The following is a 142713-nucleotide window of genomic DNA, read 5'->3' on the forward strand; positions in this document are numbered from 1 at the left end:
GGTGAGAAGAATAATAACATAGAAATTAAACAGCAAGATAAGTCCTAATTAGCACCATTAATGGAAGTGAATAAGCAGCCATATATTTTATGATGCATAAATAAAATAGCAAGGAGGACAAGAATGTACAAGCCAAGAACGTACAGCTATATGACAAGTTACTTGCTGTTTTTCTTTGTAATAAGTTCCCTAATTTTGATGCCAATTAAGTGATAGAAGTTCTAATTGCAAAAGGTGCAACCGTGCGACTTTGTATTAAGTAGAATTGAAACAAAAGAAAGTAGAATTGGAACAAAAGAAAATTGTAAGTGCCTATAAAGGATACCAGGAGATAATTTACCAACCACAAAACCACTACTCTACTACTACAAGATCGGGATGTTCTCCTCTCAATAAATGTAATTAGCCAAAATTAAAATTTAAAATAAAAAGCAAATGACAGTCAAGATGTAAAGAAGGGACCTAAACCTGTGCCTATAGATTCGAACATCAAAGTTGTAGTTTCAGGCAAATTCTTCCCATTCGCAACGTTGATAGCCCTCACTTGAACCTCATCCAGTAGTTCAACCCTTGAAACCTAATGGTTATGAAGAAGACATCTGTGAAGAAACTGAAAATATGAATTTAAATATGGAATATGCGGTTAAAGCTCTACCTGAATTCCCGACAGCATATAAGCTGTAGAAACATCAGCTGCATCCTTGGTTGAAGGGAGATTACACATAGCAACCTACAATTTAAATTTTGATTAATAATATAATGAAATCACAAAAGTATACCCTGTAAACAGAACTGTGATTTGTGATCATAAACGGCTAGAAGTAATCAGCTGAAACAAAAATTATGCAAGAGTCCATAGAAGTAGACGTATCAACTTACCACAGAGTGTTACGGAATTTTCTGAAGCCGCAGAGTGACTTCTGTTATTACACCAAGCGTTCTTCACTTCCAATCACCAGGCGGGTCAAATCATACCAGTTACGTGCAAAGTTTTTAATGTTCACAACACGCCTAACTACCTAGAAGATTAACCACATAGTTCTAAAAGAGAAAATAGAATAGGAAACAAACCCTGCAGCACTCTTTCTAGCACGAGAGATGCAATCTTAACAATATCTCCATTTGCAAGTACTACCTGGAAGATGAACAACATAAGAAATACAACATTACAAATTTGAGTCGCGTATCAATTAGAGATTGGTGACATTATCACGCATGGTTCCAGACCTACATGCTAAAAACAAAATCATGAAAATCAATATTAAACTAGACCAACGAAACTAAAGTTTACATGAATATCGTTGATAGAATAAAAAACCAATAGTGCAACAAGATAATCAAACTATTAATTGTATATGAGTTTTAAATGCTACCAATTGGTGACAAACACTTAAACAAGTAAAAATGAAAGGGTTTGGTTAGCCGGTCATGATTCCATTGAGCAAGGAAGAACAGACATGCAAGTCATCGTCTTGAAGAGGAGACCTCAAACGTTAAGAGGGAGAGAGATCTTAATGTGATCAAAACTAAGTGGTCAGCAGTATCAATAAAGATTGGAAAACACGTGTAAAAATCTTTGATTCATCTTCACAACTTTCCAGGTCTTTTCGATATCATTCTGAGATTTCTTACGTATTGTGTGTTTATATTAAGAGAGTTGCTAAGGAAACTTTCTTAAAGTGAGACTTACAGTTTAACATTAATTCTCATGCAAACACTATCAATCATCACATGTTGAAGAGTTTTCAATCTAAAGTTGGCAGTCATGAAGCATAAACAGATTAATTTTTTTTTTTAAATTATATTTTAATTTATGCATAATTAATTGTCCCATCTTCTTCCCAAATCTGGAACCCATTAAAGTTATTTCATCGCCTCTGGCTTCCTCCGTCGTCATCCACACCCGCTCCCCTTCTCCTCCTCCCATGTCAGATTATCTCTACCCTGGGCAAAGAGGTGATATTTGAAATTTTCTATTTTCATTTTTGAGATATCTGAAATGATATCGAAAAGAGGTGATATTTGAAATAGCCGGCGGGGTGGGACGGGGGAAGAAGAAAGAGAGGATAAAGGGAAGAAAATAGCCGGCGGCAAAGAGGTGATATTTGAAATTTTCTATTTTCATTTTTGAGATATCTGAAATGTTAACTAGAGAAATGTGGCGAGCATCCCCATAATTAATTGTAGGTCTATCAAACGGGTCTGTTTTGTCATTTTCATGTCATACTCGTTATCTTAACGGGTTCTTAAAATATGATTTGATAATGACATGATTGGTTAACGGGTCATTTCATGTCGGGTTAATGGGTCATACAAGAAATTGACACGCCTAATGTCTAGATTTAGCAAACAATATTTTTATTAAGAATGAGTCTCACATTGATAGGAGGATGGACCTTGCATAGGTTTATAAGAGGTTAGGCTACTCCCCATATTGCCAATTGGTTTTATAGTGGGTTGTACCATGTGTGAAGTCAAACGGTCACACGACACATGCTCCACGTCACCCCGCTGTGTTGTCCACGTGTTAAACTTGAAAATTATGAGGGAGCATGTTGAAAATGAATCCCACATTGATGAGAGAATGAATCTCACATTGATGAGAGGGATCTTGCATGGGCTTATAAGTAAGTTGGACTACTCCCCATATTGTCAATTGGTTTTATGGTGGAACCTTAACTTTCTTCATAGTATTAGAACAGATTGTCCCACGTGTAAAGCCAAACGGCCACACGTGCTCCACATCACCCTGTTGTGTTGTCCACGTGTTAGGCTTGAAAATTTGTCACACGTAAGAAGGCGTGTGGAGAATGAGTCTCACATGGATGGGAGGAGGGACCTTTGCATGGACTTATAAGTAAGTTTGACTACTCCCTATATTGCCAATTGGTTTTATGGTGGAACCTCAACTTTCTTCATGGTATCAAAGCAGGTTGTCCCATGTGCGAAGCCAAACGGCCACACGCACTCCATGTCACCAGGTTATGTTGTCCACGTGTTAAGCTTAAAAATTCGCCACACGTGAGGGGGCGTGTTAAGAACGAGTTCCACATTGATGGGAGGAGGGACATTGCATGGGCTTATAAGAGGTTGAGTTACTTCCCATATTGCCAATTGGTTTTAGGGTAGAACCCCAACTTTCTTCAATTTTATCGGGGTTCTTAAAGGGTGACCCGATAACGGCCCGACTAGTTAACAAATTGACCCGAAACCCATTATTTTGTATGATTTTGTGTCGGGTTAACGGCCCGACTAGTCATGCAAAAAATTGCTAAGTCTAGTTAATGGTGGTGAGCAAAAATAATCTTTCAGAACAATTGCTAAGCCTAGTTACAAGCTTCAAAGAATGATCTTGTAAAGCGATGAATTTGCATCATTAAACAATTTATTGGCTAGATCACGGGAGATTCTCGGTTGTCTCCCAGATATACCATTCTCTCCCTATATTTCTCGTCATGTGATTATAGATATGGGGCCTCTGCCTCCTCTATCTATCAATCAATACACCGCGTATTTGGCTTGCATATCCCAGAACTCCTTAGTTTGCTTCACTATCTCTGTGCGTTCGGCGTTGTACCTCTCTTTCCAATAGTCTTTGCACCTGGTAGGGTGTTAGGAGTCAGAAAAGGGTAGCTCTCTCACAATAAGTTAAAAACCATTGAAGACTTTCAATTTTCTGACCTTGTTTTCAAGAGCAGATCTAGTTCCAACATGTGCACTGCTTTAGCAAACACTCCAGCCTGCATTCGAGGAGGATACGAACTTAGGATCAAACGATATATGATATGAAATTTTAATCCTTTCTTTCAAATTTTATATAAGATTATCACCAGTTTCTTCAAAACTATCTACATACCTCTCTGCATAGTGGGCACTTTGCATCCAGGCCTGCAGATTTAGGGCCTTGGAAAATAAACACAGAAGCAGCTGCGCAAGCACAAGGCTTGCAGAACAGGTGGCCGCAGCTCAAAGCATATGGATTGAAAACAGTTTCCTGTGAGTCATACACATCAGAATTCAGAACAGTTACGTACAAATGCCAACTTTTTCTCATTCTGAATGCAAGTGAAAGGACCTTACCAAGCATACAGCACAAGTCAGATCATATTCCATCTTTAAGTTGTGAGGAAGCATCAATGTCATTGTAGGTGGTGCCGCATCGAGATCACAGGAAAAGCGACCAGAAACCTCATTGAGCTCTTCATCATCTAATCCATCAAGATTCAAATAAAAAGCACCCAATTCTATAAGCCAAGGTGATTGTAAAATCTCAATATGTTGAGCCCGCATCTTGGATTTGAAAAGCTTGCCATTCTCAGAGCTATGTATCTGTAGTTTTAGATTTTGAACAAAGGAACACTGTTAGTTACAGAACACCCTCAACCAAGTTAGCAAGGAAAAAAAATGACCAGTTGCGTGCATACTTTATCATATTTCTCAAGGATTTTTCTGATAGCAATTGCGTTCATCGTAACATACTCGATCAGCATCCGCCCTTTTTCTACCATGGCTTGTTGATCATTCACGAAACACTGACGAAACCGCAGTAAGTATCTTTGCGCTCCGGTAGCAACATGCAGATGGAGGAGATGTCTGACTCTCAAACTAAAACATAGAGCTATGTCCGAAACCTCCTTCATTAACTCTGTGAAAAAGGCCTGATCACACACTACAACATAGAAAATTGATAGCAGATGAGTGAGACAACGGAATATGGTTATAACTTATAAGTAAGCAACAATGCTAACACGGAGAAGAAATAACAAATAACTTTACAGATAAGCTCAGTCTACAGAAATATATTAGTCATGATATGTCACTTCTTTAACAAAATTCCCAAATGTCGACATCCTTCTAAGAAACAAGGAAAGTAGGAAAGCACGATTGGGGCAGCAACTCGCATTCGTTAGGAAAGTTGGAATAAGTCCTTTTTGTTATTTGAAAATACCTGCACACTCGGTTCTACAAAGTAAAACTAAACCCGAAAAGGGGCAAAAATGCTAAAACGGCATGGTTTATGCCTATGATTTCTTCAAATCCTTTGAGCAGAATGTAGCTTACCTGGAAACCAATTGGGTAAATCTTAATCTTAAACCCCGAAACCTTGATCATACCAAAAATCAAAACCCATGTTTCCCGGCTTCTTTAGAGATAGGCCCTTGTAACTCTTGTTTACTAAAATTAAACCTATCTATCTTTAAACATTTAAATAAAATCCAAAATTTAAGCTTGTTGACATGTGAAAAAATAAGTAACCTATTATTAATTTATGCCACAATACTGTAATTATGTTAATGAATTTTATTATTACCTATAATAATGATGAATTTTGTTGAGTATTAATAGACATGATTTGAGATCCTTATTTCCATCTAGCTTTTTTTTAAGCAATCCAACCTTTTAAAATTCAAATGGTGGTGCAGTATTGTGTGCGTAAAATAATTTACCTACATTTATTTATAAAGCATAATTTTTGTGACATTCATTAAGCCAATATTATTACATATATCAGGCATATTTTATTGTTATTATACATTGCTATGAATTTATAACATTAATTTTTTTTTGTAAAACTACTAATTCTTTCTTACAACCCACATGAAATTAATTGTGTACATTAAAACATTCAAATAATGGTATTTTAAGCATCCGAAAAATTTTAAATATGTAAAATCAGACATAATTAATGAATTTACTTATGTGAAACCTAAGTCAATGAGCTTTATTAAAGTCAAAAACTTATTTCGAGTTTTATATGCAAAAGATTGAATTTCACGAGCTAAAGTTACATTTTCAGTAAAACACCAATTGATAACAAGCTTATTAAAATAAATTAAATGATTGGGGAATAAATTCTTACAAGGGCAAGATTGGCATTGGCACAACTGCTGATTTTGATTAGAAGCACCTTCTTGTCCTTGAGCAGCCGAAGATTCCTGCAATGCCTTGCAACTCTGACAAGTCTTGAGAACGTTCTTCAGCCGCTTGTACTCGACATGCGAGCAATTCTCCGAGAATCGTATCTTTTCCTTGTGCAAAAACTCGGTGTAAGTCTCTCCAAATTTCATATTTCCCGATGAATCCAATGCAAATCAGTCCGGCTTCTGAAACCCTAGAAACCGGGGAAAGCCGGAGGAAAATGAAAAATGAACGATTTGGAGTGAGATGAGAATAAGGGGGAGGCGGCGGAGGTGGGAGAAGGTTTTCAGAGCCGAGCTCCCACCCAAGGCTCGATTCCTTCTCAATTTTCTCAGGAAACAAACGAAGGTTTTTAAAGGAAAATGAGTGGTGGCGACGGAGCACACGCGGAAGTCGAAGCGAGTTTAAACGGGAAAATAGCGCGCGCTTTTTAAGGGTTACCGTTACGCGTTTACTGAGTTCAACCAAGTTTAAGAGAATAGCTTAGGTTGAAAGACAAGACACAGACGTCGATGGTTAACGCATATTCTTGGAGTAATTTTAGGAAATAACTTAGGTGAAATGGGTAGACGCAGTCCCCGATAGTTGACGCATATACATCGAATTTCTTCCCAAAAAAAACAAATTATACGAAATATATTACCATATCACGTAAGTCATAAGGTAATTCTATTCTAAGCTTTTAACAACTACCTAATTTTTTGTTTATTTATTTATTTTGTTTTGAACAACAACAACTACGCAGTTTGAAGAAAGGTTTTACAAAAACAACTACGTATGACCCGTCACACAACATGCATATATGGTTTGAAGAAATTCAACCCCGCTAATATCGCTTGTCCTTTTCTTTTCTTTTCTCAACTTTTGCATATTCGCTGAGTTTCTTTTGGTCACCACAAACCACCAAATAATTTATTCAGAGTCATTTTTATGTATTTCGTGTACACGATAATCATTCCCTAAATTTGGACACTAATTGTAAATTTTTTACTGATTTTAATATTTCGTTTAAATTTGTTTAATTACTTAGAATAATAAAATTGTGCTGGACTGTTTTTTTTTTTTTTTTCTTTGAGATGCAACGGTAGATATTCATTAGGGGCAAAAGTCAAGTCACTTCAAAAACCAGCAAAGGATTACAAAAATATGAGTGGTCTAAAAAAAAGTACAACCAGTTACATAAGGTCCTCAAAAAGGAGGTCAGTGATTAAAGACGAAGGGCAATCGATTCATTCACTTTTATCCTCAATACTCAAACTATAACAAGGCATACGATGAGCCACGGTGTTGGCTTGACGACAAATATGGGTACAAAATCCTTCAGTGATTGTAGGAAGCCAAAACTTAGAATCTTCTATAATGTTGCCAATGGATAGTGATATTCAAGAGAAATTAGATTTTATTGTTGTGACTGATCCTTCAGTTTGTGATAATCCAAAACTCCTAGGTGGGTCTGATTATGCTCCCTCGCTCCCTTCAGTAAAGTCAAGCAACCCTTTTTCTATCTTGGCAGAGGAACAATTTGACTCTAATCATTACTTGGCCAATACGGCAACTCAGGGCGTCCCAATGACCTGTAAAAATATTGATGCTTTGCCAATGCTCAGTTTATCCTATTCAAAGAAAAAAAAAAAAAAAAAAAAACCTCTTTGAACAATAAAGCTACAGATACCCAGGTCGACACGCCTATTGCCCCTATCCAATGATCAATATCGGGTGTTGGAACATTCGGGGCCTAAATGGCCCCACTAAACATATGGAGGTTAGGAATTCGGTTGCTTTTCATAAACTCGATCTTTTGTATCTTATGGAAACTAAGATTAATTCTGGAAATGTTGAGGGTATCTCCAGTTCTTTTTTTGGAGAGTGGATTTTGATCAATAACTATTGCAGCCAATATTATGGAAGAATTTGGGTTAGTTGGAACCCTTCAAAGCTTTCAGTATCCAAGTTGGAAGCTACTGATCAAGTAATACACTGTAACATCAAGCTTTTAGAACTTCGACTAGTTCTTTTTGCCTCCTTCATCTATGCCTCTAATGACGTTGTTATGAGGAGTCTTTGGGTCTAATTTAGTTTCCTTTGCTAGTGTTTTTTCTATCTCCCCTTGGATTATTTTAGGAGATTTTAATATCACTAGAAGGTGTAAGGAGACTGCTGGTGGTTCTCAATGCTTCACCAGTGTAATGGAAGATTTTGCTTCTTGCCTCTTCAACACTAAATTTGACAATCTCAATGCCACTGGAATTTTCTACTCTTGGAGCAACAAGCAGGATGATTTAGAGTGTATTTTGAGAAAATTAGATCGTGTTCTGGTGAATGAAAGGTGGACCGAAACTTTGCCAAACTGCTCTGCTGAATTTTTTTCCCGCTAGCATCTCTAATCATTCTCCCATGGTAGTCAACTTAGGGCTCCCTTTCTGAAACTGAAAATTTCCTTTTAAATTCTTTAACTTTATGGTTGACAGGGATGATTTTATTCCCACAATTTTTAATGTATGGTTTATTGTAGTGCAGGGCTCTAAACAATTTCAAGTTTGCAAAAAACTCAAACTTATTAGGCAGCATCTCAAGCGCCTCAACAAGGATCATGTTGGAAATGTCTATAATGTTGTTGTTAAGCCTAAGGTTGATTTAGATATGTGCCAAAGGCTTCTTGACTCTAACCCTTTTGACAACTCTTTGCGAGCACAAGAAAAAATCATTTATGATGCCTATGTTTCAGCTTTGATTGTGGAGGAAATGTTCTTGAGGCAAAAATCTAGAGTTCAATGGCTAAAGGCAGGGGATAAAAATTCTTCATTTTTCTTCAAGTCTATATCAAAGAGCAGAAGTAGGAATCGTTTAGTTTCTATTACTAGCGTTGATGGGTATATTGTCATTTTTTTGGTGCTCACATCTAATACTCCCCAAAAAGTGCCTTTTAGGTGTTTAGAGAAGACTTCACTCTTTCTTATGGTCTGGTACTTGCTTAGGGCGTTATGCAGCTAAAGTGTCTTGGTCTGACAATTTTCTCCCTAAGGCTGTGGAGGGCTTTGGCTTAAAGAGATTACAGTGTTAGAATAAAGCTCTTATGATCCGCCATATTTGGAGCTTAATTTCTGGTGCTTCTAATTTATGTCTAATAGGTGGCTTATTTATTTCAAGGTAATTCTTTTTGGAATGCCCATTTTCCTTCCATTTGCTCTTGGAATTGGAGGAAATTTCTTCACCTCAGAGGGCTAGCTAGACTCTTCTTCTTTCATGTCATTGGTGATGGGCGCTCCACCTCTTTATGGTTTGACAATTGGCACCTGCTCAGGCCCCTTACCCTTAGATAACCTTCTAGTATCATTGATGAATCAGGGCTCTAACCAAATTCTTTGGTCAGTGAGATTATTAACGAGAATGGTTCCGGATGGAGGTGGAATTTTTCTTCCTCTAAAGATTTATTGGAAATTCGAGTTTCTATGTTCCACCTTTCTCCGAACCAGTTTAGGCGTGATTTTATTACTTGGACATTGTCACCCAATGGAAGCTACTCTACCTCATCTACTTGGAATGTTATTAGGGAATCTCATCCGAAGGTCTCATGGGCTAGTCTCTTGTGGTTTGGTAAGCATGTCCCAAGGTGGAGCTTCATTCTTTGGCTTGCTATAAGGGGTAAGTTATATACTATGGATCGGGTGATGGTCTTTACCCCTCATGCCTCGCCTATTTGCTCTTTTTGCTTGATTGATAATGAGTCTCACAATCACTTGTTCTTTGAGTGTCCGTATAGTGCTAATATTGGGTCTCATGTGCTTTCTGAGTGTGGTTGTGATCCTCATCCTTTGGATTGACATGAGTTTATCACTTGGGCTGCTAATAATTAGACGTGTAAGTCGTTGGATGTTAGCATTAAGAAGTTGTGCCTCCAAGTTGTTGTCTATGCTATTTGGAAAGAAAGGAATAACTGTAAGTTCAGAAATGAACACCTCCACTATATTGCTATCTTTGAAGCCATTATTATACGCTTACGGTTAAGTTCTTTGCATATTCCGGTTTTTATTGCAAATGTACCTATTTTTCAAGAATGGTGAATTCCTATGCAGTTCTCCTTTTGGTGTTGGTTGTTAGGTTTGGGTTGTCGCTGTTTTTTAAAGCCTCTTGTTTTTTTTGTTTTTTTTTTATGGGTTGTTTTAGCTTGGCCTTTGTTGCCATTGTTGTGTTGTAGTTTGTTGCTTCTTTTGGTTCTCTTTTAATATAATCATTCATTTACCCCAAAAAAATTTAAAAAATAATAAAAAAAAAATTGGGACCCCGAACAAAAAAAAAAAAAAAAAAAAACTATTGTGGAACAAACCCCCTAACATATTGTTTGAATGAGGAAAAAAAACTTGGATTTAAGTCATAATTTATAAATTGACATGCATCAATTCCCTTATTTGGATTCATAATCATAGAAATTTAGAATGTCCTCGTAGAAAAAAATTGAAATTTGGGACCACCAAATTCAAATTCTATATAAATATGTGTCATTTCTAAATTTCTGTGAATGAAAGTTTAAAAATAACAAATTCAATAATAAAATTTCATTATTATTTTAGGCTAACCAAACAAGAAATTTACAAATTCTAGAAAATAAAATTTCATCATTCCAATTTCCGTCATTTTAAAATTCCTTCGTAATCTTCCATTTAGTACTACAGTCTAGTGGTATTTCTCTTTACTTGTAAGTGAGAGGTCTTAGGTTCAATTCTTGCTAAAAACGAATCTGAACCACATTATTGCTAGCCCATTATAAGGCTAAGTCTCATCCTCCTCCCTTTAGTGCATATAATATCGTTTGTCCAAAAAAAAAAAAAAAAAAACCCTTAGTAATTTTAAATTTCTCATCCAAACAAAGTGTAATAATGTTTATGGAATCCTGGGGTAAATTTGTGATAAACCCTTTTTGACCAATTTTTATTATAAAAAAAAAAAAAATTATACTTATAGAATTTGACTCAATTGAGAAGGTGTAACAAAATTTGTGGCGTAATTGAGCAATAAACAATATGTGGGTTAAATATCAACAAAAAAATATATGTGGGGTAAATTTGAACTGTTCAGTTGACAATTGTTCCTCCATCAACTCGATTCGATTAGCACCCGGTGTCCGTCGGCTGCAGTCGGCAGAGGATAGACAGCCTCTCTTCTCCTAAACCAAAAGATCCAGGTTTCAGCTGCGAACCCTACTGAAACCGATACCCACCCCCGCACCCGACCCAAACCCGTTTGATCTGAGATTCTGAGATCCACCGCCCAGAAGCCGTCCCCGAATCAACAACCACCGACCCATCACGCCTCCTCCTCCTCCAGCTTCCTACTGGTAAATTTCCCCATTTGGATTTTCTTGTTTGCTCTTTAATCTTTGCTTGTGTAAGCATGACTCTTTGCTTCATTAGCTTCTGGGATTGTTTGGGTTCTTGAAAATGCATGAACTTATTTGAAACTTTAATCCAGTTAAAATTATTCAGTTTTGTTTGATGTACAACAAGACTCTCTCTTTCATTCAATCCAAAATTATTAAATTTTGTTTAATTTTGCACAAATAACCGTCCATTTGTTCGATCTCCATCCAATGAATTTTTATAGATATGATATTTAGATGAACATAAAAATTTGGATGCTTTAATTCCATCTGAAAAGAAAAGTCCGTGCATATACCAAAAGTTTCGATTTTGTTTGTTGCACTCATTACTCATTACTAGCTCAATAATCGCAGTGTTTTTGTCGGACTTCGTTTCTGGATTTTGATATAAACGTACTGTAAAGTTTTTTACTGGGTAAAACCTTTGCATTCTGAAGTATTCGTTGTATCGTGTTAAATCGCTTAAGATACGGAGGCGAATTTCAAGTCGACAATGATCTCATTGTTTCTGATCCAGTGAACATTTGATTTCACGAGCAGGTTCTCTGCTGATGGCAAAGAAAAGGCAAACGCAGCTTGGGGTTGCCCAGCACAAGAATAATACCTCCACTGGTGGTCTAATTGAGTCTTCAAACTCCGATAATGATCCTGATCTGCAAGATAATTGGGTGATAGTTAAGAAGCAGAGAGTCAAAATTCTGATACCTCCCCTGCCTGTTGCTAATAAATCTCCACCGCCAAATCCAGGACCAGTCCAGCTGCAACCTGTGGCCGGAGAAGCGGAAGGAAACAAATCACAGTTTCCTGTCGAGACTGAGACATGTCCTAAGACGAGTTCAGTTCAGGAGCAAATGAGGATTAAATCTTTTGCTCAGAAAAGGGTTGTTCAAGTTACTAGAAAATCTCCTCCTGCTCACTACGTTTCAACATTTGGGAAGTCAATCAAGCGCGATGTAAGAATGGAATTACGAAATCCAGATCAGATTGCTACTTCACAGTCTCGTAGAACACCGGGGGTATTTAAAACCTCAAAAGCCATCATTCAGCCAAGAAAATTACGACTTGGCCCGAGTATTTTCCTTGATCAGGGAATGCTGCTGAATCAAAAGCTGAGAGCTCTGAATCTTGAGAGGAAGCTTCAGAAAGCTGGCGGGTTAAGCAGGTGGTTAGCATCACTAGGACTGGGGCAGTTTGTTAGGATTTTCCAGAGGAAAGGTCTGAGTAAGTTCCAGTTGGTGAATCTGACCATGAAGAAGCTCAAAGACATGGGTGCCAATGCAGTAGGGCCCCGGAGGAAACTGATGCACGCAATCGACTGCTTTTGCCAGCCGTGCTTCTTTTAAAAGCATTCCGGAATTCATTTAGGATCAAGTTGAGAAACAAAACCTAAAACCAACATCTTTTTCTGCGAGTAACATCAGAAGCAGCGAGGTACGTTGTTCCCATTTCGATGTGTACAGTTTTCGGATTGGTGCATTTTATGAAAAGAAAATGTCTACAAACTACGGCGATGTCATGTGAGTGCTGGTTGTATGGATAAGCCTTGTGTCAGTTTTCTACGAGCATTCAGAATGCTACATGAAGTAGGTTTGTAACGTTTGTTTATGGTAGTATGGGTGTAAATAATTGTGTCCATTAGATCACACGCATTAGTGGATCTGTCAAATTATATGTTTCTGATCCACCGCATGATATTTTCATAAGAGGACATAATGTGGTGGCGATGCTCACCATTTTACGGTGATGGATAACGTATTATTTCGCCGGTGGTCGATGTTTGAGTGACACAAAAAGAGAAACGAACTTCTTACTCCTTCCTGTAAGTACCTCATTTCGGCATGGGAGAGAGGTTGGCCGGTACCACACTGATTCTAATTTCAAGTGAATCCATACAATAATAAACAATATTTCACACATTACCCATAAAAATTGAATTACTCATTTTGTTTGGGAGTTGGTAGTGTTTTTATATAAAACTAAAAAGAAACCAATTACGAAATTTGGTTTAGAGTCTATCTGGCACTTTATTTGAATTTAACATTTTAGATGTAAAAATACTTTCTGCGTGTTACACTTTTGAATACTTGTTTAGTTGGACTATTTGAAAAAACTGAAGTCAAAATAACTTAAAAATTAGCCTACTTTAAAAAAAACACAAAAAGTGAGTTTTATAAGGTTTTTGAATTCCAAATCAGTATTTTCTCTCTCCTATCCTCTCTTCTCTCATTTATGATCTTCCTCGTTTTTATTTCTTTCATATCTTTTTCTTTCCTCTCCGAATCCCCTCTCCTTTCTTTCTATCTCCTCCCTTCCAAACCACTCTCTTATTTATCTCTCATCTCCTCTCCTCACTCATTTATGATATTTCTCATTTTTATCTCTTTCATATCTTTCTATTTCCTCTTCTGATCCCCTCTCTCCTTTCTTTCTATCTCCTCCCTTCCAAATCGCGCTCTTATTTCTCTCTCCTCTCCTTCATCTCTCTCTCCTTTGACGCTCTCTTTGGATATCTTTGTCTATCCAATTGGTACTAGTTTTTGAATTCACCCGCAGGGGGGGATAGGGTTTTTTTTTTCCTTTTAATTATTGAAATTAAAGACAATTTTGAGTATCAACAAGTTTTTAAATCTTAAATAAAATTCTTTTTAAAGAACTTTTTAAGAAATGTTTTGAAAAATTCTAAATTTTTTTAATACGCTATCAAACAGGTCCTTAGTTTTTAGAAATTCGAGAATAGTAACTCAATGGATCGAAAATAGGTCGAATCTTTATCTACAAAGTTGGGAAGTATAAAAAAAAATGATTGCAATTGTTGTCGGTATGACTTTTTCACGAGAGAGAGATTTGGATGCACCAAAGCTTAATGCTGCGGCCACTCACCTTGGGTTGGCATGAACACTCAACCAACTCTGCTTTTGGTATGACATTATAAAGTGGGAAATGAAAGGGAAAGGAAACAAAATAGACACTCGGATTCTCATTCTTTTCCATTGTAAAAATCAAGCTAAAAGGAACATGTTTCGAATTTACAAAATGTTTTTTGCATGCAAGTGGTCGATCATTCTAGTAGATAGAGTATTCATTTTTAATTCGATGTGTTTCAGGTTTAAATATTTTCTCTTCTCTCTAGTCTAGTTTAGGCCTTTCGCATGGTGCACCGGAAAATCTGAGTTCTAAGAGAGTGATTCTAATTCTTGTAGTTCAATATAGGGTGGTAATCTTCACCCGTTTTACCTCTCACATATCTTTTCAATATAGAACTAGTAACAGTTTTTTAGAGTGTGTGCCAGTAAAATGCAATGTGTGAAAATCATCACCCTATATATTAATTACATTAACGTTATTAAACAATTGAAAAGTTACGTGTGAACTAAGATGGGGTGTGTAAAAAGTATAAATTAGATAAGTCAAGTGTATCAATTATCTTATAAGAATGAGAGGACATCCTAATTGACAAATAATAGTATGAATTTGTGAGGGTCCTACCTCAACAATCAATCATGCGGTCACACTCGATCATGCGACATTCGATTTGTCATTTCAACTACATTTATTGGGTTGTGAGGTTGTCCAATTTCAATTATGTGCCGCTTGCTGACATCTAGTTTCCATTGATAGTGTGAGGGATCAGTCTCAAGACATGATTCGTATATATATAAAATTAAAGTAGCAATATTGTTTATAATAAAAAAAAAAAATTTATAACAAATCCTTTTATGAGAGTTTTAACGTAAAGTTTGCGGTACTGTTTAATTTAATAAAAAAATCATATTTTTACACTAAAAGTCAAACTTAGTACTATTCATTTTATCTTTTATTTTACCTTTATCATTAAAACTCAAAGTTTTCAAACCATTTTCATTAGTTTTCCTTAAAAATATGCATGGGAAGTAAAGTGCTCCACTTTTTCATGTCTCGTCTTCACTTTAAAACCCAATTATCAGCAGTATGGCTGTCTTGGTGCAACCCCTTTTTCGTTTAGGTGGAAAGGTATGGAATAGTTGGTTTTTGCTTCTATTTTTTATTTTTTATTTTTTTTTTCTTTTGAATAAACGATATTATCTACGTTAAAAAAAAATAGATGATTTAGTTTCACAATAAGCTAGAATCAAACCTAAGATTTCTCACTTACAAGTGAAGAAATACCATTAGATGGTAATACTAACTGACAGTTCGTGCATCAACTTTTTAAAGAGGGATAGAGGTAGTGTTTTCTTTGGGAATGATAAATACTTTTTTTTTTTCTTCTTACAAATTTGTTTTTATTTGATTTATTTAATTTGAGGAAAAAATTGTATATGAGGCCAAAAAAAATGTGAAAATTTGATTTTTTTTTTCTTCATCTATATAGGTATCAGATTGTGATTTGTAATTAAAAAAATAATTTCTTTATGTAATGTCGTCACTCTTTCTTTTCTTTTTTCTTTTTTAAAAAGGGACTGGTAAATGTGAAACAAGTTACCACATATGCTATTATGTGTACGAGGCCTCATACCTTATACTCAAAACTTATACGCGTACCTTGAACTCTAAACGTAAAAACCAACTAACAATCATATGTACAAACCCCGAGTTTCATACTTGAACTTTAAAATCAAAACCTAGATTGGAGGTAAACTAGTGCTAGTCCAAAGACTCCAAAACCCTAAAGCAATTAGACACATATGAATCTATGATATTGGACTAAACTTTTCCAATCACATTCATTAATCCACATTTAAGTTTTTTTTTATTAGGGAAGAAATTTGTAAATTATGATAAAATTGCAATTTAATAAAAATTTGTAATTCAAGTAATTAAAAATATCCACTCTTATTTTAACGTCTATTTTTATTTAAAAAAATCTAAATAAAAAGTCCCTATTATAGTTTTCAAGTAGAAACTTTTTGGGTGCTTTGAAACATAAAATATTTTGTACTTTTTTTAATAGATCGATATAATTTTACATTAAGACGAGGGAAAATTCGGATAAGTCACATAATGAGCAATCTAGTTTGGTATCGAATTCGTAATTCACAAGGTTTAAACCTAAAACTTTTCAATTCTAAATGAAAAAGAATATCACAATATCATAATACTAAGTGATAATATTCCGTACTTTTTTAACTGTGACATACGCACACACTGCCACCATACACATTCCCCTCACTCAGTTGCCCGAGAAAAAGAAGGATTCCCTGCCTTTTTAACTGTGACATATTCTAATCTCAACACTTTTGCTTTTACTTTTGCTTGTTCTAGGAAAAATCGGTGGGCCATGAACCCAAATTATATTAAAAGATTTAGTGGGCCAACATCACATCTCCAATCGCCTCGACAGCGTCTCTCCTTGATTTGCACATCTCAAACCCATCTTGTCGATACCCTTTCGGTCCTTGGCTTGTCTTCGACTGTCGTTGCCATGAAATAATTTGGTTTATAGATTTTCAGAGTTGTAGTATAATGTTGTGCATCAAAATGTTGATTCTACTCTGCATTACTCGTGTTAGAAATATAAATTCATCAGATATAGGTTGCTGAAGTATTGGACATTTTGATACATCAACATGTTTTGAACAGGTTCTGAACACAATTTAAAGACAATCAACGATTTAGACACAATTAAGACATAACAAGAGTTTTTTTTTTTTTTTAATTAAAAAAACATTTTGAGGCTGTTTTGGAAATATTGAAGCTAAAATTTAAAAAAGTTACCGATCTCAACTTAACTTAAATCCTCATTTTTTCTATAAGTTGTGCCTCCCTCTTTAATTCTCTTTCTTTCTACAGTTCTTGAGTCACTTAGTTCCACATCCTATGCGCAACAATTAGCATCTAGCACGAGTATTTTGTTTTATTATAAATTTCAAGTATTATTTTTAATATATGTAATTTATTATATTTTAATTGTTGTATTTTAATCATGTGCATGTCCTTGGTTTTTTTTTTTTTTTTTTTAAATTTACCGTGTCGTCTTATCGTGTGTCGCCGTATTTATATCCTTTCACCAGAGTTGAGTTGACATGTATCAATTTATTATTTAGAAGTAGGTTTTTTTATTTATAACTGAATACTATAAATATGAAAAAAAGAAAACTATTCCATTTTAATATGAAATAGTAACTCCCACCGAAACTCGTAACTGTTAGGCCAGCAGCCTAAAAGTCCCAAACCCCCCATTGAAACTACCACCCTCATCTCTCTCTCCTCCTAGGCTCCTCCCCCCAACTCTCTCTCTCTCTCCCCTAAACGTAACTTTCTCTCTCCTCTCCATAACCAGTATAGACTGTGAAAAAGTCAAAATGGGTCAGCTCCTCCCCAGCTCCACCACCCTCTTCGCTTCAAAGCCATCACCCACGTGCACCTTCCTCTCCCTCCTCATCATCGGCATTCTGGGTTTTTATACCCTGCATTTCCCCCACCCTCCACTCTCCTCCTCAAATTCCCATTCTGCCCTCCGATTCCGCCAGATTTTCCTCTCCCATGCCACCAACGCCACCCTCTCCTCCTACCTCCGCGCCCTTACCCTCCATCCCCACCTAGCCGGCACCCCGCCATCCTTGGACACCGCCAGCTTCGTCCAGGCCCATTTCCTGGGCCTGGGCCTTGTCACCCGCTCGGCCCACTATAACGCCCTCCTCTCCTACCCACTCCACTCCTCACTCTCTGCACATTTTATCAACGGCTCCCGCGTGGACATCCCCTTAACCGAGCCCGGCCTCAACAGTAATCGCGACGGCGTCGTTCCACCGTACCACGCGTACTCCCCCTCCGGGTCGGCGCACGCCAAGCTCGCCTTCGCCAACCACGGCACGGACGAGGACTATCGTGCGCTGGGGGAGCTCGGGGTGAACGTTAGCGGGTGCGTGGTGATTATTAGAAGAGGCGATGACGTGTCCAGAGGCGAAGTCGTTAGGAAGGCCGAGAAAAACGGTGCGCTGGCTGTGCTATTGTACACCGAGGGGGCCGGTGGTCAAGCGAATGGGGGGTTTAAGAAGGGTTTTGAGAGAGGGTTTCTTATGAACGGCGTGGGGGACCCACTGAGCCCCGGGTGGGCCGGGGTCGACGGAGCCGAGAGGCTGGACCTGGACGACCCTGAGGTACTGAAAAGGTTTCCGAAAATTCCATCCATGCCCCTGTCCGCGGAAGCTGCCGAAACCCTTCTGGGGTGGCTCGGCGGCTCTACTGTGCCGCCAGCGTGGCGGGAGTCGCTGCCCGCCGCAGTGCGCGGGGTGGGGCCCGGCCCGACAGTGGTGAATTTCACTTACAAGGTCGGTTTTTGTTGGTGCCCATTTTTCTCTGTTGCATGGATTTTAGTCAAATGTTGTGTGAAAGGTGGTGGCTTGGAAATTTGGCAATGCGTGGTTTTTTGACTTTGGTGTTTTCTGTTATTTCTGTTATGTAATCCGAACTGGTGGTTGTGTAAAGTTTAGCCAAAATTGGATGTGGGCAGTGGGGAGGTGTTATAATTTAAAGCTCTACATTGGAGATTTTTGCCAATTTGGGGAGGAGTGCATGTGTCTCTTGCATTGTGCTTCTAAGAGCAGAGCTTGTCTTTTAGTGTCTCTGTTAGAAACCTGTTGTTTTGTCACTTTCTGTTGCATCATTTACTTTGTAATCGATATCATTGTTGCAGCTATAGCCGTAATCTATCTTTTATATCATCGTCTTTTGCTTTTAAATATTTTGCTTACCTACCTATAAATCTTCCCTGCTCCCTCTCTCCTCGTATATATATATATATATATTCTCTCTTATATTTTCTGTGTCATAATTTTAGGGGGAGAAAAAGGTGGTGAAGATTCATAATGTTTTTGCTGTCATAAGGGGTTCACAAGAGCCCGACCGCTATGTGCTGCTTGGAAACCATAGAGATGCGTGGACGTATGGGGCTGTTGACCCCAATAGTGGAACTGCAGCATTACTTGACATTGCTCGTAGATATTCTCTTTTGATGCGTTCGGGTTGGAATCCTAGGAGGACGATTATTCTCTGTAGTTGGGACGCAGAAGAGTTTGGAATGGTAGGTGATTCTGCGTCTTCATTACCAAAAGACTCTGGCCAGTCACAGTCATTGTTTTGCATCAGATATTTAAGTGACTTTATTATATAATACTTAGGTTTATTAATCAGAATACTTGAATTTATTGATCTCTCAAGGTTTGGTGTTCCCAGGTAGGATCTACTGAGTGGGTTGAACAAAACATTGCCAATTTGGGCTCCAAAGCCGTTGCCTACCTTAATGTAGATTGTGCGGTTCAAGGGCCAGGATTCTTTGTCCGCTCGACTCCTCAGCTGGACAATCTCATTCTTGAGGTCACAAAGAAGGTAAACAAAATAATCATAACCAGTAACTACAAATAGAAGAAAGTTATTTTCTTTGGGTGTGAGTCAGTGTTGCACCTCGTATTTGAGTGATATATCCTTGACTGCTATTCAATGTGACCTCAGGTTAAAGATCCAGACTCGGTGTGTGCCACTGTATATGAGAAATGGATGACCGCAAATAGAAGGGTTGATGTAAGTGATTATCTGCAATTCCCGTTCTTGCTCCATACTTTCATGTATTATCCTGCCATGACAGTTTTGGTCACATGTTCTGTCATGGGTTTTCAGGTCCAAAGACTCAGTGCAGTGGATTCTGATTTTGCCCCATTTTTGCAACATGCAGGGATTCCTTCCATGGATATGTACTATGGAATTGGTACATCTTTTATTTTCCTTCTAGTAAGTCGGATGGAAAAATTGAGTTTTATATTAATACTGCAGTAGTGTGATGACTCTTGATTCGTGTTCAGATTTTTCTGTTTATCACACTGCATATGATGCTTATGAGTGGATGATAAACTTTGGAGATCCTTTCTTTCAGAGACATGTGGCTGGTAAGCATACTTTTTACAGACTTGTCCACAAAACTATCTGTTGTTGAGTTTTTTATATATTTGAAGACGATTCCTTTACTGTTTAAAGTTCAATGGAACTTCTCCTCAGTTGCTGGAATGTGGGGACTTCTTGCCCTTCACCTGGCTGATGATTCAGTTCTACCTTTCAATTTCCTCTCTTATGCGCATCAGTTAAAGGTGTGAATCTTCTCCAAATTTTGTTATTAACTTCTTTTGTTAAATTATTTTGTGAAATGCTGATATTATCATTTTTACTTGTGGCTTTCGTTTTGGTTGAATCAGTAAATGTAAGAGAGAAACAGGTTGCAAGAATTAAAATTTTTATCATGGATAGAAGGAAACGATGTAATAGGAAAATTATTTAAAGGCGAATCTTCATCAGTTTAACAAATGTGTCAAGAATACTATTGTATTTTTATTGTACGTGTGGGTAAAAAGATGGGCGGTCTAAGCTTTTTTTTCATGCATATGGTTGGTCCTTTTTAAACTAAATTCTAAACCGACATCTTTATGAATTTTGGGCAGCATTATGAAGATGTTTTGAGCAACTTGTTGGACGGGGGTGTATCTCTACATCCCCTCACAACAGCAATTCAGGAGTTTGCCTATGCCGCCAAAGAAGCTGAAGATGAAGCACAGGTAAAATCTTCAAAATAGACATATTGACACTTCGTTGTTGCCGTCTATTAGTCAAATAATGTCAAAGGTCAACAATGTCATTTTTGATATCGTGTTGAAACTAAACAAGTGAAATTATAATGACATGCATATAGCACTGCATTGGTTTATTTTCTATTCTTGTTCTGAAGCAGAATAAGCATAAACGTTTCTGGAAATTCTTTGAAATTCATCCCTGTAATTTTTTTGAAGTGCAGGAGCTGAGAGAGCAAGAAAATACAAGTGAGCTTGTAATTTTGAAGAAGCGGGCACTGAATGATCGGCTGATGCTTGCTGAAAGAGGCTTCCTGGATTCAGATGGACTCGAAGGAAGACAGTGGTTCAAGCATCTTGTAAGTAGTTTTCTTTTTACTTGACTTCCTAAAGCTGATTGAGAATCAGTAGGTATTGGTTATGGTAGTTAAAAAGAAAAGAGAGACGAAGAAGGGTACATACAAACGCATTGCGTGATCACTTTGCCCCTCTTGTAGGTTTATGGGCCTCCTGGTGAGCATGGAAGCAAACTATCCTTCTTTCCCGGAGTAGGCGATGCAATGCTTCGAGCAAAGAGAATGAGTAGCAGAGAAGGGCAGGCCAAAATTCAGCACGAGATCTGGAGAGTTGCCAGAGCCATACAGAGGGCTGCAAATTCCCTGAGAGGAGACGTTTTCTGAATCGTGTACACAGAATGAACAAGAAAACCTCGAAAACATTCCGGCGCTGGCGTATATTTATGAGCATTGAGTAGAAGAAGATGCAACTTTTTTGCCCTGTAATACGGACATCGCAGTGTTTGTAAATAGTAAGTTATTCTCTGTAAAGTGTAAACTCAATTTTCCGAGTGAAGATTTTGATGTACTTTCCTTATCAGAGTATATTTGGTTTTTTATTTTTATTTTTTGGCAAGTGAGTCGGATATAGTAGGTAATTATTTGGTTCGAAAATGTTAATATGTGGCCAATTCGCATCCAACGGACTTAAAGGTGCGATGGGATTTGCATTTTCATTTTTTTGTTTCCGATAAACGATGGGTACATGTAATAAACTCATGCAACCTATAGAGACGGGGAGGGTTGAACTTTGAGATGTTTGGGAAGTGCTTTTAAATGATGAAATGGTTTTTTGAGAAAGTGTTTTTGATATTAATCATTTGTAAAAATGCAAATTAATTGTGGAAAAGTATTTGATGTGTTTTCTGATGCTTTGTACATGAAACACTTCAAGTACTTTTGGAGTCTAAAAATATTTTCTCTACAAATGTTTTCAGTCATTTAAAAGTACTTCTAAGATGAGCCATAGTTGGTTCAAGAGGAAAACACTAATCAGTATAGCAATTGTTTTTAAAATTACATAAATGTGTTTTATTGTTGTGTATATGGTTGGATGACCATGTAGTATCACCATACGACATAAATTGTTTTTAAAAAAATCACATAAAAAAGCAACAAAAAAGGAATTTTTTTGTTGTAAAAAAGTCACATAAAAAGCAACGAAAAATGAAAATAAAAATCAGTTCGCGCCAGGTAGGGGTCGAACCTACGGCCTTCTGCTTAGGAAACAGACGCTCTATCCACTGAGCTACAGGCGCTTGTTAGTATGACATGCCCTATGTATATTTATAACTGCTACTACATTTACTTCCCGCCCATGTAATTCGAAATGAAATAAAAAGGAGCCAAACAGAAGAGTTCAGAACTAGAGAGAGAGAGATGGAGGAATCGATTGGGAGCTTGTGCAAGGGCGTAGCGTCCTTCTGCAACCACCTCCAGAGCAGCTGCGACGCCCTCAAAACTTCCGTCGACCGCCGCCCCATCCCTCTCGATACGGCGTCGTCCACCTTCCTCCAATCCCTCAATCGCCGAGTCTCCGCCGCTAGCACCCAACTCAACCTCCTCGATACGATGTCGTTCGGCACCGTCTCCTTCGAGGAGCTCTTGGGCCACTGCTCCGAGGTCTACAAGGACAACCAAACCCGCCTCCTCCACCTCCAACATCGTCTCTCCCCCTCCTCCGTCGCCGGTACTAATTTTCTAGCCAGCCAAACACGCCTTTAGATTGTAATTATTCATAATTTCTCATTAGTTATGGTTTTATTGCAGAACTTGAGATTGACGACGACGAAGATTTTACATCGACGACGGTTGATCAGGAGCACGGATTCGATGCATCTGTCATTGATGAAGAAGAAGATTTGTATCCTTATTTAAGAATTGAAAATTTAAATTTATAAAATTGGGAATTGGAATTTCGATTTGTGTTTTCTTAGTGTTTCGATTAGATTGGACGAGTCTCTGAGTTTGAAGAAGCTCGGGCTTTCGGATGCATCTCTTGCATCTTTAGGTGAGAAAATTGAAGTCAAAACCCTAAATCTCTGTTTGTTTGTGATTTCTAGTTCACAATGCTTGAATTTCGGTTTCTTTTTCTTTGTAGTTTCTGTTTAATATTCGTCTTTGCAATTGATATTTTTGGTTTTATCACTCAATCTCTTGCAGCAAATGATAAAAATGAGGACACTGATGTATCTATGCATGAGTTGAAATCCTTAAAGGGGTCATATGATCCTTCCACGAAGACCTCAGGAGCTTCCGGAGATAGATTGCTATCTGATTTTGGTATTTAACGCTGTGTTTTATAGTATGTTTCCGTTGAAAATCATCGGTTTAGCTACGAACAAAATCTTGCGAATATTGCCCATTGATGTTGGGCATTGCTAAATGTAGGTGAAGTTGAGGATAAGCCAAAGCTAGCTGAAGTTCATTTGCCTCTTGTAAAGGTGTCCCCGGATGATTACGAGAGTCTTCCTTCCTACATGAAAAGTTTAGCACCTTGGGAGGTATGAATTTGCTACATGTTTCTTGTGATTGCATTCTTGTTTGCAAGCAATGCATGCTTTAGTCAAGATAATGCTTAAATCATATGCATCACGATTCATGAAGGAACTTGCTCTTGTACCGGCATTTGGAATCCTTATGTTGATAAAATATAGAGAGGTGTATCTATCTGAGAAATGGACTAAATTATGTTTTCTAAGAAAAGGCAAGAAGATTGCGTAAGGAATTTATATTATACCGAAAGCTGTAAGATGTTGGATATCGAAATTAACAGTTTCAGCTCATAATACTAACTAGTGATAGAGTTTCCATGTCAATTGTGCTTGAGTATTAAGAATGACATCCTGAAGGTTTCCAATTTAGCAACCCAAAAGGTGATAGAGCATGATATATCTCAGTTTTGTCATTGTTCATCGTCAGGCGTTGAAACATTATTTGAGGATGTTGCATAGCAGATTTAGGCATGGTTCATGGAGTTCATGAATATGTATGATGCACTGTGTAACCCAGATGATTTCGATATAGTGTCTTCATATATTCGTATAGCTCTTGCTATGTCTTCATCGAGCAAGAAAAATGAAAGGAAATAAGAATGACATTAGGGTAGAATAAGATCGATGGTGAGTTGCTGACAAACTGACCGTGCTTTCATGTGCATGTAGAAACTTACGAGTTTTAGTCTGAAATGAATACATCAATCCTCATCAAAATATCGCAATTTGCTTTATAGTTTATGCATAATGTCGATTTTTCTGTTCATTTTGTTTCCAATTTCTGAGAATTTGTGTTGTGTTCAACTCGACTTTAAGGACCTGCTTGCCGCTGTCGAGAAGATTAACTCAAGCCTGAAACAGAAAGCGAGGGGGACTAATTTCTTCCATCAAGATGAAATTTCATCCTTGGGCTTAGGCAAGTTCTTTCTTTCACTTCTTCGTAGACTGATTTCACGCAAGAACAATGGTAATCCTTCTGTGCATCCATACTTGTTGGCATATGCGCACATATTTCATTTGAAATCTCTTTACCACCAAACTTTCATGAGGCAATCCGACTACTTTTCGGAACTCCAAAAAATAGATTTTTACAGATGTCAAATTCAATGGCCTGATTTGGTGCTGTTTCATTGATATAGGGCCGAAAGCGAGATCTTACTTGCTGCTGCTTGTACGCATGAATCGATTGGTTGTTGAGACCGTAAGTGGTTTAATCTCATACCGAGTTTTGTAATGAGATGTATATTAATATAGTCCAATGGAAAGGGGAAAAAAATCGCCAAAAATCTTGCTGGCAGAACTGGGTGAGCCGTTTACGCAATTATGCAAGGAATCGACGAATTACTTGTTTAATTTCTTTTTAAGGCCTGTCTGAGAACTGTTTCGTTTTTAGTTTTTGGTTTTCACTTTTTGTGTTAGTGAAGGTGCGAGTATTTATATACTAGTGCATTTTACTTACTGGTCCTGCCCCCGCATTCCTTTAACGAGTGCTTCTGTTTACTCCCAATTCTCGTCTTTGAACACTCCTGGAAACTCACTCAATTAAATTAATTTGCTTTGGACATCCATCTTCTCATCTCCTTTCTTCGGGTTATTCCACATATGGGCATGTAGGGATGGGCATTGGGTATGGTAGTGGGCAACTGCAGTTAATTACCTATAACCGTTAAGAGCTATAACCATGTATGTACCCATATATCCGTTGGGTAATCGTATCCTTAACCGCACATAACCGTACCTGTAACCATTTACGCACAAGTCTTCACTTTCGACAAAATTGAAGAGTCAGGAGACAGATTGCGTGTGTAAACAGAGCCACTCTTCTTTAATTCAATGCTGAGGCTGAGAGCAGCAGCCCCAGAGGCATTGCTTGCTATGACTAGTGGATTCATCCTAACGTGATATAAATTTGTTCTGGCATTGTATAAAGTATGAAATATAACAAAATAAATGCAATACGAGTGCTCATTTACTTCGGTATGTAAATCAACATGTCACACACTGGATAGATGGAACTGTAAAGCGGAAAATAAACAGATCGATACATACAAACATGCCAATGTGATATCGTATATCTTATACAATCTGAGAGCCAGAATTCTGAATATGCCAACCATGCTAATACAAACCCGTTTCGCAGTTTTTTGTTTTCCAAGGCCTTCACGAAAATGAGAGAAAATTAATTGAACACGAAAAATAATATTACGGAACAATCCTACATGCAAATGTAGCCAACCGTACCCGATATACATGCCCTCAAAATCTCCTTATGTACTGCTAAACTACAATGGAGCTGTATAAGGAAAGCAACCAACCTCCGAAAGCAAGGTGGTGCCTTCAATAAGGAGGTAAAGAAAACAAACAACAGAAACAGAGCACATCTCTAGCAGGGGGAGATGATCTTCCCCTTCCCCGACCACGTGAATGAATATTTGATCCCAAACGACAACAATCGATTGCTTGACCAAATCACCCCTATATGAGCTACATCTCGTTTGCATCCTGGCTATTTTCCGACTGCCTCCGTGGCACTGAGGGATGCTAAGTACAAGCTGATGCACCAGTCGAGGACCATCAGCTCTTATTAGTTGTATATTTTAACTGGCTTCTCATATGTGTGACGGTTCTGCAAAATATTGTGAGGTGAATCAAAACCAAGAAACGGGAGGTATCCATTTATTTGGTAACACTAATTTGGCATAAGAATGTGAAATTTGTATAACACCAAGCAGCATTTACCTGATTTGCTGCATAAGCTCTCTTAGGAGCATTATCAGAGTGCTCCAACCCAAGGTACTGCTCCCATGCACCATAAACATCTCTTCTCTGAGAAAAACAAAAACCATAATAGTGGAATTAAAGAACCGGCAATGCAATAACGGCTATATCCATAAGCACAAAATTACAATAGACCATAGACATACCTGAAAACGGCTGGAAACAACATCAGAATCCTGCAAATACTCTGGACGACCAAGTGACAAGAATGCAAACTTCCACTGCACAACCACAAGGGAAATAGATGAGGAACAAAGTAAAGAACTATTAATTCTAGCGGTAATACAAATCTTTTCCTCCAGAAATGTTTGAATGTATATATGGTGTGGATCAAGTACCTTTGCGAACTCCTCATCGGGGACCTGCAGTTTCTTTTGTATCCGTTCTTTAACTTCAGCTAAAGTTTCACCTTCATGGATGACCAACAAGAAAGGTTCCCCAAAATTTTGTACTTGCTGTTGAAATGTACAAAGAACAACATTGTTACTAAAATCTTAAAAGTATTTGAATGAATCACTCTTCATCTTTAACTGAAACAGTAATCAAATGGTTCTACCAAGAAAATATCAATTAATAAATTCCACTTTCAAAAAATTTTATTAAAATTTCCCATACCATCTGGTTCTGTGCAGTGTCTTTTGTAAAGTGGTAAACATGAATCAGGCGATCATGGAGACCCAAGTTTTTCTCTTCTTCTGGAATCTGATGCACGAGGAACAAAGGAAAACAAAAGGTCAGCTGCATGAAGAGCACCGGTAAAAAAATATCAATCCAATTCAGTCCTATAAAGTAGTAAGGATGCTAATCCAGAAAGGGAAAACCAACTAATTACAGATCATGCCCATAAAACTACATCCGCAGTCTAAAAAATTTCAATTGAATAAAGAAACTTCCCAAAATAAAACTAAATAAAGAAAAGGGGGCGAAAGGAACTTGCCTCCTCTGCACGCAAAGTCCAGTACTGGTCATTTATATTCTCAATTTTCTCACCATGTGGGAAGATCTGAAAACAAACAGAACGAACTGAGTGCAACGACAGACTAAACTATATACATTAAATTGGAGGAAATAATTTCTGATACAATAATATCCTTTAAAACATGCCAAACATTACAAATGGGGCCAAGCTAGATGCATATCATTTCTGGGAAAAGTGACCCAAAAATAATTTACCTACACGCCGATACAGCTCATAGACAAGTAATTACCTTGTAGATCTTGTGATAGAAAACCTCAAGCAGTCGGAGTTCTGCCTTTGGATGAGACAGTTCTACCTGTTTCAAGTGCACCATTGAGTAAAATCTATTATACTGAACTTTTAAAGGAGGCAGAGATAATTCTTTGAGCATCTAATTATTTTTTCAAGTAATGATTATCAGTGGAAACTGAGTGAAATCCATTATAGACAGCCTTAAGGACTTAAAGTAAAAAAACCTGTAGGAAAAAGGACACAGATTTTTAATTAAACGTAATATAATATGTAGTGCACTGCATCGGTGCTACACATACATCAGGCTAGTAACTCTAAAACGAAAAGAAAACGCACATAAAATTTCCAATATGATTGACAGAAACCATACCTTCGTTTTAAGTACATTAATCACGTCCCCTACAGTGCTCTGTTTGGGCAATCTAATATTGTGAATCACCACCTGTAAACATATCACTCAAGATTATGATCTGCACAATGATGTAATCGCCGTCCATTGCCAGAAGACGTTGAAAAAAAGTCTCACTCATACCTCATCTTTTGTAGCATGATGAAAAGCAACTTTTAGATTTTTTAGGCCTTGCAATTCTGGCAGGGGGATGTCCAAGACTTCATAATACAGGATATCAGAGCTCTGAAAAAGGAAACAAGCATAATAAGTAGCCACGCCACATGATGCTTATGAGAGTGAAAATCAAACAGAGGAAGGTCAACAAAGTGCCACTTACTTGATTGTAATGAACTAACATATCAGTTAAATGCTCTACTCCCCGAAATTTAATTGGTTGGGGCTTAGGTTGCTGAGAATAGCAGTTATGTGCAGTGAGTCTTATTTTGGTGGGATCATCCAAACCAATTTGGCGAGCCAACTTCTCCACCACATCATCGTAAGTGTGTTGCTTTGACCTAAAAAATAACAAGAAAAAAACAATTAGAGCACTGAATAATAGAACGATGATGGGCTGTTCAACTATGAGGGACAATGGTTCAGGAGGTACTTACAATTCTAAACTGAAATCCTCCTCCTTAGGTTTCTCCAAAGAACGGAAATGAACAACCTGTAAAGTATCAAATCATTCAACATAGTTAGGTTTAACATTCAACAAAATACAGCTATAAACAAATTAAATGTTTCGACAGCTTGTACCTGGCGATTGTGTACATATTCCAAAAACGAAGGAACATCAGGATATTTACATTCTTCTTCACTTTTAAGAGGAGTAGACTTCTGAAAGCAAATAATATCCCCATCTTCAATCTGGAAAAGGAAAGCAACCGATGGTTAACTAAAAAATACCTAGAAAAGCATCAAAATGTTAATTCCTATACCACACACATACTTACAATAGACCAAGCATGCAATATAGCAACAGTTACCTGACTTAATCGAAATGAGGTCTTCTTGTCAAGGTGTTCGCACATGATACAAGGCTCAAACTTAATTTCCTGAATTTTAGCACAAATACATATATAAAGTTTGCTTAAAGTTCGATAGCAAAAGAATGCAACAAATTATATAGTAAATGTAAACATACATATATAGTCTACATGTATATGTGTGTGTGTGTGTGTGTGTGTGTGTGTGTGTGAGTTAGGACACAACGATGCTACAAAATTAAGTGAAACAAACCTCATAAAGTTCAATTTCTTCCTCAGGGGCAAAACCAGCCAGTTGATTTAATTTTCCTAAAATCTCTGCTGGCTTACTAGAACTCTTCACGAAAAACCTACCAACAAAACTGGAAACAGAAAAGAAACTTAAGTTAGCAAACAAAAGTCAACAGAGAAAAAAAAATTTAGCTAAGCAGAAAGGGCAGGAGGTACCGTAGTTCTCGTTTCTCAGGGTCATAAAGCTTAAAGAAAAGAAGAATATCTTCCTTGGTTTTGTCAGGCGGAGGAATAGGACGTAGATCCTGGAGAATTTATAGAAATAATAAGATGGAAGAAAAGATCCCTTTCATACACAATTAGAACTGCAATAAGCCTCACTACACAGGTAGTAACAAGAATAGAGTAAGACTGGTTACCGGCCCAAATGCTACTTCCAAAAACAGCTTTAGCTCTGCATTGTTTGTTTTATTTGATACCTCTCTCAATTGTCCAACCTGAAAAACGCAAGCCGTCATCAATAACTTGGCATAAGGCACCTAGACCAAGCTCTTCTTGGAACCGAAGTGCAGTTAAAAACACTCCAATCAATGGTTTATCACTGACCAACAGAATTTATTTTTATAGTTGAATAACTTCATTTGAAACTGCCTCAAACAATACTGAAATAAGAATTATTATCCGAATTCCAAAAACCCCATACATTAAGCACTTAAGTAAATTACAATTTCACAAAAGAGAGAACAATTATAATCATGCACCATTCGTTCATAAACTTGAGCAGTTCAGTGTTAGACTCTACAAAGACAACATTTGCCAATAAATCCAAGTGGGAGAAAAGTAAGAATAATAAGAAATTAAGAATTGGGAATTGGGAATTACAAGTCGGAAAAAAAAAAAAAAAAAAGAATTGGGAATTACGAAGAAAACAAAAAATAAAGCATGCAGGCAAGGAGCAAGGCATCTTGTATTGAAAATCTATTCAAAGGTCGGAAGTGCAAAATACATACCGATTGTGTTTCTTCCTGAGGTGTCAATGGTCGATTGGGGCGATAAGTGTGGTTTTGTCTCTTGGCCCAAATCCAGAAACGCTGAAACTGCACTGGTATGCCAAACTCTTTTGCAACATCCTCCTGTTAACCATGTCAAATTTAGGAATTCCCATACTATACATAACCCCAAATAGGTAGAAAAGAATAAAGAAGACGAAAATGCACAAAGGTCAGCCTGTACCGGTGTACCTTGAAAAGATTAAAGGGCGTTTGTTTCTCAATACGGAAACTACGAACTTTGTCATGGTCCACAAGGTCAAAATAAATATCCCTTCCAATTTGTTCTGTCAGATCCTCATCTCGAGCAACCTAAACACATCATTAGACTTTGCTATAATTTTTTTGTTCCACACCAAATATCTGTACTACCACACCTGAACAAGCAATGGTGAAAACAGGGATAAATTAGAAATCTTTACCTTAATAATTGTAAAGAGGTGTGCTTGTGCCTTATATCTCCTTTTGTCCTCTTTCTCTTCTTGTTCTTTCTTCAACCTTATCTGAAATGAAACTAGAATGTCAGTTTAGTTTCTTAGTTGGAAACTGGAATCCAGAATTATGTTTGATGTTACCCTTAGATGTTCGGCTATGTCTTTCTCATCCACGTTACATATTATTTTGTCCTTATCACTATCCCGTATATACACAAGCATGTATGCATTTGAGTACTTTGTAAATTTGAAAGGAGTATTATTGAAGCCAGGATTGGTATGTGGCAACTGTTGGAAAGAAACAACAATAGGTCAGTTGACAATTAAGAACTCCGAAGTTAAGGAGAATTATAGCAGTTGAGATACAGCCAAAAATAAACTACCTCTTCCTCACCACCATACTGCTCTTCTAAAGCCCTCTTCACATCCTCTTTTGTCACACGTTCATCATCAAATTTGTACCTAAAACAAGACATGACAAATTACATCATCAACATATATGAAATGCATGCACAAGAACACTCAGTCATGCATAACAATCCAAATAAAGAAATACTAACATCAAAGTAATAGTTGAAAAAAAGAATGCGTATAAGTTATAGCAAAACAGTTGCTTTCTTTAAAGTTCTCAATCAGGCAGTCAGGTAACCAAGTTATGGTGCCAGAATCCATTGGAAAAGCAATGTAAGAAATATAGATTCCAATAAAACCTACTTATTTGATCAAAGAGTAACCAAAAAAAGTAAGAAGCAAAGCAAAAGAGAAGTGTGAGAGAATGTCTGTCTGTGCACGTGCTCATATGTGTTTTTCTAAGTGAGAAACTGTAAACAATTACTGAGAGAAACAATTCCAGGAGATCAGTACCACTGGTCAGAGAGGGTTGGTCTGATGAAAGCATAGTAATGTCCACCATGCACCCCACCACTATGAACCAAGACACTGCAACAGTAGAAAATAATCATAGTAAGTAACCAATTACAAAGTAAAAATTACGAAGCTCCACATAACATGAAGAGCACCTAACACGCAGATGCAAAAGCAGGTTCGAATAACTGTCTTCATATATGTCATTAGGATTTTTTTTCAATTCTATAACCACTACTGGGCACAATTGACGAATTAAACCTGAAGCTTTTCTCATAATCCCACCCAATCAACTAATAGTACAGAGGCACAATGCCTCAATAGTCGTAGGCATGAAAGAACTTTGATAAATAAGGAGACTCCTAGACATCATGAATGACCATGGATCAGATAGTTATTCAACGCAGCTTCAACTTCAATGGAAAAGATTTGATTTATCCACTGGGGGATTATATGTCAAGGTGAAGTAAAATTGAGTATGCTACACTGGTTAAAAAAAAAAAAAAAAAAAACATGCAGAGTGCATGCAAAGGTCTGGAAAATAAAATTCATTGAAATAACATGCCAATTTTAGGAAACAGACGAACTATATTATATCAATAGTACATGGCAAAATAGATACCTATGAAGGGTGTAGAGGTTGCGAACACTCTTATCTGAGTCAGGTGATAGATATTTTCCATTCTCCCTATCAAGGTCAAGTTGGAGAGGAAATTCATAGCGATCATTTATCTGCCAAAAACAAATAATACAACATTCTTACCATGATAATTTATTTGCTTTCCATTTAAAAAATGTTATTATCACACCAAACAAACATAACCCAAGGGGTAAAACGAATTTCATTAGCATATAACTTCGAAATGCACTAGATTGAGAAAGTTCAACTAAATGGGGGGATCACTTCTTTTCCAAAAAGAAAGGGAAAAAAAAAAAAAAAAAAAAAAAAAAACCCAGTTAGTGGGATAAGACTTGGTTGTTGTTGCTGTTAAAATGGCAAAAAAAGAACCATATAGATTAGGTTTAATCGATCTTTCAGCATTCAGTCATAAAACAAAAAATTAAAATCAACATTAGAACCATTAGGCAAAGGCAAGTCGTTCACCTGAACTTATACAAAATTTGAAGATACATATTTGACATGCTACAGTTTTGTTTTCAACTAAGAAGCTGTTCATTACAATTCCAATGCTTCATGTAATAAAACAAATAGATGAAGCCGAAGGAGGAAGATAAACTTCCAGTACAAACCTTAACCATTGTGTCCCGCATAAAATCATACTCAAATCGCTTTAGCTGAAGTTGAAGAACGGGAGGGAAGTCAATAAATAGGACACCCTTCTTAGCATCCTGGAATAACATCCAAAATATTTGTTGAGAACAACATTTAGAATAAATAAGAATACTGCCTTCAGCAAGTGATTTAATGGAAAGAAAAAACTAAGGACGGCATCCAATCAGAATTTAGAATAGAACATGCATGATGCCACCCACAAATGTTTTGAGAACCACATTAAAAATTTCACTGGCAACAGGAAATAATGTAAACCACTAGTTTTAGAAAGAGGTTTGTCAAAGGAAGCAACTAAGAGCAGCCTCAGATTATAATTACAGCATAAATGCAGTCACTGATAGTGATTCAGTAATTAACCTGCAAACCATGTTCTTCGGCATGGTATTTATTGTCACCCTCTAGACGTTCAACTTCCACATACTTGTCAAATGAAGCATAAACATCCCGGCAGCCTTTCACATCAAGCTGGAGGTCTACAAAGTAAAAAGAAGAAAGCAGTGGCATACACTGACATTCACAAAATATTTCCAACTCTTAACAATTGAAATTTGTGCAAGAAAATATTACCATAAAATGATTCTTTTCTTGTGGATTTGTAGTCCACGTTGATGCATTCAATGTAATTCATGTGATGTCCTTCAAACAACTGCTGTATTGTACCCTCCACAACAGTTCCCTGGACCCATGGAACAATTTTCACAATGAAAAGGAAACAAAAACTACAACCATCGTCAAAACGCAAAACTTCGCATACCTTCATTTTATCTTCAAGCTTTTCACAAAGAACTCTATTAAGTTCCTGCACATCATGTTGCATAAAAGAATCATATGTATCCCATCCAAAGGACTTGGTCAATTCTTTGGTTGCAACACTGCTGTCATTGTATTGAAGCTTATAGAACAAACTTTGTAGCGCCAAAGGAATGCTTCCTGAAGGCATGTCATTCTCAGTTGTTGGCATATGATACACAGCCTGGTCAGTAAGTCCAAAATTGAGGTAATTCTTTTCATATAAAATTCACAAGAAAATTCATGTTTAGCTTACAATGAAAACAGGAGATCACGTAAACGACCTTTCTGAAGTACGGTATATGGTACAAAGTCTGGAGAAGAGAATTCATATAACAAGTTGCTCCCTGATTCTTGAGCCCAACATAACCCGTTTCCTTTTTCGAGTCATATGACCAGTAATCAAGAACCTTACGGACAGCAACCTCAGCTTCAACCACAACTGTATCGTTCACCAGATATCCCCTACTCAGGTCATAGAGATCACCAAGAAGCATGAAGGAAGTGAATCCCCAGTCACTTTCTCTTGCATTGAACTGGTGTTGTGTGTCTGCACCATCATACAACAATTAAGGACAAAAGTCTTCAAAAGGTCTAGAATATGATTAAAGTTCGTTCAGTTCTGGTTAAATGCATTTCATATCATTGTTCTGCAATATAGGCCACACCAACAAAATACAATTCGTTATCATTTTTGAACTTCACTGCTCCAATTTAATAAGGTCAACAGACCACCTCAAGCTCATCTCTTAAGAAATGGAAACCCTTGATTTAGTTAGCATTTTCATCCTAGAATTCTTACTTAATTGCACACAGTTTCCAAGTGAATTCTTCCTGTTTTTACTTTTACTGTTAATCTATATTTGACAGCCAGATACCTAAAAGGTCCAATCTATTTGGTTTTCAAATAACTTCGAACATCTGCTGGTACGTTGTACTCCATAATTTTTCTTTTCCCTTTTTCTCGAACTTAAAAAATCCCAAAACAAAATCACCATGGGCACATGGTCAGTCCATGGTGCTGCTGCCATCAGCCAAGATGTTATAGAGAATGGGGTGGAAGAATTTTCTGTACTCTATAGTTCTGATATTTAGAGGACTAAAATTGGAATTTAAAGTTCACAATATCTAGATTAGGGGTGATCAACAAGATATTGAATGCGTTTAAATGACATCACCTCAGAAAAATGAAGTTGAAAACCAGCACAACCAGTTCAAAGATAAAAAGTTCTAATTAAAAGCCTTGGGTGTCCATGACTACCCAACAAAAAGCACAAACTTGAATGCTAAAAGGAAATAAGACTAGTAAAGGAATATACCCTTTCTTATTGAGTACTTGGTATGGATATGATTAACTACAGCCAAGCTGAAGTGCGCATATCTACTCCACCCATATGGCAATGTCCCTGAATCTGCCACATCCAAATACATTGACAAGTAATCCACATTGTTTCCCTTGGGAAATATCAATATCCGCCTGATCAAACAAACCAAAAGCAAGTCAAAATCCATACAAATATAAGCCAAACTTAAGCTGTAATATCAGTTTTTGACATCTGGTAGACAGGTGAAAAATACCATTTATAGCCGCCAACAACGAACGTGTCAGAGTAGTGCTTCTTGGTGTTCAACCTAGTAAAATTCTCAATTGTCCAAGTGAATTTCATCGTTGGAGGATCCTCCACTGGCTGACTATCAACTGTACTAGCTGGCTCCACTTGGGCTACTACCAACACACCAAATACCATAAATTTCAAACAACATAACCAAAAACCTACAGAAAATGCAATCACTTGCACTCTAATCACACCCCGTGACGTCAAATTCGCACAAAAATCAATTCTTTCAGATCAATTACGAAACACATAACACTTCGAAACCACACCAAAAAACACAAACTCAAGAAATTCAAACAGTAAATCGTCGAAAAATTGCTAAAAAAAATTAAACCTTCCATAGGCTGAGGGCCTTCGACCACATCCGAGTGCGGCACAAGCATCTCTTCGTCCTCTTGCTGCTGCTGCTAACAAAAGACACAAAAATCAGAGCTCTGATCGACAAAAACCTAACCCTATCCTACTGAATCATAACCCTAGCAGCAAATCAATAAGTCGGTGAATTCCCAAAACTCAACCAATTCGATACCGACGATCGAGCCAAGAACCCTAGGCGATCAGAAACGAAGAACGAAGCCGAAACCGAACGAAATTAAACCGAGAGTGGAAATGTAGAGGAGGAGTCGGTACTCACATCTAATGGTGCAGGAGTCATCATAGTCATTGCTGCCGCGCAACGAACCGTCCGATCGACGAATCAGAGAGACGAACGATAACAGTAGAGAGAGAGAGAGAGAGAGAGAGAGAGAGAGGGAGAAGCGGGGCTTCGTTTGAGAGGATTCCCGAAAGAAACTGGCTCCGAGACAAGCCGCTCGCTGAGTGCAAACTCCAGGGAGGGGAGGGGTGTATCGGGGATTTCGTGAAAGTACGGGGTTAGTTTGGGAAATGACGGACGGAGTGCGGTGGGTTTATGTGTGAGAGGCGTGAGATCTTGAGCGTGTGAGAGGACCAGTGGGAAGCCGACAGCTGGGGTGGGATGGGTTGGGTGGGGTACAAAATGGATGACGTGGCAGTATCCAGAGGGTCACGTGCGTGCGCACAGGCAAATGGCGGTGTGTGATCTTTCCTCGTACACTGGTATTTTCAAGCCTTTGTTCAAGTGGTGATGTCATAAATTCATAAACAATTGGAAACTTTACACAATTGGCACTGGACTTCTCCACTTTTATACAATCCGCCAACTTTAATTTTTTTGTTCAAAAATGTTTTTAGAAAAATTGTTTCTAAATTCCAAAAGCACTTTAAGTGCTTTCTACAAGAAGAACCAATTATGTACTTTCTAGAAGAAGCACCAATTATGTGCTTCTTCCGGGAAAGCACTTAAAATGTTTTTTCATGATTTATTATCATTTTTACTAAAGATTATTTCTATTTTAAAAGTATATCCAAACGATCTTTAAATTTATTTAAATTTAAATTATAGAAACGAGGATACAAACTTTGATGACGGGGGTGATGCATACTACTGAACTTAGCTGATGATTATTTTGAAGAATAAAGTTGCCCATCGCTTTGCCCGCCTAACCTTTCGATTAGCTGATGATTGTATTTAGTTCGAGGAACATCCTTTTGTAATACGTGATTTGATTAAGGAGATCTCCCTCTCTTATACTTCTTAGCCTTTGAGCATTTTCAATGAAATTATGCCGCTTTATTAAAAAGAAAAAAAAAAAAAACTTCTATGTTATTTATGACCTTTCACGTTTAGTTTTAATGAAAATTAGGTAAAACTTTAACCATGTTAGCTAGTAAACAGGTTATTCGGGTCATCTAGTGCTATACACATAATAATCACGTTACGTTCAGCTTTTAGAATTGAAATTCTCGTGTTTGTTTTTTTACCTTTATCGTGTTTGCTATGTGTATCATACAATACTAATTACATTAGTTATAACCATTTGAGTATTTCATACTTTAGCTTCCAAATTCTATGTTTGATTCAATATCATTTCGCTTTGATAATAAACTTAGTCTAGTAATAGAATAGCGGAGGAATGATGGCGATGGAAAGATATGTAGAAGAAATGTATAAGGAAATACGCACAAATGAAAGCAAATTGAATGGTTAGTAATCTACGTTGAGTACCAAGCAAGCAAAGCTACCTTAGGACAAAATCCAAAGTTTCTAATCAAAGTTTTATTCACACTTAAAAGCAATTTTTCAGTATATCTATAGAACAAGCCTGCCAGTGAAGCTTTCAAATTTGGAAAAGCTATCTGCAAAGCTTTGTTAAGAGACTCCATTTTATCCGTTGCAGTTTTTGGATTCACCGTTGCCTCTGCTTGCTTTCCTCAACTCGGGCCAGTTCAGCCTCGAGTTTTGCAACCTCGGCATCATAACAAGATTTTACCACGGCCGCGGCCTTAGGGAGATTACTTGCCTACGTAAAGGCGGATGGTTAGCACGAGAAGTTGGTTTCGTGGAAGGGATAACTTCACAATACAGGAGACTTTTACCACGACATTCTCGGCTGTTCTAGGGACCAAGAATGCCGAGGTTAACAACTGAGAAGCACTTCAGTAATACTTGTAAAGCAGAACTTACCTGGCAGAGTTACTGCAGAAGCCCTCTTAGGAGCATTATCTGAGTGCTCCAACCCAAGATACTGCTGCCAAGCACCATAGGCATCCCGTCTCTAAGGAAAACAAAATTCATATACTGGAGTTACGAAAAACCCACGTACGCAATATCCATAACCGCAGTTCAGATTTACCCTCGGACATATAATATGAAAGCAAGGAGACTGGAATTATGATAGACCATAAACATACCTGCAATCGACTCCATACGATGTCTGGATCCTGCAAGCACTTTAGACAGCCACGTGACAATAATGCAAACTTCCACTGCACAACCGAAAGGGAAATAAACAAGGAAGCAAAATAAGAATCGATATTCATCTAATCGAAGAACCTGCAATATATATAAGGTTTGAGTGAAGCACCTTCGAAAATTCCTCATCGGGGACCTGCAATTTCCTTTGTACTCGTACCTTAACTTCAGTTAAAGTTTCACCTTCGTGGATGACGAGGAAGAAAGGTTCCCCGAAATTTTTTACTTGCTATTTGAAATGTATAAAGAGCAGTGAAGAAGATCATTAAGAAGAATAACAAATATTTTCGTGCAACCATTCTACATATTTAATTGAGATAGTAAGCCAATTTCTGATTCGGAAAAGAAAAACTCGTATTAAAATTATCCAAATTTCATTCATAGAAAAATGAATTCGAATACCATCTGATTCTTCTGTGCAGTCTCTTTCGTGAAGTTTTTTGGACAAATCAAGCAATCCTAAAGATCCGAGTTTCTCTCTCCCTTTGCAAAGTGGTAAACTTGAGTCAAGCGATCACAAACACCCAAGTTTTTCTCTTCTTCTGAAATCTGATACACACAAAAATAAAAACAATTGACACTGGCATCAAGCCAATTCAGTCCGACACAATAAGCACGTTTGGTATGTAGGATTGGATTGGAATGGATGAGTTTTCTTCATGAGTAATCCATCTTCTGCGATCTATCCAATCCTACGTACCAAACGAAGCCTAAAGAAATGCAAATCCAAAGTGAAAAACCAAGTAAATATTACAATTCTTGCCCACAAGACTAGACTCTTACAGTCTATAAAGTGTTCAACTGAATAAAAGAAGAAAACTGTACAAGTGAGAAAAGGAAATGGTTATTTATATTCTCAATTTTTTCATTGCATGGTATGGTCTGAAAAGTGAACACGAAATTATGAACGCTCCAGATTAAAACACATCAATCAGCAAACGAAGTTTCTGATACAATCGCTGGAATCATGCATAATCAACACCAACAGGAAAAGCGTCCACTTCTGGGGAAAATATGAACGGAAAAAATAGCTTACATGCTGATACATCTGACATACAAGAACAAGCAAATTAACTTGTAGATCCTGTGTTTGAAAACCTCAAGCAGTCTGAACTCTGCATTTGGATGCGATAACCATACCTATTTCAGGTACATCACACATTGGCAAAGTCAGTTATACGCAAGTATAACAGAAAAAAATGGGGAGAGGGTGAGCCGCTGAGGGGTGTGTGGACGATTTTTCGTTGAGGATCTATCGTATATTGTTGACATATGATTATCACAGCCACATTGTTACAGATATATCGTGCTAGTAGGTCTTCGCTCTTAGAGCATGTCAAAGCGATCACACTGTTCCATAAGAATTGTGTCATAAAAAAAAAAAAAATTCAAAACACGAATGGGACTGATCGTATCATATGGTTGGCAGATATATTTAGATGAATATTGATGGATAGTCAAAAGTAACAATGCCGAAATAAAGAGACATCTAACCTTCCTTTTAAGTTCGTTAATCACATCCCCAACAGTACTCCATTTGGGCAATCTAATACTGTGAATCTCCAACTATGAACAAATTACAAAAGATTATGATGGACAATAGCGTAATACTCCATTTGGGCAATCTAATACTGTGAATCTCCAACTGTGAACAAATTACAAATGATTATGATAGACAAAATAGCGTAATAACGGTCCATAAGCAGGGAATCTGACCAAATATTTCTCGCAGGGAATCTGACCAAATATTTCTCTCATATTAAGAATATATTGTAATTAATGTATAATATTGTTGCTGGAACCAAGAAGTATGGACTGTCAGTTTTCTATCTCCACATCATGTGTGGTCTTCGACAAGACAAGCACGGGCAGCATGGAGATGGTTATGGACTTGTTAGTATTATATGTCCTCAAGCACATGCAGCACGGGCAGCATGGAGATGGTTATGGACTTGTTAGTATTATATGTCTTCTCAGTTTTTTTATCTTTGTATTGTCCCAAGAGTTTTGTATAGGGATGGTTGGTTGTAACCGGTTCTTGACTACTCATATATATGAGTTAGTTGTTAACTCTTAAGATAGATAAAATATTCAGCTATATTATTCCTATCAATCCCAGGAACTACCTAGCTCTTTCTTAATTTGGTATCATCACAAGTTCATACAGTTTGATGACTATTTTATTTTAATTTTTCAGTTCTCTATTTATATCACAAATATGAAAATGAAAAACTAAAAGCGAAACGGTTGTCTAACGAGTTAAAAAAAAATCAATAAATTACGAAAATGTTATCTTCCTTACAGTGAGGCCTTCGACCACATCCGAGTGCGGCACGAAGCATTGTTCGTCCTCCTCTTTGCTGTGAGGAAATTGCTAAAATCAGACCTTTATTCGAGCAAAACCCTATCCCTATCCTACTGAAACACAAACTCCAGCCAGGAATGACCAATCGGGTCACGTTTCCGGCACCGGCGACCCCAAACCCGGCATCCCGCATGAATATACCTTCCTCCTGCTTGGCCCATACCCGAATTTAATCCTATCCTACCCGGTGGTTTAGTGGGTTACCCGAGTCCGACCTCCCACCTTAAAAAATAAAAAAGATTTCTCTCAAACAAAATAATAATTTTTTTTACCTGGGTGTATAATACCTCTCACATATTATTGCTGTTAATTGGAGGTTTTAGATTTGATTTCGTTTATAGCAAGTTGAATACTAAATTAGCTTAATATAGCTAAGAGGCTTATTGTGTGTGACTGAGTGTGAATTATCATGATTAACTCTCTGCATCCAAAAGTTACAGTGAAAATAATTTATATAAGTATTTATACTTACTATGTGTAAAAGAGATGCATACTATTCGCATTTCTACGCAACTATAGCTAAATGCTTCCATGCAATACATTTTTTATCCACAAATTCGTAAATCAAGGAGCCAGTAAATGCAACCATGAAATTGTAACTATTGAGAATGATTCATACGTTGATGGAATGAGAGACCTTGCATGGATTTATAAGAGATTGAGCTACTTTCCATATTACCAATTGATTTTATGACAGACCCAACTTTCTTCCAGCACAGATCTGCATGGCCAGTTCCATTCGAGCTTTGATCTGTTCGTGTTGGGCTGCAAACTCTTCGCCGCCTTGGGCAAATTCTTTCTCGGCAGCCACATACTTTGGGATTTCTCGCTCCAAAGACTCGATAAGTTCCTTGAGCCTTGAAGTGATCTTCAAAGGGATGCCACCTTGTTCAACCAAAGGTTTCAAGGCTGCAGTTAACTCGTCATAGGAACCATCCATTCAAAGAGTGTCCAGGTTGCTCCTTGCATGGAGTCTCGCAGTGCCGAATGCAGCCAAAGCCTCAGCTGATGGTGCACTGGTTGAAGTGCACTTCAATAGTTCATCCGCAGCAGACGGTTGTCCCACTTCGATCTTTCTATGGAGAAGAAGGGCCAACCAGTACTTAGTGGGCATTATTTTGGTTTCTATATCGCTGCTGGCATTTTCCGAAGTAAAACGAATTCTTTTATGTACACCGATACTTATATACTAGCATTTTCGGAAGGAAAAAAGATAGCGAAAATAAAGATGGAGAAGAAGTCTTTACCTCAACAATAGTATAAAGGTCCGGTTTTCCCATATCTGCTTTTGTCCTCCTTCAACCTTATCTGAATTCAAACAAAGCATGTCAATCATAGCTAGAACTCCAGCCTTTGGCATCTCACGTATCGGAATAACCATCAGACCAACAGAAAAATTAGAAAAATACCTGCTAGATAATTTGACCATTAGTAGAAAAAATATGGTCATTCTAACATCACTCCGTGTAAACTTTATTCTATTTATTAAAATCGCTCCTGCTAAAATTGCTGGGTCCTTCCATGTTTATACATATAAAATTCTTTATATACGACACAAGTTTTTTTTCTTCTCCTTTTGGAATAAGAAAAGATAAATTACAAAAAGAAGCCCTTAGGCAACTACTGTACTATTCCACAATCACGCTGACTGAACATCGAATGTAAGATCGAACATCCAAACATGAGAATTTGAGGATCTCTAACCAATCTTAGCAAGAGCATCAACAATGAAGTTGGCTTCACGGAAGCACATGCTTAAACTCCATGTCTTGAAACCGGCAAGCAATCTTTTGGAAATTATGAGACTAGTTAAAATTTGTCAAAATAGGGTTATTGCATTTGACACTAATTTAATCTGTTTATTATTCATTCGCTAACTGAATGCACGACTTGTTAGGATTCTAAGCGTTGCCTTGCATACTCATAAAAGTTGATTTTGGAAAGGAAGTTTCTAGCTTAGAAGTAATTTTTCAGCACATCTTTAACAGCCGTCCATGTTCCAAAAGAGGCACCCTTTTGTGCTATCAACTTAGCCCGCTTGACAATTAATCTTTCTGACTTCGGTAAACTATCTTCGAAGCTTCGTTTAAGAGGCTGCATTTCATCCACAGAACTTCTTAAATTTGTCATTGCCTCTGCCCGTTTGGCCTTAACTTGAGCCAGTTCAGCCTCGAGTTCTGTAACCATGGCATCGTAATTGGCCACAATGTCTGTTCTTCCTTCACATTTCGGCATAGCCAGTTCCATACGAGCTTTGATCTCTTCATGTTGGGCTGCATACTCTTCACCACCTTGAGAAAATTCTTTCTCGGCAGCCACATACTATGGGATTTCACGCTCCAAAGACTTGATAAGTTCCTTCAGCTCTGAAGTGATCTTCGAAGGGATGCCCCCTTGTTCAACTAAAAGTTTTAAGGCTGCAGTTAGCTCGTCGTATGAACCATCCATGCAGAGAGTGGCTAGGTTACTCCTTGCATAGAGGCTTACAGTGCCAAATGCAGCCAAAGCCTCTGCTGATGGTGCACTGGCTGAAATGTACTTCAACACTTCATCCGCAGCAGACAGTCGTCCCATATCATTTTGGCCTGTCACATGGCTAGAATCAGTAGTGGCCGAGGACTCCATGTTCACTCCCGCATCCTGCATAAGAGTACATAAATCAGTACAGAGACCTATCTAAAATCATGCATGTGAACTCGTCAGTTTCTTGCCTCTTCTGTTGGATTTGGCTCAGCCAGCACCCGAGTTGTAGGTAAAGAGCCAACTAAATCAAAAGAGGCACGAAACCTAGCGGTCTTTGCTATTTCATCCATCCCAGCCTTAGGGCGAACAGTTGCCTGAATAAAGGCAGAAGGTTAGCACAAAATTACAGAAATGACCGATCTAAAAAGTATCAAATCATTCACTCTAGTTACATTTAAAAATTACGTCTAATGTTAAGATAGAATAGCTGAATAATGACCATCCCGAACCTGGTGACTCTGTATATATTCCAAAAATGAAGGGACATCAGGATATTCATATTCTTCGTTGCTTTCAATTGGAGTTATTTTCTGAATGTATATGATGTCCCCATCTTGAATCTGGAAAAAAAAGCATCGAACAGTAAACTAACGTAGACACTTGTTCACAATACACCAAACATACAATATAGCAAGTTACCTGATTTAATTGAAACGCTTTACCCTTGTCAAGGTGTTTGCATACGATGCAAGGATCAAACCCTATTTCCTGAATGTAGCAAACAAAATGATGAAACTTTAATTTGCTCCAGAATGCTATACCGAAGCTTGCATCCAAGAGTTTTGAATTAACAAGATTAAGCAAAGGCATATCAGGTGCCAAATAGTAAACGTGAAACAGACCTTGTAAAATTCAAAATCTACATCAGGGGCAAAACCAGCCAGTTGATTTAACTCTGACAAAATCCATGGTGTACAATAAGTTTTCTTCACAGAAAGCCTACCAGCAAAACTGGCAACACAACAAAACTTAAATCAGTAAGCGCAAATCAAAAGAAAAAAAATATTGATCTCAGCATAAAGGGAGAGAGTTAACCGTATTTCTCGTTTCTCAGGTTCATAAAGCTTAAAGAAAGCAAGAAATCATTCTCCATTTTGTTAGGCAGAGGAATAGGGCGTCGATCCTGGAGCATTTCATCAAAGCAATGTAATAGTAAGAAAAAAAATGTTTAATACAGCAACTGTAACTGAAATAAGCCTCAAATGACGCGTCTCAACAACGATAGAGTAAGACCTGGTTTGGTACTGAGGTGATTTTAAAAAAAGCTGGTATAAAAAAAAGCTGGGAGCTGTTTTTGTGTTTGGTAAACATTCAGCTTCAGCTTTTTTTCACAGTTTTGGGTGAAAAAAAGCCAAAAACAAGAAGTTGCAAAACCCAGCTTTGAAAAATCGGCTTTTTTTTCACATCTGTTTTACATAAAAGTTTACCAAACACTATAATACTGTTTTTTTTTTCAAAATCACTTTTACAAAAAAGTTTACCAAACACTCTACTGCTTTATTTCACAGCCGCTTATTCTCACAGCACAGCAGAATCAGCTTTTTTTCAAAGTACAGCAATACCAAACCAGCCACTGATTACCGGCCCAAACTCAACTTCCAAAAACAACTTTAGCTTGGCAATGCAGTGTGCATCATTAAATAAACCCCTCAATTTGCCTACCTACAAAACAAAAAACACCAATTTATTGCATAGACTCAAATCATTCGGTCTCTAAGGTAACAAGGAAGACATTCATAGCTAAAACAAGGCGGAAAAAAAAAAAAAAACTCGAAAACCAAGAGGATTACAAATTAAGAAAGGAACAAGTGATGATTTTAGACAAATAATCCAAGTTCAAAAGTAGGAAGTGTAAGGTAGATACTGATTGTAATTCTTCATAGGGTGTCAATCAATGTTCTAAAAGACGCTAGGCACTAGGTGCTAGTCGGGCGATGGGTTGGGGCCTAGCGCCTAGGCAGACTAGGTGGATTTATGTAAATCTATTATATTTCGTGTAAAAAAGTGTCAGTTTATGCTTAAAATATAAATAATTTCATCATAAACTACAAAATAGAATGACATATATATATATATATTATGATGTATTGGAACATAGTGAAAACATAGAGAACAAGCACATAATGTATGTTCATTTAAGTTTACAACAAGCATTTTACAATTTATTGAAAACAATAAAATGTAAAATGAAAGTTATCTATTTTCTATCTAAGTGAGTCGCAACTTAGGTAGGTGCCTAGACGGGTCTGGGCCGGCTAGGCGGGTACCTAGGCGGTCTAGGCGGATGCCTGAGCAGGTCTAGACGCCATTTCTTAATTTTCAAATGCCTAAGCATTAATCGGGGTGGTGGCCAACCTCCTAGCGCCTAGGCGGCGCTAGGCAGGAATTTTTAGAACAATGGTGTCAATGGTCGACTAGGGCTATAAGACTTGCTTTCTCTCTGAAGACAAATCCAAAACAGCTGAAATTGCACTGGTATGCCAAACTCTTTTGCAACCACCTCCTGTGGACCATTTCAAAATTAAGGATTCTCAGTATAATTAAAAACCAAATTAAGAACTCGGAGGGAGGAAAACCAAAAGGTAGACATGAATGCATCGAATTGAACCCGTACTGGTGTACCTTGAAAAGATTAAAGGGTGTCTCTTCTTAATAGGGAAACTACGAACTTTGTCATAATCCACAAGGCCAAAAAATATATCCCTTCCAATTTGTTCCTTCATGTCCTCATCTCGAGCAACCTAAGCATACCTATATATTGGCATTTTTGAAAGAAAAAAAATAGCGAAAATAGAGATAGAGAATGTAACGACCCGTTTCGAAAATTCCATTTTAATTAGTTAAAATTACAAAAATACCCCTAATGATGGAACGGTTGACCTTTGTTGACTTTAGTTCGTTGACGTATTAGAATTTTTCATTTATTTTATTTCCGTAATTCACGTTGATAGGAACGCATAGGCGTGATCAGAATTGACTTCGGAGCTAAAACGAAGCTTCTACGATTTTTGAACATCAAGGGCATTTCAATAATTTCACAAGTGGAGATATTTCCCCACCTTAGACCTCTACATGGCAGACATGTGGCATTTCCCCACCCCATTTCTAGGGTATTTTCTTCCTTACCCGTGAAGCCTCTCTCTAGAACACTTTCACTTTCTCCTTGTCTATCTTTCACCTAAACCTCAAACCCTCTTTGATAACACCCATTGAGACCGCCCTTACCGGCCTTTCTCCCTCTGGTGACCCTCACACCACCACCATTTCCTCCCCTACAAGTTCTACGAGCCCAGAATGAGAAGAAACCCTCACTTCTCTCTCTCCTTCGTTGCACATTACCTTCACTATGTAAAAAGTAAATATGGTGAGTTCTCACCATTTTATTGACGAGGTAAGCTTGATAACAACTCTAAATATTCGTAGATCATGTTTAGGAGTAAGTTTAGGTAGTTTTTGAAACATGGGTGACATTTGATGCAAAAACCAACTCGGGAATCATTCTCCAAATTTTTCGGCAAAGGATCGTGAGTTGCAGGCCATTTTTCGGTCGATCTCGACCTCGACTCGATCTTATCTTGGTATACTCTTGTTCCTTATCTTTGTATCGTCATTTTGACTTTTGAATCAATGCAAATGGTGTAGAATGGAGCTCGAATGGAGCTCGGGAAGTTCTGCCCAGATTTCGGTCAAACCCATAGTCTGAAACCAGGGCGACATAACCCATGACCCATAACCCAACTCTAAACCCAGCCCAAAACCTTGGGCCTATGTAACACAGGCCCAAACCAGAAATAGGCCCAACCTATTTACTATAACCTAGACCCAATCCAGTTACCTAGAACCTAGGCCCAAACACATATCCGACCCGACCCAAGTTTGAAACCTAGTCTCATGATCGGCACATGGGACACACGTGGGTGTGTGTGGGCACGCATGGAACACACGCGCCTCCGCTAAAGGTATTGTGCTCTGCTGTCGTACATAATGGCAACCACGACGACGCCAACGAATTTTCCGGCAAACTTTCTGGCGACTTAACTCGGCACGTGGAGGTTCGTGGCCTTTCGGTGGCGGTGTGTGCGATGGCACGTTGGGGAACCCGAGGTCCCTTTTTGGGTTTTTCGATGTGCCGAATCCAAATTTGCTGTCCATTTTCCGAAATTTCATTTTTGTAGTAGAGTTTTATTAAATGTATTATCTTTGTGTTTAGATGCATCGGTTGGAAGTGATCCAGTCCTCCCTAGTTTGAACGGCTCTCCGATAGAGGAGTACTTGTGAGTGAACCCCTTCTAAACTTGCATGTTTTTATAAAATATTAGGCTTGCATGCATTGCATATTTCATGAATGGAGCATGATTTATAATATATTTTTACGGATTTTCTATATTTATGATTTACGAAGAAATTATGACTTATTTAAATTGCTTTTACGAGATATTTATGATTTATCGAATTTACATTTTACTAAAGGTTATGACATATGGGGTTTTCATATGTGAAATTCTATGGCTTTTGAATACAATTTGTTTATGGTTTACGAATATGATTTTTCCTGGATTTATGTGATGAGGCTTTGAGCTTTCGAGCTCTGGATTTGATATGAATTTTGAGGTATGTTTTTTGTGCTTATCTAGTGGGTTATCATACAACATATCCACACAACACATGTATGTAGATTTCTATGGCCATATGACACAGTTGAGGATATGTGATGTATATATTTCTTCTCCGGCGTAATTCGGAGTCATACAGCTTCACCTTCGGGTGATGAGGCCTACCATGTTTCTTCACTGGCGTTACCCAGTGTCGTACAACTTCACCTTCGGGTGATGGACATGTACTGCCTTCGGGCGACTATGATACCCCTAGAGAGTACAGTATTGATAAGATTTATGGATTTGCCTTTGGGTGGCGATAACACCATTATCGAGCATTGTTTTACACGTACATGTTTTACAATGTTTTTCAATGCATGTTAGAGTTTTCAGAAAATCTATTATGTAGTATTATATTTTTTTTTTTCAAAACAGGGGGTTAGTATGTTCATAAAGAAAACAGTTTTCTTATTATTAGTACTATTATTATAAACTTTGGTCCACTCATCTTTTTTGTTTTGTGCCCCCTCAGGAGTTAGAATCGAGGCACGCGATCCCTAGCGTCAGGGCATTTCCGCTTAGGCATCTTCGAACCTCCTTTGTGTAGGTCCCATTTCTCGGTTCGTACCTTTCTATAGTAATTCTTTCATATTATTCTTGATTAGTTGTATGCTTTGAACATGGTTCTGCATTAGTATATTCCTTCCTAATCACATATTTTAATTCAGATGCATGTTTAAAATGGTTTTGTCACCCTCGGGTGTCGGCTAGCACGTGCCTACCCTAATATTTGGGGATATCAGGTTTGGGGCATGTCAGAGAAGAACTCTTTACCTCAACAATAGTATAAAGGTTCGGTTTTCCCATGTCACCTTTTGTCCTCCTCTTCTTGTTCTTTCTTCAACCTCATTTGTAAGTGTGTAACGAAACAAAGAATGTTAATCCAATCACATAGCAAATACTTTAGCCTCACACCATCACTAACATATCGAGAGATTAGAAAAGTACTTGCAATGCTCCAAGTTAACACTTGCTTCAAGCACAAGCAATAAGTAACAAGAATTTCATATGCAACTTTTTCTTAGGTCAAAAAGTTAGCTCCTTGTATGGGGCCACAAAGTAGAAATTTTGAAAGACATAATTTTGGGGTTGTGATATGTAGAGGTGTTAAACGGGCGAGGCCGTGCCATTTAATAAAACATTAAGACTTGGGTCATCATGGGTCGTGCTTTTGCTGAATTAATATAAAAATTGTGCTTGGGTCAACCACCTTAATAAAACATTAAAACCTGGGCCATATTAAGCCGTGCTTAGATCAACTTCAACAAAACAAACTTTAGTTATTTTAAAATATTAAACAAATTTATTTAAACATATTTTTAATCTAAATATCATTAATATTAAATCTTATTAACCTTAAAATGTATATTTATAATTGAAAGATAACGAATAAATGGGATCGTCATAATTGGCCCAGGTTGGCCTGGCCCACCTACCTCTTAAGAATCATGTCGTGTCGTGCCTTATTCAAATGGACTTGGGTCATAGTGCCTTGTTTAAATGGGTCGTGCCTACGTCGTCCTCGTATCGGCCCACTTGTTTGACACCTCTAGTGATACGTAGGGAGAGACCCTAAAATACTCTTTCTTCTTTATACTTTATATGCTTTATTTACAATGTAAAAAAAAATGGAAAGAATCTTTAGTAAACATTGAACTTGATTCCTGCATTCATTACATTAGGAGCATCTCCAATGTAAAAGCCATAATTACATCTCATTTTAAATTTTCGGAAAATATCTATTGTAGTTCTTTTCCAATGGAAGAGACGTGACATGCCCGACCCTGATATCCTCCAAACACTAGGGTAGGCATGTGCTGGGCGACACCTGAAGGTGACGAAGCCACACTAATATGCATGAGAACCAATGAATATAAATAGGATTTATAAATTTAAATATAATTAATATGCAAATGAGGAACGTGTTCAGAACATACAACTAATCTTGAACACTAAAAAGAAATAATATAAAATTGAATTAACAAAGGAATGGGTCTTACATCGAGAGGACTAGAAGATGCCGATGTGAAAATGCCTTGACGCCGGGATTGTACACCTCGATTCTAAGTCCTGAGGGGGCACAAAACAAAACATAAGTGGACTAAGTTGATATATAAGTAGTACAAACATAGTTATTCCACAACATACTAACCCCCAAAGTTTATGAAAACTAATAGCATAATATGTGATAGGTTTTCCGAAAACCCTAGCATGCCATTAAACCTTTCATAAAACATATATCATATATAGTGTGCTAAATGGTGGTATCATACTCACCCGAAGGCAAGACATACGCCCGTAGACCGAACATACGCCCGTAGGCAGAACAGTGACCGCTAGATAAGCGCAAAACATTGTATATAATCTTTCCAACATAAGTACATATATCTCAATGGAGCTCAGTAGCTCAAACATCATGTCTCAAAACATCTTCTTAGTATATAGTCATCCATCATATATACTACAAAGAACATGAAATCGATATAGCATGGTATTCCAAAATATTCTCACTAAAACATGATATCTCATAAAAAGTAAAATCTAATTTACTCATAAAATGTTTCATAAAACGTAACCATTAAATCATGCTTTTCATGTATGCATTTCTAATAGCAAAATTATGCATTTTGGAAAAGGTCCACTCACATATACTTTGCTGTCGAAAAGCCATGCAAACTAGCGAAGACAGAAATGCCACAATAAATGCACCTAAGCACATAAAGGGTCCAATTAATAAAACTTTACTCAAACGATTGAATTTTGGGAAACGGACGCATAACGGATTCAGGACGTCAAAATTAGCCTAGGAGGGGTCCCGATTGAAACCCGAAAAAGTCAACCCAAAAAGTCAACGATCAACGCTGACCGAAGTTAACGGTTAGATCGGGTCAACAGTCTAGAGGGTTTGGATTGGGTTTTAGGTTGGGCCGAGATAAGGCTAAAGGGCCGGGTAGTGGTTTGGGTTTAGGCCTAGAGTTTGGGTCCCATGGGTCAAGGGTTTTGGGTTACTTACTTGGGTTTGGGCTAGAGTTAATGAGCCTATGGTTTGGGCCTAATGGGTTGGGCTGACTGTTTGTGCCTGGGTTGGTTTGGGCTCAGATTGAATTTGAGATTGGGATTGGGTTGGTCTAAGTTTGGATTTGGGTTTGGGCTTGGGCCTGGGAACAGGATTGGGCGCGGCCCAGTTTCCTTCGCATGTCGCCAGAGTTCAACTGAAGGGAAGGCCAGGAAGTTTCCCCAGCTCCGTTTAGGGTCAAATATCAACTATTTTCAATGATTTCTGAACCAAAATGAAGCTAGAAACATGAAGAATAAATTCGTACCAAAACGAAGTTGAGTTATTGTTGGAGTGGGTCGAAAATACCTTGCAAAACTCATGATTTCCGTCGGAAAACTGAGGATGTGTTTTCCCGAGTTGTTTTCTATTTATAATCCACCCAAAACTTGCGTTTAAGCTCAAGATCGAGTTAGGAATTGAAAAACTACGATGAAATGATGTGGTTGACAGGAACGAGAGAAAGGAAATAATGTAGTGATCTTGCTGTGATGGTAAGGGTTGAGTGTGTGTGTATGTGTATGTTTGTTCTTAGAAAGGAGATAGTACAAAGAGCGTGAAGAGAAGAAAGAGACAGAGACAAAGAGAGTTGTAGAGAATAGAGGTGAGGGACAAGAAAGAGAGAGAGGTCCATGAGTTGTGTGAGGGGGAAAGGAAAGCCACGGGGAAGTGGGACAAAAGAGGAAAATGGGCCCTACTTGGCACACCATTTAAGACTCAAATAGTAACCCTTTCCAAATATCTTACAACCCAAAGTGGATTAAAATACGAAAATGCTCTTCCGTTCCGTCAATTCCGGGACGGGTTGTTACAAGATGTAAGGTTTGAGTCCCATTTATGGCGGGATTCACCTCCAAAAGATGTCAAAAAAAAAAAAAAACATAAATTTTTTATTTTTATTTACATATTCCGCCCAAGATGGGTGTTTTACATATCCTTACTCGAGAGTTTTATGGCCAACCAAAAAAAAATATAAAATGCCCATTTCAAAGCATCATGAATCTCCCATTGGAGATGCTCCAACTAAATTTAGAAGTAAAGACTATAATTCACCAGATAAACCCAACTAGGGTCACATAATAATACTTGGGTTACTGATACATGCTGTAAATATTGTTTGAACATAACAGAGAAGAACGGCATCGTTTCTATGTATATGCTTTGCACACTCATTCAAACATTTGAGCCAAGAATGGCTACTCACAGAAGCAAAAGTTCATAAAACTTAAAAAGTACTTTTTCAGAACATATTGTACAACAACGCAGGTTCCAACTAAGACACCCATTTTGTTCTGTCAACATGGCCTGCCTGACTGGAGCTTTCGGATTGTCATGAGGTATCTGCAAACCTTTGCTTAACAGGTTCTATTCATCTACTTCAGTATTTTGATTCGTCAATGGCTCTGCTTGATTTGCCTTAACTTGGGCCAGTTCCAGCGTCGAGTTCTGCATCATGATGGCCAAGATATCTTCTCTTCTGACATTTCTGCACGGCCACTCCCATCCGAGCATTGATGTCTTCGTGTTGGCCAAGCTCTTTTCCTGCACCGCTTAGCTGAGCCCTCTTAGTTGCTTTCTCAGAGTGCTCCAGCCCAAGGCACTGCTCCCATGCACGGCCATAAACGTCTCTTCTCTATGGAAAACAAAAACCATAACATTGGAATTAAAGAACTGACAACGCAATACCCAAAGCAAAAAGAATTGTAATCGGCCATAGACAAACCTGAAGACGGCTGGAAACAACATCAGAATCATGCAAGTACTCTATAAAACCAAATGACACAAATAAAAACTTCCACTGCACAATCAAAAGGGAAATAGATGAGGAAGCAAACTAAAGAGACATGAATTCCAGCTAGTGATCCTCCAATAAATATAAGGTGTGGTTCACGTACCTCCAAGAACTCATTATCGGGGACCTGCAATTTCCTTTGTAAGTGTACTTTAACTTCAGCTAAAGTTTCACCTTCACGGATGATCAGGAAGAAAGGTTCCCCGAAGTTGTTTACTTGCTATTTGAAATGTACAAAGAATGTTGAAGAAAATCGTTACAAATAACCACAAAGTACTTGGTGCAAGTGAAACCATTCTCCGTGTTTAATTAAAATAGTAACGCAATATTTTGATTCTGAGAAGAAAAATTTGCATTAAAATTATCCAAAGTTCACTCTCAGATTTAAAAAAATAAAAAAAAATAAAAATTGAATACCATCAACTGGTCCTCTGCAGTCTCTTTTGTGAAGTGGTAAACTTGAATCAAGCAATCATGAGGACCCAAGTTTTTCTCTTCTTCTGGAATCTGATACAGAAAAGGTAGAAACAACTCAGCTTCAAAAAGACACTGGGGCAAATCCAGTCCGATAGTAAAGGAATGCGAATAAAAAAACCAAATAAATGGTACAGTTTCTTGCCCATAAAACCAGATTCTTGCAGTCCAAATGTTCAAGTGAATCAAAGAAGAAAATTCTCTGTAAAAGAAAAAAAAACTAAAAATAGAGAAGCCAGAAAGGAACTCACCTCCTCGGCATGCAAAGTCCAGCACCGCTCATTTATATTGTCAATTTTTTCACTACATGGGATGACCTGAAAAGTGAACACGAGAAGTTATGAATGCGCCATCACGTTGAAACACATAACTCAAATAAGAGAACAAAGTATCTCATACAAGCAGTGGAATCATACATGATCAACATCACAAGCACGCAAGCCACAATTTCTGGGAAAAATATGAAAAGAAAAAAAAGAAGCTAAAACGCTGATACACTTGACATACAAGAACAAGTAATTACCCTATATATCTTGTGATAGTAAACCTGAAGCAATCTGATCTCTGCATTTGGATGAGACAACTGGACCTTTTACAGGTACATCATACATTGAGTAGAATCAGTTATACACAACTATAAGAGGAAAATGGGAAATCACGGATAATAACAAGTAATAGCGACATATTAGCAATGCCAAAATAAAGGGACATCTAACCTTCCTTTTAAGTATATTGATCACATTCCCAACAGTGCTGTGTTTGGGCAATCTAATATTGTGAATCTCCAACTGCAAACAAATTACAAAAGATTATGATGAGTAGATAAACGTAATAATGGTGCGTAAGCAGGAAAGCTGACCAAATATTTGACACGGACCTCATCTCTTGTAGCATGATGAAAAACAACTTTCAAACTTTTTAGGGCTTGCACTTCTGGCAGCGGGATGTCTAGGACTTCATAATACAGAATATCACATACCTGTAAAGAGATCGACAATAATAATGAGCATCAATAATACATGATACTTATACAAGTGAGAGTTAAATAACAGTGACAACTTAATACAATGGCACCTACTAGATAGTAATGGATGAGCATATATTTTAATTGCTCTACTCCCCGATAATTGATCGGTAGAGACTTAGGTTGTTGAGAATAGCAGCTATGAGCAGTGAGTCTGATTTTGGTAGGATCTTCTAAACCAATTTTGCCAGCCACCTTCTTCACCACATCATCGTAAGTGTCTAGCCTTGACCTAGAAAACAAGGAAAAAAAAAAAACAACAGTTATACCACCGACTAACACAACAATGATGGACTCCAACAATGAGGGACAATGGTTCCTGACAGAGTTACTTACAACTCCAAAATAAAATCATCCTCTGTCGGTTTATCCAAAGAACGGAAATGAACGATCTATAGAGCACCAAATCATTCAATATAGTTATGCCACAATGATGGAAACAAGGAAAAAAAAAAAAAAAAAAAAACAGTTATACCACTGTCTAACACAACAATGATGGACTCCAACAATGAGGGACAATGGTTCCTGACAGAATTACTTACAACTCCAAAATAAAATCATCCTCCGTTGGTTTATCCAAAGAACGGAAATGAACGATCTATAGAATTCAATATAGTTATGTTAAAAAAAACCAGGCTTACTCTTATAACCAAGTAAAAGGAGGTGAAATAACCATGAAAACCTCCATTGCATGTACCTGGCGAAAGCGTACATATTCCAAAAACGAAGGGACATTAAAATATTTATAATCTTGATTAAATTCATGTGTAGTGGATTTCTGAAAGCATATAATGTCCCCGTCTTGAAACTGGATAGGAAAACCACAAAACAGTTAACTAGCAATACACCTATAGAGGCGTCAAGACAGTAAATTCCTATAGCACTCGTTTACAATACGCCATGCATGAAAATAAAAACACTTACCTGACTTAATCGAAATGAGGTCCTCTTGTCAATATGATCACCGATTACACTTGGCTCAAACTTTACTTCCTGAATGTAGCATAAAAACAGATGCATTTTTTTACATAAGAACGCATACATACATCATACTTACATGTATATAATGTAAAGCAAACCTCATAAAGTTCAATCTCTTCCTCAGGAGAAAAACCGACTATTTGATTTAGTTTTGATAAAATTTCTATTGGCTCACTATCCAGCTTCACAAAAAGCCTACCAACAAAACTAGTAACACAAACAAAAAGCTTTAATCAGGTGGAGGTTTATAGGTCTAGTGATAGAGAGCATTTGCCCCTACACGTATGGCCAGAGTTTAAATCCCACCTCCCTGGATTTCGTGAAAAAAGTAATAAATTAATGAACAAAAATGAAAGGTAGAAAATACTATAACCAAGCAAAAAGAGCCAGAGGGACCAGTACCGTAGTTCTTGTTTCTCTGGTTCATAAAGCTTAAAGAAAAGAAGGATATCTTCGTTGGTTTTGTCAGGCAGAGGAATAGGACGTAGATCCTGGAGCAATGTATAGAAGCAGTGGAATCATAAGAAAGATCTATTTCATGTAATTATAACTGCAATAAGCCAAAAATCATGGCTGAAAATAGTAAAGCAAGAATGGATTACCAGCCCAAAATCTGCTTCCAAAAACAATCTTAGCTCTGAATAGTCCCCTAACCGCAGGTGAAATTCACGCGGTACATTTACCAGTTGTCCAACCTACGAAGCACAAGTGGACATCATAAAACACAATTAATCATTTAAAATCTAGAGAGAAAGAGAGAGGGAGAGAGTCCCATTGACAATTAATTAATACTGAAATGAAGAATCGTTACATGAAATTACAACAAACAAGACTCACTATTAAAACCAGGTGGGGGAAAAATAGAAAGTCAGACACAACGAGAATCATGAATTAACAATGGAACAAGTAACAAATCCAGGGATAAATCAGATAGGGTAGGAGCAGGGAGTATGAGGTGTAAGTAAATACTGTTTGTGATTCTTCCTCAGGTGTCAATGGTCGATGGAGGCGATATGTGAAGTTTTGTCTAGTAGTCCAAAACCAGAAGCGCTGAAATTGCACTGGAATTCCAAACTCTTTAGCCACCACCTCCTGTGAACCATTTTGAAAGTAGAAATCAGTTGCACTTACCGTCACCAGTCCCCTAACCCCAAACGAGGGAGAAAGGAAAAACAAGAAATGAAAGCACAAAAGTGAGTTTGGACTACTATACCTTGAAAACAAAAAAGGGATGCTTTTTTGGAATGAAGAAACCTTGGACTTTGTCATGGTCTACAAGGTCAAAATGGAAATGCCTTCCAATCTGTTCTGCGAGGTCCTCATCTCGAGCAACCTAACCATATAAACAAAGTTCTTCTTCCATGAATTTGATGTATACCTAGTGCATGTACTAGTACTTTTGAATAGAAATACTAAAAATGCGGATAGACAGGAAGCTTTTACCTTAACAAGAGTATAAAGGTTTGCTAAAACCTTTTCTCTTCTTTCCTCTTCCTCTTTTTGTTCGTTATTCAACCGTATCTGAAGTGAAACAAGCAATAGCAGTTCAGTTTCTTAGCTGGACACTTGAATGCAATAGTTATACTTGATTTAATATTAATGAAAAAAATTGCACATACACAACATTTATTTAGGGGGTTGGGGTGCGCGCGCATACCGCCCAAGAAAAAAATCTTGTCAAGTTACAACACAGACTCGTGTTTTAGCATGCATGTACCACCTCCATTAATTTTTGTTAAACATTTAGTCAAACATATAATCTATAGCGCATTTGGGCACTTTGTGAAGGGTAACTTTGCTATTTATTGACCTCAAGAGACTGCAAAAATTCAATTGACCGAAGCTCGTGGGATATATCTTCTACTTTCTCGGAGACAAGCTGTAGTCAATGAAATTCTTATCTCAAGTCGTCTAGGGGTCTGTAAGTGTTTGAAATACCCATCAAAAAGTGCTCAAAAAGTGTGCAATACTTGATATTAATAGCAGAAAAGACAACCTCAGCTTCAATCACGACTGTATCATTCACCAGATAGCCCATGCTAGGCTCATAAAGCTCATCAAGAGGCATGAAAAATAAATATCCCCACTCACTCTCTCTTGCATTGAACATGTGTTTTGTGCCTGCAGCATCATACAAAGAATGAATAACGGGTAAGATGCACACAAAGATCAAGATCCTTCTGATTAGATTAAACACATTTCAAATTATAGTTCTGTTGCGTGAGTAAGGTTCTTTAACTTTTCCATGTTGCCTCAATGTTTTCCTCATAAGCGAACAATCGAAACAATAGCATGAACCATTCAAATTCCAATCTAGTACACATGCTAGTAACAGCTAGGTAATTAAGCATTCATTCAAATGTATACTAACCTTGCACAGAAAAAGGTAACTCTATTCAACCCAAGAATTTTCTTTCTTTGCCCTTCCAATTTTGTTGGCGAACTACATTATCTATCCTCAATTTTCTTATACTTTTTTCAACCTTCAAACATTAATTTTTTTTTGGTACCACCATTGGATAGATGGCCAGGCCATCATGCTTCCCAAATGTGAAGGTGTTATAGAGAGGGGTGAAAGTTCTTTGTCCCATTTTTTGTTTTGGTTTTTAAGGGATAAATTCGGAACTTCATGCTTCCAAATAAACATGAAAAACCTCGAGGGGTGATTGTGTAAATAAACGAAGCGAGAACACAAATTCAAAATGCCAAAAGGAAATAAGGATGATAAAAATGAAATATACCCCGTTCTATTGAGTATGTGCTATCGATTTGATTAACTACAGTCAAGCTGAACGTCGCACATTTACACCACTTGTGTGGCAATGTCTCAGAATACGCCACATCTAAAAAAAGGGACAACCCCTTCACATTGTTTCCCCTTGGAAACATTTGTATCCGCCTGTTCAAACATTCCAAAACAATCAATATTCCATCAGTAACATATAAATAAGCCAACTTAACGAGAAAATCTGTCATATCACCCATTATATACAATCACGTGCCCATCATTCCCATCACGTGATGATTGTTCATAACGGATGATAACAAAAGATCTCACCAACTTAGTGCGCATATAGATTTTCGGTCCTAAATAGAAAAGAAATACCGGCGCAATACACTAAAAGACCCCTAACCAAAATGAAGGCACATACACCAACTTTTGGACTAGTGGTTGAAAAGGGGAAATTTACCATTTATAATCACCAGCAGTGAAGACAGGAGAGTAGATCTTCTCTGCGCTCAGGCTAGTAAAGTTGAAAATTTTCCAAGTGAAATCTACGGGTGGAGGATCAAGGTCCTCCATTTCCGCTGCTAACAACACACACAAACACCATAAATTTAAAAAAAAAAAAAAAAAATTGCAAAGAAAAATTCGATAATCGTTTCATTTTTTACTTTTTATTGTCATAAAAATAATTCAATTAATTAAGGTTCGTTTAATAACTACTTTTCGTGTGATACAAGAAAAACAACATATATTTGATTTTATAAAAATTAAAATCAAATAAAAAAACAAAATGGTTATTAAACATGTCCAATAAAAAATTATTGCACCAAACTAACATAAAAATCAAATCTTTTTAGATGAATTATGCAATTTTAAATAGAAAATGTGAAAATCGTAAAATTGATGAAATTTTCAACCTTCAATTGGCAGAGAGCCTCCGACCAAATCCGAGTGCGGTGCAAGCATTGGTTCGTCTGCTTCCATCAGAAGATCTAATCGAGCAAAGAAATGCCAGTCGAGTCGGTTTACGTTACGGATTCCTTACCCGACCCGCTTTGATGGTGTTACTCATACCCGGCCCCGTTAGACTGCTACAATTTCATTTTTCTCTTGGCGAATTAATTTTTTTGGCGAATTAATTTTAATTTGTGGGTTTTTTTGATTTAGAAAGATTTTAAAGGATTTCCTAAAGTGATAGATTTGATCAAATTTGAAAAATCCTACTGTTATTATATGGTAGCTGAGCTGTTTAGAGCAAAGGACTGAAAATCTGAACTTTTGAGGATTTTACTGGACTTTGCTTATAGATTTTGATGTGTTTTTGTATTTTGTTTAGATATTTCTTATCATTTATCCATTTATTTATTTATTTTTAAATACAAAACATAAGAGAGAAAAATAAAGAAAGAAAAAGGATACCAAATTAGCTCTTACCTAACTTTCTGGACAACATGGCCGCTATATGAACATATGTTGATATTTGAATTTAATCAGTTTTGTAACTGAGATTTGATTAGTATATTTTAGCCAAAAGTCTATTTATTAATACAATGATTACGAAGATCACACTATCACATACATGCCATGTTAATCCATTTGTGATCCATTCAACCATGTTCAAGTAATCTGACATACTGCCAACAAAAAAAAAATATTAAACCTTATGATGCTAAAAATCAAGAAACATAAACTGAAAACGATAAAAGCAGACGTTGCCAAAACAAGTGCCATTAACCAACAAAAATAACAATCGTCCACGAGTAAACGCAATAAGGAGAGGTAGAAGTGTAAACCGTAAAGAACAATCTCACTTATGAGTAACTTTTGTTAGACTACGTTTGAATTACAATGTGAAAACAATTAGGTTTCTTGAATTACTCGTAACTCATTGTACGAGTTGTGTGGTTGAAGGAATCTGAGATCCTTTATATAATAGTTGTCGTGGAGTTTAATAATTGTGCAGCCAATTAACTGAGGCTCTTATCAAGTATATACTGAAATATGAGAGTCACGATGAGACTTAAACTTATTAAGGAAATAGAGTTCATCACTACTACTAATAATAGGTTGGTATGAGTGAAACTCTAAGATGATAATTTGATACACACACACACACGTATTGAAGAAGTCCATGCTTCCACACAACAAGACTCTCGAGAACCAAACCCTATTCACTAGTAGAGATCATCATTGTGTGCTGGAAGTAGAAGACTGCTTCTCTTGATCATTCGATGGCAGCTTCACCAGGTAAGTCATTTACGCAGATTACATGGTGTTGTGTTTTGAGGTTGTTATATCAGGTTGCTTATGGTTGTAATCCTATTACTACGTTGAATCTATTGTTGACTCATTTATAAATGTTAATCCCAACATGTGGTATCATAGCCACTCAACGTGACGAGGGTTCTTAACTTTTATTGAAGACTATGATAGAGTTTTGACAAAATACAAATCTATACATAATCCTGGACAAAATATTGCTTCCGCTATATGTTCTTACCTTACCAATCTGCGACTTACCAAACAATCAAAATATGATAATAGGCTACTTGGTATTCCTCGAGCTATGTTTACTATATTTTGCAGGTAATCTATTTTAATGGAGATGATGACAATGCTGAAAAAACTAGCGATATCAGAAGACCTTTTGGGTTAATAATATGCTTGTCAATACTGAATTGACAAACATAGTGTGAATTATAAATAAGAATTACAACACCTAATCTGCTCAAAAGTGTTTGGATTGTTGTTTTTGGTTTGCTGTTCAACTTATTGGATATGTGGTTTATTTGTATTAAGTGAATAATAATCTACTCAAAAGTGTTTATTTATTCAAGTCAAACAAGTAAATCAATGTATAATGAGTCATTAAACTAACAAGATTGCACCCTTCATCTGCTCAAAAGTGTTGGAGTTGTGCAAATTGCCCTTGTGCTTAATGACTTAGTTATGCAAACCTAGTATAAATGGTTTCTGTCCGAAGATAATACCATGTTTATATGATTATGATTGGGAAAATATTGAAACAATAGTTTTCCTTATTTGATTAACTAACTAATGAATAATATTGTTTTCATGTTTTGCATCCAGCACCCATATGACGTCTCTTAACTTTACTAATATAGAGACCCTGACTGGTGTTGAATGATAATCTTGTCTTGGCCCAAAAATAATTGATCCGTCCCATACACAAAGAAAGATCCATGCACATGCTAGAGAATTCTAGCAAAGTTCAAGTTGGTGGAAGAGTCTAGAAGAATGGTGAGGATTCCACCCACATACAAGATTAGTGTAGATAATTCTAGCTTAGGAAGATAGTGGAATTATCTAGATATCTCTAGCATGATGGTTCCATGCTTCTCCAAGGTTCCATCTATGCCTATAAAAGGAGAAGGCATCCACACCATTTGTAACAACCAAGAGAGCAAGTAGTAAGAAGTGAGAGTGTCAAGTAAGAAGTAAGAAGAAGCAACAAAGCTTCTAAGAGTGTTTGAGTGTTTCCTCTTGTACTAAGTTTGTGAGTGAATAAAAATCTTGTGTAATACATTGAGTATTCTTTCTTTCTCTTGCCTATCAATTCTGCTGCGTTACATTCTTCTTTGTGAGATAAACATCTCCAAAGTAGTGAAGCATTTTTAAACCCCAACAAAATGGTATCAGAGCTATGGCTAGCAACGCTATGGCAGCCTTCCAAGTTCCAGTGCTCGACAACAACAACTTCGATAATTGGAATATCAAAATGAAGGCCTTTTTGGGTGCACAAGATGTCTGGGAAGTCGTGGAGAAAGGCTACACTGAGCCAGAGGATGAAACTACTTTGTCTCAACCCCAGAAGGAAAGTTTGAAAGACTCAAGAAAGTCAGACAAGAAGGCTCTGTACCTCATCTACCAAGCATTAGATGACAATGGCTTTGAGAAGGTCTCGAGTGCAACCTCTACCAAGCAAGCATGGGAAAAGCTTCAAACCTTTTACAAAGGAGCCGAACAAGTGAAAAAAGTTCGTCTTCAAGTACTAAGAGGTGAGTTCGAATCTCTACAAATGAAAGGGTTTGAATCAATCTCTGATTATTTCTCAAGAGTCTTAGCCGTTTCCAATCAATTACAAAGAAACGGAGAAAAGTTAGAAGATGTTAGAATTATGGAGAAGATACTAAGCTCGTTGGACCCCAAGTTCGAGCATATTGTTGTGACGATTAAAGAAACTAAAAACTTGGAAGAAATTAGTATAGAGCAATTAATGGGTTTGCTACAAGCATATGAAGAGAAACATAAGAAGAGGCAGGGAATGATGAGCAGCTCCTTAAGACGCATGTCTAGCCAAAGAAGAAAGAAGAAAGAAGAAAACTTCGACAATGAGAGAAGCCAGTAAGAAAGAAGTCGTGGCCGAGGTCACGAATATGGACATGGACATGGATGTGGTTGGAACTTCAACAACATAACAACTATGAAAGAGGAGGAAGCTCAACAAAAGGTCATGGAAGAGGACGCTCAAACTCGAGGTATGAAAAATCTCAAGTTCAATGCTATAATTGTCAAAAGTTCGGGCATTATGCTTGGGAATGTAGAGCTCCAAACATCATACTTGATGAGAAGGTCAATTATGTGAAATAAGAGATAGAAGAGAATGGCGTTGTGTTACTAGCATGCAAAAACAATGATGAAGACCAAGACTATACATGGTACCTTGACACCGGCGCCAGTAACCACATGTGCGGAAGAAGAAGCATCTTTGTAGAGCTTAATGAATTAGTGAGTGACATCGTTTCTTTTGGAGATGAATCCAAAATATCCGTAAAAGGAAAAGGTAACATCCTTATTCCCCTGGAAAATGGCGGTCACCAATTAATTTCAAATGTCTACTATGTGCCCAATATGAAAAGCAACATTTTGAGTTTGGGTCAACTCTTAGAAAAATGTTATGATTTTCATACGAAAAATTATATCCTTTTTCTTAGAGATGACAAAGGAAGATTAATTGCCAAGGCGAAAATGTCAAAGAATAAGATGTTTCCCATGAACATTCAAAACAATGTTGCAAAGTGTCTCAAGATATGTTACAAAGACATATCTTGGCTTTGGCATCTTCGTTTTGAGCATCTTAACTTTGGGGGACTGGAGTTATTATCCAAGAAGGAGATGGTGAGAGGCTTACCATTTATCAGCCACCCTAATCAAGTTTGTGAAGGATGTTTACTTGGGAAACAGTTTAGGAAAAGCTTTCCAAAGGAGTCGACCACAAGAGCCCAGAAGCCACTCGAGCTCATTCACACCGATGTGTGCGGTCCAATAAAACCAAGCTCTTTGGGTAAAAATAATTATTTCCTTCTCTTCATTGATGATTTTTCAAGGAAAACCTGGGTGTATTTCTTCAAGTAGAAATCAGAAGTCTTTGGAGCATTCAAGAAGTTCAAAGCCGCTGTAGAAAAAGAGAGTGGTTGTAAGATCAAAGCTATGAGATCTGATCGAGGAGGAGAATTCACTTCGAAGGAATTTCAATAGTTTTGTGAAGCAAATGGAATTCGTTGACCTTTGACAGTTCCAAGATCCCTCCAACAAAATGGTGTGGCGGAAAGAAAAAATCAAACTATCCTCGACATGGCTCGAAACATGCTCAAAAGTAAGAGATTGCCTAAAGAGTTGTGGGCAGAAGCAGTAACATGTGCTGTCTACCTATCAAATCGGTCTCCAACAAGAAGTGTGTGGGGAAAGACTCCGCAAAAAGCATGGAGTGGAAGAAAACTAGGTATCTCTCATCTAAGAGTTTTTGGAAGCATAGCCCATGTACATGTACCAGACGAGAGGAGAACCAAACTCGACGACAAGAGTGAGAAGTTCATCTTCATTGGTTATGACACAAATTCAAAAAGATATAAGTTGTATAATCCGAACAATAGGAAGACGGTGATCAGTCAAGACGTGACGTTCGATGAAGAAGGAGAATAGGATTTTGGCCCGCATGTAGGTGATCTTCACTTCTTTCCTCAACTTGAAGAAGAGAATGAACAAGGGGTGATGGAGCAAGCAAGAAAGGTTCAACAAGAATCCACTGCTCCACCTGCTTCACCAACATCAACTAATCATGGTAATTCACCAGCATCAGCATCGTCAAGTGGGAGCCTAAATGAAAGAGAAGTATCACACACAAGAAGTATACGAGATCTCTATGAGGTAGCTGAATGACTTGATAATCCTACACTTTTCTGTCTCTTTGCTGATTGTGAACCAGTAGACTTCCAAGAAGCAATGCAAGATACTAAGTGGAGGAAAACAATGGATGAAGAGATTAAAGCAATCCAGAAGAATGATACATTGGAACTCGTTATTCTTCCGGAATGACACAAAGCCATCAGAGTCAAGTGGGTGTACAAGACAAAGAAAAATGCCAATGGAGAGGTTGAAAGATACAAGGCAAGACTAGTGGCGAAGGGCTATAGTCAAAGAGCCGGAATTGACTATGATGAGGTATTTGCACCCGTTGCTCGTTTGGAAACTATACAATTACTAATTTCTTTGGCAGCCCAAAACAAATGGAAGATTCAACAAATGGAAGTGAAGTCCGCATTCCTAAATGGAGTCCTTGAAGAAGAAGTCTACATTCAGCAACCGTCAGGCTATGAAATCAAAGGGCATGAAGACAAAGTTCTGAAGCTGAAGAAAGCCCTCTATGGGTTAAAACAAGCTTCACGAGCGTGGAATAGTCGCATCGACATGTACTTTCAGGAGAACAACTTCATCAAGTGCCCTCATGAACATGCTCTCTACATCAAAGTCAGTCAAAGATGGAGATATTTTGATTGTGTGCTTATATGTGGATGATCTAATCTTCACCACGAGTAATCCAAGCATGTTTGAAGAGTTCAAGAGAGTGGTGATCAAAGAATTTGAGATGACCGACAACGGGTTGATGGCATACTACCTAGGCATTGAAGTCAAGCAGAACGAAGAAGGCATTTTCATCTCCCAAGAAAGCTACACAAAGGAGATACTGAAAAAGTTCAAAATGGACGACTGCAAGCCCGTAAGCACGCCAATGGAGTGCGGAGTCAAACTAACCAAGCATGATAAAGGAGAAAGCATAGATCCAACATTTTTCAAAAGTGTAGTTGGAAGCTTGTGCTACTTGACTTGCACAAAACCAGACATTCTCTATGCCGTCGGATTAGTCAGTCGCTACATGGAGAATCCCACAACTATACATTTGAAGACCGCCAAAAGAATTATTCGATACTTTAAAGGTACTGTTAACTTTGGCTTGTTCTATTCAAGTTCTGATAATTACAAACTTGCTGGATGTAGCGACAATGATTGGGCAGACACAGATGGACTAGGCGATGCTTGCACTGAACCAGGAGTATTGTACACTGGTAGCTGCTCAGAGACCCAGAATTTATGAAGAGGTAATCGAGATAAGTTTGAGTATAGAACAGTCTAAGTAGGATACGGAGATGCAGAATCAACCTCATAATTGGAGTCAGCCCTTGAGACATAATAGACAGCGGAATCAAAATAAGAGGAGCCGGAATTTTCGATCACGGGGTACCAGAGAATCAGCGGGCCCCTCCAGTTCTGTAGGTCCCAGACACTCTTTTTCATTTAAACGACGAGGTTGAGGCTCAGGATCGTCCAGTGAAGGCTCATGCAACGAGTTGGCGAGACGACCTTTCAGCCATTTCACTCCGAGTTATCTGGTCTGTGATCGATGTGGGTTACGTCATCGAGGAAATTGCGGGATAACTATTGTAGTTTGTCACAGGTGCGGTGGCACTGGGCATTTTGTTTCTTAATTGTCCTTCAGCACCACCACCTAGTGATTTTGCTTCTGGTTCAAGTTACAGTGGATATTAGGCCGTTCAAAATATGGCGGTCGGTAAAGTTATGATGGTAGTGGCAGTAGTAGTTGGAGTTATGGTAGCAGTACTAATCAGAACTATAAGGGTAACAGAGGTCTACAGCTTGGTGGCAGAAGTAGTTAGAATTTCGGAGGTACTGATAGCCAGAGTACTCAGTTTTCAACCCAGCAGTAGGCTGGAACATCTTCTGGTAACCGTAGCCAAGGGAATAGAGCAGGGGACAGTCACCGAGGTCGTGGTGGTCGGAACAGTAATGCAGGGCAACAGGTTCATGGACGTATAAACGCTATGACTCAACAGGAGGTTAATCAGGATCCTCGAGTTATCACTGGTACGTTACCTGTCTGTAATACTTGGGCTAGAGTTTTAATTAATCCGGGTGCCACACAATCATTTGTTTCTTCATCTTTTGCTCGGGTTATACCTTTTCAACCTCAACTGTTAGGCTTTTATATGCTGATCCAAATGCCACGTGGTGAATTGTTTTGTGCTCAATGGCAATATCGGAATTGTCCAGTTATTGTGGAAGGGAAAAACTTAGAGATTAATTTAATTCCTTTTAAACTATGGGAGCATTCTGGGAATGGATTGGCTATCTAAGCACCGAGCGAATGTCGCATATTGGGAGAAAATTGTGACTTTCAATCGGTTAGGACTTCCATCAGTTACATTTATGGGTGAGCGACGAGTCATCCCCAATAGTGTTATTTCTGCCATTCGAGCAACTAGGTTGTTGAATAAAGGTTGCGTGGGGATTTTAGCCCACGTAGTTGTGAAGGATGAACCTTCTTTACGTCCAAAATAGGTGCCAGTTGTAAGGAACTTCATTGATGTGTTTCCTGATGATTTACCAGGATTGTCATCTGCGAGGGAAATTGAGTTTACTATCGATTTACTCCTAGGTACAAACCCTAATTCCTTGGCACCTTATCGAATGGCACCAGCAGAGCTGAGAGAATTGAAGATCCAACTCTAGGAATTGGTAGATAAATGTTACATCCAGCCGAGTACATCCCCATGAGGAGCTCCTGTTCTTTTTGTTAGAAAGAATGATGGATCAATGAGACTTTGTATCGATTATAGACAGCTGAATCAGGTGACAGTAAAGAATCGTTACCCTCTGCCTCGAATCGATGATTTGTTTGATCAATTGAAATGTGCTCAGGTATTTTCCAAAATTGATCTTCAATCGGGTTACCATCAATTGAGGATTTGTGAGGATGATGTCCTGAAAACTGCTTTCCGTACGAGGTATGGGCATTATGAATTTTGTGTCATGCCTTTTCAATTGACCAATGCACTTGCAGCGTTTATGAATTTGATGAACAGAGTCTTTAGACCATTTCTAGATCGATTTGTGATTGTGTTCATTGATGACATTCTAGTTTATTCTAGAAGTGTTAATGAGCACAAAAAGCATCTGAAACTAGTGCTACAACGGCTGAGGAACAACCAGCTTTATGCCAAGTTCAGTAAGTGCTAGTTTTGGTTAACTCATGTTGGTTTTCTTAGACACATAGTTTCTGCTGAAGGAATTAGTGTAGATCCCCAGAAGGTGTCAGCAGTGTCTAACTGGGAACAACCGAAGAATGTCACTGAATGAGAAGTTTCCGGGGTTTAGCAAGGTATTATCAAAGATTTATTCAAAAAATTTCTACAATTGCTCTACCTCTCACTAAGTTAACTCGTAAAGGTGTGAAGTTCGAGTGGGATGAGGATTGTGAATGAAGTTCTCAGAAGCTTAAGCGACGTCTCACTCAAGCCCCTGTTCTTGCTCTTCCAGATGATGGTGGTGAATTTAAGGTGTATACTGATGCTTCTCTATCAGGATTTGGGTATGTACTGATATAGCATGGAAAAGTTATCGCCTACGCTTCCAAACAACTCAAAACTCATGAAAGAAATTATCCCACTCATGATTTGGAGTTAGGAGTAGTGATTTTCGCTTTGAAGATTTAGAGGCACTATTATATGGAGAGAAATGTCGTATTTTTACGGATCATAATAGTCTTAAGTATGTATTCACCAAGAAGGAGCTGAATTTGAAACAAAGAAAATGGATGGTGCTTATCAGTGATTATGATTGTTCGATCAAGTACCATCCTGGGCATGTTAATGTCGTGGCTGATGCTCTTAGTCGGAAACATCACGAGCAGCTTGCATCACTTCAAGCTATGCACATTCCATTACTATTTTCTCTTCGAGAAACTGGTGTCAATTTGGAAGCAGGTGAGCACGGCGCTTGGTTAGCACATTTTCAGGCAAAACCTATCTTCGTAGACATGGTCAGGGAAGCTCAAGAACTTGATCCAGAGTGTGCAGAATTAAAGGAACATGTGTTGAAGGGGGAAAATGAGAAATTTGTCATCCGTAGGGACGAAGCTTTATTGAAAGGGAACCGTTTGTTCGTGCCTAAAGATAATGAAGCTGTTAAAAAAGAAATTCTGGATGAGGCTCATACTTCAGCTTATGCTATGCATCTGGGAAATACTAAATTGTATCGCACCATTTATCTTTTCTATTATTGGGAAGGGATGAAACGGGATGTAGTGGAGTATGTGAGTATATGTTTAATCTGCCAACAGGTTAAAGCAGGCAGACAAAGACCTGGGGGACTGATGCAGAATCTTCCAATACCAGTTTGGAAGTGGGAGGATATCACTATGGACTTTATGTACGGACTGCCTAGAACACCGTCAAGGTACGATGGTATTTGGGTCATTGTCAATCGGCTTACCAAGACCGCTCATTTCTTACTAGTTCGACAGAACTACTCGTTGGAGAAATTGGCGAAGTTTTTTGTCGATAATATCGTTTGTCTCTATGGTGTACCTGTTTCCATTGTGTCAAACAGAGACCCTAGATTTACTTCCAGGTTCTGGAAAGCCTTTAATGATGCTATGGGTACCCAATTATTGTTCAGCACTGCTTATCATCCACAAACTGATGGTCAATCCAAGCGGACGATTTAGACTTTAGAGGACATGTTAAGAGTGTCAGTTTTATAGTGGAAGGGTAGCTGGGATAACTATTTGTCGTTGGTTGAGTTTGCCTACAATAATAGTTATCACTCGAGTATTGGTATGACACTTTTTAAAGCACTTTACGGGAAGGCGTGTAGGACGCCATTATGTTGGACGGAGGCAGGAGAAAGGTCGTTGGTGGGATCGGAGATCGTGGATACCACTAATGCTAATATACAGATCATCAAAAGAAATTTGAAGGCTGCTCAGGATAGGCAGAAGAGTATTGCAGATCAGCATTCCAAAGATCGAGAGTACAAGGTTGGCAATTTTGTTTTCTTGACATTTTCTCCCTGGAAAGTTGTACTGCGGTTCGGAAAGCGAGGGAAGTTAAGCCATCGTTATCTGGGTCCCTATTAGATTTTAAAAAGAATTGGTGAAGTGGCTTATAAATTGGAATTGCTGCCAGAATTGTCTCATATTCATAATGTATTCCATGTTTCTATGCTCCGGAAATACATACTGGATCCTTCACACGTTATTCAACCAGAACCTCTGGAAGTGAGTCCAGACCTGAGTTATGTGGAGGAACCTGTGGCGATAGTTTATAGACAAGATAAAGTGTTGAGGAATAAGACCATTCCACTAGTAAAAATACTTTGAAGGAATCATGCAGTTGAGGAGGCAACGTGGGAGACTGAAGAACAGATGCGAGCATTGGGCCGGGAGTTGGTAATCTCTGGCTACGGGTGCAGAGACCATGGTGCTGGTATAGGGTCGGGATTTATATTTATTTAGTGATCTTACTAGCAGCACACCGCGCTTACGAGACGATCTGTGAGACGATTGATATTTTGATTTCCGCAATGTTTTTCCACGATATGTCTTTTGAGATGTTTTTGGCATGCTAGGGTTTTCAGTAAACCTATCACTTATTATGCTAGTAGTTTTCTTTATATAAACTGTGGGGGTTAGTATCTTGATAACTGTTTTATTATTATTTATATATGAACCTGGTCCAGTCACCTTTGTTTTGCGCCCCCATTCAGGTCTTAGAAACGAGGACTATGACACAACGTACGAGGCATTTCCCTACCAGTAGCGGTCTATCATTCAGTTGTGTGATATCTTGTAATGATCTTTTCTTTGTGATCTTGTTTTAGAGCGTGTTCTGGGCACTCTAGCTATTTTCTTAAACTCTGTTTAATTCACTTAATTTCCTCTATGATTATTTATTCATGTATATTTCCTCCTAATCATTACTCTTTTATTTAATAAATGGCTTTCATCACCCTCGGGTGTTAGCCAGCATGTGCCTATCCTGGTATTCAGGGAATATCGGGGTCGGGACGTGTCAGAATGACCTCCAGAGTGGTTTCCACAGAGCCTTTGTGGATTGGGCTAAGAACCTTTAGGTTGTCGGAAGACGATATGCAGCGGAGATGTGGTCCTTAAAAGGATCTACGAATTAGCATGTCATTCCACACGTAGTAGCATACTGCCTTCGTCTAGAGTTTCCTGGGCTCTAATCTATCCGTGAGGAACGTTCCGTTGACTATGTAGTCGATGATGGGATCTTGCCAACTTGGAGTTATGTTAATCTACACCACTTCGACTGTTAGTTCCTCATCAATGCTCGGTTTTTCCAAGTACTTAACTGGGATGAAGCATCTGAACTGATGGTCTAAGTAGACCCGGCAATGTTTTACACGACATGGTGACACGACCCAAAAATGACACGAAAATAACAGGTTTTGGGTTAACACGATAACTAATTGGGTCATTATCGGGTGACCTGTTAGGAACCCGTTAATAATAGGTTCTTAACGGGTATACACGCGGGTAACACGTGGGTAACCCGCACGTCTTACCCATTTCGACTCGTTAAGAAAAAAATTATTTTGAGAATTTTAAAGTTTAATTACTAAAAGATTTATTATAAAATACAATAGCCATATTAATATATACAATATATTCTATATTAAATATATAGTTTTGTATTATTATTCTGTATAAGTTTTAAAAAAAAGCTTTAGTCATTATTTATTTTTATTATGAAAGTTCATTATTATCATTACTAGGATAAATTTTACTTAACATGCTGTTGTCCAAAATTAAAATAAACTAGTATAGTATTTGTATAGGCAAGAACTAAGAAGACATACATACAAGTATGAAAAATGTGAAAGAATATATAAACATTCGTGGTTCATCATTATTCCTCCACGAGTAGATAATTGTTACACTTATATTATCGTTTAGATTTTTAAAATCCTCCAAACCCTCATGAATAATGTTTTTTATTTGAGGGTAAAATTAATAATAATTATTGTAGAAGTGTAAAAAATGTAAAAAAAAAATATATACAATCACTCATAGTGACAAGCTTTACAATTTTCATGAAGGGGTCATCTTCGAAATCCAACAATATAATCCATTAACCTTAAATTTATATTTAACCGTCATTTGTCATTTACGTTTTGTTATTTTGACTAAATTTCATTTTTTAAATTTTCTTTTTTTGAAAACATGATCATCTGGCGGATGTAAGAAGATGAACGGTTCAGATCTTTGATATAACATTTCGATAATTGAAGGGTTTGATTGGAAGAAACTGTGCAAGGTTCCAATGTTCTAATGTTTCAATGTCCTTAATTTTGCAAATCTTTTGAACATTTGATATTTTGTAATGTTCTAATGTTTTTTTTTATTATGCTCTTATTTTGGGTATGTAAATATATACTTGAAAGAAAAATGTGTTTTTATGTTTTGGATGTGACAATATGGTATATATATACTTATGTAGTATTATGTTTTTCATTTGATTATTTATTGGTTTAAAATATATTTTCCTTAACAGGTAACGGGTCGGGTCATATTACATGTTAACAGGTCATTTTATTTGTTCATTTTAACGGGTGTTACACGACACGACCCGTTAAGATATCGGGTATGACACAAACATGGAAAACACGACACAAATGCCAAGTCTAGGTCTAAGGTAAAGCCTAGGCCTGCTAGTGCATCTACATTGGCATTTTCTGCTTGTGGAACTGAGTGAGTGTGTATGCCTGGAATGTCACTAGTTGCTTTTGTATCGTCTCAAGGTATCGGGCCATCTTTGGATACTTTAATGTGTACTCCTCTAAGTTTTAGTTAGTGATCAGCTGGGAATCAAAATAGATGGCGAGCTTCTTCACCGCTAGGTCTTTCGCCAATCGGAGACCTACTAATAAGGCTTCATATCGTGTTTCGTTATTTGACGCCTTGAAGCTCAGAATGATCGGTAACTCGAGTATTAAACCGTTTGAGGTAGAAAAAACTAGGCCTGTTCTCGATCCCTGGTAGTTGGATGACCCGTCGACATGCAAATGCCAGAAATCTCCTGCATGTGGGGCTGGTACAGCTAAGGCATGCTCAGCTGCCTCTGGGGCGCTTTCGGGCTGAGTTGCTAAGTCTTTTAGGCTTGGGGTGAATTCTACTATAAAGTCTGCTAATGCTTGGGCCTTTAATGACGTGCGGGGTTAATATGCTAAGCTGTATTAGCTAAGTTCCAACACCCACTTCATCATTCATTGAGAAGCATCTGGACTACAAAAAACTGATCACGGTGGATACTGGGTCATGACAATGACCGGATGCCCTTGAAAGTAAAGTATGAGCTTTTGAAGTGCTATAGCTAACGCCAAAATTAGATTTTCAATCTTTGGGTATCTGGTTTCTGCATCGAGGAGAGCTTTGGATGTATAGAATACAAGTCATTGGGCCACCAGATCGATGTACAGGTTCTCCACTGTTTTTGGCTTGGATAATATTGTAGGTGACATTAGGTACTGTTTCAGGTCTTGAAATGCTTTCTTGCACTTGTCGTCCTATTTGACATTCTACGTCTTCTTGATTGTTTTAATAAGGGCTTACATCGGTCGGTGGATCGCTAAAGGAAATGATTGAGTGCAGCTACTCATCTGGTCAAACTTTGGATCTCCTTCAAAGTTATGAGAGACTTCATGTCCAAGATCGCTCTGATTTACCTTGGATGAGCCTCGATTCATCACTGGGTTACAAGGTACCTTAAGAGTAGGCTTGAGAAGATGCCAAAAGTGCACTTGGTTGGGCTGAGCTTCATTTTATACTCTAAGAGGATGTCAAAAGTCTCTTCCAAGTTGCCGATATGGTCTGACAACTGTTAGCCTTTCACCATGATGTCATTGACGTAGACTTGCACGGTTACTCCGATCTGCTTCTTAAACATCGTGTTTACGAGTCGTTGGTAGATTGCACTTGAGTTCTTGAGTCCAAATGGCATGACCTTGTAGTATTATGTGCCTCGCTTGATCACGAATGCGATTTTTCCTTGTCATGCTCGTGCATAACAATCTGATTGTAGCCTGAGTATACGTCCAAGAAGCTAAGCAGCTGGTTTCTAGATGTTGAGTCAACGAGCAGGTCGATTCAAGGAACCAAGTTATCTTTAGGGCACACCTTGTTAAGGTCGGTGTAGTACACGCACACTCTCATTTTGTACTCTCAAAGGATGTCAAAAGTCTCTTCCAAGTTTCTTATGTTAATAATCGTTACTCGCTCGGGTGCGAAATGTCACCTTTTCTGGGTCATAGGTTTGGCAATAAGATCAATGTGCAAATTATAACAAGCTATCGCTAGATCAATATCAGGCATGTTAAAAAGTGACCATGCGAAAACGTCACGGTTTTCCTTCAGGAAAATCGTAAGTTCCTCCTTCTCCATCAGGCTCAGACGTGAGCCAATCCTAGCTGTCTTCTCGATCTGGTAGGTGTCAAGAATGATGTTCTCGGCGTCCTCTTTGGGTTCCTATCCTAATTCATCTACCAGAACATTGTCAACCTTGACGCCATCTTCTTGACCTGCCTGCTGTAATTGTTATCTGGTGGAGGTAGAATCGTCTTTCTGCACTTCAGCTGCTACTGCTAGGGCAAAAAACTTCTTGTATGACTCATTGAGAACTTGTTCAGTACATCGTCGAGACATGGCCTGGTTACCTTCGATCTCTCCGACTATTTCTCCCAGGATGCGAAATCGAATCTTCTAATACTCGATCAAGGTCACAACTCCAATTTTCACTAGCCAAGGTTGGCCTAATATCCCATTACAAGGAGATGGGTCGCTAACGATCATGAAGGTCTACGATGAGACAATTAGAGGGCTGGTCACGTCGAGCGTGATAGTGCAATGGCAATTTAAGTAAGTTCGTTGAATCAGGTCAAGACCTCCGCTTTGCATTTTATCGTGCTTTCCAGGCCCATCTTCTGGATGACTAACAGTTGTAAGATGTTGATTGAGCTGCCGTTGTCCACCATAACTATGTCATGATGGCATGGGCCAGTTGAACAGAAATCATCAAGACGTCTTCGTGAGGAAAGTATACTCCCTCTGTATCATGCTTGGTGAAGCCAACGATTGGTCCAGGTACAACATCTATCGCTTGAACTTGAAAAATCGATCTCGCCTGCTGGATCTTCCTCTTCTTGGAATTGTTGGTGGCCCCTAAATGCTAGGACTCGGCAAAGATGTCGTCAATTCAGATCATCTTGGTTGGCGGTTCGACATCGACGTCTACTTCTTGCCTTGGCTGGGCAGCTGGCCTGTTGACATACTGGTAGCACTTACCTTCTTTCACGAGCTTCTCAAGGTACTTCATCTAAATGGTATAGTGGTTGGTTGCGTTCCCCAGACCTCTATGAAAGGCGCAGTACTTCGTCTTGTTTATCTTGGAGGTGTTCCCCTCATGAGTTGAGGCATCTTAAACCACAGCTTATCCTTGAGGTTACGAAGGATTTGGTTAATTAGGACTGAGAACTTGGTGTACATCTTGGGCGTCGTGCCTCATTTTGTCGAGGATCGTTCTCTGCGTCTGCTTCCTGGCTTGTGTTTGTCATTGAGCGGTTTATCGCTCGCCTTCTTTTGAGCTAGCTTTGCGTCTTTACGCAGCTACGTAGCCAGCTTCTGGAAGCGCTTAGCCTCATCCTAGAAGGAATGTTTTTCTACCAAAGCCTAAGAGTCTGCTAGGGTTAAGTTCTCGCCTATGATCAATTCTCCAAAAAGTGGGTGATCGGTTGAGAGCCCATTTTAGAAGGTTGAGCATGCAATGCTATCATCTCATCCAACGGTCTTCGCCTTCTCCATCTTGAACCACTTAACATATGTGCAGAATAACTCATTCGAGTCATTCTTCATGTTGAATAGGTGCTCATACTTCTTTTTTATAGAGCGATAGGAAGAATATTCCTTACTGAAAACCAAGGAAAGTTCGCTGGAGTTCCGGATTGAACGTGGCGGCAAGGTGTGTAACCAGTCTTGTGCCTCACCTTAGAACGTCGTGGCAAAGATCTTACACATGACAACATCATTGTTGGCCTAGAAGGTTATGATGCTTCGATAGTGCATTAGGAGTTTATCTAGATCGTCATCTTTTTTTAACAAGGTGAAATACGGTGGGCCGAACTTTCACGATGGCTCTGTCTGTTCGATCTCTTATGTAAACGGTGACTTGCTCATGTTTGCCACGTCTCTACGAAGGGCATCGTTGGTAGTACCAATGAGCTGGAATCCGCGCAGCTACTCTACTACAAGCCTTTGTACTTCTTGCTGGATTTACGCCTGGTGGGGCACTGGAGCCTCCAACTACTCCCGGTGTTGACTTGCTGCTCCATGTTATTCTTCAACATGTCCTGCTCATCTATGTCGTGGTCGCGGTGCACATGGTTTGTTCTATGTTGCTCATCGTCGAGCATGGTGGGGGCTACCTATGGAACTTGAGCTGGACTACTTTCGTGCCGTTCTTGGTCTGCCATGTGGCTGCCTACTTTGGTGCCTCGCAGGAGGATCTACTTGTGGGCCTAACCTTATGTGGATGTTTTGCCTGGAATGTCCTAAGTGCTCATCAGAGCTACTCCCGGTGTTGACTTGCTGCTCCATGTTGTTCTTCAACATGTCCTGCTCGTTTATACCGTGGTCGCGGTGCACATGGTTTGTTCTATGTTGCTCATCGTCGAGCTTGGTGGGGGCTACCTATGGAACTTGAGTTGGACTACTTTCGTGCCCTCCTTGGTCTGCCATGTGGCTGCCTACTTTGGTGCCTCGCAGGAGGATCTACTTGTGGGCCTAACCTTATGTGGATGCTTTGCCTGGAATATCTTAAGTGCTCGTCGGAGTGTGGAGCTAACATCGAATGCACATTGACTCATGAGTCGAGTCGAGAATGAATGCTTCTCGGCGCATCTAGGTATAGGTCGGAGAAGACGTTTTCCCAAGAGCCCAAACTAGAGTGCACACTACCTGAACACCTATTCATGGCGGGCTGAGCGGCTCTTTACCGAACCGTCACTGGAATGAGTCACGTTCTTCTGCCCTCATCTTGCTTCGGGACATCTCGTCAGTGGTGCGTTGCGTCTTGATGCGCTTAAGGCTCTAGTTCACCAAGGTAGTATGATGTGTGAGGGCACTTGTCAAATTAGTTATCTGCTGGGCAGGTAGTGCTCGTCATTTAGATTAGAATAGTCTGGATAATGGATGTCTCCATGTATGGTGGAAGTGTAGTGGAATGCAGGTACAAAGCTTGAGCCTAGAACAAGCATATCTGCAGAAAAGTAGGGTGAAAATAACCCTGAGTCGATCACGAGACCGGTAGTCAGAATCTGGATCGCCGGAGGTATCCTCGAATTGGATTAGGCTTCTGTTCGGGTCGTGGGAAGGGTTGGGCTTGCACGGGGATGAGCTGGGCTCGCGCGTGTGGTAGTTGGCTTTGAGCTTGGGCTCAGTTGCCAGCTAAGTGGGCTCGAGCTACCTCAGTAAAGAGTTGGGCCTGGGCTGCTACTGCTTAGGCTGCCTGGTTGGTGCCTTGAGCTGCTATGGCTTGCACCTCCTAAGCTAAGCTTGTGGCTTAGAGATCTTGGGCATCCTGCCTGTAGCCAAGGAGTGGACTTGGGGCTCATGCCCGGGGTTTTAAGGGATGCGGTGCTGCAAAGGTAGCAGTGGTTGCATTTGGACCGTGGCTGCTGGGTCGCGGTGGAGGCGATGGTTTGGCTCTGCGATGGTAGGGCTCCTCTTATCATCGCGTTAAGCCTTGAGGAACGCCATCGTGGGGCTATGTCTTCGTCTCCACTCTCCAGTCCAAATCCTTGTGTGTACGCGGTTCTGTTCGTCGTGATATCTAACTTCCTACCATTGTATCCTTTCTCTAGGGATTGATTAAGACACTTTTCTAGGAAAAATTAATTGATATGATGTGTGAAAAATTCAACGTAACAGAAAATTCAAGAAACCAAATGCAAGAGGCTTATTTAAGTATTTGAATCAACTTTTAATGAAAGCACCAATTTGTCGATGCAAATTTTCGCCATCTTCAGTCCCAATGAAAATGCACCTGCAAAACAATCAACACCTTAGATCAAACACCTAAGCCTCACGCACCCACGAGGTGTTGGGGATGGGGGGTGTTAGGCCAATGAATCTCCGATGCCTAAGTCAGATCCTTTTAAGAGAGTAAAGTAAATGATTCTCTGATGCCTAAGTCAGTTTCTCTGAGGAGAATAAAGTGTTTAGGGCTTTTTTAGGATAGCAAGAGCTTCTAAAATTTGGTAGAATATGTTGTATATATAGGGGAGAGGGCCGACCATAGTGTTAGGGTTTTACCTTACACATGACGACATCCTATTGGCCAAGGTTTATGGAGAAATATCCTCAAGATATTAAATAGGAAATAATATCTTGAGATAATGGAGTAATTATCCTTAATTGATTTAAATTGGGATTACTTATTTATTGGAGTCAATCTTCAATTGGGAATGTATTAAAGATATGATTTGGGTAATTAATCCTTATCTTTAATGCTTTGACTCCTTACCAAGGGCAGTTGAGCTATGGGCAATCGTATTCAGCTAATAAGACCTTCAGAGGTGTGAGCTGCGCATGGGAGTATTTGAGGAGACTGCCCATTTATTGAGGGTAATCTTGTCTTTCTTGAGTGAAAGTTCACGTGTCGCTTCTAGAATTTTTGGGATAATTTTAGGCTCCTCAATAACGTGATTCAAATTCGCCTACTTGTCAAGATATCTCTTATCTTTCAAGATACATAATCCTTTTTGAATACTGTGAAAATTTTAAATTTGTACAAAATCCTTTAAAATTTCAATTGAATCTTAGGGTTTAGGGCTATTCATGGGACTTAAAGTTGAGACCACACTTTGTACTAAAAAAAAAAACCACTATATTGCTAATAGCCACACTGAACTTTGATTTAATTACAAACAAAATATTAGAATCGATTTCATTCGTGGCTTTGATTGCATTCCCTATCTAGCTTCCACTCCCGTTCCATTCAACTCCAACAAGCACTAATTGCCTTTAACTTTAAACCCGTTTGGATGAAGGGATTAGAAGCGCAATCATGTGAATGTTAATCCTAGTACATTGATATAAAATCCCTGTCAGTGGTCGAAGTTGAAACCTTTTGGCTTTATTGAGTTTCCTTTTTCACATCTTTGAAAAATATTTATGGAGCTAAAAATAATCAAGAAAAATATGGAGGCGACACGTGGACTTTTGAATGAAAAAGATGCATGTTTTAATAGTAGAAATGCATACATGAAAAGCATGATTTAATGGTAAAGTTTTATGAGTAAATTAGATTTACACTTTATGATTTATCATGCTTTACTGAGAATATTTTGGAATACCATACTTTATCGAATTTATGTTTTTTGTAGTATATATGATGGATGACTATATACTATTTATGAACATGTTTTTACACTCTTTGTAGTATATATGATGGATGACTATATACCATGAAGATGTTTTGAGATATATGTATTTATGTTGGAAAGATTATATTCAATGATTTTGTACTTATCTAGTCGGGTGGGTGCTGTAGGAGCCTATGAACGATTGATACTATCTATGCCTTCGAGTGGGTGTTGTAGGAACCTATGGGCATTAATACTATATATGCTTTTGGGTGGGTGCTGTATGAGCCTATGGGCGATTGATATGTGAAGTGTTCTGAATGAAGGCCTTCGGGTGAATGAAGTGTTCTAAATGAAGAGTTCTATATGCCTTCGGGCAATATTGATACCACTATTTAGCACACTATAAACGATATATGTTTTACATATGTTTTATGACATGCTAGGGTTCTTGGAAAACCTATCTCATATTATGCTATTAGTTTTCATAAACTTTAGGGGTTAGTACGTTATTGAATAACTATGTGTTGCACTACTTATATATCAACTTGATCCACTCATGTTTGTTTTACGCCCCTCAAGACATAGGAACGAGGCTTACAATCCGAGCTACGAGGCATTCCCCTACCAGTGACATCGTGCCATCCTTTCTGCTTTGACATCATTGTAATCGCACCTTCCGCTTGTATTCTGAATTAGATGTATGCTCTGAACATGTCATGCATTATCACTATCATTATGATTGTTGGCAGTTGAATATTATTATATTATTTTGTAAGGTTTATGTGGGAATATTACATTGCATAGTTTGCGCGAAATTTACATGCATGTTTCACATGTTCTCAGCATATGCATTCATTAAATGGCTTGTGTCACCCTCGGGTGTCGGCCAGCACATGACCATCCCGATGTCCCTCAGACATCGAGATCGGGGCATGTCAAACACAGAATCGGTCATACAAACCAATCCATTGCAGGAACCATGAATAAAGAATCTGAAACCTAATTTGTCCGAAGGAATCTCAATATCCAAACACTTAGACAATGTTTCAGCATCATAGAGTGACAAAACATTTCTCTCTCCTGTGTGGATAAGCAGATAATCAAAAGAATTTTGCACGACCTTCATTTTGAGGTGGGCATTTTTGAAACTAGAACTGCTAATTAAAATTTTCCAAGGTTTGCAAACACATTTGAACCCCAAAAGAGGTTTCACCGGCAATCCTGCAAGGATATCAAACAAGATTTCTTCGGGAATGTTGTGGTTAAACATACTGAAAAGAAGTTAATCAGATATCCAACAAGTAAAGCATACCTGATTTAAAAGATTTCGTCGGGACAATATCAGAGACACAAGTGCTCAATATACTCTAGAGTCGTATATATAAATGGGCACTGACAGTATGATTGGTGATACGAGCTAAGGTCATATATGGCGGCTTGATGATGGACTGCAAAGAGAACGGTGAGAACGAGTGCAAAGTTACAGCAAGTGAAGGAAAGGTAATAAGGGTAGTTTTGTGGAGCTTGAAGCAAGCTAACTAATTCGTAATTAATTACAACAGTTCTGAAACCAGGAAGCTTAATTATAGGGTTATTTTCTATCAAAACTCTAATGAAAGCCGCTAACAACCTCTTCTTTTTTTTTTTTTTTTTCTTTAATATATTGGACATTATCTTCACTGTGGAGTTAACCATAGAATTTAACCTAAAATCTCTCCGTTACAAGTAAAAGAAATGTATTGGTTGGTTCCCCCTAACTTGTATAGAGCTTCCAATTTCTCGCATGAACTTTAATTTTAGCCGATTAAACCCCTGATCTTTTATAATTGGCGAATTTCCCCTTGAACTTTAACTTTAGTCCATTACCGCCTAATGTTTATAAATAACTAATTTTCCCCTAGCGTAAGACTTTAAAATTTGTCATCCAATTTCCATCCATCTAATTTTCCGTTCTTTTTGCCCCTATACAGTTGTATATGTTGTCTTCGTGATCAACATGAATGAAAAATTGGATGAAATTTTTTAAAATCTAGCGTCATGGGGAAAAATGGTTATTTATAAAAGTTCAGGAGGTAATTGGCTAAAATTAAAGTTCAAAGGGAAATTGACAATTCTATACAAATTCGGAGAGCAAATCAACAAATATATCTAAAAAATAATAACATTAAACTGTAGTATCAAGTGGTATAACAACCTTATTTGAACTTTTTCTTTGTTGACGTTCATGCCTAATAGTAATAATTCGTTTCATCCTGTACTGTTTAGGATGACCATCTATTTCTACATCATTCTGTAAGGACTAAGGAGTATGATTAAACCCAAATTCATTCAATTATTTCTTTAAAGATTATGACTAAACTCAAAGGGATAGTACCATCATACAATTTATGTTTACTCCATATATTTTTTTTTAATTTTTTGCCATTATCTTCTTTAATTAATTTAATTTAAAAATTAAAAATTAAGAAAAGTAAATAAAAAGTAAAAATAAATGTGGATAGCACTATTTATCGCAAGTTAAAAATTTATCATGCCAATAAACAGTTATTTGATCGCAACAACGTTACACAATTTTATTTTATAAAAAGGAATAAGAGAAAGTCAAAAGTATAAGAATGATATAAGATTAGGTAAGATCCTAATCAATAAGAGATTGAATGTGTCCAAAACATAAAGCGATATGTTACATGTAAAATAAATATAGTGAAAAGTTTTCTTTGAAGTGTTACTCTAATTATACAGTCACATGTAATGCACTACACAGTATTTTGCACACACTAAAAATCCTGCCAAATAGATAAGTTTGAAACCCTAATAAATTGCATGTCCAATTGGAAATTTCTTCTTGCATGGTTGCCACGCTACATAAACGTGTCCTCCTGGCTCTAATGCAAACCCACGTGCAAAAAGTCATGAGAAACAAATGGAAACCGATACTACACAAACTCATGATATATAAGCAAAGCAAATACCAAATAATTCAAAGCTCAAGTAACTTCAAAACTCAACTCCACAACATTGAGTATAGTGATCGATGCAGACGACTACTACAACCGGCGCAGAGCGGCAGCCACCGGTGCAGAGCGGCGGTGACGATGATCGGAGGAAGAGGAAGATGAGGGTGATGGTGGCCATAGACGAGAGTGACTGGAGCTTCTATGCTCTTAAGTGGGCGCTCGACCACCTGTTTGTGGGGGCTACAGACCAGGTGGCGATAAGCACGGGAACAGCGACGGTGGAAGCGGCGAGCCAGGAGAATGTGAGCATGATGACTCTGGTCCATGTCATGCAGCCGTTTCAGCACTACGTACTCCCTGCCGGACCAGATGCAACGGCGTTTTATGCAACGCCGTCGGTATTGGAGTCTATTCGCAAAGCACAGGAAGAAAGTGCTGCCTCTGTTCTCTCTCGTGCTTTGGAGATATGCACCGAAAAGATGGTAATTAACTCGTTTGATAGTTGAGAGAAATAGTAGAGTTTCCTGTTCCACCCAAGCTTATGTTTTCAGATTGTCAATATAAATCACTAGTCTTGTCATAAGTTTTCCCTAAAAAAGCTACATCTTTAAGACGAACCACTACTAATCATTGTATAAGTTTACCCTAAAAATCATGTTTAATAAAGACGATCCTGATTAAAAAATAAAAATGTTTATATTCTCAAACTGTTAATTTGGATCGCCTATCAGGTTTTGTTAAGGTGATAATGGTTACTGTTCATAATTCTTCCCAAATCATTTAGCGAAGTAGTATTTTTGTACCTGATAAGATAAGAATTTGAATGATAAGATTAGTCTGACGAGGGAATATTAGCCTATCTAGCTCAAATCTCTTTGTAAGATACCTATATTACAACTAATATTTACGTGTGTTGTTAGCCCCGTACATTTTAATCATCTGTAAATGTGCAACTCTTTAGTGGCTATACATTTTAATCATCTGTAAATGTGCAACTCTTTAGTGGCTATTGCATATCTTTCTGATGCATTTGTGGTATTAGATTTAGTTAATTAATGGGTATCGTAATTATATGTCGTGCAGATCAAAGCAGAAACTCTAATTCTAGGTGGGGATCCCAAGGACATGATTTGCCAGGCCGCGGAGCAGATGCATGTAGATCTTCTTGTCGTAGGTAGTCGTGGCCTTGGCATGTTCAAAAGGTGAGCACACATAATTTCATTAACAATCACCCGAAAACGGTACAAATCAATTTGGGAAATAATTTCCGCAGCATCATTGTTCTCCTTCCCCACACCTTTGTTTGTTCTTGCCATTGGGTTGAATAGCATAAGAAGAATCAAATAACCAAAGAGAAAAGGTGTGCAGTATGGAAATCATTTTCCGTCAATCTTGGATTATCATTAGAGCTATTTATGTGACTTGTATAATTTCTTTGGTTGGGTGCAGGGCGTTCTTAGGAAGTGTGAGTGACTACTGTGCACATCATGCAATATGCCCAGTTGTGATCGTGAAACCACCAAAGGAGTCTGCAGGAAAATAACCCTTTTAACTATTGTTCAGCTGCGTTGATTTCTATGTAAGATTGCAGAGAATAAGAACAAGTGAGGAAAAATCAAATAAAAACAAGTGAGGAATGGGTGTATTTTGTACTCCTTTTATCACGATAAAAAGAAATAAATGCGAGGGTTATGTATATTGAAGACAGTATAAAACATATATTGAAGATAATTTAAAGAATACACACACACATATATATATATTGCTATCGAGTTTAAGGTGAATCTCTTACAGCAACTCGTAAATTTGTTAATGAGCGAAACAATTGAGCGGCTCATTCAAATATTGGCGGACTCGTCTGACACATCTCAACCCTAATATTCCTAACTATCAAGGTAGGCACGTATTGGCCGACATCGAAGGGTGACGAAGACATTAAAAACATGCATACCAATAAAATATATGATTAGAAAGAGGTATACAAATGTAAAATTGTGTTCAAAGTATACAACTAATTAAGAATAATGTGAAAGAATTATTATGGAAAGGTACTAATTGAGGAATGGGACCTGTAAAGAGGAGGCTCGAAGATGCCTAAGTGGAGGTGCCCTGACGCCGGGATCGTGTGCCTCAATTCTAACTCCTGAGGGGGTGTAAAACCAAAAGAGTGAGTGGACCAAGTTTATAATAATAATACGAATAATAGGAAAATCATTTTTTTTTTTAAACATACTAACCCCCTGTTTTGAAAACACATACACACACACACACACACACACACACACACACACACACACTACATGGTAGGTTTTCCAAAAACTCTGATATGCCATGAAAACATTTGTAAAACAAGTACGAGTAAAACCATGCTTAACAAGGACGCTTTCGCCGCTCGAAGGCAAATCCGTAAATCTCCTCAATACTATACTAATTAGGGTTATCACAGTCGCCCGAAGGCAGTACCTGTCCATCACCCAAAGGTGAAGCTGTAATACACTGGGTTACGCCAATGAAGAAACCATGGTTCATGGTTCATCAGCCAAAGCTGAAGTTGTACGACTCCGGGTTACGCCGGAGAAGAGGATATATAATATCACACACTGACACTAGGCCCATGCTAGTGAAGTTGGGGGTATATCATCAATATTATCAACTCCTCATTCGCCCGAAGGCAATACCTATCCACCACCTAAAGGTGAAGTTGTACGACACTGGGTTACGCCAATGAAGAAATCATGGTCTGTCACCTGAAGGTGAAACTGTATAACTCCGGGTTACGCCGGAGAAGACGTATATACATGAATATCCTCAACTGTGTCCTATGGCCATAGACGTCTACATACCCGTGTTGTGTGAATGTGTTGTATGATAACCCGCTAGATACGTACCGAAAACTACCTCAAAATCTCATCTCGTAAATCCATATTCATAAATTCGTAATATAAATCATATTTGAAATATGAAATGCATGAAAACCTAGCATTTTACAAAACCAGGCAAGTTTATAAGGGGTCCATTCACAAATATTCCATTGCCTGGGAGCCACTTGAACTCGAGAGGATAAAGTCACTTTCCACTGATGCACCTAACCGCAATTAGGGACCATTTGGTAAAACTATACTTAAACGATAGAATTTGGGAAAACAGATTACAAATTCAAATTCGGCACGCCAAAAAACCAAAGGATGGACCTCAGGTTCCGCCTAACGTGCCGCCGCATGAGTCACCACGATGCAGCGGCCGGCAGCCTCGACTCGTCGAAAAATTCAACAACTCCAAATATTTCCAAATTTTACAGGAATGAAGATCTTAATAAAGGGAACAACTTTTATACCTGCGCCAAAGTCCAATTCGGCCGAGAAGTGGCCTAAAAGCCCCTCGATCCGCCAGAAACCCTAGAAATGGGTGCTCTCAAATTCGTCCTCAAATCGAACTCCAATGTCCCCAAACTTGTTTGGGCTTTGATCCTAACCTTAAGAGATGTCTTTTGGTGGTGGTCATCGATGATGAAGGTTGAGGGAGAGGCGAATCGCTGCCATGAACCCTTCGGACCTACCAATTCAGTTCATCATGAAACTAGGGCTATACCCATTCAAGTTTGGGTGGAAATTGAAAAGGGGAGATCGATGACTCTAGTGGTGGTGTTAGATGGCTTCAACTGACCATTTTACCCATGACTTCGTTCATTAATAATTCCTTGGTTACAACTCTAATTTCGATTCCGCTTGCGCCCACACTTTCGTCGTGAGGAGTACTACAAGGATACGCCAAGAAAACGGATCTTACATGACACAACAAGGCGATCAAACAAAGTCAACGCATTTGCCTCGAAGGGCATTTTCATAATTTCACATTTACTAAATTATAAAAACCGTAATATTTGGGGACGGGTCGTTACAATCTACCCCCTTAAGAAAATTTCATCCCCGAAATTTGAAATAACTTGCTATATGTAAAATACTCGAAAATAGGGAGAATATATATATATATATATATATATAAGGAAGAAATCAAGTTAGAGCGGCTGCATAAAAGAGAATGACATTCCATTGCGATCGGATTGCAATGATTCCTCTTTCATGCCTCTAAGCTCATACCTTCCTCCTTCCCCAATATAATAGTATAGTATAATACTTTTATGAAATAAAAAGTTGAAAATACAAATTATTATGTAGTAACATCAAGTCAAGAAAATATATATATATACGTATGATAAGACGTTGACAAAATAGACATATAAAAACATACGACTCAAATACTAATACTGAGTTTAAAATCAAAAGTAGAAAAGTAGGAATAACTCCCTCAAAATTTGTAATATCAAAATACATATATAAATAAAATAATGAAGTTTTTTTTTTTTTTAATTTACCCGAAAAATCAAAACCAAAAATGAAAACGGGCCTTGTCAAGCATAAATCGTGTCACGTACTCCAAGAATGAGTGTATGTGGTCTCAAGTTGAGTCCAAACCATAACTAATTAGCAGCTACTGTTGTAGACGAGCCGACTTGCTCATTTGCTTAGCGAACCCAACAAATAAGTCATCGATATTATAGTCTGCAGTCTGTAATGTTGATAACTAGTTGATGTCTCAGTAAGCGAGTGAAAAGTCTCGAGGGTGCCAAAAACGCCATTTTTCTCCTCAATGTGAGAATGTGCCTAGATCATCCGATTTACACCTCGATCGTGCTCCCGCACTATTACAAAGCACATCAATTAGAGTTGCCAGAAATGCTTCGACATTCACGTACATCGAAACAATAAGGTCCTGGAGTGAAATAGTCGAAGGATGTGTAGAGACAAACACATATATATACACTACATAGTAGGTCCTCTGAAAACTCTAATATGTCATGAAAACATTCGTAAAACAAGTACGAGTAAAACCATATCAATAAGGAAGCTATCACCACCCGAAGGCAAAATCGTAAATCTCCTCAATATTGTACCCTCTAGGGGTATCATAGTCGCTCGAAGGCAGTACCTGTCCATCACCCGAAGGTGAAGTAGTGAAGAAACCATGGTCCATCACCCAAAGGAGAAGTTGTGCGACTCCGGGTTATGCCAAAGAAGAGGTATATACATGAATATCCTCAATTTTGTTCTATGGCCATAGATGTCTATATACTCATGTTGTGTGGATGTGTTGTATGATAACCCGCTATATACATACCAAAAACATACCTCAAAATCTCATCTCGTAAATCCATATTCATAAATCCGTAATATAAATCATATTCAAAACCATAGAATTTCATATATGAAAATCTAATAATTCATAACCTTTCATAAGATGTAAACTCGATAAATCATAAATATTTTGTAACCCGTAAATGTAGAAATCCGGAAAATATAATATAAAACAAATTCGATGCATGAAATATGAAATGCATGCAAATCTAGCATTTTATAAAACCATGCAAGTTTAGAAGAGGTCCACTCACAGACATTCCATTGCCCAAGAGCCGCTCGAACTCACGAGGATGGAGTCACTTTCTACCAATGCACCTAATCATAATTATGGACCATTTAGTAAAATTATACTTAAACGATAGAATTTGGGAAAACGGACTGTGAATTCGGATTCAGCACGTCGAAAAACCTAAGGATAAACCTCAGGTTCACCCCAACGTGCCGCCGCACAAGCCGTCATGAGGCGGCGGCCCGAAAGGCCACGCCCTGCCCGCATAAGGCAGTTGGCAGCCCCAACTCGCTGGAAAGTTCAACAACTCCAAAAATTCCCAAATTTTACAGGAACGAAGATCTCAATGAGTGGAACAACTTTCATACCTGGACGAAGTCCAATTCGGTTGAGAAGTGGCCTGAAAACACCTCAATCCGCCTAAAACCCTAGAACTGGGTGCTTTCCAATTCGTACTCAAATCAAACTTCGACGCCCCCAAACTTGATTAGGCTTTGATCTTGACCTCAAGAGAAGTCTTTTGGTGGTAGTCATCAATGGTGAAGGTTGCCGAAAAGGCGGATCGCCACCATGAACCCTTTAGACCTATTAACACGATTCCTCATAAAACTAAGGCTATACCCAGTCGAGTTTGGTTGGAAATTGAAGAAGGAAGATCGGTAAGTCTAGTGGTGGAGTTAGATGGCTTTCACTGGCCAAAAAGACGATGAAAAAAAAGACGAAAATGTTTCTAGAAAATGGGTCAAAATTGGGTCATGTGAGGGTCCGAGTTGGGTGGTCTCACCCTTTCTCTTTTCCCTCATTTCCACTTTCCTGATCGAGTAAAAGCTTCCCTTCCTTTCTCTCATTTTCCCTTTCTCTCCACCGTCCATCGCTCTCTTTTCTCTTATTTCTTTTCCATCACAGCCACACACATGGCATCATCTGACTGCTCCAGTAAAATCTGGAGCCTTCCAGATTTATGGTCAAATGACCACTTTGCCTTCAACTTCGTTCGTTAATAACTCCTTTGTTATAACTCCAATTTCGATTCCACTTGAGCCCACATATTCGTCACGACGAGTACTACGAAAATACACCAAGAAAATGGATCTTACATGACACGACAAGGCGGTCAAACAAAGTCAACGCATTTGCCGCAAGGGCATTTTCGTAATTTCACATTTACAAAATTATAAAAATCGTAATATTTGGGGATGGGTCGTTACCTCGCCCTTCCCCATAGAGACACCTATTTTAGTAGCTATCGAGGTGCCAATCATTGGTGAAGAGGACTTCTATGTGGAGAGAGTCATGCTCAGATATTGGGTTAAATCTCTCGTACGATATGTCCATGTTGAATTTGGTATTAAATCCACTTGCCTAAACTAAAACAAGAATCAAACAGGGATTAGGATATCTTGGACGCAAGATATTTGGATTTGTGTTTCCTAGTTGGTTGGGGATTTGGTTTTAGTATAGGATTTAGTTTCCTATATTCTAGGGACTTTATGTGAACCTATGACATCTATTAGTATAAATAGATGGAAGTGGGATAGAGTTTTGTGCAGAAAAGTTGTGATAGGCATAAGTTTGTATACTTGAGAACACTTGGTGTTTGTGAGTTCTCCTGTACTTGTTGGTAATCAATAAAGCTTTTGTTGTTAGAGAGGTACTCTTATATTGGAGGAACACTGAAATAGTTGTGTTTTGTTTATTGTTTGATTTTTTTTTTTTTTTTTTTTACAACAAGTGGTATTAAGAGCTTAGGTTCTTACGTGGGTTGTGATTATCAAGTAATGACAAAGACTAGTGATTCTACCAGTGGTGATGATGTTGAAGAAAAATCTGGCACTAGTGGAACCAAGACGACAGTTCAGAGTGCTAGGTTTGAAATTGAGAAATTTGATTGAACAAATAAATTTGCTTTGTGGCAATGTGAGGTTCGAGATGTCCTAATACAACAAGGTTTAGTCATTGTGTTCGGAGAGACATGCAGTTTTCGATGAAAAAAAAAAAGGGAAAGATTGAATGCTCGTGCATGTTTTACAATTTGGCTATGCTTGGCAAAGCAACAGAAGTATGGTGTGATGAACATAACATTTATGAAGGAATTATGGGTTACATTGGAGACAAAATATATGAAGACGAGTGCAGAAAATCGATAGCATCTCAAGATTAAGTTGTACAGGTTCCAGTACAAAGAAAACACCAAGATGATTAGCTATCTAGAAGAGTTTAACAAGCTTATAGCTGAACTAGCAAATCTTGAAGAGATAATCAAAGATGAAGGCAAGGCCTTAATCCTGATAATCTCATTGCCTGTTTCCTATGAGCCTTTCGTGACTACTTGGATTTATGGTAAGGAGACAATTAAGTATGATGAAATCTCAAGTGCTCTTATGAATCAAGAGGTAAGACACCTTGATAGGCAAGAAAGGAATAACTCTGAAGCTTTGACAGTGAGAGGGAGATTGAAAGAAAAGAAAGGTTCGTAGAGTAAAAATAGTAGGTCTCATACTAGAGGAGTCTCAAAGAATAAGAAGTTCTTGGACAAAGATGAGTGTGCTTTTTGTCATGAAAAAAGACACTGGAAAAAGGATTGTCCTAAAATCAAAGAAAAGACTAAAAAGAAAAAGGACGAAGCAAATATGGTTGAAGTCGAGGATGAGGAATTTTTCTATGCCCTAACTGCATCGAGCAATGTGGATTATGTGAAAGAATTGGGTGCTCGACATAGGTTGTACCCATCACATGACTTCTCAAAGGCATTGGCTTTCAAGCTTCAAAGTCATGAATGGAACTGTGTATATGGGAGGTGATAACCCATGTACAACTCAAGGAATTGGAAGTATCAAGATCAAGCATCATGATGGTATGATTCGAGAATTGCATGGTGTAAGGTACGTCCCAAATCTGAAGAAAAATTTGATCTCACTAAGCATTCTCTAGTCGTAAGGCTACAAGTTTTACTCTGATAACAACGTGTTCAAAGTTGCTAAAGAAGCACTTTTCATAATGAAAAGGTCTCGGAATGGCTTACTTTATATGTTACAAGGAAAGATTTTGGAAAATGGAGTGTCTATGGTAGCTGATGAAGTGTAAAGTGATAAAAGTGACTTGTCTGCATTATGGCACAAGAGGTTGGGACATTTAGGAGAAAAAACATTGCAAGGATTGATCAAGCCAGGGTGCTTAAAATGAGCAAAAACTGGAAAGATAAAGTTGTGTGAGCACTATGTTCTTGGCAAACAAACAAAGGTGAAATTTGGCTCAACTGTTAATTAAACGAAATGGATTTTGGACTATGTTCACTCTGATGTTTGGGGGTCGGGGGCCTGTAAACAATGCTTCTTTAGGTGAAAAAAGATGGTTTGTATCTTTTATTGATGACTATTCTCATAAATCATGGATATAAATGATGAAACGAAAGGACGAGATTCTTGACATCTTCCTAGAATAGAAAAACATGGTGGAAAACAAGATTGGAAAGAAGATTAAGATACTAAGAAGTGACAATGGATAGGAATATACCTCTGATCCTTTCTCTAAAATGTGTAAAAAGGAAGGGATTACTCGGCATTTCAATGTTAGACATACTCCACAACAGAATGGGATTGCATATAGACTAAATAAGACCTTGCTCAAGAAAGTTTGTTGCATGTTATCTCAAGCTAAGCAGCCAAAGAGATTTTGGGCAAAGCTTTGAGCTATGCATGTCATGTGCTTAATCGACTACTATCAACAGCATTGGAGGGTAGAACACCCATTGAAGTGTGGTCTGGAGAACTAGCTCAGGACTACGATAAGCTACAAGTGTTTGGATGCAATGCCTACTTTCATGTGAAGGAAAACAAATTGGATCCACAAGCTAAGAAAGTTGCCTTTCAAGGATTCAATAGTAGTGTGAAAGACTTCATACTTTGGTGTCCTGAGTTAAACAAGAGTATAGTAAGTAGAGATGTGACATTTGATGAAAGTCAGATGAACTTGAAGGAAGATGTTCAGATGGTGGAACTTGGGGAAAAAGTAATTGTGAATTCATAGCAAGTAAGGAAGTTGTGGAAGAAGAAAGACAAGGTGATCAACTTGAACATGAAAAAAGTGATCACAAAGAAGAAACACCATCAGAAGAACTAAAGATTCAAGATGATTGCATAGCCAAAAGGAAGGGAAAAAGAGACATATCTTTACATGCAAGATAAACATTAGATGGCCTACATGCTATATGCATTGCCAGTAATTAAGGCTGAAATTCCCACTAATTTTGAAGAAGCAGTAAATAGTGAAGAAGAGAGTAAATGCCATGATGCAGTGGATGATAAGATGCTCTCACTTCACAAGAATAATACTTGGGAATTGGTGGAGCTACCTAGAGGAAGGAAAGCAATTGGCTGTAAATGGGTTTACGTAAAGAAAGATGTTGTGGACGACAAGAGCTTGGTAAGGTTTAAAGCTAGTGGCTAAAGGATATGCTCATAATAAGGGAATAGATTACAATGAGATCTTTTCTCCTGTGGTTAAGCACTCCTTCATTCGAATATTGCTTGCCCTAGTTGTATAATTCAACCTTGAATTGGTACAACTAGACGTGAAGACTGCATTCCTTCATGGTAATTTGGATTAAGAGATTTATACAAGACAGCCTAAGGCGTATCAAGTGAAAGACAAAGAAAGATTGGCTTGTAAGCTCAGAAAATCTCTTTATGGTTTGAAGCAGTTGCCCAGGCAATGGTATTTAAGATTTGACAAGTTTATGAAGGGTCAAGACTATACAAGAAGTCACTATGATCATTTTGTTTATCACAAGAAGTTAAAAGATGGTTCGTTCGTGTACTTGTTAATCTATGTGGACAACAAACTCATAGCCTCAAGCAAAATTTCAAAGATAGAAAAGTTGAAGGAGCAAATGAGAAGGGAGTTCGAAATGAAGGATCTCGATGAAGCGAAGAAAATATTGGGAATGGAAATCACATGGGATAGACAAAAAGGTTTAGTGTGTTTGTCTCAGAAGCAATATCTTGAGAAGTTGTTACAAAAGTTTAGAGTAACAAAATACACTAAGCCTGTAGAAACTCCATTAGGTTCTCACTTCAAGTTCAATAGTCAACAATGTCCCAAAACTAATGAAGAAGGATGGCATTCCATATGCTAATTTGGTTGGAGGATTAATGTATGATATGGTGTGTACTCGTCCTAATATAGCACACGTTGCTGGAATTCTCAGTAGATTCATGCATAATCCTAGAAGAAAGCATTGAAATGATGTTAAGTGGATACTAAGGTATTTACAGGGAATGAGGGACAAAAGTATTTGTTTTGAAAGATGTGATGAAGGAATTGATAAGTTCTCAGTTGGATATGTGGACTCAGACTTTGCTGGAGACCTAGACAAGATAATATCGACGATTGGGTATATGTTTACTATGGCAAAGGGTCCTATATGTTGGAGATCAATATTACAACCAATAGTGGCACTATCAACCACAGAAGTAGAATACATGACGATCGCTGAAGCTATCAAATAAGCAATGCGGACTTTGGGGTTGTTAGGAGATTTAGGTGTAGAACAACACAAGTTGGATGTATATTGTGATAGCCAAAGTGCCATTTATTTGGCCAAATATCAGGTACATCATGCTAGAACTAAGCACATTGATGTACGATATCATTTGCTGAGAGAAGTGGTAACTGAAGGTGAGATTCGTCAAAAAAGGTTGCTACAGAAGATAATCCAGTTGATATGTTGACAAAGGTGGTTAATGCAGCTAAGTTCGAGCACTGCTTGGATTTGGTGTAGTTGAAGCAAGTTTGATCTTATGATATGGTGGAGCAACGGAAGTTGTTTGATGCCTCGTTATGGATTTCATGCCAAGGTGGATATTGTTGGATTTGGCATTAAATCAACATGCCTAAACTAAAACAAGAATCAAACAAGGATTAGGATGTATTGGACGCAAGATATTTGGATTTGTGTTCCCTATTTGGTTTGGGATTTGGTTTTAGTATAGGATTTGATTTCCTATATTCTAGGGACTTTGTATAAACATATGATATCTATTAGTGTAAATAGATGGATGTGGGATAGAGTTTTGTGTGGAAAAGTTGTGAGAGGCATAAGTTTGTATACTTGAGAACACTTTGTGTTTGTGAGTTCTCGTGTAATTGTTGCCAATCAATAAAGCTTTTGTTGTTAGATAAGTACTCCTATATTGGAGGAACTCTGAAATCGTTGTGTTTTGTTTATTCCTTGATTGGTTTCTTGTTTAGTTTACAACAGCCCGGTGGTATGAAGAAGCATGTTGTGATTTTACTTTACCTTTGGAACAACTATTAGAGAGGAAGCCTATTGTGATTTCACTTTACCTTTAGAACAACTATTAGATCCACCTACGGTTTGTCGACATCCTGATTGGAAAGATCTTTTAAGTAAGTTTCACAATTGTAACGCTGTTATTTTCAACAAGGGGATTCTCCACCGGGAATGGATGAACTCACAATTCACAAAAAGTCAAACCTAATGAGAAAAAAAAATTCACTTGTGAAAAAATATCACCCGTAAGTGGAAATCATCCCTTTACCATTAAAGTGGATAATAAAATGTGTTCACCTTGTTAAATTTTCGCTATTGATTTCTTTCAATTCTACGATTCAATATCCGACCAATTCAACGATTCAGTGATCCAATCGCTGTTAATCTTTGACCATTGAATCTTCTATTAACTTTTGGCCATTGGATCTTCTTCAATTCGTTCAATCTGATTTTCAACAGGTGCATGAGAAGTAAAAAATGAGAATCGCTAAAGGAAAAATAGAAAATACCCAAATTCATTTCATTTATAGACACCAAATTCTCTTTTCTCTTTGTTAGTTTGATTTGATCAACTTTCAGGGGAACATTACAAGCAGAATGATTTATTACTGCAATCCAGTTAGTTAAGAACCTCCTTACGCAAATGATGCATCACCTAGAGGCGTGCTAAGGGCAGTCGCCTAAAAATTGCTGAAGGGCAGTCGCCAACCGATTGACTGTTGGACGTCGATCATTGTGGAGCGCAGAAGAACGCGCACATCAACAGCTGACAGTCACAGTCCACGCACGGCTGAAGCATGCAGAAGGGAGAAACTACAACAATGTTGTAAATCATTTCAATGCTTTCATTTTAACAGATGTTATGTCAGTGTGTGTAGTCATATCCCATATTCACAATCTTTTCTCCCCGAATCAAATATTCACGGTACGGGTCTAAAACAATATACAGTAGGCAGACATGGAAATTTACATAAACGTGATCCTTTATCTCTGGGAAGTCAATTACTTAGCTTGCTTGCATTTATCCCTGCAATATCCCCAATCCCCATAATTAAAACAAAAAATCTCGACGCTCAACACCCATGGGAAACGAACAAGTTCGAAAGAAATCTGTTGGCTCAGAATTTCTGCTGCCACGTTAAGATCCCCATCTGCAGCTGCTAGGGCAACTTCCACCTGTGTCTGTAGCCCATTACAAGCGTCGTTAGAAGATGTTCATAACAGAAAGCATGAACTATAATGCTAAACATCAACTAAACTCGTTACTGATGCATGGTAACGTATGTCATAGCAAACTTCCGCGTCCTTTAACTTTACCAATATGAATCAATGCAGCTAATAAAATGCATACTATGGGATAGTTAACTCATTTGATTAAGGAGAAATACAGCACGGTTTAACATTTTACCCTCTCAAAGCCCATTGATACAAGCTTTTTGATTTCTTCTTCAGAAGCAACATGATCCTGCATCTGAAAGACAAGTTAGAGATTTATCCAGATGGACTGGAAGAACCGTCAAGCAAAACCCAAACGATTATTTAAAGAGACAAACCTGGTGGTGTACAGGATTTCTGCCGCTGCACTATTTAGTGGTGCCCGCCTGAAATTAAGAGGAACCGAGGTAGTACCATTTTCCAGCCAAATGCATACTGCTTAGGATTTGCTTTAGATGTACGTCGTTTACTAGAAGAACTTTGAGAACATTCTTACTAGTGAAGCAAACTATTTATAAAAAAGAAAACAAGGCAGTGGATGTAAACATCTAGGGAATGAATAATGCAATGCTAGTGAAAGATGCCCAAAACTCGTTAAGCTATAAGTATGCATTAAGTTATAAGTACGGTCTGGTGATAAAAATAAAAAAAATAAAAATAAAAAGGGTAAAAAAGGTAAATTACATAATACCTCCTCAGGTTTGAGGTCTATTACAACCTTATACAATATCTTTAAAACATTTCACTTTCATACCTCACCTACTTTTTTATTTCAATATAGTACATCCGTTACATTTTTCATTCATTGATCCCTCAAGAGCTAACGTGACTGCCATATTTACACCATGTGGCTGCCAGCTGTGTGCCACGTGGCCAAAAAAAAAAAAAAAAAAACCTGAAAAATGCAGAATCCACCCCACCTTCCCTGCAACCCCTCCCCAACCGTCTTCTCCCCTCTCGAGCCGAGCCTCCCAACAACCTCCCTCTTCACATAATCCCTCGTTATCGTGTCCGTATCCCAACGCAATTTTGTTAATTGAGCCCGAGTCACCGCGCTCCCCCTCCCGTCTCTCTCCTTCATAGTAGGCCTGCTCCCTCCCTTCTTCCCCTCTCCACCCTCGTTGTATTGGTAACCAACTCTCTAGCGAAATACAGACCCAAGTTTCCGAATTGACTCAACACTAGCAACAATGGAGATATTGCAACCTAGATTGGAAATTTGACCCGGCTGTAGTTCCTAGAATTGGGCAATAATGTCTTCTTAGGTTCTCTTCCCTCTGACCTATTTCCAAAGCTTCAATCTTTATCTTCCATGGATGACTGAGGTTGGGAATTTTTTACCACGGGTAATTGTAGACCTAGCAATTTCTTACACGGCCCGTTAACACAACATGTAAACGACACAAAAATAACGGGTTTCGGATCAACACGATAACTAATCGGGTCATTATCGGGTCACACGATAATAACCAGTTAATAACGGGTCATTAATAGGTTTACACAATAATGACACGCGGGTAACTTGTTTCGACACGATAAGAAAAAAGTTATTTTGATGATTTTAAAATTTTAAACAACTAAAAAAAATTACTATAAAATACAATAGATATAATGAATATGTATATATTGTTTATTAATTATTATTCTATATAAATTTTAAGTTTTATTTATTTATTTATTTTTATAGTATATTATAGGCAAAGATTGAGATTAAAAATCATAAAACACATTAAAAATAAAAATATCAAGTAATTTAAAAATATCAAACACATTAAAAAAATTATAATAATTAATTTACATGTGCGAAAAATATGAAAAAAAAATATGCAAACACTCATAGTCGCATCCTCTGCTTTGAGGATGGGTATATGATCGTTTGAATTTTTAAAACCATACAAACTCTCATGAATATTATTTTTAAGGGAATTCTAAATAAACAAAATTCATAATTATTAATGTATAAGTCTAAAAGATGTGAAAGCATAATAAACGTTCATAATTGCATCCTCAAAGCTTAGATGACGGTTACATAGTCATTTAGATTTTTAAAACCCTCCAAATCTCATGAACAATGTTTTTTATTTGAGTGCAAAATTAATAAAATCAATAATAATTATTGTAGAAGTGTAAAAATGTAATCATTCATAATGAAAAGCTTTACAACTTTCATGAAATGGTCAACTCTGAAATTTAGTGTGTGTGTGTATATATATATATATTAATTTAGTATTATGTTTTAAATTTTTTTTTGGTCAAGTTATGTTTTTCCTTTTCATTTTTATTGATTTAAAATATATTTTTCCTAACGGGTAACAGGTCAAGTCATATTACCTGATAATATTAACGGGTTGATTTCAGGTCGGGTCATATTACCCGTTTACTTTAACAGGTATTACACGACACGACCCATTAAGCTATCAGATATGACACGAAAACGACACGAACACGAAAAACACGACACGAATACCAAGTCTAGGTAATTGGGTCGCCAAAGAGGCAAACTGGATCGCCACCACCAGTTACATTATCTCCACCATCGAAGGCTCAAGCAGGAGCCCAATGAGGCAGCAAATCATCTCCGGCTTTTTCCGTGATTACCAGCTCTCTAATCAAAAGGTACCCATCAAACCATTTGCGTTTATAAGTTCTGTTTGCAATCAATTGATTGATTTAGATTTTTTTTTTTTGTTGAGATTTGAATAAATTGATTTAGTTGTTGGTTTGGGTCACAAGGAGGGCATCCCACGATTTCCTTATATTGGGCACGATTGCAAGGTTGAGGCCGTGGTAGGAGCGGATGAAAGCTTGAAGAAGGTCGATGGAATTGGGGCGGGGTGTGGAGTTTGGATGGGAGGGGAATTGAAGAGGGCGTCACGGGGGTGGAGCTGGAGGGAGAAGGCGGAGGAGTTGAGGGGTTGGGATTCCGAGAATTGGGATTCTAGCGGTTGGAGGGACTTCGGGTCGAAGGAGGGGAGGTGGTCGGGAGGCTCGAGAGGGAAAAGAGGGGTGGGGAGGGGTTGAGGGGAAGGTGGGGTGGGTTCTACGTTTTTCAGTTTTTTTATTTTTTATTTTTGAGAAGATTCAGGTTTTTTTTTTTTAAATTAAAAAATTATTTTTTTGGCCATGTGGTACAAATGTGGAAGCCACATCAACTCTTAACGGATCAATGGATGGAAAATGTAACAGAGGTACTATATTGAAATAAAATAGTAGGTGAGGTATGAAAGTGAAATGTTTTAAAGATGTTGTATGGGGTTGTAATCGACCTTAAACTTGAGGGGGTATTGTGTAATTTACCCAAAAAAATATTTCACTCATGCATGCAGTTTGTAATACACATCTCCACACCAATGAATTATGTTAAGCTATAAGTTGTTGAAATATATGTGTTTGTGCTGGAGATATATTTGTTTTAGCCTTAGTTTTCCAGTTTTATTATGAGCCGTTGGATCATAGTCCAAATGAGCAACTGAGATGTAATCTTAGAGTTAGTGATTTGTGTTGACACTTGTAGCTATCTTGTAGGGTAGATTACATGAATGGTTGGATATGGTTTGTAATAGAAAGAGAGAATCTCTCTCTCTCTCTCTCTCTCTCTCTAACGGTATTATTCTCTCACACTGTCACACATACTTGGTGTGATGAGAGAGTGAATGAATGCAAGCTTTTCGTTGAAGAACATTCTCTCTGCAATTCTGTGATTTTTCCAAAAAACCTACATCACCATTTTTCATTATGCTTTCATAAAACAGGGATCATAGTCTCTGAGAATCTAACATGGCCTCAAAGCCAGGCTTGATCGCTTAATACTGGGCGTTTGAATCTGTGAAGAAAATGGTCTAAAACTCGATGAAATTGCTTGCGTGATCTGTGTCTAGCATGGCAGGATTTGGAGGTAGTGAGATGAGAGCGCCGATCTTCAACAGTGAGAATTATGAATTCTGGAGTATAAGGATTAGGACTATCTTCAAATCTCATGGGTTATGGGAGTTTGTTGAAAAAGGGATAGAGCGCTCAGATTCAAAGGAAGAAGATGAATCTGATGCAAAGAAGAAGGAGAAAGAAGGATCTAGCAATGCTATGACGGTGACTCTCATGAATATACACTACTTCAAAAGTGGCTTATTGTGTCGGTGGTTGGTGTCGGTTTTATATAATATACTAGCGGATAACACATTTCTAACACCCTCTTTATATGGTGTCGGAATTATTGTCGGGTATAACCGACATAAAATGTCTATGTCGCTCATAACCGACATAGACTGTTAATGTCACTTATAACCGACATAACTTTTAATCCTTTTAAATGGTGGTGTCGCATAAAAAGAAAACTGTGTCGCTTTTAACCGATATAAAGTTAGTATTGGTTGTAGCCGACACTAATAATTATTTTTAAATATTTTAAAACCCGGTGTTGGTTGTGGCCGACACTAATAATTATTTTTAAATATCTTAAAACCCAATGTCGTTTGTAGCCGACATGTTGGTTCATCGCCATAAAAAAATTAGAACCATTCCCTCATTTGAAACCAATCCAATTGGCCACCCCAAAAGCACTTGGATCGCTAACATGGCAAACCCCACTAGATTGTAACAACCCATTTTTTAAATTTAGGTGTGGGACCCACCACTGTGTGGTTTTTTTAAACCGCCCCATTGTTTTTCTTCCCACTCCCATGATCTCTCTCTAGATCACTCTCTCTCTAACTCTCTTCTCAACGATACTCTGCACCTTTCTCTCTAGTAACCGAGAGCATCATCATCATGATTCACCACTCTCGAACCCAACCAAAATTAGAACCCCAAACCACAAATTTAGTACCACAGTAACCTGGGGATCTGCTCGAGAGCCTTGCATGTGTGATCCATAGTCTAGAACATATCGAACTTGAGCTTCTGTGCTCTGTGGGTTCTCCTGTGTGCTTCTTGAGAAATCTGACGAACTTACTGTCAATCGAGCTGGCACTTAACTCCTTCTTATCTTTTCATCCCTTTGCATGTTGGATTTGAGGTTAGAATTCGAGGTGTAAACCTATGTAACTTTTATGTGTTTTTTGGAGGTCTTCGATGTGTGTGTCTCCGACAACCCTGATAAAATATGAGAGGAACCCCCATTGCCAATCTCCAACCCTAGGTAAGGTGTTAAATGTTAACCCCTGCAGCCCTTCTGTGCAACTTCTCCAGTTCTGGTGATGGAATCTGGGGAGGTCTCCTCAAACTCGAGCTAGTTTCGGCTCAAAATTGTCTATTCTGGTGTTCTTGGTAAGCTTCTAAGCTTTTAGTAGGGAAAATTACTGAAAATGAGAGAGATTTGAAGGATTAAGCCTCTGCATGTATTGGTGTTATTATTCCTAGAAAACCAGCAAGGAAATCCAGCGAAGTCCTGTCGCATCGAAGTGAATAACACCACGCACCAAACCACTCCAGACCAAAATTCAAATCCGAGTGCATCTCAGTTCCCAACAATTCGTTTTCCCTCTTAAACGAATTGTTTTCATTTCCCCAAAAACAGAGACAGATTTTCTTTTCTTTTTATTATTAATAGTTTGTGGTGTCGTTTATTGGGCGACAATATATTGGTTATTTTATTTATTGAATTGTTAGGTGGTGTCGGTTAGAACCGACACCAATCTACTCCATCCGACACCCTTTGTCAGTACTTAGTGTCGCATGTAACCGACGTGAGCCTCAATGTCACTTTTGACGCTACTATCCTTTTTTATTTTATATTGCTTTCCTTCTTCGTGGAGGATTAAGGGGACTAACCGACATCAAAAGTCTTTTCGTGACCCTAGCATTGATGTCGGTTTTGTTATCCGACATTGCATTAGTTTATGTCGGATTTGTACCAAATATCCGACAGAAATTATGTTTATTTGAACCTCCAATTTATAGGTAATTTTGTAGTAGTGATACCAGAATAAGAGATGATGAGTCATTGTCTGTTTATCTTACAAAACTGTTTGATTTGGTTAATCAAATGAGAAGTTATGGAGAGGAATTGTCTAGAGAGAGAATTATGTAGAAAATATTAATTAGTTTACACTCAGTATATGATCCTATATGTTATGTGATTGAGAATTCAAAGGATATAGATGTGATTGAGGTTCAAGAAGTTGTTGCTTCATTGAAGAGTTTTGCACAAAGGTTGGAGAGGCATAGTGAGAACAAAACTGAAAGAGCCTTTGCTAGTCTCATTGTGAACCCTAAACATACCAATTCTTCTGGAAATCAAAACAATCGATACCAGAAAAATTGGAAACCAAAATTCAAAAAGTGGGATCAAAAGCCTACTTATCAAACTGGGAAGCAATTTGCAACTGCAAACGGTGGTAGAAATCCTTGCAGGCATTGTGATAAGTATCATTACGGTGAATGTTTTCTTAAAGGCAAACCTAAATGTCACAGTTGTGGGAAAATTGGTCACATTGTAAAAGACTACAATAACAAGAAAAATGTTCAGCAACTGAATTATGCAACTCAGGTTTCCTCGACACCAACTATGTTTTATGCTAGTAATGCAGTTGATATGAGGTCCATTGAATATGTGTGGTATGTGGATAGTGGTTGTAGTAATCACATGACTGGCAGAGAAGATGTGCTAGTTGACATTGACAGAAGCAGAACTGCAAAGGTAGAAATGGGCACAGGACAACTAGTTGATGTTGTTGGAAAATGGACTTTGGTGGTTGACACTAAAATGGGAAGAAGGTACATCAGAGAAGTGATGCTAGTCTCTAGTTTAAAAGAGAATCTATTCAATGTAGGGCAGATGATGGAGCATGGATATTTTCTGATTTTTTTAGACAACAAGGCTGAGATTTATGATGATTGCACTCTCTCCCATTTGGTTGCCAAAGTACCAATGAAAGGAAACAAAATTTTTCCTTTGAAACTTTAAACAGACTTACATATTGCTTTGAAGGCAAAAGTGAGTAAGTTAACATTGATTTGGCATAGGAGAATGGGACACTTGAATGTATATAGTTTGAAGTTGCTTTAGGAGCAAGAAATGGTGCTTAGACTGTGAACACGAAAAATTCCTGAAACAAGAACACGTGTACAAAATATATTTTGTATTAATTAATGATTTTGGGGTTACAATCTCTTTGTAATTTGATCCTCTGATTCGATCTCTGTAAGGTGTTGATTTGTGGATGTGCGATTGATCTAAGGGTCGTCGAGGCTTGATCTTGGATGAATAGTTTGAAGTTTCTTCAAGGACCGTTGGGGCTTGATCTTGAAGGTTGAAGGAAGTTTCTTCAAGGGGCCTTCAGGGCTTGATCTTTGAAGGTTGATGAACGGGTCTTCAAGGGGGCTTTTGGGCTTGATCTTGAAGGTTGATGGATGCTCTTCAATGGCTTTTGGGCTTAATCTTGAAGAACGATTGGATGTGTGGATTTGTTGAGGTTGTTGATCCAAAGGGTCGTTCGGGCTTGATCTTAGGATGAACAGATGATGAATGATGAACATTTCTTCAAGGGTCATCGGGGCTTGATCTTGAGTTGGTGGAAGTTCTTCAAGGGGGCTTTTGGGCTTAATCTTGAATAATGGTTGTGTGGATTTCTTCAAGGGCTTTTGGGCTTGATCTTGAAGGTTGATGGATAAGCGGATCTTCAAAGGCTTTTGGGCTTAATCTTGAAGAACAATTGGATGTGTGGATTTGTTGAGGTTGTTGATCCAAATGGCCATTGGGGCTTGATCTTAGGATGAATGGATGATGAACGATGAACACTTTCTTCAAGGGCCATCGGGGCTTGATCTTGAGTTGGTGGAAGTTCTTCAAGGGTTGTTGGGGCTTGATCTTGAAAGAGGATTTAACAAAGAACGAATAGTGTTTTCTTGATCCTTCGGGATTTGCTTAAGAGCTTTAGAGTTCCAAGGCTTCAAGGTTTTGGTGTGATGTCAATTCCCTCCTTTTTTTCTCTTGATGGAAAAGCCTATTTATAGGCTTTGAGAGTGAATCACCACCATCCATTTTTTGGTGAAGTGAGTGGATGTTGTAGGTGAAATAAATGGAGTTGGTAGGTGAAGTAAGTGTGTGAGGTTGGTGAAGTAAGTGGAAGTTGTAGGTGAAATGAGTGTGTGATTTAGTTGAAATAAGTGTGTGAGGTTGGTGAAGTAAGTGGAAGTTGTAGGTGAAATGAGTGTGTGATGTAGGTGAAACGAATAAAGGTTGTAATTTTAATACATTGGTCAACATTTATTTTACTGAAATTTCAATGTCTACATAGACTACCAGAGATCAAGAACACCAACGAAGTGTGTGAGGGCTGAATTCTTGGGAAACATTGTAGAGATTCTTTTCCAAAAGAGACAACAAGTAGAGTGAGCTACTATTCCACTGGATTTAGTACACACTAATGTTTGTGGACCAATGCAAACTATTACAAAAGCTGGAAATAGGTACTTCCTCACTTTCATAGATAATTGTACTCGGATGTGTTGGGTTTATTTTTTGAGATACAAATCTAAAGTGTTCAACGTATTTAAGAAGTTTAGAGCTATTGTTGAATTGCAAAGTGGCTATAAGTTGAAGAAACTAAGAAGTGACAAAGGGGGAAAGTATACATCCATGGAGTCAACAGGTAGTTAATTTTAATTAACTCCGTACATGACAACACATATTTGTACATCACGTACAAATTTAACAACATAATATAAACGTAACAAACTAAGTTCAACATAATTTAATTAATTTGATATGTCCAATACAAAACATAGAAAATACCTTCTCAATCGTTCTCCACCAATCACTAATCACACATAATATCCCTATAGACAATGAAATTAACGGCGTTAGTATGAACTTACATTAGTACTTTTACCCTAACGACAAAAAACGCTTACTAGACACACCTAGATAGCTCGATCAACCTAGAGAAGAAGATGGAGGGAGTATTAGATGCCGCGATTGAGAGAAAATGGAAATAACGAATGTCGGATTGAGCAAAATCGAAAGGATGAGTGCAAAGGCACAATCTGCATATTTTTTTTGTAGTTTGCCTCTGCACATGGCTGAATTCAGATTAAAAATGACGATGATTTTGAGCGACGAACAAGGTATTCATCGCACGCACACACATTGTGACTAAGATGATCTTAGTCGCACAAATGAACATTGTGCGATAAGATGATCTTCGTCGCGCAAATTTCATTTGCACGACGAAAAAAGAAACTTTCGTTGCGCAATTTTACCCTTTTTTTATTTTATTTCCTTTACTTTACAATTTGTTCTTTTGAACACATTGAGCAACGAAAGATTGAAACGTCGTGCAATGCATATTTTTTTTAATTTTTTTATGTTTTTCTTTTTTATTTGTATGTATTGTAAATTTTTATTTTATTATAAATCAAAAACTCAAACCTAATTAAACGTTAAATTAATTAACAAAACTAATTTCCTATCCCAAATAGAAATTATAATTAATGCAAATATTAATACTCATCCACATAACATATATTTATTCATTAAATTAAATATAAATTTCACAAAATCTTTATAAAACAAACAAAAAAAAAACAACCCTCATCAACTTCAATCCTTCCTCGCCCGCAACACATCAAACGTTGATTGCTGTAAACCTTGCTTGAAAAGCCCATCCACATAAATCCGTTGCTTCTTATCGGTTTCATCAACATCCCAATAAACCTACATTAATGCCAATAACAATAAATTAGTAATTTAAAAAATATTACGTTTTAACAAAAATAATTGTTCATTATTTACCACAAACTTACCGATAACTCTCCCAACATGGACTTCTTCAACTCTTCAGGGACCTTTGTCCAAGACTCAAACTCGGCAGAACAATCCCTCCACACCAAATTCCCAATGTCATACTTAAATTCGGCGTACGCCTCACCCATATTTTTGCCTTCAAGGTACGGCACTTGCTTCTGTCGATACCTCTCTAATCACACTACAAGTTTCTTTTTGCCAAAACCTTGTCCAGAATCGACCATTCTTTTTTAAACAAAAAAAATTTGAAAACTAGGGCTCTGAAACTATGTTTATATAGCGCTAGGACAACTTTGCGCAACGAACAAATTTGTCGTGCAAATCACCCAGTTCGTCACGCAAAATCCGTCATAAATGCGCAATAAATAGGAAGGTTTGACCGTGCTTTGCACGATAAACAAAGGATTTCATCGTGTAGAGATGTCTTAAGTGACGAAGGTTCCGTCGCTCAATCTATTGCGCGACAAATAAAATAATTGTAATTATAAAATTCACACAAACATAGATATCTATGTTTACGTAAACTTTATAATTACAAACAAATATTTAGAAAATATTTAATACCTTCAATATTTATCCTTAAAATAATTAATACTTTAAATATTTATTCTATAAATAATTTATACCTGAAATATTATTCTATAAATAATTAATACCTTAAATATTTGTTCTATGTATAATTAATGCATTAATCTAGACAATTCTTTTCAGCATAGGTACGATATTTATTGAAGATTGAAAACACACATAAACCAAGGATAGGATGCTTACATTAGGTTTCAATAAAAATTATAAAAAATAAAAAACCCAACAGGAATTGAAACCTAATTAAGTCCAAATACATAACTTATAAAAAATAAAAAATAAAAAATAAAACCCTTAAATTTAAATATTGTCATACAAAACATAAATTTAAAACTACTATTTGGATGGTCCTGATCCATTCCGCAAGACTTTATAACGCCATCGATTGTAACCTCCCTCCAACGCATTATCCATCAACTTTATCAACTCCTCATTCGTATCATCTTCAAGAGTGTACTTACACTATTACACATATATGCAAATAATTAATTCCAACATATAACTAAAAATTTCACAAACTTAATTATTAATCTATCAACAGTATACTTAGTTATAGTTCATTCATCACAACCTTCTTCACATTCCCCGGCACATCTTCCCAAAAACGTCACCCAGCAATGGGACAATTATTCCCCATGGCTATAGCGATTGCATTCGCAAACTCAAAATGTTCCCTCAAATCATGCGGGTTGGCATCGCGTACATTCTCATCCTTGTTTTTATCCGCCATCCCAACACAAACAAAATTTTGAAGAATAAGAAGAATAGAATTGTGAAGAATCAGGACAGCATAAGCGCATATTTATAGAAAGATTAGGACATTTGCACGACAAAGTAATGTCGTATCAATTCCTTTGATTCACCTACAATAAATGGTCAAAACTGATAGGAACTTGCGCAACCAACTGTTCGTCGCACAAATGCCACTTTTCGTCGCAAAGTTTTCACACCAAACAAAATTTCCCCGCGTTTTCTTGCTGACTTTACGCAACGCCAACAATTATTCATCGCACTAAGTTTTCTTGCGCGATGAATAATTTCGTCGCTCAAACTTTACACAAAGCCAACAATTATTCGTTGCGCAAGTTTTCACGCCAAACAAAATTTCTCCGCGTTTTCTTGTTAACTTTACGCGACACCAACAATTATTCATCGCACTAAGTGTTCTTGCTTCGTCGCACAAATTTTGTTTTTCTCTTATCTTTTCTATTTTGCGCGACGAAGTATATGTTTCGTCGCTCAAGTGCGTCTTGCACGTCGAAAATCTCTTTGTTGCGCAAGCTGTTTTTTCTACTAGTGTAGGTAACAAAAACGAAAAAAGAACAATAAAGAAATTGAATCAAAAGTTTAAAACTTGGACTCACAGGAAGCTCTCCAACCAGTTTCAGTTGCTGCCTAGTTCACAACCGTGGAGTCTGCAAAGAACCCAGAATGTGAATTCTGAATTCTTGAGGATGTGCAGATCTCAATAAAAAAAGTAATGATTCCAAGCACTGAGAAAATAGACAAGGCCACCTGATTGTTGATACCACCCAGACGGGTTTCGAACATGGAAAAAAAATAGGCCCTTTTTCCCTTGGGCGTAACGATTGCAGACGCCTAGCTGATAACTAAGGAGGGTATAATTAATTTGGATTTTAGAGAATTTTAATAAATTTTATTAAGTAATAGATTTCAAAAGATTTTAATAGACTTTTCAATCTTATATGGATTTTGACAGATTTATATGGATTTTCATTATAGATTTCAATAGATTGGTGTAGACTTTGATTATGGATTTTCATTATAGATCATATGATTTCTAAGCTTCATCAAACCAATACAAACATGACCAAATCAACATAAATTGACTATACATATCATAAATTAAAATACAAATTTTTTTTCTTTTTTACAAATGGTAGTGGGGATGGGTTTTTGAACCTGATAATAATTAAATGTCGTATTCGTTATTTAAAGAAAATTGAATCTAAATTCTTTCAGAAGTTTTAGAAGATTACAACTTTTTATATTTATCAAACTTATTATCAAAAGACAATTGAACCTCAAACTTTCCAAAAGAATATTATCATTGGACCACACTTATAAACGAACAACAATTAAGTATCGAACTCTTTATTTAAAGTGAATCAAACCTAAAATTTTTTGAAAGAAGACTACCACTAAACCGTACTTTATTATGAATATCGAACTTGTTATTTGAAGACAATAAAACACGAAACTCATAAAAAAAATTATCACTAGACTGTATTTATAACTTAACATAGTTCATTGGTGTGGAGATTTGTATTGTCTCTTAACATAATTTATTGGTGTTGGATTTTCACTCATACGTTCCAGATTCAAAACTACTTTGTTCTTGAATTATTGTAGTAGTATCGAACATTCCTAAATTATTTAATTAAAAAAAAATAGTCCCCACTTTTAATTTAGTCTTAGCCCTAAAACTTTCAATTCGTGTCAATTGAAGGTTTAGAGGACTTGAAACCAAATTGAAAATATATGGTATATAACTAAAGTTTTCTCGATAAAATGGACAACGGTAGCAATGAACTTGCTACTTAGTTGGTTAAGAATATTTACAGTACACCCAAGGTTAAGTAAGATTTCCTTTTTCTCCAATATTACTTATAAAGAAGAAAAAAGGTTCTTTATCAACAACATAAAATACCATGTTAAAGATGTTGCCCTCTAAGGAACATTATCTTGTTTGAACTTAATCACTTTTTTAGACCGTGATCGATAGTTGCAGAAGTGAAGTAGGTTAGTTGACTACTCTTTACACTATTAAAAAAAAACTTCATTGGCAGTCAATTTTCAATATGAGTTGGGTTTGAGTTATTTGCTTTTTAATACTTATCAGTGTAGACATCGAAATTTCGGTGAAATGAATGTTGACCAATAAGTAAAATTTCAACTTGGGATGGCAATTCTAACCGTTAAACCCGATAACCGTGGATAACCGCCCGAATGGATTGGATTGGATTTGGATATGAAAATTCGGGTATGGTTTGGATATAGGGAAAAACCGTGAACTTTATTTGGTTATGGTTTTGAATATGATTATAGGGGTACCCAATCCATATCCGTACCCGAATCCGATCCAAATATTATATATATATATATATATATATATATTTTTATTCAATTAGGCCTTTGGAAGTCTTGAAATTATACCCACAACGTATTCAATTATTCTTGTCCTTATAGTACTAATTCATTATGCATGCATCAAACCCTACACTATCTTTATTATGCACCAAACATCATACATGGGGCATACCAACAACCTCATCAATTCAATACTCTTATTGCTATACTCAACCAAATTAATTCATTGAATCATTTTATATATCAATTATCAAATGTTCCAAGTTTATCAAATTCATCTCTCTTCAAGAGTCTCATTGTCAAGAAATTGGTGCATGTTGTCAGCTCAATAGGTAATCTTTCATTCTTTTTCATGTTATTTGATTCATGCAAATTATCAATTAGCGTCAGTTTTTGAGTTTATTACATATGTTATGAGCCCATAGAATTATGCAAAATTAAATCAATAATTGTCTTCTTGTTTGTTGTTATATATTTAGTTTACATGTTTTGTCTTCCATTCATATTTGTTTTTGTCATCTTTTTCTTTTTTATTGGACCAATTTATCATATTGGCTTATCATGAACAACTTCAAATATATATTGTTATATTTTTTGTAATTGGATGTGACTATTTAATGGCAAAATTAGTATCTACTAAAATTTATAGTGCGTCAATTGGATGAATTTTTTTTTTTTTTTTTTTTTACGAAGATAAATATAACCGATAACCGATTGAAAAGCCGTTACCCGGTGGATATGGTTATGGATAATCCCCGATGGTTATTTTGCGGTTATGGGTATGGTTAATTTTCGTGGTTATGGGGATGGATATAGCATTTCCGTCCCCAAACCAAACCGTTGTCATCCCTAATTTCAATGCTCACGTGTCACATAAATTTTACACGTAGCGTGTGACTCAACGAAAAATCGAAATGAATCAGAAAAATCATCAAATAGGACATGTGGCAACACCTAGCAGAAATGATTTATTTCATCTGAATATTATATTCAAAATTAGGCCTTGAAAATTTCTATAAATAGAAGCCAATTTCATTCATTTCATTTGACCAATTCACATTACACCAAAACCTTGAAGCTTTGAAACTCTAAAGCTCTCAAGCAAATCCCGAAGGATCAAGAAAGCCCTCTTCGTTCTTCGTCAAATCATCCTTCAAGATCAAGCCCCGACGGCCCTTGAAGAACTTCCACCAACTCAAGATCAAGCCCCGACGGCCCTTGAAGAACTTCCACCAACTCAAGATCAAACCCCAACGGCCCTTTGGATCAACAACTTCAAGATCAAGCCCCGACGGCCCTTGAAGAAACTTCCAACTGTTCATCCAAGATCAAGCCTTGACAATCCTTGGATTAACAACACATCAACAAACCAACATCTTACGGAGATCGAATCAGAGGACCAAATTACAAAGAGATTGTAACCCCAAAATCATTAATACAAAATATTACTTTGTACACGTGTTCTTGTCTCATTCGTCATCAGGAAAATTCGTGTTTACAATCAGTTCATCAAATCTTGTATCAATAGCTCTACTTTATTTTGTCAAAAAAGAGGGATTCGAACAAAGAACCTTGACCTCAGAAATGCTCTCACCCGTTTGAGCTACACGCTCCTTGCTAATAGTTCATACTTCTTAAAACCAATGCAGATGATAAAAATTGGCAACCTTCTTAAAGGAACAAGCAATTCAGGAATGAAACATTAACTCGCTGAAGTTGATTTGCATTTGCTACCCACAATTTCGGGAGTTTCCTCGAGTAGTCTTAAAAATTCTTCAACTCCCACGAGTAGTCTTATATATTCTCGAGCTCCCTCCACATCATATTTCTGTCCCATGTATCCCATACAAGCAGCCAAAACATCCCTGTCTAGCCAAAACGGAGGCCCCGAAACTGAAAGTGCTTTCTTCATCGACTCAACTGTCTTCTCAGCTTGATCCTGATCGAGATAGCCCCTTGCCAGATAAAACCAAGTGCTTGCATCCGGCTTCCCACCCTTTAGTATTACACTGTTAATAATGGATTCAGCCTTGTCAACTAGGCCATTTCTGGTATAAGCACTGATCAAGAAATTTGTGATACGAATATCTGGAGTAAAATTCTTGGATTCCCATTCATCATAGAGATCTTCTCAGCACTTTCAATGTCGCCAATCTTCAAGACCGCGGTTATTAAACTTATATAACCCCTATCATATATTTTTTAAGTGCTTCCTGTATTGTTCCCAGAGTCCCATAACACTATCTTTCCGCCCTAGTGCTGCATACTGTCTGATAAGGTACTCATAATCCTCTGTCTTTCAGAACTTGGTATCAGTTTCTCAACCTTCTCTAGCATTGCCAATGCCTTTTTCACATTCCGTGCTTTCGTATAACCATTTTCTGCATTGTCATTACTATCCCAATCCAAAATCCCACTCTGCCATAAGCTTGTCAATTCCCTCAAGATCAGAAGCAGCTGCACATGCATTGAGCTGGATACCATAAGTGTATTTGTCACGACCAATGCCCTTCTCTTCCATTTCACTAATTAAAACATTGAATTTGTCAGTGTTTCCATCTGATAATACAAATTGAGCAAAATGTTGTAGGACAACGGTGTCCTAGCAAACCCCAAATCCCTCATCTTCTGCATAACGTCCTCAGCCTTTTCCACATTGATATCTGAGAACAAATAAACGAAAGCACACTTTCAGAAGCAGGGTTGTTACTTGTTAGAAATCCAAGTACCAAGAAGATGAAAAAGATGAAGGCTTGACTACTTGGGCTGCTCTTATTTTGAATCTAATCATGGCTCTCAGAATTAACAGTCTAAACAAATATGAGCTCCTTCTAAGAGCGATCAGCCTCCATTTTTGAAGCGAGATAGGAAAATGCCCTCATTTGAGCCGTCTCACGTGACCATGTATTGACAATATAAACGACCTATAGAGTAAGGCCAAAAAGGGAAAAAACACTGAACTTTAAATGGCCACTACATGGTCAATGCATGGCTTTGAAATGGTCGATAAAAGGTTACAATTCTATCCCTCTCCAATTGCGAGATCCCGATCCCCTCTTATGAGATTCTCATATGTGTTCTACAGACAAAATCAGCCTTATAGGTCTATATGCATTCAAACTCTGATTAGGAACACAATAAGCTATCTTATTAGCACATTTTTAATCAATTGACAATTCAGTTTCGTCGAATTTAATATTTGATTAATTAATTTATTGACCTCCTACTTCCTTTAATCTGCGGAGGTTAAATTTAGATTGCTGCTCAATTATTTTAGTGTAATTTTGACCTCTCGCAATTAACAAGAACACAACCCTAGTTTATTAGACCATAACACTATATTTCAGGGCCAAAACAAAGTAAAGACACTGCACTATAAACAGTCACAATATGATCAATACCTGGCTATGAAACGGTCAATACGAGGTCACTTTCCTATTCCTCTCCAAGGATCCTTTTGCGAATACACACACGCAAACGTAAGAGCCTAAACTCTTTTATGCATTCAAATGCTGATGGGAAAACAATTAAGCTACTATAACAACGACGTCGTGTCGACCCCGTGAACTTTGAAGAATCCGTGGATGTGAAATAAATACAATAAGAAGGGCAAAACAGTAAACCTGACCCAAAACCTAGTCGACTGAACTATATTTCCTCTCTTCCAGTTCCCACCTCTTTTGTCCTGCGCCGTTCCCTCGTCTATTGCGATTCAGCACACCCCTCTGCGACGCCGTTTCATCGTCTTCTTCAAACTCTCGCAGTCTCTTCTGAAACTCCAACCTCCAGGTCAGTGCTCGTATCTTATCTCTCTCGCTCCATCTGCTATCGTGTTTTTTTATTTTTTTCTAAATTCATCGTTTATGTTATTCTTTTATTCAGTACTAGGTTTGAGTTTTTGGTTCACAATTTTTGGATTAGGCTGATTAATATCTTTTTTTCCTTCTTTTCATGATTTCTGTTAATTTTATTTGTCTAATTTTTATAAAATATGGTTAGATTCGGTTCCTTTAATCGATTTATATATATATTTGTCATCACAATATTTGAGGCAATGTTAAATAGTGATCTTTTCTTCTGTAATCTGATTTACTGGTTTTAATATTAACGGAGGAAGTTCGATCATTAGAAAGTTTACTTTGCAGCTCGGCTCGTAATGGGATCTACCAAATACCACTAGTTTGGGGTACCCATTTGATTTTTATTGCTTCTTTTTCTGGTGGTTCTTGAATTTGAACTTGTGTTTTTTACGCTAATTGTAACGCTTTGTGTAAATGTTAATAACTTAATATATATTCCTTTTCGATGTTCCATCATCGGAATGTTACTTTGCAGCTGGTTCTTAGTGGTAGCTCTTACCAAATGCCATGAACTTGTTATCCCTATTGAGTGCTGTGTTTGGTGGTGGTTCTGGAATCTTAACTTGTGTTTGACTTATTATCGTAAATTCATAATGCTTTGTAGAGCTGTGTGCCCTCTTGATCCTCTAATGCTAGCGGGGTTTTGCTTTCCTTTTTACCTCTTTGGTAGTTGTACTAGTTGATTTGTTCTGTTTCATGCTTTACAAACTAAGATAAATTGTTGATCTCCCTAATCAATAGGCATAACTTTGTATTGTTGGTTTCCTTTAGCTGACAGCTGCTGTCTTTTTGCATGTAGTTTGTATTCAAATAGTTCTCGTACAAGGCAGCTAGCTCGGACTACTAGTTGACGATTTGCGTTTTCTGAATTTTTCTTTTCTATTTTGTTTTCTGTGAAGAATGGAAAACACGATCAAGCATGCTATTGTGATCAAGGTTATGGGACGGACTGGATCTCGTGGCCAGGTGACTCAAGTGAGAGTCAAGTTTCTGGATGACCAGAACCGTTTCATCATGAGGAATGTCAAGGGACCAGTCAGAGAGGGGGATATCCTTACCTTGCTTGAGTCCGAGAGGGAGGCAAGAAGGTTGCGGTAATCATCAGAGATGGTCTTGTTCGTCGATGCTCCTATGTCTGAGTTTAGGTTCGTAGCAAGCAACAGTTATTTTGTGTTGGTGAATGGCTGTTGTATTGCCGTTCTGGGAATTACTAGCACTATAGACATTATTTTTGTGATGAGATTTTGTTTTGGATTGTTTCTAAACTAAATTGTCTGAAAAAGTCCTAGGTTTTGTTTGAACAAGTGACAATGTTCCTTCTTGCTATGTCAAATGTTTGCTTTCCTTCTTACCATTTACCAGGATTGTTGCTTAATTGCTTGTCATTTTGTTGTCTTAAAATCAATACAAGATGTTAACGTGGTTTAATCATAACCGTTTAAATAGGGAGGGAGGGAATGGATGAAAGATTAGGAGGGGAGAGAATTTAATATTTTTAAGAATTTTCAATTTCTTTGTCCATACTTAGAGACTAAATTTTGTAAAAGAAAGCAATTTAAGCAACAAAGGAGTCAAAATGTTGTTAAAATTCTTATTTGTCATCAAAATTCTTAAAAAGTATGGCAATTATCAGTTACCCCTTAAAATTCTGGAGTTTTTGCACTATTCTTACAGCTTATTTGTATTCACATTCATTTGTAGGCGAGAAGTTTTATGTTTGAATCTGTACGGATGGAAGTTTTGATACCAATTTATTAGGTTTTCTCAATGTGCGGCTTAGTGCAAATCTTTCGACTTTTTTGGATATAATATACTGGTATATGGGAAACATAAAGATTAAAGGCAATGGTTTTTCAATCGAACAAAAAAAGGGCCTTCTAGAAGTGGAGAGAATACATTGGTATTGAATTTGCCACTTAGTATTATGGTCTTATCGTATTCCTCTTCATTTGTAAGTGAGAAGTGTTAGGTTCGAATCTTGTGGATGTTGAATTCAATACTTGTGGATGCAAATTTTCTCCTTCTTCTTGTTGGACGAAAATGCACTTGCAAAGCAATTAACATCTAAGGTTAAGGCTAAGAGCCTTACGGGTCCACAATGAATGGAGCTTTGGCCGAAGAACCTCCAATGCCAAAGTTAGAATTTAAGAGAGTGTTTAGAGAATTTTAGGAGAAGAATGGACTTTCAATGAAGAACATGAAAGGAGTACTTCTTTGGGGGAGTTGAGTAACTCAGAAGAGTATAGAAACTACTCCTTTAACCGTCGAATTAGGAAGGAAGAAGTGGTTGTAGCATTGGAAAAAGATGAAGCATAGAAAAACAGTGGGCCGAGTCATATACCAATTGAAGGGTGGAAAGTCTTGGGAGAGACGGGTATATCATGGATCACAGACCTTTTCAATAGGATTTTGAAAATGAAGATGTCAAATGAGTGGCAAAAGAGCATTTTGGTGCCTATCTACAAGAATAAGGGCAATGTACAAAATTGTATGAACTATAGGGGTATTAAGTTAACGAGTCATACAATGAAGCTCTGGGAGAGAATAATTGAGCATAGACTAAGGCAAGAGACACAGGTCTTGGACAACCAATTTGGGTTCATGTCAGGGCGCTCAACCATGGAGGCAATTTATCTCTTATGAAGATCGATGAAAAGATATAAAGATATGAAAAAGGATTTGCACATGGTCTTTATAGATTTGGAAAAAGCATATGATAGGGTCCCAAAAGATATTTTTTAGAGGATTTTAGAGAAGAAGGGAGTACGAGTAGCATATATCCAAACTATAAAGGTTATGTATGATGGAACAAGGACTACCATAAGAACTCATGAATGACAAACTGAAAGCTTCCCCATAACTGTAAGGTTACATCAAGGCTCATCTTTAAGTCCTTACCTTTTTGCATTGGTAATGGATGAGTTAACGGGACATATTCAAGATGATATTCCTTGGTGTATGTTTTTCGCAAACGATATAGGGTTGATAGATGAAACTCAGGAAGGAGCAAACTCAGGAAGGAGTAAACGCGAAGTTTAACCTTTGGAGAGAAGTGTTGAAATGTAAAGGTCTTCACCTAAGTCGGTCAAAGACAGAGTATATGGAGTGCAAGTTTAGTGTAAACGGAGGCTCAAATGAGTTAGAGGTGAGGATTATAGATCAGGAAGTACCAAAAAGCAATCGCTTTCGCTACCTAGGATCTATCTTGCAAAAGAACAGAGAGTTGGATGGAGACCTCAACCATAGAATATAAGTTGGATGGATGAAGTGAAAGAGTGCATCCGACATGTTGTGTAACTATCGTATGCCACTAAAGCTTAAGGCAAAATTTTATAGGACGGCAATAAGGCCAGCAATGCTTTATGGCATGAAATGTTGAACGATGAAGCATGAACACATACATAAAATGGGTGTAGTGAAGATGAGAATGCTTCATTGAATGTGTGAGCACACGAGAAAAAATAAGATTAGGAATGAGGATATCTGAGTTAAAGTAGGAGTAGCCGAAATTGAAGGAAAGATGAGAGAAAATCGGTTATGGTGGTTTGGACATGTGAAACGAAGGCCTACTGATACTCCGGTTAGAAGATGCAATTACGGGATAGAAGTTCAGGGACGAAAGGGTAGAGAAAAACCTAGAACACTTTGAAAGAGACTATAAGAAAAGACTTAGAGTACTTGGATTTAACGGAAGACGTAACACAGAACCAAGCTCAATGACGCTTTAGGATTCATATGGCCGACCCCACTTAGTGGGAAAAAGGTTTGTTATTGTTGTTGTTGTTATATAATTTATGGGTGTGGCTTCAATGCTACATATCATTTATTGTTTGGAGTATTTAACTGTTAAATTTGATTACATAATTGTTTAGATTTTCAATTTTTAATTTTTGTTATTTATCTCCATATCCATCAATGCTAAGTAGTAGTGAAGAAATTTTATTGATTTGTTTATCAAATACTACACATATGGACTAGGGAATGTGTGAGTTGTTTGCGAAGAGTCAACAGCGTATATGTTGGTGCTTTTCAGAGAGAAATGTATGTCTTCGATAATAACTAGAGATAGGATTAAAGGAGTATTACAACAAGAGACCTTTCATCTCTTTTTTAAAAACGCGAATTTGTTTCTTGACTTTAAATTTTGAGTCTTTTCTCTAATTTTGATAAACCATATCTATTCCCTATCTTCCTTCTTTTTTCCAACTTATTATTTTTTTCTTTGAACAAAAGATGTTATTTATATTAAAAGGGAAGGGTAGCTTTACTCTCATAATGGTTAGCAATAATATGGTCCAAATTCGCCTTTGGCGAGAATCGAACCTAAAATATTTAATTTACAAGTGAAAAAAAATATCTTTAGACCGAAGGACTAATTGGCGTCACCCGCATGTTTTTAATCTCAATCATCATTATTTCCCGTATTATTCAATGTTCTTATAATAGTGAAGGAAAATCCAAGTTAGTAGGTAAAATATTATGGGCCAAGTTAATGGACCTCATACATGAGTAACCAGTAAATGGACAGCAACCTGAAAAAGGGTACTATCGTAAAAATAGTCATAAAGTAAAAGCCCTAATTCATTCTTCCTATAAGTTGCTCTCTGAGTCTGCCCAAACTCTGCCTTGTCTCTGCGCGTCTTGCTTTTTGCTTCGTCGTCGCGGCCAAGACTTGCAGAGCCCTTTCGAGAAATTGTGGTATACCCATTCTACCCCTAACCCCCAGTTTCCCTCTCTGAATGTTTTCTCAATGTTTTTGCTTTAAGGTTCATCTTCTTCTCTTTAGCTTCTTGTTTTGTTGTAGCAAGTAGCAACACAGAGAAAGCTACAGAATCCTAAAAAATTCGGCCCTTTTTATTTGATATTTTATTGAATTTGCATATGTGTGAAATTTTAATGGATCATGATATTTCTCAATGATTTTATTTTTGGAAAATACCATTAATTTATGATGCCCTGCCCACTTTTCTCTGATGATGGTCGATACAAAAGCTATGGAAAGGATAATTTTTAAGACCTGGGAACCTTTTTGTAGCAGAGAAAAAAAATAGTCACTTTGGGTTTATCTTTTATGATCGAAATGTCACATATTTGATTTGTGAAAATAGTCTCTTTGCAAAGTAAGGGTAAAACTGTGTACACTAGATGTTTCCCATCCTCGCAAAACAGGAAGCCTTGTTGTCTTGGGGTTGCCTTTTTTTTTGGTAGCTGTAGTTGGATTTTTGTAGTTAGATTTGGCCTTTTTTTTTTTCGGATAAATTTTTTTTGTTGAATTTGTACCATTTTTAAGTTGATTCTATGCAATTTTCATGCATCATAATATTTTTCAATGATTTTATTTTTTGGGGGTTTAATGTTTGTTTTATGTAATTTTCATGCATCATGATATTGTTCTATGATTTATATTGTTTTTAGTATAACAGTGCATGAAAATTAAACATAGAACAAACATTAAACCCCAAAAAAATAAAATCGTTGAAAAATATCATGATGCATGAAAATTGCATAGAAGCAACTTAAAATGCTACAACACACGTAAATTCAACAAAAAAAAAAATTATCAAAAAAAAAAAATGATCAAATCTATCTACAAAAATCCAACTACAATTACCAAAATAAGGCAACCCCAAGATAACAAGGCTCCCTGCTTTGCAAGGGTGGAGAATGTCTAATGTACAGCTTTATCCTTTCCATAACTTTTTATTGACCATCATTAGAGAAAAGTGGGCAAAGCATCATAAATTAATGGCATTTTCCAAAAATAAAATCATTGAGAAATATCATGATCCATTAAAATTTCACAACATATGCAAATTCAATAAAATATCAACTAAAAAGGCCAAATTTATCAGGATTCCGTAGTTTTCTTTGTGTTGCTACTTGCTACAACAAAACAAGAAGCTAAAGAGAGGAAGATGAACCTAAAAGCAAAAACACTGAGAAAACAATTAGAGAGGGAGACTGGGGGTAGAATGGGGTATACCTCAATTTCTCGAAATGGTTCTGCAATTCTTGGCCGCGGCGACGAAACGATGAAAGAGACAAGGCAGAGTTAGGGTAGACTCGAAGAGCAATTTACATGATGAACGAATTAGAGCTTTTACTTGATGATTATATTACAATAGTACCCTTTTTCGGGTTGTTTATGATTGAGGTCCATTAACTAGTTGCTCATGGATGAGGCCTATTAACTTAGCCCATAATATTTTACTTACTAATTTGGATTTTCCTTCACTATTTTACGAACATTGAATAATACAGGAAATAATGATGATTGAGATTGAAAACATGCAGGTGACGCCAATTAGTACTACGGTCTAGTAGTATTTTTCTTCACTTATAAGTTAGAGGTTTTAGATTTGATTCTTGCCAAATGCAAATTTGAACTATATTATTGTTAACATATGGTGAGACTAGAGCTACCTTCTCATTTTTAGTGTAAATAATATCTTTTGTTGAAAGAAAAAAAAAATGATAAGTTGGAAAAAAGATAGGGAATAGATAAAATTAGAAAAAGACTCAAATTTTAAATTCAAGAAATAAATTCGCGTTTTAGAAAAGAGATGAAAAGTCTCTTGTTGTAATACTTCTCTATTCCTATCTCTTGTTATTATCGAAGACATACATTTCTCTCTTTGAAAAGACTAACAGATTGTTTGTTTTCAATTTTCATTTTCCAGACAGCTTGATAACTAAGGGTTTGTTTGGCAAGTGTTTTTAAACGACTGAAAACGTTTTTAGAGAAAATATTTTTAAGTTCCAAAACAATTTTACTAAAGATTGGTTTCAAAAAGTTTTCTCTAAAAGCATTTTCAATCTAAGATTTGTTATTTTGCTAGTCCAATGCTCTAGTAAACCTTAGTTCCCATTGCTGAGTTGCAAAACATTTGCTTGATATCATTTTAACAGATGTTAGACACGACACGAATTCCTTTTAACTTGCATGTATTAACCTTGCACATAATTCCCAATGTACATATGCCTCGGTATTTTTCCACGAAACACGATAAAACACGAGACATGGAATGAGTGAAAGAGAAAAAGACTAACATGAAACATGGTATATAGGTTGCGAACGCCAAAATGACAATGTATATATCTACATCTTTTCTTATTAGAAAATGAGGTGATCATTTTCGCACTCCAACTTTTCACAACAGCACTCCTCTCGTTTTTGAAGCGATTTAACATCAAATTATATGAGTCTTGCTAAGGAGACTAAATTTTGTAAACTAAATGATATGGAAATTGATGATTGGATTATTACTTAAACATTGATAAACGTATTCATTTTTTATTGGTGACACATCATTTAATTCGCAAATTTAATCTCCGTAGCATTACTCAAAATCATATATCAGTTCTGACAAAAATGAAAAGTCACATGTCATTCAGCAACATGAAATTCAATTTGATTTAACCTAATCATTACGCAATTGTAATTAAATAAAGGTGTTTAAAAACAATATTCTACTAACTAAGAGCATCTCTAAATCGATCATCAATTGAGTGACAAAACATTTCTCTCTCCTATGTGTAAAAGCGATCTCTAAATCGATCATCATTACCTTGCTGAATACCGATCTCTTGCACACACTACGACTGAACTCACTTAGGTGTGTATGTGGCATTCCAACTCACTCCATCCTTTGCAGTGACAATGTTTCTACCATATCTTTGGCCTCCAATCCAGTTTTCCATACTCGCACAAAGCACGTGGAAATTGATTACCACTACATTCGTGAACTTATTATTGTCAAACTGCTCAGAGTGCAATATATCACTACTTAGCAACAAGTTGCTGATATACATACCAAGTCTCTTTCCAAAGCTCGGTTTCAATATCTACAATACAAGCTTTCACTCAGCCCTCCTCCGTTCAGCTTGAGGCGGTGTAAAGAGATACATAATAGTTAATTGTAATATTGTTATAAGTTTGTTACAATTGTTCATGTAACTAATACTAGTTTAGTGAGTTAACTAGGTTTAATTAGTTACTAAACTATTTTCCAAGTTGTATATAAACCTGCTTGTAATTCCTTATTCATTAAGAAATGAAATGCCAGAGTTATTTCACATAATATTTACGTGTGTTGTTAGCCTCGTACATTTTAATCATCTGTAAATGTGCAACTGTTTAGTGGCTATTGCATATCTTTCTGATGCATAGGTGGTATTAATTAATTAAGGGGTATCGTAATTATATGTCGTGCCGATCAAAGCAGAAACTCTATTTCTAGGTGGGGATCCCAAGGACATGACTTGAGAGGCCGCAGAGCAGATGCATGTAGATCTTCTTGTCGTAGGTAGTCGTGGCCTTGGCATGGTCAAAAGGTGAGCACACATAATTTCATTAACAATCACCCGAAAACGGTACAAATCAATCTGGGAAATAATTTCCGCAGCATCATCGTTGTCTCCTTCCCCACACCTTTGTTTGTTCTTGCCATTGGGTTGAATAGTAAAAGAAGAATCAAATAACCAAAGAGAAAAGGTGTGCAGAATGAGAAAAAGGCGTATGGAAATCATTTGCCATCAATCTTGGATTATCATCGGAGCTATTTATGTGACTTGTATAATTTCTTTTGGTGGGTGCAGGGCGTTCTTAGGAAGTGTGAGTGACTATTGTGCATATCATGCAACATGCCCAGTTGTGATCGTGAAACCACCAAAGGAGTCTGCAGGAAAATAACCCTTTTAACTATTGTTCGGCTGCTTTGATTTCTATGTAAGATTGCATAGAATAAGAACAAGTGAGGAAAGGGTGTATTTTGTACTCCCTTTTATCACGATAAAAAGAAATAAAATGCGAGGGTTATGTATGTTGAGGACAATTTAAAAAATATATTGAAGATAATTTAAAGAAAAGAAAAGAAAAAAAAATATATATATATCGATAACATAGGGGAATGATATTTTATTTTTAGATTATAGATGAAAGAAAATTTGTATCTTGCGATCAAGTTTAAGGTGAATCTCTTAGAGCAACTCTTAAATTTGTTAGTGAGCGAAACAATTGAGCGGCTCACTCAAATATTGGCCGACTCGCCCTTTCTAGTAGAGATCAAGGTTTTAAAAGACGCTAGATGCTAGTTAGGGGGTAGGCTGGGGCCTAGCCGCCTAGGCAGATTTAAGTAAATCTATTATATTTCATGTAAATAAGTGTTTGTTTATACTTAAAATATATATAATTTCATCATAAACTACAAAATACAATGACATATATATTATGAAGTATTGGAACATAATGAAAACATAGGGAACAAGACGGGGTCTAGAGACAGCGCTAAGTGGGGATTTTTAAAACAGTGGTAGAGACTCCCATTTTAGTAGCTATCGAGGTGCCAATCATTGGTGAAGGGGACTTCTACGTGGAGAGAGTCATGCTCAGATATTGGGTGGAATCTCTCGTACGATATGTTTGGTGGTATGAGGAAGCCTGTTGTGATTTTACTTTACTTTTGGAACAACTATTAGATAGGAAGCCTGTTATGATTTCACTTTACCTTTGGAACAACTATTAGATCCACCTGTGGTTTGTCTATGTCCTGATTGGAAAGACCTTATAAGTAAGTCTCACAATGGTAACGTGGTTATTTTCAACAAGGGGATTCTCCACTGGGAATGGAGAAACTCACAATTCACAAAAATCGAACCTAAGAAATAAAAATTCACTTGTGAAAAAATATCACCTGTAAGTGGAAATCATTCCTTTACCATTAAAGTGGATAATAAAATATGTTCACACTTGTTAATTTTTCGTCATTGATTTCTTTCAATTCAATGATTCAACAATCCAACCAATTCAACTATTCAGTGATCAGACCACTGTTAATCTTTGACCATTGAATCTTCTATTAATCTTTAACCATTGTATCTTCTATTAACTTTTGGCCATTGAATCTTCTTCAATTCATTCGATGTGATTTTCAACGAATGCGTGAGACGTAAAAATGAGTACCACTAAAAAAATAGAAAATACCCAAATTCATTTCATTTATAGCCACCAAATTCACATTTCTCTCTGTTAGTTTGATTTGATCAGCTTTCAGGGGGACATTACAAGCAGAATGATTTATTATTGCAATCCAGTGAGTTAAGAACCTCCTTACGCAAATGATGCATCACCTAGAGGCGTGCTAAGGACAATCGCCTAAAAATTGCTAAGGGGCAGTCGCCAGCCGATTAACTGTTGGACGTGGATCATTGGGGAGCGCAGAAGAGCGCGCACATCAACAGCCGACAGTCGCAGTCCACGCACGGCTGAAGCATTCAAGAAGGAAGAAACCAGAGAAAGTCGATTTTCGGTAGATTTTACAGCAATGTTGTAAACCATTTCAATGCTTTCATTTTAACAGATGTTATGTCAGTGTGTGTAGTCATATCCCATATTCACAATCTTTTCTCCCCGAATCAAATATTCACTGTACGGGTGTAAAACAATATACAGTAGGCAGACATGGAAATTTACATAAACGTGATCCTTTATCTTTGGGATGTCAATGAGTTAGCTTGCTTGCTTGCTTGCATTTAGCCCTGCAATAATCCCCAATCCCGATAATTAAAACACGAAATCTCAACTCTCAACACCCGTGGGAAACAAACAAGTTCAAACGACAGACCTGTTGGCTCAGAATTTCCGCTGCCACGTTAAGATCCCCATCTGCAGCTGCTAGGGCAACTTCTACCTGTGTCTGTAGCCCATTACCAAGACGTCGTTAGAAGATGTTCATAACAGAAAGCATGAACTATAATGCTAAACATCAACTAAACTCATTACTGATGCGTGGTAACGTATGTCATAGCAAACTTCCGCATCCCTTAACTTTACCAATATGAATCAATGCAGCTAATAAAATGCGTACTATGGGATAGTTAACTCATTTGATTAAGGAGAAATACAGCACGGTTTAACATTTTACCCTCTCAAAACCCATTGACACAAGCTTTTTGATTTCTTCTTCAGAAGCAACATAATCCTGCATCTGAAAGACAAGTTAGAGACTAATCCAGATGGACTGGAAGAACCGTCAAGGAAAACCCAAACGATTATTTAAAGAGACAAACCTGGTGGTGTACAGGAATTTCTGCTGCTGCACTATTTAGTGTTGCCCGCCTGAAAATAAGAGGAACCGAGGTAGTACCATTTCCAGCCAAATGCATACTGCTTAGGATTTGCTGTAGATTTACGTCGTTTACTAGCATAACTTTGAGAACATTCTTACTAGTGAAGCAAACTATTTACAAAAATGAAAACAAGGCAGTAGATGTAAACATCTAGGGAATGAATAATGCAATGCTAGTGAAAGATGCCCAAAACTCGTTAAGCCATAAGTATGCATTAAGTTTTTTTAGTACCTTCCATCAGATAACTGCTGTCCTGTACCAATAACTGCCACATCTGATGGACGTTCTGAGTTGCTATTGTCCAAGAGTCTAGCCTGTAAATTTGATTCTGAATCTGCATCAGAAACAGTACTTCGACCAGATCCAAGTGTTCTTCCCCTCCCAGGAAACCTGTGACCGTCTTGTGCTGACTGCATTATTGCAATAGGAAGTCATCAAATTTAGTCACTTAATTTATACCAAACAAAGTGCGTACTTCAAAGTTTGAATTAAGGGCACAACACTCTTAACATACAGTGACATTTTGATGTTAGAATATGGATCCTCAAGGGGGTCGGTAAGTAAAGGGTTTCCAACATTTACATCCTCAAAAGGTGAAAGACGCAATACCTGTACAGATGTTTCCCTACGTGGGATCCACGGAGACAAGTTTCTCCAGATACTTCCAGCAGAGAATCCACTGGTAAATAAAATATATCATTTTACAACTCTTATAACACTGATAACTGTAGTCTTTCAAGAAATCGAATTACCAAAATTCATCAGTCAAGGAAAAGTAAAAGGAACAGAAATATACTTACCTAGATGGTGTACCTTGGGTTGAATATGTAGGGATGAAGGCTGAAGGATTCCCACCAGTGCACACAATAAATTTAGGCCGCCTCACACAACTTGACTGGAAGCACAAAGTTTTAAAGAGAATAAGATTAGGAATGCATGAATTATAAATGCATAAGTCGAATTAGATAAGACGAACAATAGTTGATTTCCAAATTGATGAATCATCAAAAGCAGTTTACTTACAAACAATGAGGAGGCCTCAATTTTAGAATAGAAGGATGTTCCCGGAATGAGGAAATTTAATAAGCTGTAAGTATCTGTATTGCAAAGCCAACACAAAACATTATCACCGACTTCCTTGTGTGACACAACAAAATAGAAAACGGGAGATTAGAATGAGAGAAAACATACAAGCAAAGCCTGACAAAATGCCACATAGGTGTCCCAGTAAAGAAACATTTGGCATAACAACTTGGAACACTACCAGCAAGATCCATGCATACCTGAAACAGATTTAAATGTCAAATAATTAAGAAAATATATGGCAATGTAAAAGAATAAGATTAAACACGGCATAAGCATTTTACTGCCATTACCATTTAGCAGGCACATTAAAGAGTCCAAACACACTGCAGGGCAAAAATTGTTTGTGCGTTAGTAGAATCCAATACACTGTCGAGGAATGAACGAAAACAGGGAAAACAATTGAAAAGTGCATCTATACACATGTGCACAATTTAGTGCACCCGTTTGTATAATCACACAAAAAGCTTCAAAATATCTAATTCTTCTTTTATAAAAAATAACAACTATTCTAGGTAAGAGAAAGACAGTATTTGAAAAATTCTCTCTTAAGCGAAGGCAACAGAAAAGTCATATAAAATAAATACCTTCTAGACTGGTGTCCACTTAGACTTGTCTCTATAACAATCATAGAAAACAAGATTCCCGAGAAGCCTATTGCACATTCATTCATGAGGTACTGATAAGAGTGAATAGGATTATAGGCCACCAAAAGCGCAATTAGAAGATGTAACACTGCATTGCTTATGGCCAATAGAATGATCAAGTACAATAAGCGGACAGTTCCCATGATTCTCTCCAACTCAGAACCCAAAGGAACTAATGCCATCATGTTGAACAACACATGCAGCACTGAACCATGGAAGATAATGGAGGTGAAAATCCTGTAGACTGAAAAAAAGAGAACCAAAGGTTGACGACCATGAGATGAAATCAGTTAAGGCATATTACTTTTTCTACTAACAGAGCAAATCCCCCCGCATATAGTTTATACAGACGATTTAACCTAAACAAGATTAAGCTTTTGTGTGGAGAAACAAAAATATAAATAAAAATGAGTAGAAATTCTCCATTAGAGTTCAAAATGGGCCAGGCAGGTGACCGAAAGATCTGTGCCATAGCCTGACATTAGAGGCACTAAATTACGGATTGTTAAGGTAGGCTCAATATTTAGGCTTCCAATGATTGTTTTTAAAAAGGCTCAATATTTAGGTTTACAACGATCGTGATATAACGAAATACTGTTTTGAAGAGACTACCGGAAAGAGGGTAACGAAATTCCCCTTCTTTCTAATAACTACAGATTTCCACACTGACAATGAAAAAATTTACCTTGGAATTTGGATACAACATCAGAGGGCGAAAAGCATACTTGGTAAAAGGAGTCGTATCCAACAAGGAGGCAAACCAAGTAAATAGTTGCGCACACACCAACCACTGCAGAAGTAAGGAAAGGAATGCTCTCCCACCATAGCCGCAACCTAGTTTGCAGTCCCGCCTATACATATACACCCAAACATGTAATCAATCTCAAACTTACTACAACCCAAACAAACACACACACACACAGAGTAACCATAAATGAATGAATTAAACACTAATTTGAGCATAATTTTAATTAGGAAAAAATTAATCAAAGCGAATTTTGGTTTCCCAAATTTTAAACAGAGTTGATACTGAAGCTAAACACAACAAACAAAACCGAATCGAATTCGAGCATGAAATTGTCACTCAGAATTCAGAAAGCATAACTAGAAATTGGGAAGCTGAAGGCAACTAAGTCCACAGTTCAATATCTACCTCATTCTGCAGTTAAAGAACACAAAATTCAAAATTTCGGTATCATTTTTAACTCAGTTCCGCATTTTCTCGGCAACCAAACGGAGGAGAAGAGAAGATACTGAAATTTTCTCGGGAAAATAGAAAAAAGGGGAAAGAGGGGTAGATCGGAGATGAGATTTTACCTCGGAAACAATGTTGGGTCTCATTTTTCTTGCTTGCTCTCAGTCTTTCTCTGTGTGTGACTTGGTTTTGAGACAATCGCTTTGCATTTGTGTTGTGCGGGGATCTCGAACTTTCCAATGTCCGAGAACCGTCTTTCTCCACTCGAATTGTTGAAAACGGGCGGGTCGGGTTCCCGAACCCAAAAGCATAATCCGAAACCCGAACCAATCTTTTTCGGGATGGGTGACCCAAACTGAACCCAAATTTTGAGATTTCCGAAAAAATCTCGATATTTCGGCACGGTTTGAAAAAATTAAAAGAAGTTTTAGAAATGAAATTGTACAACCAATACAAACAATACCCATTTGAGCAAAATACAAAACTAAAGCATGGAAACATAAAAAGCAATGAAATTTATAGAAACAAAGCTTAAAAAAGTAAAGGGTATGCGGAATTAAGCAAACCCGAAGGCCAAAAATCTACATATATGGAATGAGGCAGCGATTGAGGCAATTTTGCAAGGAGAATAGGTGCTGATGCAGTTGCGACGGCTGGGGGGAGGACCCGAGGCGGGTAACTGGGGTGCAGCACGCCTTGGGACAAGGGACAGTGAAGGAAGCCACTGGAGTGTGTTGTGAAGCAAAGCTCGATTTTGGGTTGGCGAAGGAGACGAGTCCAGACGAGAGAGACAGTGAGACTGTGAGAGTGAGGTGACTCAGGTGAGGTTGAGAGTCAGGTAATGTATGAAATGTTAGTGATTAATTCTCAACCAAATTCAACGCTCCACATAATTCCTAAATATAATTTAATATTAAATATATAAAGTCTGTTTTGGTTCGGTTTAGGATTACAGAACAAAGGCATATGGATCCCAGATCACATACTGAACTTTTTGGTTTCAGGTACAAAATGATTCAGAAAAAAAAAAAAAAAAAAAAAAAAAAAAAGTAAAGTGTTCACACAAAACGTGTGGGTATATGTAAGTAATAGTAAAGACAAGCCAATATGCTAGTAATAGTTAGGGGTGTTTTCGGTTTCATTCGGTTCGGTATTTTGTCAAAATTGAAATCGAACCAAAACTTTGGTTCAGTTCAATTTTTTTTTTCGGTTCAATTTTTCTGGGTTTGGTTTTGTTTGGTTTGATTTTGATTTTTTTTTTATTTATAAAACTTGATTTTTTTTTTAATATGGAATTTAAAATGATAAGAAAATGGGAAAAGTGGCAAGTTAGTTATACATATACAATTACATATTCTATCAACAACTTCAATTGCAAAAAAAAATGATCACTGTAGCCATTCCAAAAGCAAAAAAATAGAGAAGCTTTTCCAAGTTCCAAAGCCTTCCAAAAAATTTCTTTATAACCAATTGAATATCCTCCCTAAATGAACCAAGTATGGTCCTTACAAAAGCCTAGGCTTAGTTTCAAACTTGTCAATAAAATTTCACAAAAGAAACATCATGGGCATAAATTCATAATACACGAGGAATCGGTTTGGTTCAGTTTGATTCAATTTTTGAACCTCTAAAATCGAAACTGAACCAATAAAGTTCAGTTCGGTTCGGTTTTTTCTTTTCCAATTCGATTTTTAGGTTTTGGTTCGATGTTCAGTCTTATTTTTTTTTTTTTCCTTTTTTTAACCCACCCATAGTAAGACCATCTCCAACCTTTGGCTTAAAACCTAAAATTTTAAGCCCAGAAAATTTAGGTTTTAACCCAGAAACAGTTTTTCTGCTCAAACCCTTTTGGCCTAAAATTTTAGCCTCAGATTATTAACGAATGAATTTAGGCTAATTTTTTTTAATTAACTTTTTTTTTTTAAATTATGTAGATTATCCTAAATTAATTTTATGAACATTTTAACCTAAAATATTTAAATTCCGATAAACATTGAAAAATTATTAAACTGACACATGAAATACTATAGAAGAATATGAAAAACATAATAGAGATGTATAAACACAAGACAAGACACATGAGCAAACACATGGTTTTGGAAGATGATAGAAAGAAAAATTGGAAGAATTGTAAGAGAAAAGTGAGTTTTGTGTGGATGTGACAGCCCGTTCCGAAAATTTTTAAAACGTACGCGTGAAAAGACGATTTTGCCCCTAGTGTATTTTTACGTTGTATGGTTGTTTTGACCTTGGTGTGGCTGGTTTTGCACCACACATTTCCTTCACCCTTTCCCTGTCCCGTGCCATTTCCCTTCCCCATTTTCATTCCCATTGTACGGACATACCCCAAAACCCTTGTAATCTTCCTAGATCGAAGAAACAAAGTCCATATCCATGCTCGTGAGGTCCATAGAAGTTCAACCATACCCATTTCAGGTAAGGATACATTCGTTTTCACGTCGAACTCGGGACACCCGATTTTTGGCACTATTCATGCACACGTAAATTCTTATGTTTTTTGGAATTTCAAGCTTGTAGGAAGCTTGGTGAGGTCCTTAGGAGGCTCGGGGTGGTTCGTTTGAAGGTTTTGGACGTCGGGATCGTGAGTTTCGAGGTTGGCCGGAGTTGGTGGTGTTTTCAGGGTGAGATTTCGTGGATTTAGCACTTGAAAGTGGTATGGACTTGTTCCTCTCGTTGTAAGCTTCAATTTGGTACCAATTTTGTGAAATTTGGTTGAAAAACGAAGAAGATATCACGATTTGAAGTTTTCCCGATTTTCCGGCGCCGGAGCCTCACCGGAGAAGACAACGGAATATTCTGTCAGTTTGGACGGAATATTCCTAACGCCGTTGACGGAATCCATTAAAGTTAACGGAATATTCTTGACGGCGTTAACTGACGCCGTCAGCGTGCCAGGCATGTGTCTGCGCGTGGCCGGCGTGTGGGGGCGCGTGTGACGGTGAAATTTTTTTCTAAAAATATGGGTATGTTCCTGAGGTTGAGTAGATCACGTTGGTGTATTCATACACCCCATTTGAGCATTGTATGAGAAGTTATTTCTTAAGGTTGGTTATGTGCTTTAAAATTAACGTTTTTATAGTTGTTTCGCATATAGGTGGTACCTATCCCGAGGACGAGCGTGGTCACTCGAGACAGGGGGGTTACGACCCTTCTACATACCAGTGAGTGGGCTTTTGGTTTTCCATATATACCTATATACTTATACTTTTCCCAGAAAGTGATATGCAACGTTTATTCGTTATTACCTTGTGTAAAGCTGGTTTTTTATTTATTCGTATTATTATTTTATTAGCTTCCGCACTGTGCACATGGTTACGTCAATGCTACGTGACGACCAGCATGCCCTGATCTCGATCGGAGTGTGTCAGTGGATGTTTCAACAAATATACATCTATTTATAGAGTTTTTGGGTGAATTTTTTAGCTAAATAATTTTTTATAATTATTTTGACTGTTGAATTTAGATCTGAGCCGTTATATTTGATCATATTTGATTGCAGTCGTTAGATTCAATAAATTTATAAATATAAAACAAAAATATTAACTAAATTAAATGTGGACCGTTGAATAACCAACAACTCATATGAATGTGAGCTGTTAATCAACCAAAAGAGCCATTAGGCTCAATTTTATTGGCAAACAAGTGGCAGACATATCCGTGTGGGTGGGGGCCTCCACCACAATATTGGCCTAAATCTGGCTTTTTTTTTAGGTTTTAGGTTTTAGATTTAGATCCAAATTAAAACTTGGGTTGAAACGGATTAGGGGAATAAAAGAAGAATTATATGTTTTACGTCATGGACTGGAGTTTGCCTAATAAGAAAGACAAGCCGATGAGTATTACATTTTAATAAATTGTTTTCATTATTGAAATCTAAAAAACACGAGTTTCGCGGCCAAAAAATTAAAAAAAAAATACCAAGTTGATTACAGGCTCTTTCTCTCTCCCCTTTGCCCTGCGCCGTTCCGTTGTGCTCAGCGATTCAGCACACCCTTCCGGGCGCCAGTTTCCTGTCCTCTAACTCTCCTTCGCAACTCTAACATCCAGGTCAGTATTTACTTCTCTCACCCATATCTGCACTTCCTGTCGCCGATACCTTACCATTCTCGTTGCATCTGCTACTTACTATCAAACTCACTTTTTTTTTATAAATTTCACTTTTTAATTATTCCTTATGTTTTTCCTTTAATCAGAATTAGGCTTAAATTTTAGTTGGGTTTGTGAATTTAAATAAGAATTCTTAATCACAAGCTTTGGTATAAAGGCGATTAATTTAATATTTTATATCTTTTTCTCCCTTTATTTTTCTTATCTCAATTTTGTAAATTTATGTTGTTGAAACATATGGGTTTAGTCCCAATACTTACATTAATTTCAACATACGTATTTTTACCTCTCACACGCCCCGAATTGAAGAAGATCAATTGACAAAAATTAACGTAGCGCTACCCTAATTTATGTAATACAACAATCGCAACAACAATAAAGTCTTATTCCACTAAGTGGAGTCAGCAATATGAATCCTAGAATGCCATTGCGATCAGTTTTGTGTCATGTCTATCCTAATGTATGTAATATTGGGAAGAAAAAAAATAAGGTACTGTCAAATATAGATCAAATTTGTAATCTAATTTGTAGTTATATTTCATCGTAAGTTATGTATGCATGAGTTTCTGTAAAACTGTGTTCCCGGTTCCTGTTATGGCCTCGTTTGCTGAGTTATGTATGCATTAGTTTTCATCTTCTTGTTCTTCTGTTCTTCTTTTTAAATTTGATGACGTATTAGTTTATGTTCGATTTTGATAGAATGTTGGTTGTTGGAAAGTGAAAACAAGGAAGCTAATTATGCTTGAAGTAGAATTAGCCTCCCAAAGATACTTTAAATGTTTTCTTTCTGTTTCTGTTTGTTTTATTACTTGACGTGTTTTCCGATCAGTTGGAGTTCTAGATTATGTTTGGGAGAGTTTGATCTGCAGATCTTACTTTGATACGAGCATATAGATTTTAAGAAGTATCTACATCAACTAGTTGAGAATTGGATTTAAGTTGGTTAGTTAGAAGTACATGGATTGTCCGCTCGATGAGCCATCAGTTGGATTTTGTCTTGCTTTCCTGTGAACTGGTATATAATTGAAATGCAGCAAGAACTCATGTGCAATCGGCTGTTTTATTGCACCTGGCAATAATGAAATGGTTTGGTTATTCGGGGAAGTGTCCCAGAATATCACAATTCAACTCTTTTGGGTCGCATAATGTTTCTCATATGGTGTGATTTCATTTCTTTTATGGCCCAATTTGCAATAATCAGCTCAATATGTTGATAATTGTTACTATTTCAAGCCAAACTTAAAAGGAAAACGATCGTTGTAATTTTGTAAAAATATCAAGTCTGTATGGAAATTTAATGACGGAATTCGCTAACATTTTTGCTAATCATGTTTATGTACAGATCGAAACATGTGTTCAAGGTGTAGTCGTTAGTGCTTAATGCTTCAATGGAGTATCTTGTAAGTTTCCCAAGCAATGTCAACTCTAAATGTTCTTGTGATTGTTATCCTTATTTCTGTTTTCGTATTGTTAGTCTGTTATTTTTTTCTATTCGTTTAACATTCTTTTCTTTCAGAGTTCTGAAACACGTACTCCTAGTCAGATTGGGGACCGATCAACCAGTGATGTTGTTGTGAGGATACGCACAGAGGATGGGCGGGATGATCGGCTATATTGTCATTCCCAGATCCTCATGGAAAAGAGCAAGTATTTCGCCGATCGCCTCTCTGAAAATTGGCCAACATGTCAGATTCTTGACTCACGCAACTGCGTTGACGTATACTGCCAAGAATCAGAATTTGACCACCATGTCAGTGTTCTCCGCCTTTTTTACATCATAGTAGATGGCTTACTTGATGACTTGTGGCATGGTGTAAAAAACGCCATTGGAATTCTCCAGGTGGCTGTCAAGCTTGGATGCCCACAAATTGTAACTGCTTGTGTGAACTACTTGGAAGCAGTTCCCTGGGAAGAGTCTGAGGAGGAGGAGATTTTAAAGATCATACCACGGCTGGGATCACAAGTGGAGCCAATTCTTGCCCGTCTTCTTCCAGTCAATCACTCATCAATCATGGCGATATTTTTGTCAACCATCCGATTTGCCACATCGTCCCCTCTTCCAATCATGAATGATCTCAAGTCTTCTGCCCAGGAGCAGCTTGAGTACATGCTGACTGAAGACGATGATGCCCCTCTCCTAACAGCCGATGATGAGATTAAATCCGAGGTGAAAGAATGTGTGAAGAGACTATATGGAAGATTTAAGAATCTATTAGAAGCTTTGTTAAGTGAAGTAGAATTATCTTCTGATGGAGGGAAGATGCAATCATTTCAATCGTTTTTATCAGATCTGTTGTGGGCGTGCCAGATTTTAACTAAGTTGGAAATTATGAGGGAACTTGTCTGCAATTGGATGGATGCATCGGATAAAATAGTTAAGGTTGTAAAGCAAGCAAGGCCGACAACTGAACTGATTGAGACAAAGCTTAGGGTTGTTGAGGTTGCAGCAAAGATTCTAGAGGCAATAGGTTACGGCACTGTGATTTTGCCAACTGCAAAACGGCTTCATATGGTAAAGGTGTGGCTTCCTTTTGTGAGGGTTGCGAAACCACTGATCGATTCTGCCACAACTACCGGTGATGATGCTCCTACGCTAAAGATGGATAGTGAACTGTGGCAATCCTTGGAATCCACTTTTGTTTCCATAATACTTGCACTCCCATCTGTTGAGCAGGCGGAGATATTGACCGAATGGTTGGAGAACGAACATATTCAATATCCTGACCTGACTGAGGCATTTGAGGTATGGTGCTACAGATCCAAGGTTTCCAAAAGAAGACTATCGTTTATATCGGTGAACCATGACAAAATCGATACACATTAAGTCGTTAACCTCTTCTCTTGACCCTTTTCAACCGTTTTAGTAGCTACCGGTTTCTTGGACACCCTTTCTTAACCAATGTGTTTTGCAAAAACTTGGGGAGAACGGGTTAATGATCGCGGAAGTAGATGGAATATTTGAACTGGTAGCTCTGTTTTGAACTTGTTCTGTATAGATTGTGAATCTCGCTAGGGTGTCATGTCATTTAATTTCGGGTCTCGTAACTCCGCCTCAAATGTAAAAAATTGTAATTGTTGAGGTTCTTCATGAAACAAGGCTACTCAACTCACATCTCCTAGTTAATTTTGTAAGTATGAATACCGTATTTGAAGAGTATCAGTGAGAATTGCCTCTATTTTGCGTACAGAAATATATTCACAATAATTTGTTATGCTCTGGTGGGTGCTCTTCGGTTTGGCCGACTCATCTAGAAAAATAGAGGGCAATTGGCAGAAATGATCACTTTATGACATTTTGTTGCAGAAACGGTCGCGGTCTGTGCTTGTTATATTGTCATTATATCAATGTTTGTGATTATTATGTTATTGTTGAGTTATTAATAAACGATCAATATGTTATCGTTAAAAAAAGCTTCGAGACTGACTCCAATATGAAAGTGCTTGTAGAACAACAGCTAATATTGGATTACAAAAGCACTTTTTAGTATTTACCAAAGACAAAGGTGCCTCAATTCATGAGCAAGGTGGAATTTTATAAAATTTTAACGCACTTCAAAAGAGCACTTCTAACAACGTGGAATTTTATCCTCAAAAGATACAAGAAGCATGAAATCCTCAAGAAATGTGCACAATGCAATCAAAACTGGCAAATAAAAGTTCGGCTTAAAAGTTGGGTGGGGCGTTGAAGAAAACAAGAAGAGATAAAAACACAGCCTGGAGGAGTGGCAAAAAATATACTGCTCTGCTTTAGCTTGTCTTGATGCAATATGAGAGCTTCCGCCAACATCTTTCTAGTATCCGTCTACGCCTTGCAGGCAATAAAGTTTGATGCCGAGTTGTGAATCTGCACCCATCGAAACACAGTAACTTTTCAGATTTGGTTAATATGACCTTGCTACACATTAATAGAATTGCCTCTCCCAATGATCGTAAAAAGTACGATAGTGTTCAGATTTCACAACAAACTCAATCAGAATTAAGCATGCATATCTTAACCGCGTTCTTAGCATATGCTAATTTGTATATGTATATAATACAGCAAACGTAGACTTCCCATTACATATTATTGCGAAGGAAGAAAGAAATTTTCACCGGCCAATCGTCACTTACCAGTTTATGGTCACAAGAGAATACAGAGTTCCTACTTCTCTAACTCCCACCCTTCTAATCTCGTCTCAGGATCATAGTTTGTGAACAGACGAAACTCGTTTCCTAGTTTGCTAGAGTGTTGAGGCCTAAAACCACATGGATGCAATCCCATGAGTTCAGCTGCTCTCTCTTTCTGCACAGCTCCTGCAAGTCGTCATATAACAATTTAGTTGGATGCACTCAGCTGAAATGTGCAAGAAACAACATTGTTTGATTTAAAATGTATTATTCTTGTATTCTAGAAGTTATTACCGTTTAGCCTGTGTAGGAATAACAATACTCTTACTGCATTTTACAAAATTATACATACTAATGTTTACCTGTGAGGAGAAGCAAGTAAGATTTTTCTGATCGTGCAAGAAATGAAATTGTTTGAGCGACTTTCTCCAAGCACTCCTGACTCTGTAAACACCAGTTATGCTACATAAGCAATATGTTCACAACCATCAAAACAGCCAAAATACCACAAGTTCACAGCTAAATTTGTCTGAAAAACCGTATTCCCAAATCTAATTAGTCTGAATCCAACGGAAAATGAGCAAGTGGATGAAACTATATGCCCCACCTATGCAACTGGACTCAGCGTCTGTACAACAGATGTAGAAAAGCAATGCGGTAACTAAACGCAGTACATACAATCATCAAAATGTATTTCGACTGCAACCCAAAAGAACGCTCGATCTTAATTCTTACGGACTGTGTGAAGATTCAGATTCTTTTGCACATAACACACACAGCATATCCCATGGTGAGAACGCACATATAGCCAAACATGAATCGGTGATACAAATTGAACTCACCAAACCGAAGCGACAAAAGATTAACTAACACTATGGGAACAAAAGACATAAAAGAATCATAATTTTGCAATTGCTCACCAGGTAAGGAGGATCAGCAACCACAATGTCAAAAGCATTCTTCAGCTCCAATGGCAAATCTTCAGGCCGGTTGTAATCGTAGAACGAGAAATCACTGCCGTACTGCTCAAACCGCTTGTCATACTCGAGCAGTTGTACAGACACATCGGAATCAGCATTCTGAAAATCCAAAAATCAGTGAAAAAATAAAGAAACCAAAATCATTAGTACTACGGTCTAGTCACACGTGTCAAGTTCAACTCTCGTGAATGGCAAGTTCAATATGAAATTACTGCGGGTCGATTGTGTGGCTTAACTCAAATCCGCTCCTTCCCAATACAGTCGTATCAAACAAAAGATTAAAAATTTGATAAAAACCCAGATATTGAAAAGATGAAGGGACCTTGAGATAGGCGTAGAGTGAGGGGCAAGCCACGCAGGCGACCCGAGCGGAGGCGGTGGCGGAGTTGCAGAGAGTGAGAACCTCTTGGGCTAGGGTTTGGGCGGTCCGGGGGTCATACCAGAACTGACTCAGTCTCCAGTCTTCGGCGATCAGAGCAGGACCAGTCGAATCAGCTTCTCGGCTCTCGGCGGCGGTGTCGGGTGATGACTGGGTTTGCTCGCCTAGGAACTCCTTCAGAGCTTCTAGGGCTTGAAGGCTTAGGGTCGGTGCATCGTCGTCGTCGTCTGAGGCGACGTTCCGGTGGTTGGGGAGTGAGTTGGGGAGGGTTTGGGCGGAGAGGTTTTGTTCCATTTTTGCGGTGTTTTGGACAGAAGCTTGGTTGTTATGATGACACTAGTGCGTCGGCTGCGGGCGGGTATTTATACCCGTTTATTCAGTTTTCAGGTTTTAGTTGTTTGAATTTGTTTTCAGTTATTAATTTTTAAAGTTCTGAAAAAAAAAATTAATTAATTTTAAAGAAAAATAATAATAATTGAAAACAAAATGTAAGTGACAAGTTTTAAGTTCGATTCTCGTCTAATGCAAATTTAAACCACATTATTTGCTAGCTCATTATGAGGCTAAACTCATCCCTCCCTCTAGTTAAGACAATATCGTTTATTCAAAAAAATAAAAAATTGTTATCAAAAGACCTCTATTATACACCAAGGTTGTTACACTTATATGCATCCATATGCATGACATTTAGAACATAAAAAAAATAAATTCTCCTTCTATGATCACAAACCTTCGTATTGAGAGAACCACAAATATATTCCCCAAAAGTCTAGTCTTCCGGTGCTGAAATATCGACTTAGATCATTGATCCTGGTTAAGCAGATGTCCATTGATGTACGCAAACCTCGATCTTCAGTTTGTCTGTTTAATATTATTTCGTTTTGTTCATACTTTGTTTAATTATTTATTTGCATTTATTATTTATTAACGTGTATAAATTTATCGTTTATCCAACATACACTCCCGTCTTTTAGAACTTGGGTATCAGTTTCTCAACCTTCTCTAGCATTGCCAATGCCTTTTTCACATTTCGTGCTTCCGTATAACCATTTGCTTCATTGACATAACCATCCCAATCCCTAGGAACCTTGGGATTGGATTCCCACTCTGCCGTAAGTGTATTTGTCAAGACCAATGCCCCTCTCTTCCATTTCACTCATAAAACATTGAATTTGTCAGCCTTTCCATCTGATAATACAAATCGAGCAAAATGTTGTAGGACAACGGTGTCCTAGCAAACCCTAAATCCCTCATCTTCTGCATAACGTCCCCAGCCTTTTCCACAAGTTTTGCATGAGCGAAGCCGTTCAGTAGAGCACAGTAAACCTCGAGAGTTTTCAGTTGTTTTGGAATATTGTTAAAATAATCCTCAGCTTGTTCTATTCCATGAATGTTTGCAATCAATTCGAGTCCGTTAACAACATCAAAGCTCATAAGCCGAAAGCAGCTTCTGTCAGTCATCCACATTGATATCTGAGAACAAATGAACGAATGCATTTTTTCAGAAGCAGGGTTGCTAGAAATCCAAGTATCAAGAAGATGAAAAAATGGAAAGCTTGACTACTTGGACTGGTCTTATTTTGAATTCTAATCATGGCTCTCAGAATTTAAGTATAAACAAATATGAGCTCCTTCTAAGAGGGATCCCGCACCATTCTTTGAGCGAGATAGGACAATGCCTTTGTTTGAGCCATCTCGCAACCATGTATTTGACAATATAGTGGTCCATAGAGTAGGGCCAAAAAGGGCAAAAACATGAGCGATAACCCTAATTTATTAACCATAACGTTATAGTTTGGGGCCAAAACATGACAAAGACACTGAACTAGAAACAGTCACAGTATGATGAATACATGGCCACAAAATGGTCAATACGATGACAAAGACATTGAACTATAAACAGTCACAGTATGATCAATACATGGCCACAAAACGGTCAATACGAGGTCACTTTCCCATTCCTCTCCAATGATCCTTTTATGAATACATATATACACACATATAACAGTTAAACTCGTTATGCATTCAAATGTTGTTAAGAAAACAATTATATTACTACAATTAGCATAATTTCAGTCCACTCTGTTGTAAGTGTATTTGTCTGGAGCGAGAAATCAAACCGTAGAGGTCGTTCAGTGTGCCTCTCAAGGACTCTCTGTAAGGTCGGGGATTCTTCATCGTCGTCCAGTAGAAACTGAACAACGAGGTCAGGCGAGAGTGCTTCAATTTGGAAAGAGAGCCCCTTGTTAGGGGGGGAAAGAGAGAGGAGTATTTATCAAATATAGCAAAAAATTAACTCTTAATTTCAAAAATGTCACTTTTTATAAAACTTTCAAATATATCTAAAATTTCACTTAAAATAGACACAAATACCTTCAAATTTAACAATTAAATAAATTAAAATTTTTTTAGCTACTGTCTCCTCAGGCTCCGATCCAACTTCACCTTCGCTTCTACACTCCACCACCACAACCCTATCCACTTTGACCCCTTCATCACGGACATTGAGCATCACCACGGTTACCGCAAGTGGGAGCAGCAAAATTTCAATCATGCCTTAAATGTCTTTTTCTTACTAATATCATTTTTAGTTTTAAATAAAAAAATATTTTTTAAAGTTAATCCACATGTCGTTATATGATTGTATTTGTGATATCCACGTGGCGCCACATCTTCCCACTATTGAGCAAAAATTTGTACACAATATGTAAACAAATAATTCACTCGACATAATTTCGCCCTCGTTCATTTTTTCGAAGAGGGTTTTATTAATTTGAGTTCGACCCATTATAGACTATGCGTCTATTAATTACAATCCTTTGTTAAAAAGGAAAAACCTTGTGATTCCAGTATGAATAAATCGTAACTTGGGGATTTGGGTGTTTATTTGATTTTGCGACTGCACCTAGGTCGAGCCCTAGATTGCCTACGTACCCTCGTTGAGGGATAAGCCACTCGTAGTTCTTTTTGTATTTGTTGGGGTTTGATGCCTTATGCAGTTTCAACTCGTGCAAGCAAGGAGCATTTGATTCCTTGTGCAGTTTAGGCTCTTGCAGGCGAGGACTTTGAGTCACTTGGAGCTTTTGATGCCTTATGTAGTTTTAGCTTGTGCGGGCAAGGACTTTGAACCATTGGAGCAGGACGAGGCTTTGTGCCATTTGTGACGTGATGTGGCTTCATGCCACTTGAAATTTGATGGGGCCATTTGAAATTTGATGTGGCTTTGTGCCATTTGATATTTGACATGGCTTCATGCCATTTGAGACTTGTCGTGGCTTTGTGCCATTTGATATTTGACGTGGCTTCATGTCATTTAAGACTTATCGCGGCTTCGTGCCATTTGATATGGCTTCATGCCATTTGTATCGGCTTTATGCCATTTGGGCTTTGATGCAACTTCGTGCCCTTTGACATTCAATGTGGCTTTGTGCCATTTAAGGCATCCTAAGTGAAATTAATCCACTAATATTTTGGCATTTCACTTTTGCTTAGTGTCGTATCCTTTGTCTCCGCATTTTAGGCTTCATGAATAATTTAAACTTAATGGAGGCCATATTTATAAAGCCCACATGTGTAGCATGGAGGTTCATCCATCCTTCTTTTATTTCTTGGATAGAAGACATGGAAGCAACAATTAGATCTTCCTTTCAAAGGTTTTTGTCTTGTTTCTTTGTGGGGCCATGTTTAAATAGCCTTCTTATAGGATTGGAACCATATATGAACATCATTTTAAATATGCTTTTGCTAGGACCTTCCTAATTGTAGGAAGACATCATTTTCTTTTTTGATTTCACCACTGAAGCTTACTGCAACACCCATTTTAATGGGTTCTTTACTAAAGGCATATAACAACCCATCGGCTATGGTCCTTAAAACCACAGTGGAGATTGCTTTGTTCATCTTCATTAGTTTTTCACTTCCCATATTTGCACGAGAAGAAAATAAATGAACAACGGTGAGTAGGGGTCGTCCTCATCTCATTTGCTGCAGCCATCAGAGTCGGTGATTTCTTTCCCCAAGTGTGTACTTAAAACAAAAAGGGTAGGATGACTCTTTTTTCTGCTATTTGTAAAGAACTCGTAGTTGCTGGGCTTTCTCTAGGACTTGTCACCAAGGAATGAGCATACCGTTCTTCGCTAAGGCTTTCTCTAGGGCTTTCTCGAGTGGTTTAAACCACTTAGCAATTCATGGCAGCGAAAGCTCGGCGGAGATGGCACAGACTGTTTTTTTCTTTCTTGGCATGAATGAAGAGTATGAACGGAAGGCACCGCTTCGGAAAGAATGAACATGAGTCCTCCAATTCGAATCTTCTTTCTCCAAGCAAAGACTGTAGTTTTCGTGCTTCAAACGACATCTCTCTTTCTTTTCTGCGTTTTCTTTCTCCACTTCTTAACCACGTCTTTGGCTTTGTGTTCTGCTGCCTTCTCTTTTTCTATGGCTGTGTCTTTGGCTTTCATCTTTGTGTTCTCTTTCTCTGTCCCTCACTATTGTTGGCTGCATTTTTGTTCTTTATGGCTTGCTTGCGGCCTAATGTTGCTTTGTTGCGGTTGCTGCCTGCTGTTGCTTTGAGGCTTCTACCAGCGGCTGCTATCGCTGCTCATTCGACGCCATTGTTAGGCGGTTGTCGCAACAGAAACGGAGGACCATGGGGTGTCATTGTTGCAAAACGCTCCATTTGCACTGGGGACATAAATTGGCCTTTTGAAATGGAGGACTCTGTCGGTGACCACCTTGGGAACATGCTGCGGTTGCTAAGCTTGCGGATTGGAGAACGGCATGGCTGCTATGGCCGTCGGTGTTGTTGAAGTGGTAGTGTTTGGCGGCTGCAGGTGGGCTTTGATCATGATCTGGAGAAGGCTCGGTTGTGATGGAAAAGAGTTACTTTTGCTTCTTGGGATGCGGTTCTCCATCATCTTCGTTTCTGTAGGTGCGAAGCTTGTTGATGACGGTGGATGTGTCGCAGTCGAACCTTTCGCAGACGCGGTGGAGGCTAGTTCTGTCGTCACTGGGGAGGTTAGCACTGGCGGTAGTGATTGCCGCAGTCACCGTGTTCGTAGATCGGGAGATATCGCATGAGGATATGAGCGAGGAAAGAGGAAAGTTTCGTAGTTCTGCTGGGAGCGTGGGCTTTAGTGGAGGATCTGAGAGAGAAGCGGTGCAGCCTTGGAAATTTGAAGTGGAAATAGGAGGTTTATCCTTCTGATGGCCGTGATGGTGGAAGTTTCACCATTTTCTTTGCTTAGGTGAAAATAAGAAGAGCCAAGTCTTTTTTCTTTTCCTCTGCAAAAACTGAACCAACACCAAGACAAAGAACAAAATATAAACAATAAATTCATATCTAATATTTTTGCTCCCTTTGTCATGTCTTCCTTGCTTTCCCTCTTCTCTTGTGCTGTGAAGCCCTCTGTACTCCTCTTTGCCCTTTTGTTGGTTTTTCCTTGTGCTTTTCTGTCGATCTCCCCTTTTATAGACTTAGGGTGACAGGAAGAGTGGGGTGAGAAAATGGGTAGTTTTTCACTAACTCCCTTTTGCACGTTGAAGGAAATGGGCAATTCCTCACACGTTCCAGTAACATGGCTTTTTAATTTTTCTGATTTAATTATTTTTTTTTGTTTGTTTAAAAAAAATGAATGGGGTAGATTTTCTTGGTTAATCTTCACCATGGATTTTAATTGCCACCATCATCTCCACTTTCCTTGCATTGAGGAACCCTTTGTTTTTTACCCCAACACACATTAATAAAGCAATTGACAGATTTTTCACGAAAAAATTAAAATGATTACGATGGAAAAATTTAAAGAAAGACTAAAATGATTCACGATAAACAAATTTAAGAACACTACTAGATTAAGGAGTTATGTCAATGTCACGAATCATTTTGGCTAAAAAAGCCTTTAATTTATTTGATTGTTAAATTTGATAGTATTTGTGTCTATTTAGATGATATTTTTAATATATTAGAAGAATCTATAAAAAGTGACATTTTTGAAATTAAAAATTAATTTTTTACCATATTTGATAAATACTAGAGACAGGCGGGATATGAAGAATACATAAAAACGACGTCGGCCCTGCGAACTTTGAATAATCGGTGGACGTGAAATTAATGGAATAAGAAGGGCAAAACAGTAAACCTAACCCAAACCCTAGTCGACTAATTTATATTTCCTCTCTTCCCACCTTCTGCACTGCGCCGTTCCCTCGTCTCTTGCGCTTCAGCAAGCCCTTCTGCGACGCTGTTTCTTCGTCTTCCCCAAGCTCTCGCCGTATCTTCTGAAACTCGAACCTGCAGGTCAGTGTTCATATCTTATCTCTCTCACTGCATCTGCTATCGCGTTTTATATTTTGTTCTTTGTTCTTCGTTTATGTTATTCTTTTAATTAGAATTTGGTTTGAATTTTTAGTTCACAATTTTTGGTTTAAGCTGATTAAGTTAGTGATTTATATCTTTTTTTCGTTCTTTTCATATTTTCTGCTAGTTTTATTTGTCTAATTTTTGTTTATTTGTAGAAAAATATGGATAGATTTGGTCCCTCTAATCGATTTATATATATATATATATATATATATATATATATTATCATCGCAATATTTGAGGCAATGTTAAGTAGTGATCATTTTTTCTGTAATCTGATTTACTGGTTTTAATATTACCGGAGGAAGTTCGATCATCAGAAAGTTTACTTTGTAGCTCGGTTCTTAATGGGATCTACCAAATACCACTAGTTTTGGATACCCATTTGATTTTTATTGCTCCTTTTTCTGGTGGTTCTTGAATTTTAACTTGTGTTTTTTACGCTAATTGTAACGCATTGTATAAATGTTAAAACTTAATATATATTCCTTTACGAAGTTTCATCATCGGAATGTTACTTTGCAGCTGGTTCTCAGTAGCAGCTCTTACCAAATGCCATGAATTTGTTATCCCTATTGAGTGCTGTGTTTCGTGGTAGCTCTTACCAAATGCCATGAACTTGTTATCCCTATTGAGTGCTGTGTTTCGTGGTGGTTCTGGAATCTTAACTTGTGTTTGAAATTATTATCGTAAATTCATAATGCTTTGTAGAGCTGTGTGCCCTCTTGATCTTCTAATGCTAGCGGGGTATTGCTTTCCTTTTTACCTCTTTGGTAGTTGTACTAGTTGATTTGTTCTGTTTCATGCTTTACAAACTAAGATAAATTGTTGATCTCCCTAATCAAGAGGCATAACTTTGTATTGTTGTTTTCCTTTAGCTGGCAGCTGCTGTCTTTTTGCATGTATTTTGTATTCAAATAGTTATCGTACAAGTCAGCTAGCTCAGATTACTAGTTGACGATTTGCGTTTTCTGAATTTTTCTTTTCTATTTTGTTTTCTGTGAAGAATGGAAAACACGATCAAGCATGCTATTGTGATCAAGGTTATGGGACGGACTGGATCTCGTGGCCAGGTGACTCAAGTGAGAGTCAAGTTTCTGGATGACCAGAACCGTTTCATCATGAGGAATGTCAAGGGACCGGTCAGGGAGGGGGATATCCTTACCTTGCTCGAGTCCGAGAGGGAGGCAAGAAGGTTGCGGTAATCATCAGAGTTGGTTTTGTTTGTCGATGCTTCTATGTCTGAGTTTAGGTTCGTTG

The 142713-nt window shown here is 37.7% G+C and overlaps 13 protein-coding genes, 1 non-coding gene and 2 pseudogenes across 19 annotated transcripts in view; 9 read left to right on the forward strand and 7 right to left on the reverse strand.

The window, feature by feature from the left end:
• Positions 1 to 3347: 3347 nt before the first annotated feature.
• LOC137713774 (probable E3 ubiquitin-protein ligase BAH1-like) lies at positions 3348 to 6229 on the reverse strand. Of its 2 annotated transcripts, none has more exons than XM_068453126.1 (6): positions 5909 to 6229; positions 4425 to 4669; positions 4081 to 4329; positions 3857 to 3994; positions 3682 to 3740; positions 3348 to 3601 (listed from the first exon to the last, which is right to left on the reverse strand). In XM_068453126.1, the coding sequence occupies exons 1-6, from the start codon at positions 6066 to 6068 to the stop codon at positions 3499 to 3501; spliced, it is 954 nt and encodes a 317-aa protein (XP_068309227.1). In that variant the 5' UTR covers positions 6069 to 6229; the 3' UTR covers positions 3348 to 3498. The 2 variants fall into 2 exon arrangements, with proteins under 2 accessions (XP_068309227.1, XP_068309226.1); XM_068453125.1 differs by having other exon boundaries at positions 5861 to 6229.
• Positions 6230 to 10987: 4758 nt separating this feature from the next.
• LOC137713612 (uncharacterized) lies at positions 10988 to 12979 on the forward strand. The gene is made up of 2 exons (XM_068452933.1): positions 10988 to 11251; positions 11834 to 12979. Exon 2 carries the CDS (start codon positions 11845 to 11847, stop codon positions 12634 to 12636), a length of 792 nt encoding a protein of 263 aa, XP_068309034.1. The 5' UTR covers positions 10988 to 11251; positions 11834 to 11844; the 3' UTR covers positions 12637 to 12979.
• Positions 12980 to 17443: 4464 nt separating this feature from the next.
• LOC137713063 (probable glutamate carboxypeptidase AMP1) lies at positions 17444 to 21694 on the forward strand. Of its 2 annotated transcripts, none has more exons than XM_068452303.1 (10): positions 17444 to 18543; positions 19053 to 19295; positions 19448 to 19600; positions 19724 to 19792; positions 19889 to 19976; positions 20071 to 20154; positions 20243 to 20352; positions 20701 to 20814; positions 21051 to 21185; positions 21324 to 21694. In XM_068452303.1, the coding sequence occupies exons 1-10, from the start codon at positions 17575 to 17577 to the stop codon at positions 21504 to 21506; spliced, it is 2148 nt and encodes a 715-aa protein (XP_068308404.1). In that variant the 5' UTR covers positions 17444 to 17574; the 3' UTR covers positions 21507 to 21694. The 2 variants fall into 2 exon arrangements, with proteins under 2 accessions (XP_068308404.1, XP_068308405.1); XM_068452304.1 differs by having other exon boundaries at positions 17445 to 18543; positions 20264 to 20352.
• Positions 21695 to 22347: 653 nt separating this feature from the next.
• On the reverse strand, positions 22348 to 22420 carry TRNAR-CCU (transfer RNA arginine (anticodon CCU)). Its single transcript has one exon. It is a non-coding gene; the product is annotated as a tRNA-Arg (tRNA).
• A 121-nt stretch (positions 22421 to 22541) lies between these two features.
• Positions 22542 to 25565, forward strand: LOC137713418 (uncharacterized). The gene is made up of 7 exons (XM_068452709.1): positions 22542 to 22851; positions 22932 to 23025; positions 23111 to 23172; positions 23325 to 23444; positions 23553 to 23665; positions 24473 to 24572; positions 24796 to 25565. The coding sequence occupies exons 1-7, from the start codon at positions 22542 to 22544 to the stop codon at positions 24888 to 24890; spliced, it is 894 nt and encodes a 297-aa protein (XP_068308810.1). The 3' UTR covers positions 24891 to 25565.
• A 116-nt stretch (positions 25566 to 25681) lies between these two features.
• LOC137713598 (ubiquitin C-terminal hydrolase 12-like) lies at positions 25682 to 36152 on the reverse strand. Its single transcript, XM_068452921.1, has 32 exons — positions 35933 to 36152; positions 35633 to 35705; positions 35261 to 35408; positions 35002 to 35159; positions 33967 to 34232; positions 33648 to 33866; positions 33461 to 33569; positions 33251 to 33366; positions 32851 to 32949; positions 32222 to 32331; positions 31600 to 31674; positions 31119 to 31197; positions 30877 to 31023; positions 30724 to 30804; positions 30494 to 30613; positions 30263 to 30385; positions 29672 to 29749; positions 29469 to 29557; positions 29275 to 29383; positions 29022 to 29090; positions 28792 to 28902; positions 28647 to 28702; positions 28373 to 28550; positions 28177 to 28278; positions 28015 to 28086; positions 27643 to 27708; positions 27372 to 27437; positions 27050 to 27136; positions 26773 to 26889; positions 26581 to 26655; positions 26396 to 26482; positions 25682 to 26282 (listed from the first exon to the last, which is right to left on the reverse strand). The coding sequence occupies exons 1-32, from the start codon at positions 35960 to 35962 to the stop codon at positions 26241 to 26243; spliced, it is 3357 nt and encodes a 1118-aa protein (XP_068309022.1). The 5' UTR covers positions 35963 to 36152; the 3' UTR covers positions 25682 to 26240.
• Positions 36153 to 42452: 6300 nt separating this feature from the next.
• On the reverse strand, positions 42453 to 58304 carry LOC137713420 (ubiquitin C-terminal hydrolase 12-like; annotated as a pseudogene).
• A 3088-nt stretch (positions 58305 to 61392) lies between these two features.
• Positions 61393 to 62097, forward strand: LOC137713422 (uncharacterized). The gene has a single exon (XM_068452712.1). It carries the CDS (start codon positions 61393 to 61395, stop codon positions 62095 to 62097), a length of 705 nt encoding a protein of 234 aa, XP_068308813.1.
• A 19203-nt stretch (positions 62098 to 81300) lies between these two features.
• On the forward strand, positions 81301 to 82766 carry LOC137712007 (uncharacterized). The gene is made up of 3 exons (XM_068451159.1): positions 81301 to 81705; positions 82307 to 82425; positions 82673 to 82766. The coding sequence occupies exons 1-3, from the start codon at positions 81301 to 81303 to the stop codon at positions 82764 to 82766; spliced, it is 618 nt and encodes a 205-aa protein (XP_068307260.1).
• Positions 82767 to 98033: 15267 nt separating this feature from the next.
• LOC137713427 (uncharacterized) lies at positions 98034 to 101055 on the forward strand. The gene is made up of 2 exons (XM_068452719.1): positions 98034 to 98240; positions 100243 to 101055. The coding sequence occupies exons 1-2, from the start codon at positions 98034 to 98036 to the stop codon at positions 101053 to 101055; spliced, it is 1020 nt and encodes a 339-aa protein (XP_068308820.1).
• An 8239-nt stretch (positions 101056 to 109294) lies between these two features.
• LOC137713428 (pentatricopeptide repeat-containing protein At2g20710, mitochondrial-like) lies at positions 109295 to 137652 on the reverse strand (annotated as a pseudogene).
• On the forward strand, positions 111221 to 112808 carry LOC137712657 (small ribosomal subunit protein eS28-like). Of its 2 annotated transcripts, none has more exons than XM_068451777.1 (2): positions 111221 to 111381; positions 112352 to 112808. In XM_068451777.1, exon 2 carries the CDS (start codon positions 112353 to 112355, stop codon positions 112548 to 112550), a length of 198 nt encoding a protein of 65 aa, XP_068307878.1. In that variant the 5' UTR covers positions 111221 to 111381; position 112352; the 3' UTR covers positions 112551 to 112808. The 2 variants fall into 2 exon arrangements, with proteins under 2 accessions (XP_068307878.1, XP_068307879.1); XM_068451778.1 differs by having other exon boundaries at positions 111232 to 111381; positions 112252 to 112808.
• On the reverse strand, positions 121776 to 126294 carry LOC137712655 (rhomboid-like protein 15). Of its 2 annotated transcripts, none has more exons than XM_068451775.1 (13): positions 125627 to 126294; positions 124995 to 125160; positions 124250 to 124553; positions 123956 to 123988; positions 123771 to 123862; positions 123603 to 123676; positions 123380 to 123474; positions 123189 to 123258; positions 122811 to 122989; positions 122520 to 122568; positions 122375 to 122431; positions 122075 to 122146; positions 121776 to 121988 (listed from the first exon to the last, which is right to left on the reverse strand). In XM_068451775.1, the coding sequence occupies exons 1-13, from the start codon at positions 125648 to 125650 to the stop codon at positions 121983 to 121985; spliced, it is 1221 nt and encodes a 406-aa protein (XP_068307876.1). In that variant the 5' UTR covers positions 125651 to 126294; the 3' UTR covers positions 121776 to 121982. The 2 variants fall into 2 exon arrangements, with proteins under 2 accessions (XP_068307876.1, XP_068307875.1); XM_068451774.1 differs by having other exon boundaries at positions 122375 to 122437.
• LOC137712654 (BTB/POZ domain-containing protein At3g05675-like) lies at positions 129446 to 132898 on the forward strand. Of its 2 annotated transcripts, XM_068451773.1 has the most exons (4): positions 129446 to 129572; positions 130975 to 131032; positions 131149 to 131382; positions 131473 to 132898. In XM_068451773.1, exons 2-4 carry the CDS (start codon positions 131021 to 131023, stop codon positions 132454 to 132456), a joined length of 1230 nt encoding a protein of 409 aa, XP_068307874.1. In that variant the 5' UTR covers positions 129446 to 129572; positions 130975 to 131020; the 3' UTR covers positions 132457 to 132898. The 2 variants fall into 2 exon arrangements, with proteins under 2 accessions (XP_068307874.1, XP_068307873.1); XM_068451772.1 differs by having other exon boundaries at positions 131149 to 132898.
• LOC137712656 (uncharacterized) lies at positions 133145 to 135440 on the reverse strand. Its single transcript, XM_068451776.1, has 5 exons — positions 135042 to 135440; positions 134660 to 134818; positions 134102 to 134183; positions 133743 to 133925; positions 133145 to 133476 (listed from the first exon to the last, which is right to left on the reverse strand). The coding sequence occupies exons 1-4, from the start codon at positions 135390 to 135392 to the stop codon at positions 133774 to 133776; spliced, it is 744 nt and encodes a 247-aa protein (XP_068307877.1). The 5' UTR covers positions 135393 to 135440; the 3' UTR covers positions 133145 to 133476; positions 133743 to 133773.
• Positions 137653 to 141258: 3606 nt separating the features above from the next.
• Positions 141259 to 142713, forward strand: part of LOC137712659 (small ribosomal subunit protein eS28-like) — a 1661-nt gene continuing 206 nt past the window's right edge. Inside the window, exons 1-2 of the mRNA XM_068451779.1 lie at positions 141259 to 141390; positions 142460 to 142713. The exon at positions 142460 to 142713 is cut by the window's right edge and continues 206 nt beyond it. Of these exons, the coding sequence (XP_068307880.1) occupies positions 142461 to 142658 (198 nt within the window). The 5' untranslated portion in view covers positions 141259 to 141390; position 142460 and the 3' untranslated portion in view covers positions 142659 to 142713. The remainder of the gene's footprint in view (positions 141391 to 142459) is intronic.

This window comes from Pyrus communis, chromosome 13, assembly GCF_963583255.1.
Source record: "Pyrus communis chromosome 13, drPyrComm1.1, whole genome shotgun sequence".
Classification (NCBI taxonomy): Eukaryota; Viridiplantae; Streptophyta; class Magnoliopsida; order Rosales; family Rosaceae; genus Pyrus; species Pyrus communis.

Coding starts and splice junctions, on each gene's coding strand:
- LOC137713774 (XM_068453125.1), bottom strand. CDS start 6,068: ATGAAATTTGGAGAGACTTACACCGAGTTTTTGCACAAGGAAAAGATA. Junction 4,330..4,424: donor TCCTTGAGAAATATGATAAA/GTATGCACGCAA, acceptor CTAAAACTACAG/ATACATAGCTCTGAGAATGG. Junction 3,602..3,681: donor GATCTGCTCTTGAAAACAAG/GTCAGAAAATTG, acceptor ACACCCTACCAG/GTGCAAAGACTATTGGAAAG.
- LOC137713612 (XM_068452933.1), top strand. CDS start 11,845: ATGGCAAAGAAAAGGCAAACGCAGCTTGGGGTTGCCCAGCACAAGAAT.
- LOC137713063 (XM_068452303.1), top strand. CDS start 17,575: ATGGGTCAGCTCCTCCCCAGCTCCACCACCCTCTTCGCTTCAAAGCCA. Junction 18,544..19,052: donor TGGTGAATTTCACTTACAAG/GTCGGTTTTTGT, acceptor TCATAATTTTAG/GGGGAGAAAAAGGTGGTGAA. Junction 19,977..20,070: donor GGATATGTACTATGGAATTG/GTACATCTTTTA, acceptor ATTCGTGTTCAG/ATTTTTCTGTTTATCACACT.
- LOC137713418 (XM_068452709.1), top strand. CDS start 22,542: ATGGAGGAATCGATTGGGAGCTTGTGCAAGGGCGTAGCGTCCTTCTGC. Junction 22,852..22,931: donor CTCCCCCTCCTCCGTCGCCG/GTACTAATTTTC, acceptor GTTTTATTGCAG/AACTTGAGATTGACGACGAC. Junction 24,573..24,795: donor AATTTCATCCTTGGGCTTAG/GCAAGTTCTTTC, acceptor TCATTGATATAG/GGCCGAAAGCGAGATCTTAC.
- LOC137713598 (XM_068452921.1), bottom strand. CDS start 35,962: ATGACTATGATGACTCCTGCACCATTAGAT. Junction 27,709..28,014: donor TTAATGTACTTAAAACGAAG/GTATGGTTTCTG, acceptor CACTTGAAACAG/GTAGAACTGTCTCATCCAAA. Junction 27,137..27,371: donor GGACTTTGCGTGCAGAGGAG/GCAAGTTCCTTT, acceptor CTCGTGCATCAG/ATTCCAGAAGAAGAGAAAAA.
- LOC137713422 (XM_068452712.1), top strand. CDS start 61,393: ATGGCTAGCAACGCTATGGCAGCCTTCCAAGTTCCAGTGCTCGACAAC.
- LOC137712007 (XM_068451159.1), top strand. CDS start 81,301: ATGCAGACGACTACTACAACCGGCGCAGAGCGGCAGCCACCGGTGCAG. Junction 81,706..82,306: donor AGATATGCACCGAAAAGATG/GTAATTAACTCG, acceptor TATGTCGTGCAG/ATCAAAGCAGAAACTCTAAT. Junction 82,426..82,672: donor GGCCTTGGCATGTTCAAAAG/GTGAGCACACAT, acceptor GGTTGGGTGCAG/GGCGTTCTTAGGAAGTGTGA.
- LOC137713427 (XM_068452719.1), top strand. CDS start 98,034: ATGGCAGGATTTGGAGGTAGTGAGATGAGAGCGCCGATCTTCAACAGT. Junction 98,241..100,242: donor GATCTAGCAATGCTATGACG/GTGACTCTCATG, acceptor GAGAATTCAAAG/GATATAGATGTGATTGAGGT.
- LOC137712657 (XM_068451777.1), top strand. CDS start 112,353: ATGGAAAACACGATCAAGCATGCTATTGTGATCAAGGTTATGGGACGG.
- LOC137712655 (XM_068451774.1), bottom strand. CDS start 125,650: ATGAGACCCAACATTGTTTCCGAG. Junction 123,475..123,602: donor TTGAGGCCTCCTCATTGTTT/GTAAGTAAACTG, acceptor TTGTGCTTCCAG/TCAAGTTGTGTGAGGCGGCC. Junction 122,990..123,188: donor GTAGGGAAACATCTGTACAG/GTATTGCGTCTT, acceptor GCAATAATGCAG/TCAGCACAAGACGGTCACAG.
- LOC137712656 (XM_068451776.1), bottom strand. CDS start 135,392: ATGGAACAAAACCTCTCCGCCCAAACCCTCCCCAACTCACTCCCCAAC. Junction 134,819..135,041: donor CACTCTACGCCTATCTCAAG/GTCCCTTCATCT, acceptor TTGGATTTTCAG/AATGCTGATTCCGATGTGTC. Junction 133,926..134,101: donor TTACTTGCTTCTCCTCACAG/GTAAACATTAGT, acceptor GACGACTTGCAG/GAGCTGTGCAGAAAGAGAGA.